Source organism: Stigmatopora nigra, chromosome 1, assembly GCF_051989575.1.
Source record: "Stigmatopora nigra isolate UIUO_SnigA chromosome 1, RoL_Snig_1.1, whole genome shotgun sequence".
NCBI lineage: Eukaryota > Metazoa > Chordata > Actinopteri > Syngnathiformes > Syngnathidae > Stigmatopora > Stigmatopora nigra.
This window is the reverse complement of record NC_135508.1, coordinates 17,501-133,925: the sequence shown is the minus strand read 5'-3', so window position 1 is coordinate 133,925 and position 116,425 is coordinate 17,501. Positions and strand designations below refer to the sequence as shown.

Genomic DNA, 116,425 nt, shown 5'->3' with positions numbered 1-116,425 from the left:
TCCATATTTCAGTTCAAAAATCATTTTGTAAAATAAAATAAAAAACCTCATTGTTTTAGTTCTATAAAAAGAGACAATTCAGCTCTTTTAATCCATTTGCAAGAAAAAGAAATCTAAATATTCTATCTAAAAAGGTCCAGCCCACAAAAGCAGATTGACATTAAAATGAGTAGAAATGTACATTACATTTCATGATTTTTTTCCTCCCATTTAAATCAATCATTGCAATTTTTTGGCGGCCCCACTCTTATGACAAACAAAGCTTGCTGTCATTTTCATGTTTTATTTGGATGCATCATGTTGACAAATGGCATAGAAATGGAAAAAAAATGTTTTTTTTGTTTGGTCGTCATACAAATAATAGCAAACGGGCAAAAAAATATGAGAAAAGCAAAGAAAAGGGGGTTGGTCGTCCGGCGCCGTCATCTCCGTCCGGAACGTGACGGCAAGTCGGCGCCGAGGGGGAGGGGCTCTAAGAGGAGGATGCGGCCGGGGGCGGGGCGACGGTCTCGGAAGGGGCGGAGTCCCGTCGCTTGAAGAGCATTTCCCGGGCCGCGCAGGTCACCTGTCCGTTAGCCACCGCGTAAATGCCGTTTCTACCACACACAAAAAAAACAGTAAAAGTCAGGGTGGGTGTCGACCAGGACCGGGGGGGCGGAGCCATTTCGCAGAGACCACTTACTTTTGGCTCTCGGCGGGCTTGGCGAAGAAGAAAGAGGTCCACCAGTGACCAGAGTCTTGCCTGGGAAGTCCTGAGAGGGGGTGGGGAAAAGGTTCAGAGCGTTAGGGGCGGGGCGTCGGCTTAAGGAGGGTGTGGCCTTCCTACCTGGGTGGTGGGGGATGACTTCTCCAGAGTATTCGGCGCTGCTGCAAGAGCTGCTGCTGGAGGTGGAGCCAATGCGCCCTGAAAACAGATTAAAATACAATTAAGATTATCCTTTGTATATTAAATTTCATTATTTTTTTCCCCTTTTAAATCAGTCATTTTTGTCCATCCATTTTTTCTGTCTTTTTAGTTCCAAAACAATGAGCCACTTACTTCTGTAGTAATCATGAGTGGCCACTAGGGAACCGCCAGATGGGATGGCTGCCATTTTGTTTTTCGACCGAGGTTGAAAACCGACGCTGAAAAGATGGTTGAAATTCAGCAACCTGGAGGAAAAAAATGGAAGACCAGCTTTTACAAGTCAGACTCATGACGGGTCGCTTTCTGTTAAATGGCTCCTACAAAAGACCGGCAAACATACTATTTTTTGGGACTACAAAATAAATAAAAAAAGGCTCAGATTGCCAGTCTGGAGGAACAGATGAAGCTTAAAGTAAAACCAGGTGAAGATTTGAGCAGATGGTGACAAGATTAACGTCCTTTGAAAAACAAACCGACCTTTCACAATAAAAGCACGCTGCGCCGGAAGATGGGGAAAAAGTGGTTTCAGCTCAGAACATTGGGAAGATTAACTCATAAGGACGCTATTTATAAGATTCAAAGAATGTGCTTTAACGTTATTAACTCATCTTACTGCTGTTTGTACTACAAATTCTTTAATTTTGGTGAACAACAAGCATGGATTAACTTCCTCCCCACCACGACACGATGTCCCAGAGCCTCAAAACATAGATAACAACATAGATAGGACACGTCTTTAGCTAGATGCCCGATAGGCGCCGACAAGGCCACCAATTTGGACGTCTTTCGCCGTCGCCGTTTAAGAAAAACTTGCTATTTTGCGTCAAGAATAGATTTTAAACGGAGTAAACGTAGAAGAAGAAGTTCTTTCTGTATCTATCTCCTCCTGAAAGTCTACATAACGCTCTAAAATGGCCGCCACTTCACGTTCTGCCCCCACTAACTGCTTATCTTATCTCTTATTTCTTGGAAAAGCTGAATTGACTGATTTTCCAAGGATTTCGGTCGGCCATTCGCTCCATTTTGGAGACCAACGACCGGTTTCTCGTCTTCTTTCTCTTTCTCTTTCGCGACAAACTACAGGTCTGATCCGGTTGGACGGGCTATAAACTAGTAGTACTCACCCTTGTGGCAAGGCTCTGGCTGCGAGGTTTTTGGGATGGCAGAGGAGAAGAGCTTCTTCTTCTCAGTGGTCTTGAAGGCCCATTGGAGGGTTCGGACTCGAGGACGGACGGACGTCGGCGAGGGGAAGAAGGAAGGAAGGAAAGAAAGATGGAAGGATGGATGATCTTGTCTGGTTTCGGGGGACGATGTTTGGCGCACTGAGGCAGCCCCGATACTTTTATTCACTCAGGGGGCGGAGCTAAAAGCGAGAGGCGGGCCCGTGGAGATGGAACGTGACCTTGTGCCTCACTCATAACAACATCCTGCTCCCACCCACTTCCCATCGTCCAAATCCCGGAATTTTCCATGCCTCGTCGATAGGAGGCACTGTTCCGACCCCAGAAGCCCCAGAGGGGAATGCACAATAACGCAAAAAGAGGTCTGGTAGAAGGGAAAAAAAACATTGAAAAAATCAGAAAAAATTAAAAAAACGTGAATTACCAAAAACATGTAGGGATAATATTGAAATAGCACAAAAATGGTTGAAATAAAAGACATTTGAATGTTTTTCACGTCATGTGAAGCCTCCCCAAAGGAACACTGCTTCCCTCTGGTGGATTTATTGGGTTAACGCGCACTACCTTGGCTGCAGACCTGCTTCGAATGTAGTGAGAAAAGAAAAGCATTCTGTTACGGCAGCCATCTTGCTACAGGTAATTCCCCCTTTTTTGCGACCAAATTCAACGGCCAGGCATTCAAATCAAGTCCTAAATCGCTAATATTGTGCTTGTTTTATTTAGAAATGATGTCATAGCATCTGCATATTCACTCATACCGAGGCAGACGTCCAATCCATTTCAAGGTGAATGACTGACAACCAAAATTGGACGTTTTAGGAGCGACATTCCAGTCGGTGAAAGTGCCTCACCTGCCGTTTGTTCCCTATTATTACAATACTGCACACCGGCGAGGCTAAAACTCTATTTGAGCAAGTTGTTTCTCCGGCCATGAGGAACGTGAGCGCCCTCCAGCGGAGGCCTTCCCCTGCTCATCCCCCTAAACGGCTCAAGCCTTCTAATCCGGCCGCTTTGCGCTTTGGCCCCATTCATTCTTTGCCACCTTGGAACCCAAATTGGCTTCCTCCGCGGTGGCCAAGACGCACGCCGGACGGCCGGACGCCACACGCCGGACGTGCTCCAATCGCAACTTTTAGGGCGCCGTGGCTATCCCCAGACGGGCTGAACTTCAGACATGGAAGTGGGCAAGAAAGGTAAGGCTGCCTGTGCTGGTCTTTATGGAGCGTAGGACTATTTTAAAGGGGTTTACATTTTTAAAAAGTAAAAAACATCGAACCCCATGAAAGTTGCCATGACATTTTGCCTCATGTTGGACAAAAAGTCAACGTTTAGAATTAGTTCAGGGGTCAAAACGTGGGCTCACAGTTCAACGTGAGGATTGAAGTGACCCAAATTGAACAGGAAGTGGCCTGGAAATGTTAAACCGCCCGTCAGTAACCGGAATCTACCCCAGAATACTATAAATTTGATTAATTGTACAGAAATTGCCTCAAGACGGGGCCCTAAAAAAATCAGGAAATACGAAAAGTGCTGTGGGGTCCGTGGGAAATGACTTAATCAACAGGAAGTGATCCCCAAATTCTCAGGAAGTGCCCCAAAATGTAGAGGAAGTATGTGAAATGCTCAGTAAGTGGCCCAAAGTCCACAGGCGGGGTCCAGTAGTCAACGGGAAATGAATTGGCTCTGAGCCACGATAAAAAGGAAGTGACCCGCAAGACCAAGTTAGGAATTGGGCGGGGCACGGGAGGGGGGCCCCCCAAATCAAGTCAACAGGCTTGGTTCCGCCTTCTCATCGGGGAACTCCCCGTTTTTTTGTCAGACGGTCCTCCGGGGGGCGACGGAGGCCATTCCGACACGCTGGGCTCCACGGGTTCGGCCAAAAAGCGAGGGGGCGGGGCCAAGAAGGCGGTGCAGGCCAACAAGTCGGCCCTGCGGGCCCCCCGGGCCCTCTGTTGCCTGACCCTCAGCAACCCCATCCGCATGGCGGCGCTGGCGTTGGTGGAGTGGAAGTATCCTTTGGGGTGGGGCAAATGCCAATGACAGCCCACTAGGGGGCGACTGCCAAGTCTGTCCATCCGTCCATCCGTCCATCTGTATCTGGCCTTCCTTAACCTCCCTCTCCAGGCCCTTTGACATCTTCATCCTCCTGGCCATCTTCGCCAACTGCGTGGCCATGGGCGTGACCAAACCCTACCCGGACGACGACTCCAACGCCAGCAACCATCAACTGGTGCGTTCTCTCGCCAAATGTCATACACGCTATCAAGCCATATGCATGTACCCACAAGGGTTAGGCTACGTATAGAATAAAAAAGTTATTGCACAGAAGGGACCGTATGTCCTGCTACCGAAAGTTTAGAGTTCTGATGGCTATGGGAAAAAAACTGTCCTCACGCCTATTTGTCCATACTTTGTAGGACCTATAGCGTCTTCCAGAGGACAGCAGCTGGAACAGATTGTGACCAGGGTGGTATGGGTCCCCGATACCACTCTGGTCGCTGCTGCCCTCTGGCAGGCGCTATAGGTCCCACAAAGTACGGACACATAGAAGTACCCAAAAGTGTCCGTTCTTGTAGTACAAGCTTACACACTGAGTTAAAAACAGTCCACCTGTACAAGGTAGACAGGTATACACATTTCTTGTCAAAGTACACGCAAGTACGTTTACTTCCGCTACACGTAGTACGCATAAAAGCAGTGGCGGTAAAAGAGTTAAGCGAAGGGTTTGGCTCAAGGGATTGGCCCAGTTTAAGCGCCTGGTGGACGGGTTCAAGGGGTTAGCGGGCCGCCAACGCCATCTGGAAGGGGGCCACGGACGTTGACTCTCTGGGATTGCGCCCTTCCAGGAGCAAGTGGAGTACGTCTTCCTGGTCATCTTCACCATCGAGACCTTCACCAAGATTCTGGCCTACGGTCTGGTCATGCATCCCAGCGCCTACATCCGCAGCGGCTGGAACTTGCTGGACTTTGTCATCGTCATCGTGGGGTAGGTCCGGGACAAGACCCTCGGACGAGGCGCTTCGGGTGAAACGACATTTTGACGTCCCCGTCAGGTTGTTCAGCGTGATCGCGGAGGCCATGACGGACCACAAACCCGGAGAGGCCCACCACGCGGCCGGCAAACCCGGCGGTCTGGACGTCAAGGCGCTGAGGGCCTTCCGGGTCTTGCGACCTCTCCGATTGGTGTCCGGAGTGCCCAGTGGGTTTGCCGTCGCCGTCCCCCCCGTACCCCCCCCCCCGTCCCTCCGTGACCTTTTGCCTATGGCGGCTAGGCCTGCAGATCGTGCTGAACTCCATCATGAAGGCCATGGTGCCGCTCCTCCACATCGGCATGCTGGTCATGTTCGTCATCATCATCTACGCCATCATCGGTTTGGAGCTCTTCATCGGCCGGATGCACAAGACTTGCTTCTTCTCTAGCACGGGTGAGGACGCACGTCAAGCCCAAAGGACATTTCAAGATGTCCACCGATGAGTTGGACAACGCGAAACGGGAAGTGACGACCTCTGTTCGGACCGTTTGCGGTCAGGCCTGATGGTGGAGGACGACCCGTCGCCGTGCGCCTTCGCCGGCAGCGGCCGCTTCTGCTCGGACAACGGCAGCGAGTGCCGGGGCAAGTGGGAGGGGCCTAACGGCGGCATCACCAATTTCGACAACATTTTCTTCGCCATGCTGACCGTCTTCCAGTGCATCACCATGGAAGGCTGGACCGACGTCCTCTACTGGGTAAGGCCAATGGTCTCTCTGCCAAGGCCGACGTCTCACGTGGCTCCTCCCCCCCAGATGAACGACGCCATCGGTCACGGGATCCCCTGGATCTACTTTGTTTCCCTGGTCATCTTTGGTTCCTTTTTCATCATCAACCTGGTTTTGGGAGTGCTGAGCGGGTAAGTCGCATGGACGGGAGTCTCTGTCCAATCGGGCTGGACTTGACTGTCCACTGGCTCCTCCCCCTCAGAGAATTCTCCAAGGAGAGGGAAAAGGCGGTGGCTCGCGGGGAGCTGCAGAAGGCTCAAGAAAGCAAACAGATGGAGGAGGACATGATCGGCTACATGGACTGGCTCATCGAAGCCGAGGACGTGGACGAAGAAGGCAATAAACGTGAGTGATTTGTGGGGTGGGGGTGCTTAAGCGCTTGTCTCTCTAATTGTCTTTTTGGGGTGACCATGGGATAGGAGCCGCCATCGCCAAGAAGAAGATGATGAAGAAGTTCGGCTGGTACAAACACAGCGAGGACGGGGAATCGGACTCGGACGATGACATCGCCTACCTGGACGACGATAGCGGATTCTGCGCTTCTCTCATGTGGGTATGGCGCCCAGTGGCGCCGGCGCCGTCAAGATAATGTGGTCCTCGAGTCAGAGTCCTTATTGATGACCTTTCATTGGCGGTCTTTGTTTGACAGGGCCAAGATGATGGCCAACAGCTTCTGGTACGTTCCTGGCCAGGAACCCGTCTCGCCCAACGTCAGGCCATTGGTTTATCATTGTTTTTCGTTCTCAGCGACCAACTGTGCCAACTGAACCACACCTTCAGGAAGAACTGCCGCGTGGCCGTCAAGACCACCAACTTCTACTGGCTGGTCCTCCTCCTGGTCTTCCTCAACACGGTGGCCAGCGCCTCGGAACATTACGGACAGCCCAAGTGGTTGACGGAGATGCAGGGTAGGGAAAGCTCCCGAAAAACCAGTCTGGACTGTGACCCAAACCCCGTTGTGCTTCCTCCTCAGAACGAGCCAATAAGATCCTTCTGCTGCTGTTCACGCTGGAGATGCTGATGAAGATGTACGCCTTCGGGCTGCAGATCTACTTCCTGGCCCTGTTCAACCGCTTCGACTGTTTCGTGGTGTGCGGCGGCATCCTGGAGACCTTGCTGGTGGAGTCGGAGTTCATCCCGCCCATCGGCATCGCCGTGCTGCGCTGCATCCGCCTGCTACGGATTTTCAAGATGACGCGGTGGAGGACGCCGGCGATCTGCCCGGCGACGGGCCTCGGGTATTTGTCTCCCGACTAACCTTTTGACTGTGTTTTCCAGACACTGGGCCGCCCTATCCGACTTGGTGAACTCTCTTCTGAACTCCATGAAAGCCATCTGCTCGCTGCTTCTCCTGCTCTTCCTCTTCCTCATCATCTTCGCGCTGCTGGGCATGCAACTCTTTGGCGGAAAATTCAACTTTGACGAGACGCAGATGAAGAGGAGCACCTTCGACTCCTTCCCTCAGGCCTTGCTCACTTGTTTCCAGGTGGGCGTCGCCATTTTGTGTCAGCTTCCTCTTCTTCTTCTTAATTTCCGCCCACTTTATTGGCCACTCCCCCCTTGGGTTCCAGATCCTGACGGGAGAGGATTGGAACGCCGTCATGTACGACGGCATCATGGCCTACGGCGGCCCGCTCTTTCCCAACATGGTGGTCTGCATCTACTTTGTCATCCTCTTTGTCTGCGGCAACTGTATCCTTTTTTGGGGGGTCCCCGGGGGGCGGGGCATGACGGGGCGCCGTGCGGCAGAAGCGGGCGGCGAAAACGACTTAACGCCGGGCGTCCTCAGACATCCTGCTCAACGTCTTCTTGGCCATCGCCGTGGACAATTTGGCCGGGGGCGGCGGCGAGAAGAAAGTGGAGTGAGTGGCGGGGGGCGGAGCTTAGGGGAGACTTTCCCATTGGCGTTTCTCACCGATTGGACCGTGTTTTCCAGGGAGAAAAAAGACGACGACGAAGACTGGGACGACGAAGACGAGAAAGAGGATGAGGACGGAGGAGTAGGTTTTCCTTTTTGTCGCTCCTTGGCTTTTTTGCAAATTAAAAACGGCTTGTCGCCGGGCAGAACGAGGACGAAGACTGGCAGGAGAACGAGGAGCTGAGGGCCATCGAGGGCCTGGAGGGTACGAGCCGCTGCATTGGGATGGGGCGTGGCCAGGCTGGGCTGGGCTGGGCCCCGCCCACCGTAAAAAGCACTAAGATGCACCGCCCCTCTGGTAGGAGTGGCCCCGTTGAAACCAGAGTTCTCCGGACCCAAAGAGAAGATCGTCCCCATCCCCGACGGGAGTTCCTTTTTCATCCTGGGCAAGAAGAACTGGTGAGTAGTGGCGAGATGGAGCTTTTTTTCAAACGTTACCTTCATTTATTTTCCCCGCTGTTCCTCCGTCAGCCTGCGGGTGGCCTGCCACAACCTGATCCACCACGCCTACTTCACCAACATCATCCTGGTGTTCATCATCCTGAGCAGCATCTCCCTGGCGGCCGAGGACCCCATCAAGTCGCATTCCTTTCGGAACATCGTGAGTCCGGCCGCCTCCCCTTTCTTCTTTGGCCCCTCCCTCCCCAGAGACTCAAATGAGATGCCCCGCCCCCTGTTTCAGGTGCTGGGCTACGCCGACTACGTCTTCACGTCGGTGTTTACGGTGGAGATCGTGCTGAAGGTGAGGAATTCGGTTTTAAGATTAGGGTTGCCAGATAAGGAGGGGTGGTGGCATTTGGCAGGTAACGGTGTACGGCGCCTTCCTGCACTCGGGCTCCTTCTGCAGAAACGCCTTCAACCTTCTGGACTTGCTGGTGGTCGGCGTCTCGCTCACGTCCTTCTTTCTTCAGTGAGTGGCTTTCGATGGGGTCTTCTGGTTTGTCCCGGTCCTGGCATTTTTACAAACGTCCTCGATCCCTCTCAGCTCCAGCGCCATCTCCGTTGTGAAGATCCTCCGGGTTCTCCGGGTCCTGCGACCCCTGCGCGCCATCAACCGGGCCAAAGGACTCAAAGTAGGTGTCCCGTCTTGAGCCCTTTTTCCCAAGGACGTCCATCTGAAAGGACAATGTTTTGGGGCGCAGAACGTGGTCCAGTGCGTGTTCGTGGCCATCCGCACCATCGGCAACATCCTCATCGTCACCACGCTGCTGCAGTTCATGTTCGCCTGCATCGGCGTGCAGCTCTTCAAGGTGGGTGGGGTCTTCGGGGGGCTCCTCCGCCGCCCTCTGACCACGGTTTTCGTCTTTCAGGGACGTTTCTACAGCTGCACGGACGAAGCCAAACACACTCCCGACGAGTGCAAGTGAGTGGTCGCCCGGTCTTCCCCAGCACGGCGTCCGACGGGTCCGTTAAGCCAGGGGTTGTTTATGTTTTTCAGGGGTACGTTTGTGGTGTTCAAGGACGGCGACATGAACCACCCCATGGTGAAAGAACGCGTGTGGGAAAACAGCGACTTCAACTTTGACAACGTGCTGATGGGCATGCTGGCGCTCTTTACCGTCTCCACCTTCGAAGGCTGGCCGCAGTAAGTGGCGTGCGCCGTTAGCCTTAGCGCCTTAGCCCTGACCGCTAACCCGTCCCATCCCGTCCCGTCCCGTAAGGCTCCTGTACCGCGCCGTGGACGCCAACGCCATCAACCACGGGCCCATCTACAACTACCGGGTGGAAATCTCCATCTTCTTCATCATCTACATCATCATCATCGCCTTCTTCATGATGAACATCTTTGTGGGCTTCGTCATCATCACTTTCCGGGAGCAAGGCGAGGCCGAGTTTAAGAACTGCGAGCTCAACAAGAACCAGGTTTGGAGCTCGCTCACTGACCCTTGACCCTGGATTGGCTGACTACAAGTTGTCCTTTTTGTGGACGCAGCGCCAATGCGTGTACTACGCCCTGAAAGCCCAACCCATCAAGATCTACATCCCCAAAAACCCGTCCCAGCTCAAGTTCTGGAAGATCATCAACTCCAGCCAATTTGAGTACGTCATGTTCGTCCTGATTCTGGGGAACACCCTGACACTGGCCATCCAGGTAAGTCTGGTCTAAAGACGCCGCCCCTTCCTCTAAGCCACGCCCCCTCAGCTTCCCGTACGCCTCGGCAGCATTACGAGCAGTCGAAACTCTTCACGTCCGTCATGGACATCCTCAACATGATCTTCACCGTGGTGTTCACCATCGAGATGATCATCAAGTTGCTGGCTCTACGGGCGCACGTGAGACCCCGCCCACTCGTCCCCTCGCACCGGAGGTCACGCCGGTGACTCCGCCCCTTTTCCCGCCTCCCCGCAGCATTATTTCATCGATCCGTGGAATTCCTTCGACGCTCTGATCGTGGTGGGGAGCGTTTTGGACATTGCCGTCTCCGAGTTTAGCGTGAGTATGGCGCCCCGGGGCGTTCTTTTGGCGAACCCTCGGGTGACTAAAACCAGATTCCTCCATTCTGGTTCTGGTTCTGGATCTGGACATACTGACTTTTGGCTGCCGACGTTAGGGCGGGGGAGGTCACGGCGAGGTAAGATCTCGGGAGGGGTCCGTCTGTCCGTCTTCTGGGCTTTCTTCAAGGTTCCTGGGGGACTTGAACCTGAGTTTGTTGTCTTCCAGGGCAAAGGCGAGAGCGGCAAAGTGTCCATCACCTTCTTCCGTCTCTTCCGAGTCTTGCGCCTGGTCAAACTTCTCAGCAAAGGTGAAGGCATCCGGACCCTCCTCTGGACCTTTGTCAAGTCTCTCCAGGTGGGGCCGAGACCGCAAGAGTTGACCACACCCCCAAAAATGGACCTTGGAGCTGAGTGTCCTTTCCCCTTTGCAGGCTCTGCCGTACGTAGGTCTGCTCATCGCCATGATCTTCTTCATCTACGCCGTCATCGGAATGCAGGTGAGTGGCGAGGGACGGGGATGGCCGTCCCCGGGACTTGGGACGGGACTGAGAAGCCGGTCTCGTCCCGCAGACCTTTGGGAAAGTGGCCGTGGACGACGACACGCACATCAACCGCAACTGCAACTTTCAGACCTTCTTCATGGCGGTCTTGGTCCTCTTCAGGTCAGTCTTTAGTTGTTTTGGGCCCACTTCCGTTAGTCTGGCCCAGATTTTCCAAGTCCTTTGTCCTTTGTCAGGTGCGCCACCGGAGAGCAGTGGCAGGAGATCATGCTGGCGGCGTTGCCGGGGCGCCGCTGCGACCCCGAGTCGGACACCGAGCCCGGCGAGGAGTATTCCTGCGGCAGCAACCTGTCCTACATCTACTTTATCAGCTTCTTCATGCTGTGCGCTTACCTGGTGAGTCCACAAAATCCATTTAGAAAAGGTATTGGCCCGTTTTGAGCTCGATTTGTATTTGTCCAGACTTGTCCAGATTTGTCCAAATTTGTCCAGATTTGTCCAGATTTGTCCAGATTTGTCCAGATTTGTCCAAAATGTCCAAAAGGTCCAAAATGTCCAAAAGGTCCAAATTTTACAGATTGTCCAAAATGTCCAAAAGGTCCAAAATGTCCAAAAGGTCCAAATTTTACAGATTGTCCAAAATGTCTAAAATGTCCAAAATGTCCAAAATGTCCAAAATGTCCAAAATGTCCAAAATGTCCAAAATGTCCAAAATGTCCAAAATGTCCAAGTTGTCCAAATTGTCCAAATTGTCCAAAATGTCCAAAATGTCCAAAATGTCCAAAATGTCCAAAATGTCCAAAATGTCCAAAATGTCCAAAATGTCCAAAATGTCCACATTGGCCAAAATGTCCAAAATGTCCAAATTGTCCAAAATGTCCAAAATGTCCAAAATGTCCAAAATGTCCAAAATGTCCAAAATGTCCAAAATGTCCAAAATTGTCCAAACTGTCCAAAATGTCCAAAATTGTCCAAATTGTCAGACGTCCTCTCCCTTTCCCCACCGTCCAGATCATCAATTTGTTCATCGCCGTCATCATGGACAACTTTGAGTACCTGACCCGCGACTGGACGGTCCTGGGGACGCACCACCTGGACGAGTTCAAGAGGGTTTGGTCCGACTACGACCCGGAAGCCACGTAAAACAGCCCCGTGGCCCCTTTTGACTTCCCCACCCGCCCTTAACCCGTCTCTTTAATTTTTTTAATTTGTGGCAGCGGTCGCATCAAGCACATGGACGTGGTGACCATGCTGAGACGGATCCAGCCCCCCCTGGGTTTCGGAAAACTTTGTCCCCACCGGGTGGCTTGCAAAGTACACCCACTTTACATTACTTACTTAAAATTAGGCCTGCGTTTGGGTCCGGTCTTTACAGTTTGCCCCCGCCCCCCAAAAAAACTGAACTCTAACCCCCCCCCCATTTCAGAGACTGGTTTCCATGAACGTCCCACTGCACCCGGACGGGACGGTCACCTTTAACGCCACCCTCTTTGCTCTGGTGCGCACGTCGCTCAAGATCAAGACTGAAGGTTCTACTCTGCAGTCCTAGTTTTTTGGGAGGGGGTCCAGACGGAGAACCCGCCCAGAGCCCTCTTTTTGACCCCGCCCTCGATTGGCTCCCTCTTTTGTCTTTCAGGGGCCATCGATCAGCAGAACGAAGAGCTCAAGCTGATCATCAAGAAACTGTGGAAGCGGACCAAGCCCAAGCTCATCGACGAGATCATTCCGCCCCCTCGAGGTAGGCGGCGGAACTGTCCGGCGTGGGGGGGTCGGGGCCCACCAATTCCCAACCGCGCGATCCCTCGGCAGGGGACGAGGTGACGTGCGGCAAGTTCTACGCCAGCTTCTTGATTCAGGACTACTTTAAGAAATACCGCAAGAGGAAAGAGAGAGAGAGAAAGTCCAAGAAGAAGGACAAGGCCGCCTCCCTTCAGGTGAGCGCTGCCGTCATAACGCCCCGCCTTAAACGACTTGGGAAGGCAAGGCCCCGTGCCTCATCAGCAGGGACTGCGGACGCTGCAAGACCTGGCCCCGGAGATGCGGCTGGCCATGGCCTGCGACCTGGAAGACGAAGAGGGCGCCGACGACATTTTCCACAGCGAGGGTGGCGAGGGCAGCGGGATCGGGACCATCCCCACCCCACCGCCGCCGGCCCAGACGTCGGAAACGGCGCCAGTGAGTGTCGGCGAGGCGGCGCGGGTCGTGCCCACCCCGGTTCCGGCCCCCTCGCTAGAAGAGCCCGTGGTGACGGAACAACCGCTCCGGTCGCAGGGTCTTCTTCCTGGCAGGTGGGGGGGGGGGACATCCGCCACTTCCTAGCTTGTCCTAGCTTTTTAAGTCGCCACCTATTTAACAATTGTGTGTCTGACAGACCGGACTCGGCCGGCGACCTTCCTCCACCTCCTGACACATCGGCGTTGACGGCGCAGGAGGCCTTTGTCGCTGTGACCGTGGCCCCTGTCTCCGCCGTCCCCCCTGTCCCCGCCCTCCCTGCCGTCGTCTCCCCCGTCCCCCAGCAAGTCGCCGCCAACGAGGGAGAGCCTGCAAATGTGACCTTTGAGCCACCGTAAGTCCACGTACCTGGCCGACGTTTGGCGCTAGCTAGCCCATCCACGCCGACGGCTCAGCTAGCGTTCTTTCTCCCCGTAGCTACTCGTACGCCGAACCCACCTCGCCTCTCCCACTCCCGCCTGACCCCGTCTACGAGAGAGAAGTGGCGCCTGCGGAGGAGGCGGGGGTCCACCCCGCGCCCGTCTACGAGGTCAACGGGCACTCGGCGTACGGAGAAAATGGAGGTTACGTTAGCAACGGAGGCGGCGTCACCAACGGAAGTGACGCCGGCGACGGCTACAACGGAATTAACGGCGGCGCCAAGTTTGTCCGGAGGAGGCTGCTGCCCTCCGTTCCCAAAGGTCAACCGTAGAGATGGCTAGCACGTATTGAGCGCTAGATGCTAACGGCGGTTACATTGCTGAACTCATCCAAAAATTCCCCCCATCAGGCCGTAAACCGGCGTTTAACTTCAAGTGTCTGAGGCCGCAGAGCAGCGTGGACGAAATGGTGGTCCCGCCCAATTATCGGAGCCACGCCCGCCGGCCCAGTTCCCGCCTCCAGGTAGAGCCCGGAGACCGGCAGCTGGTTTGTTCTCGCAAAAGCCAAAAGTTCTTTGTTTTGTGGCCTCGTAACCCCCAGACGCAGCAAAGCCTGGACTCCCGGCCCAGCAGCGCCTCGTCCTCGTCGTCGGCGTCGTGGGCCAACCGGCGGCGCGTGGCGGCCGGGAGCACGCCGGCCCCGGGTCTGGGCCCCCCGCCCGGGAGGCGGGGCAAGCTGATCTACACCCCCCCGGTCCTGCTGGACGAATACACGGGGCTGAGCCGGCCCCTGTGGGGCGAGGGCTCGGCCAGCCTCCCCGCCGCGGGCCGTCGCGGACGCTACTGGGACGGGACGGCCACCTACGGCGGCCTGAGGGTCCCGCCCCCCGACCGGGGCTTGTTGGACAGAGGCAGCGCCGACAGTCTGGTGGAGTCGGTAAGCGTCGCCATTGAAGAAGGAAACCACGGGCCGTGACCCGAGCCGTGACCCGAGCCGTGACCTTTTGCAGATCCTGATCTCGGAGGGATTGGGCATCTACGCCAAGGACCCCAAGTTTGTGAATTTTGCCAAGCGGGAGATCGCCGAGGCGTGTCACATGAGCCTGGACGAGATGGAGAACGCCGCCGCCGACCTGCTGGCCCGAAACGGCGCCCCCGTTTCGGCCCTGGAGGACCAGCTGGCCGACGAGATGAGCTGCGTGGTCTCCTACTGACTTTGAAAACGTGCTTTTAGCCCGCCGCCGCCGCCGCACTTAGCACTTGTTGTCCATTCCCGAATCTTTTTCTATTTCCTTTGGACACCAATAAATGGATTTACTGTAAATAACATTTTTCCATTCCCTGTTATTTTCAACTTAGACCTGCAAACCAAATTTTCATGGAGACTCGTTCGAAAATCAACAGGAAATGGCGTCACCAGCCACCAATTCAGCAGGAAGAGACCTAAAACACTACCAAGTCAAACCAATATTCGAGTCATTTTATTTCGTTCAAAGTACACACCATTGAATTCCTCGGCTACAATCTTATGAAACAAGTGATATTTAAGTGTTCATAACCGAAATATTTTTCAATTGTGGTTAAAAAATGTTTTATACTATTTTAAAGTCCACGCTCCGTCAACTCCAATGTTGTGTTGACGAACGGCTCTGACGCAAGATGGCCGCCACGGGATAACCGCCGTCCGTATTGGCTCACACCTCCAGCCCGGCCGTACGAGAACGGTGACGATTGGACCATTTGCTGTGACGTCACGTGCTCGTGACGCATCGCCGGCTCTTCCTCCTGGTCGTCGTCCTCCCCGGGCTCTTCCGGAAGTCGATCCACCTCCCTCCCCGCCCCTCTCATCCTCTTATCAGCGAGCGAGTCAGCGGCCAACATGGATGTCGTCAACCAGGTGAGCCTTTTTCCTTTTCTTTTCTCTTTTGCTGGGGGGACAAGTTGTTCCCGTCAAAATACAAGCTTTGTCGTCTCACGTGCGCGTGTCCTCGGACGTCGCTAGACGCACGTCGGATGCCGCAGCGCCCTCGCATGAAAATACGAGGGGATTTAGCATTGATTTATTTATTTCTTTTGCACCCTGGCGCGTGCGCGGGGGTGATTTGCGTACGCGCGCGCGTGTGATGATACTGCTGCAGTGTGAAGATGCGACAGAGGCGCGTGCACGACGAGTGCTTTTAAAAAAAGAACCAGTGTGTAAATGGATTCACCACCACAAGGACATTAGCGGGGACGTCAATTAGCCCGCTGTTGCTAGGACAACGAGCAGACTAGCTCGCCAGGCCCCATCATTTTTTAAAACTCGTTCCCCTCCCTTGACGGCGACAGACGTCCAATCCTTTTCCCAGTGGGAGGGTGGCATCGAACTGGGATTGGACGTTGACACTAGAGATCTATCGTGGGACGTCTATGATCGTCCGTGGTCGTTCGTGAAAGGCCTCGGGGGGGTGTGGAGGGGGTGGGGGGGGGGTGCTGGAGTGCGAGCGAGCCGCAGCCATCTTCTTTCTCTTCGACGGACGTGAGTGCGTGCGTGAGTGCGTGCGGGTGGGCGGGCAGGCGGCCATTTACTCGATTGAAGCTGCGCCTACTCTGCGGTTGTCGCATTCACCTGCGCACTCCTGAAAATGGCGCCCCCCAAAGGACAAATATGGCCTCCGTCGTTGTCTTTTCTTTCGACGCTTTCGACAAATGGCTGCTGCGCCGCCTAAGCCGCTTTGTCTAATTGGAATGTCGAGCGCGCACGCGCACCAGTAAATACGCCGCCGCGTTGGTTCGATGATGAGGGGAGGGGCCATAATATTGGAGGGAAATCCACCGGCGTCACGACCGCGTTTAAAACCACGCCGGCTTTTCCGGCTCTGATCGGCTTGGACGTCAAGGCGAGACAATGAGTCTTTGGAAATCGCGGAGTGGGGATGATTGGACGCCATGTGATGGGTCAAGTGCGGGGCCTTGGGTGTCTACAGGGCCCTCAAATTCGATAAGAAAAATGCCGTTTATTCGGCCAAAATACGATACAAAAACATTTGGAAATTGAAAATAGAGAAGATTCTTAACTGGATACTGATTAACATGCTTGCCAGCTTCAAAATGAGAGCCACAGAAGTCACGCTAGTACTTCCCGTTAAGGGACTGGTGTCAAAGTGGCGGCCCGGGGGCCAAATGTGGCCCGGCGCGTCATTTTGTGCGGCCCGGAAAGTCAATCACGAGTGCCAATTTCTGTTTTAGGGTCAAATTCAAATGAAGAGTATAGATGTATATTCAATATCCTGATTTTTTTCCCCCTTTTAAATCGATAATTGCTATTTTTTAATCCATTTTCTGTGTTTTTAGTTCAAAATCCTTTTGTAAAATCGAAAAATACAGTTTAAAAAAGCTCAATCGTTTTAGATCTATAAAAACGGAATATTCAGGGCTTTTAATCCATTTATACGAAAAATCTTAATATTATAGTCTGACATCCTTGCGTTAAGGCTTTTATTTTGAAGTCCACGAGGAGCGACTTCCTACTGGGAAACTGCCCGCTGATTTCAAATGGTCAATTGTTTATATTTAACGTTTGACAAGCCGCGTCAAATGTGGCTGATTTTGCAAATGTTTTATTTTGAAGGGCTACCCCACTGACTTGTACCTTTTTTTTTTTTTGCATTTGACAGTTGGTGGCCCAGGGACAGTTCACCATAATCAAGCAACCCTTGGGATTTATCAAAGTCCTGCAATGGGTAAGTCTTTCTCTCCTCCTTTCATTTTCAGCAACCAGCCAAAAATGAACGCCCTTGGGACTTTGGCGCCGAGTGACCTTTGACCCACGTGCCACCACGGACGGTGGAAGCCGACGTCACCACGCCCCACGCGCCAAACAATACCTCGGCCGGCGGGGAGGGGGGGGGGGGGGGGGGGTTTGGTTGACAGATGGTCGAGCGAGCGCCCGGCCCAGATTAATAGCTGGATTTCCCGTCCAATCGGCTCGAGCTGGCCGCGTGGCCGGCCGGCCGGCCGGGCGGGCGGGCGGGGCTAAAAATAGTCTAATCTTCCGTGTTTTATCTTTGCCTTTGTGTCACCACAAAGCTCTGAGCTAAGCTAACCTGGATTGGCATCGACTGGGGGGAGTGTGGGGGGGGGGGGGGGGGTTGTTTGTTTCTGTCACTTCCTGTACATTTCACAGCATCTTCATGTCATTTCCTGGAACTTTTATGTTGATCTTATGGCATTTTGGGTCAATTTCTTGTACTTTTTGGCTCATTTCCTATTGGGTTTTGGGGCCGTTTCATTTTTCTTGTTTTATTATGGTGTGACGACTCCCCCTGGTGGTAAGATGCACCAGGGAGTCGCAACTGCAACAGCAGAAAAATTCAGTCAATGAGGAGACAGACACATACTGCAAGTAGAATTCAATGATCATTTATTTACAACAAAGTCCACTAAAACCTGGACTACGGGACAGAATATGGGCAAAACAAGATACTATAGTTAAAAAAACACCCTCCCAGACAGGTTTTTGAAATGAACACTCACAAAAATAGAGGAAATAAGGCCCAAGGCTTACACTGTCAGAACTGATGTCATAATAGTCTAGACCGGGGAATAAACGACATGTAAAAGGAAATAGTGTCCATTTAAACATGTGTCCACGTGTTTTTGTCGTCAGATTTTCGCCATCTTCGCCTTCTCCACGTGCGGCAGTTACTCGGGCATGTTCAAGATGAGCGTGGAGTGTAAAAACCGCTCGGACAGCGACTTGGGCATCGAAGTTCAATTTGAATATCCCTTCAGGTGGGCAGGCCCACTTTTCCTCCATTTTGGTCCAAAATGTCACGTACCCTTGCGTTGACTCATTTTGCGTTTTGTCTCAGGCTCCATCAGGTTTATTTTGACGCCCCCACCTGCAAGGGAGGCAACCCCGAGCGTCTGTTCCTGGTGGGCGACTACTCGTCCTCGGCCGAGTTTTTCGTCACCATCGGCGTCTTCTCCTTCCTCTACTCCATGGCGGCGCTCTCCGTCTACTGTTTTGTGCTGGAAAAGTACCGCGAGAACAACAAGGGTCCACAGATTGTGAGTGGTCGGGCGGGGCCACCTGGGGAATTGGGCGGGGGCCTAGCAACCTAGCCTAATCCCCCCCCCCCCCCCCCTCGCACGGCAGGACTTTGCGGTGACGGCGGTCTTCTCCTTCATGTGGCTGGTGTCGGCCTGCGCCTGGGCCAAGGGCCTGTCGGACGTCAAGACGGCCACCGATCCCGAGCGGGTCATCACCATGATCGGCGCCTGCGAGGAGCGGGAGAACCGTTGCCGCGAGGTCTACGACCCCAAGGTCTCGGGGCTCAACACCTCGGTGGTGAGTGGAAAACCGAGCTCCGCCCCGAGCTCCGCCCCGAGCTCCGCCCCGAGCTCCACCCCGAGCCCCGCCCTGAGCCCCGCCTCCCCTCCGCACCCACAGGCTTTCGGCTTCATCAACCTGATCCTGTGGCTTGGCAACCTGTGGTTCGTCTTCAAGGAGACGGGCTGGATGGCGGCCTTCGCCGGGACTTACGTGCCGTCGCAGGAGAAGCAGCCGGCCCCCGACGCTTACGGCCAGCAGCAGCAGCAACAACAGCAGCAGGACCCCTACGCCGGCTCCCAGGGGGGGTACCAGCCCGAGTACGGCCAGCAGGGGGGGTACAACGAGGACGCCGGCTACGGCCAGGGCTACGAGCAGCAGCCCACTTCCTACTCCAATCAGATGTGAGCGTCGCTGACGGTGAGTGACCAGGGTTAGGCTTGATTTTTGAACTAAAAACACAAAAAAAAAATGACAATTATTCATTTCAAAGGGAGGAAATCAGGATTTCTAATATACTATAATATTTGAACCCAAAACAAAAAGTCATCACTCATGATTGATTTTCACGGGCCGCACAAAATGATTCGGCGGGCCAGATTTGGCCCCCGAACCGCCACTTTGACACCTGGTTTTTTTCTCCTTGTTGTTGAAAAAGTTGACATTGTGATTTGTGCTCCTGTTTGATTGCAGGCCGAGTTGGCCGGCCGGCGCTGGCGTTTCTGCACTCGTCTCTTAGTCTCTTTTGTGTACATGTCAGTTGACTTGAGTGGAGTGGGAGTGGAATGGGAATGGAATGGGAGTGGAGTGGGCGGGATTTGGGGAGGGGAAAGGGGCGGGGCATGGGATGGGATGGGCAGAGCGCTCTTTGCTGTAACATGATGTTTCTTCTCGTGATGTATTTAAGTGTAGAAGACGACAGACGGACGGACGGATGGATAGGGGGGGGGGGGGGGGAGAAGGTGGTGGGGGACGGTTTGGCGATCCACCAGAGGACGCTCGACGTCCCTCGGCCGGCGCCGGAAAAAAACTTGAATACAAAAACCAAAACATGCGTTGGAGAGGAGGAAAAAAATGAGAAAAAAAGACTTCCGGGAAGGAACAACCTAGTTCGATTTGACTGGAGAGAATGTATTGTCTGTGCTGTGTAAATATCACCGCTAATATATGCTATCTGTATAGAAATAGAACTATATCATTTGCCGGGATCCCCTTTTTTTCCTACCCCGCCTACTTTTTGGCCCATTCGCGCTCATGGGATGGGGAGGGGTTGGTCCAAGGTGGGCTTAAAATCCCTTTCGAGAGCCCAAATAAGATCCGTGGGGTATGTGTTCTTATATTTAGTAAATGTCCAGGATGGAATTTGCCTCCAAAAATGTATAAGTCACACAAATTGATGCATAAATACCCCAGAATGAATAGGAAGGAAGACAAAATGAAGGGAAAGGGAACTGGAAATGCCCAGAATGAGCCAAAAGGGAATAATAATAATTATTATTAGCTTATTTGGGCCCTCCCACATAGCCCCGCCCCCCTTTTGTCCATTTCTTTTCCATCCGTTGATTTGTCTCCCCTGTCAGTGGGCCGTTTTGTGTGTAGCTCTTCTAAATATTGCGGAAATGAAACGAAATATACTCTGTGCTTTAGTGGTGAATGACCGTCTTGTGACACACCTGGGAGGGGGGAGGGGGGATTCGTGCCGTGTTTCTCGTGGATGACGTACGTAGACATACCGTTAGTATTGCAGAGGAGAACATCCACCCTAACCCCTCTGCTCTATTCTTACTCTGTGTGAAACGAAAACAACGGGAAATAAACTTGAAATTATTCTCTTCAACTGAAACATTTTCTTCACTTTTCACCTCCTTCCTCCATTCAGACGCGTTGGTCAAGTCGTTTTCTCCTTTTCCGTCGAAGCTTCATTTTACGCGCGTGCGTGAAACGCTTCCCTAAAAGGCAGAATGGGATGAGAGGCGTTGACCACTGTCAATTTGGACAGGCAGTGGACAGGACGCTTTAAAGTGTGACGTGTCCGTTTTACGAAGTAAAGAGTTCGCCTCGACTCGGCTTTCTTCGGCTCAGCTCGACTCGGTTCGACTCGGTTCGACTCGGCTCGACTCGGCTCGGCTCTACTCGGCTTTCTTCGGCTCTTCTCGGCTCTTCTGCCTTCTTCGCTTTACGAGCGTGACCGCGCCCAGCCCAGCCCTGCACAGCCCAACCCAGTTCAGTCCGGTCCATTCCTGGGAAAGTCCTCTCACTTTTCACGCAAGCGTCAAAGAGCGACGAAGCGAGAGAGGCCAAGCTTCCTCTTTTTTTTTCCTTTTTGCTTTTTCTTCTTCTTGAGCTGGTGTCAACGTCTCAACTCAGCCCCATTTCTTTGGAACTATAACACACTTCCTACTTTGAAGAATGGCCGACATGTCCGATTCGGCCTCTTCGGCCAGTTGCCTGGAGCGACTGAATAGTTATGTGAGGACCCAGAAAGGCATGATTCTCGCGGCCGAAATGGTAAGTACGAGCTTGGGAACGTCTTGACTAGCTTACTCGGAAGGTGTGGCTAGCTGGGTTAGCAGGCGAGCTAACTCCATCGCGAGTGTATTGGAACTTGCGGTTAAGTCACTCGAAATGGGGCCGCCGAAGTTGTCTTGTTTCCCGTTGAAGTTTCTCTTAAAAAGAGCCGAGTGAAACGTGGTACTCCAGTGCGTAGTACTTAAAAAAAGAACTTGAACGAACGTGGCTATCAACTTTCCGACGCTTCAATCGTCTTGGCCTTTTTATTACTATTTATTTTTGAACAAATCCTCTCTCACTGACTGCGTAACCTCTTATTTCTTCCTATTTTTTTTAAATTAGAAAATCACTTTTTTGTTTATATAAAAGTGGGAATTCCCATGGGTTAATATGCACATCCATAATTCATTTCTACTTTTTCAAATATTTATGTCAAATAACAAGGATTTATGGAATGGAATCCGATTGGTCGTCCGTAGCAGCCAATCAGTTCATCTCAAAATAACGTTCAAGCGGATTGATCTATCTATTTGTGACTTATTGCTTTAATTCTTGGATGTATCCATTTCCAACTCATCTATTAAATCAAAGAGAAACTTTTTATTGACCTTTTTATGAATTTTATGAAAAAAACAGCTGGAAGTGACATTTAGGTCATTAGAATTGTCAGGGGCGGAATTTAGTTTGTTTTTGAAGATTGTTTTAAGGAGTTGAAAGTGAAATTTGGACCATCCCACAAGATTCCAATCATAGCTTTAAACAATTTCCACGGCGGCCCACGGCGGCGTTTTCCCCCTCGGCGATCTGGCGCCGGCCTGTCAACGCCGCCAATAGAAAAGAAATGGTTGTGGCGTACGGGTGGGAAGGCAGAAGTAGGAGCCCCCCTTGAAAGGAACACCCCCGAAAGGAGCCCCCCCAAAAAGGACATCCCTCACTGTCCGTCTTTGGCGTTCGTCCAGCGTGTTAACATTTTTGGGGAAAGCGATATGACGTCCGACCATTCCGAGAAACCCACACGGTTCCGACCAATCCAACGTCAGCCCTCGTCCCCGGTGGACAAAGATGGAAGACGCGGCTTGCTTCGTGGGCCCCGTTAACGTCAACTCCATTTCATGTCGGCCGCACCATTTTAGATAGAATATATATTTTTATATAATAAGTGGATTAAAAGAACTGAATATTCATTTTTTATAGATCTAAAACAATGTTTATTTGAGCTTTTTTCTTAGTAAGCGAAATTGTCTTTTAATCATGATGTTCCGTATTACACAAAAAGATGTGGCGGGCCAGATTTGGCCCCCGGGCCGCCACTTTGACACCGTGCCGTAGGGGTTAGTCACCCCCAGAAAAATTCTTGAGCAAAATATGCGCGGGAAACACCTAGCGTAGACATCTTTAAATGCCTTCTATTTATTATTAAATAGATTATAATTATGAAATACATTCATTGCTTATATACACATATATGTTTGTGCATGTGGGGCTGTCTATATATATATAGATGTATAGTGTGGGGGTGCATGTGTGTATAAGATATATATAAATGGACTTTATATGTGAATGTTTGAATGAGTCACTAAAGTGAAAATGTTTCCGTCGCCAGGCGGAAAGTTCCCTTAGCGACCGTTGCTGTTTTCCTCCTCCGCCGCCAGCACGCCGGCCCGCTCGCCACATTTAGCCGAGTATTGCTAGCGTAGGCCCCGCCCACCTCCCCTCCACCCCGTCCCCAGACGCAAAATGGGCGCCGTGCCTAGGCGAGGTGTCGGCGTGTGTGAGGCATCCTTGTTCGGGGGAGGGGGCGGGGCTTGGCCGGTCAACAGAGCCCCTTTTGTGGACGCCCCCCTGGTGCCAGGCAGGAATTTGGCTCAAGTGTCATTCCAACCCCGGCCGCTAGTTGGCGACACGTGGCCGCCGTGCCTTGTTGTCTCCCAAAAATAAGAGCGCCAAGGGATTTTTAAAAAAAACTAGCCATGATCCATTCATCTCATGTCATTTCCTGAACCGCTAGGGTCGCGGGGGGTGCTGGAGCCTTCCCCTTTGCATGCAAAAGAGAGATGCTGAAGTTGTTGAAATGCAAAATGTATTTAATTTAGTGGGGTAAGGAGAAAAAATGGACTTTTTTGGCTATTTTGATGGGTCGTATTGGAAAATGAGTTTAAAATGTGCCATGTGGATGGAATGGCAATCTAGTTGTGACATATGAGGCAATACTAGCGCCCCCGCCTAATTTTGCTGTTATGTGGGTCACTTCCTGTACATTCTGGGCTAACACCCACGACACATTTCCTCTTTTTAAAAAAAAGAAATATATAGGTATTTCCACCAAAGATACATCATTTTTTTGCATTCATGCTATTCAATTGAACAATCTATATATCTCTTATTTATGTGCACTTATTTATTGAGCCAATGCCTTTTGAAATGTATTTGTTCAATTTAGGAGAGAGAAACAAAACATCAGTGGTTCAATTCCTATCGTTAAATTGGGGATGAAATATTTCCCATAATATGGATGGTGGCAAATTGATTTTATATGTGGAGAAAAAAAACAATTCTTTTGGTTGAGACTCCAGCTGAAAAGGCGGAGCCAGAACCGACAGACAATAGCGCCGTTGAAAGCGGCCCGCCCACCGGGAGTTTGTCTTTTTCACATTTTTTAACGGGAGGGAAATCTTGGCCCAGCTTGTTTTGGTCGTGGCGTCTTTGCGTCGTCCGTGGCGCGACCAATCACTGTTTACCATTGGATCCCAGTCCAACGCTTGAAGGCGTGGAAAAAAAAGCAACAGATAAAAAATACCGTCATTTCTCTCGACTATAAGGCGCACTTTAAAGTCTTCAATTTCCTCCAAAATGGACCGGGCGCCTTATCATCCATTGCGCCTTATATATGGACCAATATACCATGCCTGGCTGCGTCTTTCAAAACGTGTCTGCGTCCTCTGTGTGTGTCAAATACAGAAATAGCACTGGTCACTGACACTGCGCCTCTAAATGCCATGCGCCATATAGTCGTGAACATGCGGTATTTGTGAATGTCAATCAAGTCAACGCCGTTTAATTTTTCAGTTTGAGTGTCTGAGAGTATCCTTCCTTTGGTTTTTTTCAGTTGTTAAGCATCATCGTGATCATCTGCTACGCGGCGTCCAGTTACGGCGGCTACTCCACCGTGGCCATCTGCGAGCTGGTCTTTGCCGCCGTCTTCTTCGGCATCTTCATGATGGAATTGGACAAGCAGTTCAAATTGGTCAACTGGTTGTGGACGGTCAGTGGGAAGACTTTTTTTTTTTTCTTTGGGATTTGGAATGTCTTGACGGTTCCCCCTGTCTTTTGGAGCAGGACCTGTTCCGGGCCGGCATCGGCGCCATCCTCTACTTGATCACGTCGCTGGTGGGCCTGATTGGCGGCGGCGGAGACGGCGCCCGCATCGCCGGCGGGGTAAGAGAGCAAAGTCCCTTCCCGGGTCCAGTGTCCCCGCCTCATTTAACGCCGCCGACCCTCCTCCCTTTTAGGTCTTTGGCTTGTTGGCCAGCCTGCTGTTTGCCTACGACACGTACACCCTCTTTTTGCAAATTAAGAGCACCCGGCAGCACACGCCCGCCGCCACAGGTAAGAAACACCCCATAACCGCCCTTTAAGTCCACGTTGAGAAGAAATCCCTCTTGTAAATCCTCCAAAACGATGAAAAATGAGTTGTAAAAACCCCAGATGAGCAGAAAGTGACCTTTAGTCGCAACAAATTGGACTCTAGAGGGAGCCCAAGTGTCAAAAGATGACTTTTTGTTGTGGCCTTTGCAGATGACCGAGTGTAAACAAACGGGGGACGCCCAAGTGGAGGACGCGGCCGGTGGCTGGAGGTTAACGAGGAGGAGGAGCCACGAGGAAGGACCACTCCTCGGTTAATAAAAGGGAAAGGCGGCGGTTGGGCGGCTGGCCCCACAAATTCCACTTAGTGACAGACTAGCATAGTTAGGAGTAACTTTTAACCTCCTCACGTTGTGCCTCAGGACAAAGAGCTTTTTAGCGCCTTTTATTTTGTTTGTTTGTTTTTTTACGCCCGTGCGTCATCAGACGTTTTAGCAAAACAAGTCGAGGTCCAACATTTCAAACGCGTCCTTCCTTAACCCGCTCAAATCCAAGTTTACCTTCTTTTTTTTTAACCTACAAATAGATGAGATTTAACTTTTTAACCCATCTTGTTTGAAGTTGGATTCCAGGCTCAGGTTTTTCTATTTCTTTGAATTCGAAGTCAGTGGCTTAGCTAAATTAACTCCTTCAAGGTACTCATTTTAACTCGGGTTTTTTTTATCACTTTTAAATGTTATTTCTCTTGGAAATGACTCCAAGTCAACCGCAAGTGAGCAAAATATATTTTTAATCAACAGAAGGAGCCTAAATCAACAGTATTTGACTTAAAGTGGACAGGAAGTCATCCAGGATGACTCCAAAGTCAACAGGAAGTGACTCTAATAAACAGGAAGTGCCTCCAATAAACAGGAAGTGCCTTAAATAAACCCAAAATGACCCAAAGTGCCTAAAAAAGTACTTGACCCCAAATGACCCGGAAGTGCTTACAAACTTTAACGTTGAATGTCACCTGGTGGCGGCCATCTTGGTAAGGGCAATAGAGGCTTAATTTGACAGCTTCTGCTGTCCCAAAAAAAAAGAATTTAGCGCTAGCAGTCGTCCCACTTCAAACGGATTGGACGTCTTAAAATATGGCCATGAAATTGATTTTGTTTCCTTCAAAATTGGTAGCAAATATTTGAATTCATCCGTCTGTTTTTTTTTTTTTTCTAATTGCTGATATCCACTCAGTGCCAAATCTCCTCTCCCGTGCGGCGTCCAATCCCAAACGCACTTGTGGAGGTTTGTCGCCAAAGCTCGTATTTTTTTTTTTAATTGGCGTGGTGCACTTATTATTGCTACGTTTGTGCTGGCGTTTTTTGCGCAACTTGTCGCTTGGTGCTTTGTTTGAGAAAATAAAATTTAAAAAACCACAATTCTGTGCTTTTCAAATGTCATTTCACACTGTCTAAAGCTACTCGCGCTTTGGGAAATAAAAGCCATTCTCACAACAACAAAAAAGGCTTATTTGCTTGTTTCACCTGGGCCGCAACATTTTAGATTAGAATTATATTCGATTTTTTTTATATAAATGGATTAAATAACTGAATATTCCGTTTTTTTACAGATCTAAAACAATGTTTATTTGAACTTTTTAAAAATATATTTTTAGGTTTTACAAAATTATTTTTGAACTAAAAACAGAAAAATTGATTTAAAAAATGACAATTACGGATTAAATGGACTGGACTGTCATTGAAGATTCATCAACAGGAAATGACGTCAAGGCGCCTCTTTGCTTTCTCATACTCATCAGCTGACATATTTCGGATGGTTTCCTCGTACTTTCAGTTCACGCGGGACAAATTGTACAAAGGCAATTTTTCCAGGTAGCGGGCGAAAAGGACCAATGAGAAGTAGGGTGGGCGTGTCTGTGGGCGGGGCTACGGCCGGCCCGGATCTGTCGTCTGTCCGTCGCACAGGTTGGACCGGTCGGCACTGGCACTCCTGGTCAAAGTGCCAAAGAAAGAGTTTGGAGGCGCTTTCTCGACTTGGACTTACGGTCGGGTGTTTTTTACCTTCCTTCCTTCCTTCCTACCTTCCTCCAACTATTTGTACACGTGAGTTTTTGGCTTCTCTCTTCAAATCTTTACTTCCGTCTTCTACTTTTTATTTTGTCGCCTGAGGTCAGGAGGAATGTGAACAAGCAAAGGCACGTCTCGCTCTCTTAAATTCGAATCCGTGCAGGTCGGGTCGCTGGTTTGTTGTTGTCTTAAGGGGGAGGGGGTGCGGCCAAGTCCGGTCCTGGAAGGAGACCACCCCCCAACACCCCCATTATCCAGTCGGTTTTACATATCTTCTTCCCACCAACACACCTGAATCAAATGATCTGGACTTGTAGCGAACTTGCGGACAGCTTGCTAATGATTTAGGACACATGGATGTCAAAGTGGCGGCCCGGGGGCCAAATCTGGCCCCACCGCATCATTTTGTGCGGCCCGAGAAAGTCAATCATGGGTGGCGACTCTCTGTTTTAGGATCAAATTCAAATAAAGAGTATTGATGGATATTATATTTCCCGATTTTCCCCCTTTTAAATCAATAATTGTCATTTTTTTATTCGTTATTTCGGTGTTTTTTGTTCAAAAATATTTTTGTAAAATCTATGTTAACTTGAAAAAAGCCAAAGGTGTCGTCTTAGTCCATTTTTTGGTCCATTTATTAAGCGAGAGAGAGAGAGCAATGGCACATTTTCTGTCGCAGGAAACGAAAGGCCCAAGAAAATGCCGGTGGGCGCCATCACCGCCGCCGCCACTTTTCCCCGTCTCCGTCCCGCCCCCGGCCGCGGAGGCGGGACGTCCAAACCCAGCGCCGCCGAGAGGCTGGCGGCCGACAGGGCCAAGTACGTCAAGAGCTGGGCGGCGTCGTCTATGTCGGCGTCTACGCCGGCGTCTCCGCTGGCCGCAGCGTTGAGGAGGTCGCCCGCCGCCGCCCGGGGCCGACGGGAAGCGGTCCGACTGGACCTGCGTCATCTCAGCAGTCTGATCGGCGACGTCAACGAGGCCCCGGCTCAAGCGGCGCCCTTGGACGACGTCCCCCGCGAGGCGGCGGCGCCGTCTCCGCCCTCCCGTCCGGCTCGGGCGGCGCTCGGCTCGGACGTCCCGTCGGCGTCCTCCCGTCAGGCCCAGGTATTTGTCGGGTGACCTATTGGTAGTTTAAAGTGTGAGCAAATGAGCCAACGCCGCAATGTGGCGCCGCCATTTTGGCTTTGACTTCCTGTTCATTTTAGGACATTTAAAGGTGGCTTTTGAGTTACTTGTCATATATTTTGGGACATGGCCAGCTCCCTCCCTCCCTGTCCATTTCCCGCTCACTTGCCGTCCATTTTGTGTCCCCGCGGTGACGGCACCTCTCGTTCCAGGCCAAATCGGAGCGCTCCACGTCGGGGACGGTGCGGCGAGTGGACGTGATCCCCCAGGCGGACGGCGCCATTCCCGGCCGAGCGCCGCCCTTCCTCCGCCGTCCTCCTCCGACGCGTCCGCCCATCCCCCGGCTCCTCTTCTTGCCCCGCCCCGGAGCGGCGTCCGACGTCCCTTCGGTCCGGGCCCCCGCCGCCTTCCACGGCGCCGCCCGGCGCTCCCCGAGCCGCTCCAAATCGGACGCCAGCGAGCGGTCGTCCCGCGCCGGGACGGAACTGGAGCGCTTCTTCGACCTGTGCGGCACGGACGCCGCGGCGTTGCCGGACCGGGCCGGGTCGGTTTCGGACTCGCCCTCGGGGGCCCGTTTCCGTAGCGTCAGCGCCCCCGGCTCGGAGCGCACGGCCTCGAGCGAGGGCGAGGAGCGCCTTCCCGCCGCCGTCTCGGTGGTGGATAGGAACGCCAGGGTCATCAAGTGGCTGTACCAGCTACGCCGGCAAAAGTGAACTTCACAAAAACCAGACTCGACCAGAATGACGCTACCTCGGGGGCGCTTGACTTTAGCGGGGACTTGGAAATGCCCCCCATATCCACAGGAAGTGACCCGGGGGTGCCCCTCTCGCCAGCAGAAAATGCAGAGACGGTCCATCCGGAAAATGTACGGGAAGTGATTTTCCATCTCACCGACAGAAATTGATCCAAGAGGTGATTATGGGATGGCCAAAGTGTACAGGAAGTGTGGCCAAAGCATCCGAAAGTGACCCAAAATCAACAGTAAGAAATCAATGAATAGGAAGTGACTTTGAAAAGCCTTCAAATCAATAGAAAATCATCCAAAATGTAGAGAAATGAACTTGTAAATGTCCCAAAATGGTCAGAAAGTGACCTAGGAACGCCCTCAAATCAGAAAATTGATCCCAAGATGATTCTAACGTGCTGCACCATGTACAGGATGAAATATGAAGTCATATGTTGTCAGATTAAAATGAGATTAAAGTCGCCTTGTGGCTTTTTTTATGTTCCGTGAGGCAAAAGTGGTTTGCGATTTGGCAGGCTCCGTAGTAGAAACCTTGGGCCTCATCAAACAATGTATTCGTTTGAAAATGCACTCTCACTCCACACCAGCAGAGGCGCTAACGCACCAAAAGCCGTAGAAGCAATCCACATGGCGGACGTGACGTTAAGATTGTGCGCCTTTCGCGCATGCTAGCAATGTTTTGCTTCTCGCCGCGTTAGCCTCCGCTCCTTCCATCGTCTCCAAGCAGGTAACGAGTCTTCCTTTCCCCTTCATTATTATGATTAATATCATTTTTAAACTTGAACTTTGTTTTGCATGTGTATCGCGTCTTGAAAGGCGTGTTGGAAAGAGGAACGAGCTTTCCGAGAGTCTCTTACCGGTGCTTTGCATTGTTGCTATGCTAAACTCGAGCTAAGTTGGATGCGCTCGTTTTTAATAAACGCCACATTAAATAGCGGAACCCTTTTAATTGGATAGTCAACAACACAATTACTGAATCGTGTTCCTCCATAACATAACCTCCCGACACTTGAAATCCTTCCGCTTACGAAGATTGGGGTAGTATCCAGAAGAGACATGTTGACTTTCAAATAATTCTTGTGAAATGACAGTCGACATTCCGACTCTGTGGGCCACAGTCAGTTTAGGTCATAGTTTCCTCCCTTCCTGCTTGTCTTGGGCCATTTGTGGGACACTTTTGTTGGTTTAGGGGCGTTCCTGAGTGACTTTGTTCTCACCTGTTCATTTGCAGGGGTGTCACTTTCTGTCCACTTGACCGTGGATTAGCCACGTCCGACGCAGAATGCCTCTTCCCGCCACGCTGCTGGCCCGCCTGGCCAAGAGGGGCATCGTCAAGGCCGCGGAGCAAGGTGAGCCCGGCCGGCCGGCGTCGTGCCGTCACCGACCTCGCCGTATCGACCTTTTGGTTTTTGGGTCCAAGGGGCGGACGAGGAGATCATCGCCGAAGATTACGACGACAACCACGTGGATTACGAAGCCACCCGGATGGAGAGTCTGCCGCCGGGCTGGTACAAAGTGTTCGACCCCGCTTGGTATGTCCGTTTTGGGCCCTTTTTCAATTTTAAAAAGGCCACCGGTGCGTTGAATGTCCATTTCGGGGATGTTTCTTGCACAATTTGCATCACTTCCTGTTGATTTTAGGGCACTCCCTGTTGACTTTCCGAATTCCTCCAATATTAGAGCACTCACTGTCTATTTTGGGGTCAGAAGGTCGCCCCGTAACCCTTGTCCTTTGTCTTTCTAGCGGCCTGCCGTACTACTGGAACGTGGACACGGACTTGGTGGCCTGGCTGTCGCCCAACGACCCGTCCGCCCTGGTCACCAAAGCGGCCAAGAAACTAAAAGGTGAGTTTTTATTGGCTGGGGTCCGCCTCACAACCCGACTTGACCTCTTTTGCGGCCCCCAGCCGAGGCGGAAGAGCGAGCGGAGCGCCACTCGGACAAGAGCCACCGCGATCGTCCCAGGGAGCGGGACCGCGATCGCAGGAAACAGAGGAGGGACGACATGGCCGCGCCGTACGGCAAAATGAAACGAGGTGCGTGTGTGTGGGGTACCCGTGTCGCTGTGGGTCGGCCATTTTGGAACAGTGCCGTCTGGTAATTTCAGTCACTTTCTGTTAGTTGAAGTTGAAAAAAAATTGTAGTATTCGGTCACCTCGTTTTGATTTTTCCACGTGTAGATATATTGTCACGTGGGCATGAATTTGACAAAGCTATATAGCAGGGGTCGCAAACCTTTTTGATGTAGAGAGCCGCAAACAATTGATATTTTCCAATGTCATTCCTCGTAAGCCGTACTATGAATTTAAAAGTCAAAATACATCCATTTTTTTGTAATTTCACCACTTTTAAAGTGGGGGAAAAAAAACTGAATATTTTAGGACAGGACACGCTTTTGCATAAACATAATTTTAATGAATGTTGGAGATGGTGACAAATAACCAAATAGCAAAGGATGTGTTTATTCTTTAAAAATGTGGTGGCCATCTTGGAAGATGACAGCTTTTCCTTCGTCTTTGCAGGCAGCATCTTAAGGAAAGAAGAGGAAATGGACCCCATGGATCCCAGCGCCTATTCCGACGCTCCCAGGTAACGGTCCGGGTTCCTACCCGCCCACTCGACAGTTCCTCAATGGTTTTTTTTTTGCCTTGGCAGGGGCGCCTGGTCCACGGGGCTTCCCAAACGCAACGAGGCCAAGACGGGCGCCGACACCACGGCGGCCGGGCCCCTCTTCCAGCAGCGGCCCTATCCCAGCCCGGGAGCCGTACTCCGCGCCAACGCCGCCAAGGAGGCACCTTAGTTTTCTTTCTTTTGTTCTTGGGGCCCCCCCTCCTTCTCATTTAATTTCTAAAAGAAAAAGAGGCGCTCAGCAGTGGTCGGCGCCTCCCAAATAGTGACAAATAAAGTCGTAGTCCAACGTGAAGAGTTTGTTTTGATGGCGGTCCAGCTGGACCGTGGCCCGGCACGCGTTCTTGTCCCGTCGTAGGATCCGACCAACCTGCGTGTCAAGAGAGAAGACGCTGCCGAGATGGAGAGACGGACGGATGGATGGACGCGGTCTTTGGGACTGACCTGCCCCCGATGCTCGCCCAGGACCACCATGATGGCGTCGCCTTCGCTTTTGGGCACGATGGTTTCCAGCATTTCTTGCGTCACGTCTTCTCCACACCGCAAAACAAGATGGATGTCTTTTGCCACGCCCCAAACACGGTATCCCCGCTCACGGAGCCTCACCGTCAATCAACCTGCCCTCGTCGGTTCGACAGATGCACGTCCGCGGCGTCACCACGTCCTCCACGCGCATCTGAAAGATGACGACCACGCCGCGGTCAGCATTGGGAAAAGAGCCCGCCCGCCCGCCGAGAGCGGCTTGATGCACCTTGGCGTTGTAGTAGCGTCCTCCCTTGAAGTGGCGGTCCACGAAACGCACTCTGAGATCCCTCTGGAGCCAGCGGGGCGCCGTCTTGACCCGCTTGTCTTCTTTTTCCACCGTCTTCTCTCTGCGGACGAAAATGAGCGGTCAGCTTGGTAAAGCAGGCGGTCCGGGGACGAGACAGCGCACCGCTCTTGGGGGCGCTTCCTTTTCCCGTCATCTTGGGGCTCCGCCAGGGGGCGCCGCTCCTCTTTCACCTTGTTTTTGTGCGCTTTGCTCAGGCGGCCTGCCAAAAGAAATCAAGAAAACCAATCAAATCAACAGGAATGGACCTACAAAGGGTACGTAGAGCTAGTGCTCAACGGGACATTTGAGGAACCTGGAAACGAACAGGAAGTGACTTAAAAAAAGGCCAGAAACAACCATTAGGACAACGTAAACCCAGTGACAAAGGTCAAAAATGAGTTTCTGACCCAGAAACGCCACCCACTCAACAGGAAGTCATCAAAAATGACCAGGAAATGCTTCGAAATCAAAATGTGACCCAGAAACGCCCCCAGAAGTCAAAGGAAATAAGCGGGAGCAACTCACTCAGGTCTTTGGCGTTACGCTCGTACTCCTTACGGCCCACCGTTCGGACGGCGTACTGATGGATGGACGCCACCTGGCCACCGATGGCCAGCTTGACCAGGACGCGAGCGTTATCGGTGTCCAGCGCTTCGATCTGCAGACGACAACGGACGTCAAAAGGCGACGGGGATTGGACGGACGGACGGACGGACGCCGACGGATGGGACCCACCATTCCGTAGCGCTCTTTGTGCACCCCCGACTCCAAGAAGACGCGGACGCCACGCGCCAAGACGCTCCCCGGTTCGTCGTCGTCGTCATCCTCTTGGCGTTCCTCGCCGGGCTTGGGCGGCCGGCGGCGTTTTTTGGGCTCCAGGTCGGCGGCGGCCGAGCGGTCGGCGCCCAGTCCCAAGCCCATCACGCGCGGCTTGTATTCGTACGGCTTGACGTCTCTGTCGGGAGGGCAATCCGTCAGAAAACGCGGGGGGGGGGGGGGGGGTGTCCATTTTTAGCGGTGACTTACTGTTTAAAAGTGCGTCCGATGCCTTCCCCCTTTTTCCAGCCCATCCCCTTCAGCATGGCCATCCCGTAACCTTCCACGGGAACGCGCTCGTAGTCGTCCTCGGTGGACTGTCAACACAACGTCGTCCCGTCAATTAAGAGCGTCGGCCAGAGGTCGCCGCTTACTCACCGGCTGCGGGCGGAGCTCCACGTTGAGTCGCTCGCCGTCCTCGAAGCCGTCGGGTGTCTTGTTCTGCGCCAGCAGGGGGATGGCCGCCAAGTCATCGCCCGGACGCCGCTCTTCCAGCTTCTTCCTGGAATCTGGCGGCCACACGTAAACGTCAATGGCGTCATTCTTTTGGGAGGATTCAGTTTGCTTGATTTGGGAATACACACTGCCCTCTGCTGGCAACAATCCATTTGACAGGTCTCGTTTAACAACTGGGTAAACATTCTGTAGGTTGTTTTTTTTGCAGGTAACTGTAGCTCTGACTCCACCCCTGTGGCAGAGCCCCGCCCAGGCCAACACAGCTGTGACGACTTCCCAATCATCCCTCCTCCAATCAAAATCCACTTCCTGTCCTTATACAACCCTCTTATTTTTCATTTCTTGGCTTGACTGTCTAGCATGCAGTTGCTAACACAGTGGAGTCCATACTTTTCTAAAAGTTATATCAATTTTATTAGCCCTAACTTCACCCGATATTGTAAGTACACTATTCGTTGTTATATTGAATTTTTGTTGATAGTGATTTTTTTGGGCTGCATAGAGGGTTTAAACACCCAGGGGAATACATCCATAATTGGTTGCAATTATGCACGTAGTTTACCACTAGGTGGAGTCGTAACAAAGTCCAACCATTTGCGAAGAGAGCAATGTTTACATTTGACATGATTTAAGCTAGCAGACGAATGACAATTACCTTCAATGAGCTCTTTGACAGCCAGCGCTTCCATCGAGTCCTGGCGGTCCTCGTCGTGGTCGCCGCCGTCTCCATTGAGCCGCTGCCCATTTTTGCCCAAGTCGGTGTCGGCTCGCTCCGGCACCCGCCAGCGGTTCTTCAGAATGACGGGTATAACTCGCTCCGTCGGAGCTTCGGAAGGTTTCGTACTACAAACGTAAAGGGCGAGAACTTTAGCGACTCGGAACCGAACCCGTAAGAGACAATTTCTACCAGGCGAGCGTCAATTCCAAACAAAACGGTGGCCGAGTTGCCGCTTTTTGTTTTGAGGCTAAAGCTAAAAGCTAGCAGGCTAACCAGCTAGCACAAAAGCACCTCTGTAGTTGATTCCTGGCGATTCCAGTCAAATAATCGACGTCTTCTTGCTCGGCGACGGCGTCGCCCGTCGGGCCTTTGAATTTGCTGAAGGTTTTAGCGAAGCCGAACGAAACCGAGCCGCCGCTTTTCTTCTCGTCGGCGTGTCCGCCAGGCGAAGCGCCTCCGTTCGACGCCATGGTGCTCACGCGTGACGTCACTGGGAAGCAAGGAATGCCGGGATTTGTCGTTTTTCGGCTTTAAGTCAAGTCAAGCGAACTCAACCAAGCCGGCGGTCCTAAACTAGTCGACGCGTGGCTGGATGGGATGACGTCAACGACGACGACTCGTCACCGAGCCGGTTCCATTAGTGGGCGCGTCATCGGGAAGCGACTTGGAAACTTGGAGCCCACCGGACCTGCCCTTGAGTTGAACCCGACTCCGCCGAAAGCGAGTCCAAATCCAAAGAATGGAATTGAACCTGAATCATCAGTTGTTGACTCAAAATCCTGGAATATTGTCAAACGAATAATATTGTAATAGATAAAGATGTGAGACTTTTATGTGTGTTGTGGATCGACCAAATGTATCTACTTACAAGAAACATTTATGTCAATCAATATAATCTAATTAAAAAAAATAACTTTTCAATGTATTTATAATCTCCCCTGCCAAGCACCGAAAAGAGCATTGTTCTACGCAGGCGTGAGGTCAAAATTAAGATGAATTTGCACTCTGTGCCGGGTGACCGTGACGTCACGGGACGGGCTCACAAGTCAACAGAGCACGCACTCACGCACGCGAGCTGCTTGCTTGCTGGCCAGATTGCGTGCGCGTCAGTCAGCGTGCTCTAGCAAGCACTCTCTCTATCTCTCGCTCGCTCTCCCCCATGTTATCTCTCTCTCTTCTGTGTTCAAGCTTCCGTCCATCCGTCCGCTCGACTTTTCTCTCTTCCGGCGGCGGTGGCGGCACATCCCGAGCAGAGGGGGAAAGAGAGAGAGAGAGAGAGCAAGTCTCCTTCCCTCCTGTCCCCCCATTTCTTCCTTCCTTCCTTTCCTTTGCTTCCTTCCTTTATTTTTGAGCGGACAGGATGTACATAGACAGCTTCAAGCGGATCCTCTTTGAGCGCCTCAACTGCTTGAAAAGAATGTGCGTGTGTCAACGGCACCAAAGGTCAGTCTTGTCCAACTCACTCACTCACTCTCTCGGGCTGGAAACGGGGCGGGAGTGTCCGAACACACCGACTCACCGACTCACTGACTCACTGACTCACCGACTCACCGTACGCCCTCTCGCGTCGGGTCCCGTCTTGTCACGTCGCGGGACGGATGGTTTGCTCGGGCGAGTCACGTGGCCTCAACTTCGGAGCCCAAAAGTCAAGTGTCGGTCCGTTTGTCCAAATTCCAAACACCCTCCTCTCAACCCGTGTCGATATCTTGCCACGTTTTCAGGGACAAAAAGAAAGAAATAAAAACTGCTATGAGCGAACACGTCTTTGAATGCCATGCCATTGACGTGTGTAGACGTCCAAGAGAAGGTTTACTCCACGGTGCATCTTAACTCGGCCGCGTGATTGGCCAACACTTGGCTGGGCGTGTCTTTGCTATTTTCATATGAAAGTGTCAATCATCCATTCCAGGTGGCTTACTGTTCATTTTTTGGGTCACTTCCTGTGAATTCGGCTTGAGTTCTTGGTCACTTCCTGTTGGTTTTGAGCCATATCCGGTGGACTCGCTGTATTTTTTGTCTTTGACTGGTGATTTTGCAGCATTCCTGGCTCATTTCCGCCTTTTTTAGGGTCACTTCCCGTTAATTTGGCTAGAATTTGAGCTCACCACTTGATTTTGACTTTTATTTAAATTTCCACCATTTCTTCATCTTGGTTTAGCTTGAATTCCAGGTGACCTTCATTTCTTTTGAGGTTCCTTCATTTTGGCTCAAATCTTGTCTGTTTAAGTTCAATTTCCGGGTGGCTGTTTGTTGACTTTGTTTGCATTTCTGCCTCATTTTCTGGTCTTTTTTTGTTCATTGGTGCCTCTTTGTGCAATCTTGGAACACTTTCTCTCCATTTTTTTGGCTAACTTCCTATTTCGAGGTCCAAAATGCGGGTGATTTTCTATTGATTTGGCGGCCATTGCGGCTCATTCCTGCGCTGTTTGTTTTTGTTCTTGACGTTTTGTCCTCCATTCTGGGCCATTTTCGACTTTTTTCATTTCGCCACGGATCGAGTTCGAAGACGCGTTCTTGACGGGGTGTTGCCGCCGATGGTCCAATTAGCCGTCCAGCTAGCTCAACGGCTATCTCTCTGTGCCCCGTCAGTTCGTGGCTCATGCATATGGATGACGCCCTTGACGGGGCACGTAATCCCATCTGCGGTCCGAACCTTTGCCCCCCCCCCCCCCCCCCCCGGCCACGCATTTGAATTCCCCGCTCGTCTCCCGCGCTATTCTTAGCGCCGAATAACCACGCCGATCTTTTTCCGGTACGACACGCGCGTCGCCAATTTACGCTTTGTCGGAGCCAGGCTAGAAATGTTAAGAAAGGCCACCGAGCCGGCCGGGGTTGCGTATCCTCCGGTCGGACGAACGGGATCGATACGGGGCGGTGAGACGGGATGGGAGGGACGGGAGGGGGGGAGGCGGGGTGACCTTCAGCCGGCGTTTTACTGAATCAGCAGCAACATCGCGCTATCCCGCATAAGTGTGACCTTGGTCGTCCACCGCTAATTAGGTTAGCCCCGCTACAAGGTTTCAAGGCCCACGTCCCATCTGCTTGAAAAAGGAAGGGCGACAGCCAGCAGACAAACCCATGTTGGTTCAAGTGGATTTTGTTGTTGTCCGTGGGAGGCAAAATGTCACTTCCTGCTTTATTTTGGGACATTTCCGTCTCACTTCCTGCACGTTTTGGCCCATTTCCTGTGGATCCTGAAAGCATTTCCACTTCGGAAGTGACTTCCTGTCCATTTTTGGACATTTTCAGCTTACTTTCTGATGTTCTGGGCTATTGTCTTTCATTTTGAGGCCTTTTGAAGTTAGTACATTTTGGTGGATTCTTGGATATTTCCTGCTTATTGCTGACTTCCTGTTGATTTCAAAATACATTGGCTTCATTTTCTGCTCATTTCGGGGTAGCTTAATGTTATTTGTTAACTTCCTGTCATTTTTTTGTCACTTCCTGAAAATTTTGGGTTATTCCTAGTTGACATGCTGAGTCCCATTTTTTTGGTTTATATTTTTATTACTATTTTTTAGAGCACCCACGTGCCACTTTCTCTTTCTACTGAGTCACTTCCTGTTTGAACCCGTTTTGGGGCTACTTCCTGACTCGCCACTTCCTGTTCATCTTGGCCCAATTCCAGGGATTTTTTTTTTTCGTTCATTTTGATGAATTTTTCACGGCCGGTCGTTGCCGTCGCTCGAGCGCGTTCCCGCCGCCAAGGGGGCGGGGCGTGTCGTGTATGTTTGAGCATTTAATCTTTTATTTTTAAATCTGCCGGCCGGCGCTGTCCACTTTAACGCGTGGCCTACTTTCCTTTCTAAAGCGGGCCGTCGGCTTTGCCACCACTCTTGGGCGGGAAAATTAGGGAAAATGGCGTCTGGATCAAACACGGGGTTCCCTTCCGCGTTCGTCCGCCGCTTTGGAGGGTGAAAATTGCCATATTTTATCCCGTTGGTCACTCTGAAAAATGATGTCGGAAGGCGGCTAATGTGTGAGAAAATACGGTACTTTCAATTCTTATGGCAAATGCCTCCAAATGAACAGGAAGTGACCCTAACCCTCAAAAACAATTTAAAAAAAATGAAAATTTGGGTGACATGGTAAATGTAGCCACTGATTTTGGTTTGGTTTTTTTTTTTTTGTCCAATGCAAAATGTGCTTAGTGAGAGTGGGTAAGCTATGGGATGCGCTCAAGGTCAAAGTGGAGCCCTTCTTTTCCTCTCTCCTCGTCTTACTTCTGTCAGCGCCGTCCTGCCGTCCCGCCGTCTGTCCTCCAGGCGGGAAAAAAAGAGGATCACTGTCACTCCCGTCAGCCAGGGAGAAAAGACGAGAGACCTGTCAGGGACGTCTTTCTTGCGTCCGTCCGTCACCGGGCGACCAACTTCGGCTCGCGTCGTCTCGACCGTATCGCCTTCCCGTAAGAGGATTGCGGCGTGCTGCTGATGAAGTGGGCCGTAATTGCTAATCTGCTGCCGGGGAGAAAACGGTCTTATTTTGAAAAAGGTCTGGCCGCTTGTCTGGCTGATTGATGTCCAGAGGGGTTTGTCTTATCTCCAATCCGTGTTTTAAACTAACCCGTTAGCTTTTTGGCTCCTTTGCTGGCTTTTTCCTTCCTTTTTTCCGCGACTTCCTGTATAGTTTTGGGCAAGAACGTGGCACTTTCTGTTGGTTTCGGTGGCATTTCTTGATCACGACTTGTTCCATGGCTACTATTGGTGGATTTGGAGGCATGGCGAGGTCACTTCCTGTTTGTTTGGGAGTCATTTCTAGGTCATGACCTCCGACGATACCAATCCAAAGTCGCGTCAAGATAATTTTGCTGACTTTTGGTTGATTTTTGTGGCATTTCTATTTTTTTTCTATTGGTCCTCCTTCTCCAACCGGATTGTACGTCAACGGCAGCCAACCCAGATGTATTTTTTTGTTCCCTTTTCCCTCCTCGGAGAAGCCGGACCCGACCCGGCGAGCGACCCTTCTTGACAGGAAGGCGACGCAGCTGTCGCGCTTTGACGCCCCGCGGCGACTTTGCGCTTCCTTTTTTTTTGAGGTCGGCCACGCTGACTCGGCGCTTTTTTCCCCCCTCCATTTTTGTCACGTCTTGGGCGTCAAAACAACAGAGAAATCGTGAGCTAAATGCTAAAGGCTCGGTCCTTTGGGGGTGACTGTCATCGCTCGGTGGCCATTTTGTGTCAAGGTCAAGATAAATGTTCACCTTAAAGTCAATGCTAAAGTGTATTTTGAAAGAATGGGAATGCCCCAAAATGACTAAGAAGTGACTTAAATGAGCCCCAAAATCATGAGGATTGAAAATAAAAGAAAAGAGTTGTTAATTTGAGAACAATGGCAACTGGTTAAGGCCAGAAATGGAGTCCACGAAGTAAGTGGTTGGCGGCCATTGGATGACTTTGCTGGCATGCACCAGGTGGTGTCCCATCCCCGTCTAAGGTTTTTTTGTCTTTAGTCTTTTTTCCCCACCTGCGTCAGTCCGTTTGCCCGCGCGTCACCGTGGCATGTTTACATGACAACAACTCCCCGGGAGACTCGGCGGCGTTTTGCCTGCTCGGCGGCCATTGTTTGTGTTCAAACAGACGCAGGAGGCGCTTCCCACACTGGGTTCCACAATCCTCGCCACGCCGTAAACCGGCGACATTTTCTCTGGAAATCTTCGCAGGGGATAGGTGGTATTTTCCCAAAGACGAGGCGCGTCGTAAGTAACTTCATTTGGCACCATTTCTGTCAATTTCTGCTGCTTTTGTTTTATGGCCGTTTCTTTTGCTTTCTGCACTATTGTGGTCACTTTCTGTTAAGTTGGGACACTTCAGGTCACTTCCCTTTGATTCTGGGGCATTTCTTTGCCACTTTTTCTTTACTTCCTGTGGATTTACAGACTTTTGGGTTACTTCCTGTTGACTTTTGAGGTCACTTTCCAATTTTGGGCATTTCTCAGTCACGTGTTGATATTTTTTCTGTATTCCCCACTACTTCCTGTTGATATCAAGTTATTTTGAGGAATTTCCCATTGGTTCACTTCCTATAGACATTTGAGGTCACTTCCTGTTTGAACTTTGGGCATTTCTGGGTCAATTCCTGTCCATTTTTAAGTCACTTCTCGTTGATATTTGGGCAATTTCTTGCTGTATTTGGGCCACTTCCTGTTGAACTGTTGTTTATTTTTTTTGGATGGGTCACGGCGTCATGTCGCGTCTCTTGTCGCTCGCAGCTCGTCGGCCATGTCCAAGACGGCGACGGCCAGGAGACAACACTGGCGTTCCAGGACCCGGGACTCATGGCTGACTTCCCCCGGGGAGGCGGGGCTGGCGGTGGGGGGCGGGGCCGACTACGGAGAGTTCCCCTTCGTCACGGCCGCCCCGCCCGACGGCCCCGCCGTGGGCCACGTGCTCCTGGAGGTCGGGGGCACGCCCGTGCCGGGCATGACGCTGGGAGACGTGCGCGGGGTGCTGGACTCCTGCCCGGCGCCCGTCTGCCTCAAAACCGTGGCGCCAGGTAGGGAAAGCCGTTCGCCGTCGGCCCGATTCCGACGTCCGCCGGTCCTCGAACGGATCGGACGTCGTTTTAAAGCGCGCTGGACGTCCGATCCCTTTGAGGCGGGCTGTCCGATCGTGACAATGGCTCATTCGATAGCCGTCAATGGCATTGGTTCCAAAACACACTCCCACGTCGACATTAGGCTCCAAAAATGTTTCTTAAATCGAGGTCAATATTGTGGCTGTGACCGCCGCGACGAGGTCGCGCTGGGCCGTAAAGCGGGAGGGGGCGTCGCCCAGATTGATGGCCGCCGACCAGTCCTTGATTTGTGGGCCGTCGGGGCGGCCGCGTCTTGACAGTGACGGACGAGTCGGAGCAAGCGAGACGGGTGACGGCGCCCCCGCCTGGCTTGCTCCGCCGCCGCCGATTGAAAAGTCCCGGGTCGAAGCCGACGGGAACGGACCGAAAAATCATCAAGTCCTTAGGTAAAATCAACAGGAAATGCCTTGAAATGGAAGGTAAAGCAACAGGAAGTCAGACAGAAGATACACAGAAATAAGCCAAATCAACAGAAAGTGAGACAGAAAGAACAGGAAGTGCCCCAAATGGACATAAAATGGCTTTGAATTGAAGCTAAATGAAGGACAGGTGTGGACAGGAAGTGGCTGAAAATCAAGTGCTAGCTAAGCTATGGAGGGTAAAAGGCCGAGTGTTGAACGACCTCATCTCTCCCCATAAATCTGCTGTAAAGGCCGGCGTTTAATAGCCAAACAGCCTCGTTTATTTGCCCCAGTAAATCTCGCCAATGGGCGGGCAAATAAAAAAAAGGCGCCGCCGCCGTTAAAGAGCGGACTCGAGCAAATGTCCAACGGGCTCAAGGTTATTGGCGCCCCGTTTACGAGCCACCCGAGGTCATTCCGCCGACCACCTTTTAATGCGCCGCGTCCATTTGACGAAAGGACGGGAAATAACGGCGGTTTATTTTGTTTTCTGGGACCCTCCACGCCACGCACGCACGGCAGGAAGCAGCCTGTGCCAGGATCTCCGGCTGTACCTGAGTAAATGCTTCACGCCCGGATCGGTGGACGCCCAACTCCAGCAAGTCATCCGGCAGAACCTCCACCTGCGCACCGTACCTTGTGAGTAGCCTCCGTCCGATTGGCCCTTTGACGGCTTCTTTGGTTTTGGGGGGGGCGGGGCTTTAATGTCATCTGGCAAGGGGGGGGGGGGGGACATGTCCAAGATCAGAAATTGTCTCACCGTGGTGGAAATTTCATCTCCTTTCCTTCCGTGGATTTAAATGTGGGAGGGGCTTGTGTCCCCGGCTCGCACGACAGGCGTCTTAACCTTTAGCGTCTCGTAATCCTTGCCGTGAGGAAGTAGGTCACGTCAGCTTCCTCTTCACGCCCCCAAGAACCACTTTAACTATTTTTCAAAGATTTTTCTTAAAATGATTAGTCAAAGGATGATTGACGTTTGCCATTTTGACCTCCTGACCTCTGTTTGGGGGGAAGGCCCCGCCTTCTGTCACTCTCCGCCTAATCCCCTTCGACGTGGCCGTCTCCAGTGGACAGGCCGCTAAACGAATGTAATTTGTCTCATTTTAGAACATTTGCGGGTCACTTCCTGTCCATTTCCTGGCAGTGAATGCTTCCGGCACTTTAGGGTCAATCCAAATATCAACAGGAAGTGGCCCAGAAATGTGTCCCAACATGAATTTGCCAAAATGGAGAATTCGAAAGCGATTTGAAGAGCCAGCCGGCCAGAGAGCGTCTGATTTTGTAGGTAGATGAGCTCCTTTAAAGTCTGCTTGCCTCGCCACCGTCGTCGAGCAAAGACGCTACAAATAGCCACAAAGGGGAAGAAAAAAAAAATACACGTCAATCTCCATTTTTTTAAGCGAAGGAAGAAGGAGGAGCCAAGAAAATCGACTAGTATTTGAAATGTACTTTAGGTCGCTTACCGTCGTTTGTGCCTCGTCGGCCATTTTGTGTCAAAGAAGTTGGCCGCAATGTGACCCTAACTCGTTCACCTACCTGGTCTTAAACTATTCAATTCGGCAGGAAGTGACCTGGAAAATGCCCGCAAATCAATAGGAAGTGACTCCAAAACCGGAAGTGACCCGCAAATACCCTCAAATCAATAGAAAGTGAAGCCAAAACAACAGGAAGTGACCTCATGGGGTCTTTTTTGTTGTTGTCCCGACTCCCAGTTGAACCGTCGTTCACCTGCCAGGGAAAGCGCCAGATGTCCAATTCAGTGGAAAAGCGAGCATGTAAAAATGCAAAGCGTCTGTTCCCCGCGAGAATTGTCTCCAATTTCAGAAGACTGTAATTAGCTTTGCTATCAGCGGGTGGATCCAGAAGAGCGTTAATTAGTCGGAAGCGGGGGGGGGGGGGGGGGAAGGGGGGAAGGAAGGGGGGGAGGGGAGACTGGCAGACGGCAACGCCGACCCTCCTCACTTCTCCTTCTTAACAGCCCAGCAAAACATGGCCCCAAAGGTACGGGAATCGATCCCAAATCCCCTGCAATGATCCAGAGAAAATGAGCAAAACAAAGCAAGAGTCATCCTGGAAGTGACCCAATCTCCAGTGGAAATGACCTCTAAAATGCAGGGCGAAGCCAAGTCGCAAGACGGCGACCCATCTCCGCGACCGCTCGTGAATATTTCATGGAGTTCCTATCGATCGGCGCGACGGAATTGAATCGGCCGCGGGAGGGAAAAGCGCCGTCGCCCACCAAAAAAAGCGCCCACCTTTCTTTCGCCAGGTACCACCAGGGCGGCGAGAGAGGGCGAGACGCCCGGGACGGATTACAACTTCCTGTCCGTGGAGGAGTTTTTTTCTCTGGAGGAGTCGGGGGCGCTGCTGGAGAGCGGAAAATTTCAAGGTCAAAACAAACGTACCATTTTCAAATCACCGAGCGTCCCATTTCAATATCAAATACTTTCCCCGCAGGGAATTACTACGGCACCCCCCGCCCCGTCCACGTGGGGGCGGAGAACCAGCCCGTCAGCTACGCCCAACACCGCCAGCTGCTCCGGCAGTTTCGTGCTCGCAGCAAGTCGCTCAGCAACCTGGAAAAAGGCGGCCCGGGTCAGTCCGTGGCTTTTTTTCCATTTGAAACGACCTCCTTTTTCTTCCTGGCATTTTTGGAGGTGTTTGAACGTCTCGTTTTTTGGCTCCCTCTAGTGGTGGATCCAGGTGGGGCAGATTCCCCGGCGGGGCCGTGGAGCGAGGTCCAGGAACGGGTCTCGCTGGCCAACGGGGGATCGTCCCTGGCCCAAGCGGACTGGGACGAGGCCTCGGGCGAGCCGGTGGACGAGGACGTGGTCGAGGACGAGGACGTGGACGCCGTGTTCTATGCAGAGTGAGCCAGAGCCACGATAGCCCTGAAACACCCGTCCAATCCTGCATCGTGAAACCATTTTTTGGCCTTTTGTTCCCAAAAGGGAGGAGAGGAGCATTCGGCAGCATCCCGCCAGAGAATCGCCCTCCCCGATTCCAGGTGAGACTCTCAGACGTTTTCCGTTCCAAATATGGACGCTGTTGACCTTTGCCTTCGCCTTCATTGGCACAATGTCGCCCTCTGTTGGAGACAGAAAATATGGCATCCACTTTAGACATTTGAGTTTGTTTTCGTTGGAAAAAATCACATTGTTGATCATCAAAATATACTATTAAGACATTGATTTCTGAGATGATTTCTTTCAAATTTTCCAAAAATATTTTCTCAAAATAGAAAAAAAAAGTATTTTCCAAAGTCGAGAGAATTTGCCTCACCAAATGACGGCCATTTTGTGTCAGGGTGGAGCCCGGCCGAGCCCCGCCCAGAGCGGCTGGTGCGCGCCCACTTGACCAAGGGCCCCGGGGGCTTCGGCTTCCACGTGGTGGGCGGCGGCCAGCCCGGCGAGCTCCTTCAGGTCTACGCCGTGGCGCCCGACGGACCCCCGGCCCTTCGGACGGGTGAGTGGACGCCAGCGCCCCCGACAAATTCCTTTGGGGTACGGCACTTTTGACACGTGCGTCCACAGCCGACGTCCTGGCCTACGTGGACGGCGTGTGCGTGCTGGGGGCCTCCCACCGGGAGGTGGTGGAGATGCTGGAGGCGGTGCCGGCGGGGGGCGCCGTGGAGGTCGCCGTCCGTAGGGCTCGCCCCACGGCACGGGGAATGGGCGTGGAGAGGGGACATTTCGACTCGGAAAGGAGTCACCTCCCGCCCGAGGGACCCGCCCCATCTCCGCCCCTCTCTTGGGCCCGCTTGCGCTCCCCAGAGGCGGCGGCCAGTCAGAGCGACAGCGAAGTGGTCTCGGCCATCGGTTCGCACAGGTCAGTCGCCGGCAATTTACATTTGCTTCATCCAATTTACTCTTTTGGCATTTAACTTGTGAGGGTCGTCTTATATTCGGGGTCTTTTCTTCTCAATCAGGGCGTGGCTGATCCGCAACCAGAACAACAACTCGCTGTCGACGCCCCGGCGCCCCCTGCGTCACGCCGCCTCCGTCAAGTCGTCGGAGAGCGACCTCTCCTCGGCCCCCACGCCGCCGGCATCCCGCCTCCCGCTGCCGAGCTGGCCCGAGCGGCCCCGGTCCTCGCCGGGCCCCTCCCGTTTCCGGACGGCGCCGCCGTCCCCCGCCGGGGAACTGGTCCCGGTGGCCCTGGGAGGCGGGGCCCTGGGATTCAGCGTGACGGGCGGGGGTCCCGGCGTGGTGGGGAAGATCTGGGACCGCCAGCGCTGCCGCGCCCTGCGGCCGGGGGACGCCATTGTCAAGATCAACGGCGCCGACGTCAAGAGCCTGGACCTGGCTCAGGTAAACGGGGGCGTCGCCCACTGAATGGCACTACCGTGTTTTCTCACATATAAGCCGTATTTATAACAAACCATAAATGACTCACTCAAAGGTAGGGTTTTTATGACTAGCTATCCTCTTTTTAACCAGTAGATGTCGCCAAAGTCACATTTACTATTTGTTAGTTATTTTCTGTTTTACAGTAATCGTGTAGTAGTAGTAGTAGTAGTAACTCTCAGTGTCTTTTGGATTCATATAGTATCTTGGAATATTTTCAAATTTGGGAGTCAGGAGGCGGCTTAAACGCGAGATAATGCTAAATTCAACCATTTGAAGGGCTTTTAAGGGTGTGCGGGCGGCTTATACGCGAGTAAGTACAGTACTTGATGGTTGCGCTTGTGAGTTAGCCTAGTCAGACGTGACGTGTTGTTTTTCCCAGCTTCAAGCGGTGCTTCAGGAACACACCAATCAGGGAGAAGTCATCCTTCTGGTCTACAGGGGAGGTAAAACCATTCCTTTGGCACCCCCTGGCGCCCACGGCTTACCTAGCGCTCACTGCCTTTTTTCCCCGCATCAGGCCCCTATCCAGCGGCGCCACCGCTACCGCTTTCGCACCCCGGCAACGCCCGCGCGGTGGCCTCGCCGTCGCCGAGTTCCTCGCTGATCCAGAGCACCAGCTTCTTGGCTTCGATTCCCGTCACGCTGACCTTGGGGCCCAAAGACTGGACGGGGACGGCGGCGGCGACGGCGGGAGAGGTCGTCGCCCGTCGGGGCCCGGAAACGCCGGAAGGGCGGAGGGGTCCGCCCCCGAGGGGCTTCCAGGTGGAGCTGAGGCGGAAGCCGGGGGAGGGCTTCGGGTTCGTGGTGGCCTCGCAGGATCTGGAGAACGCCAAAGGTACGTCTCCAGCACCCCCACACTCAAATCATTGGAAAATGTCACAAATAGGCTCGGTAAACGATACAAAAAATGGTTTGCCAACACCGATTGGACAAAAATCAACAGGTCACGGTCTGGAAATGAAGCCAAGTGAACAGGAAGTGACCTACAAAGTGACCCAAATATGCTACAATGTAAAAGTGAGCAGGAAGTCAGGCAAAATGAACAGGAAGTCATCTCCAATTGAAACCAAACAAGAAGTCTGCCGTAAATGGCGCCAAAACAAACAGGAAGTGAAGCCAAATCCGCCTGTCAATAACCCAACAGGAAGTGTTTTTAACTGAGCGGCTGCCTCTTAGTATGATTGCTGTCATTTTAATTTGTCAACAAACAGATGGTCTTTTAGCAAGTGCTCTCAAATGTCCTGAAATGCAGGATTATCTTTGGATCCACGATGTCAGTCAAAAAAGGCACCTTTTGGCCATTCAATGCCACTAACCTGAGCCCAAATCAACAGGAAGTGACATGTCAATGGCCCCCCGCGCAAACGTCACTCACGTGGTGTCTTTCCCCAGCCGTCACCGCCGCCGCCACTGCACGCAGTAAAAACGTCCGGTGTGCATTTTTGAAAGATTAAAACTCTGGCTGTCGGCCCGCCGCTTTCTCTCTCTCTCTCTCTCTTTTTCTCACTGGATATCCCGGGCATAACGCCGCCGTCCCTCCCCGTCCCTCTCCGTCCCTCCCCCTCGAACACTCCGCTACCGTCGCCCGTAACGCCGGAGCGAAACGACGACACGGAGCGCCGAGGATGGCGCCGGACTGAGGGGGTCTTTTTCACCATTCCTTTTTCTTTTCCGTCCCGTCTCGTCGGAGAGCCGCCGCCGCCGCCATGCTGGAGAAACTGCAGTCGGCTTTGAGGAGCATCAAGGAGTCCAAACGTAATCCATCGCCGCCGCACTTTCCATTCGTCCGTCCTTCCGTGGCCAAATTTACATGCTAAAATAGCCATTGGGATAGCGCGCCCATTGAAAAAACTTGTAATCAAACCTTATTTTTTAGAAATACTCGGCGAGTAAGGGTCATTTCCTGTTGATTTTTGTTCACTTCCTGTCGATTTTGGGGCATTCCCCAGATTTGGCGTCAACTCTTGGATTTGGGCCGACATCTTCTTAATCTCCTTCACTTCCCTTTTATTTCGGGGTACCTTTACATCACTTCCTGTCGTTAGGTAACGTCCTGTTGATTCGGAATCACTTCCCTTTCATTTTGTGCTATTTACATCTCACTTTCTGTTGATTTTGGGACATTCCCGGCTCACTTCCTGTCGTTTTTGTGTCACTTCCCGGCCGCGAACGCCCGCCTTTCCCGCCATCGAGTGCCCCGTGAATGCTAAAGCCCCGGGCAGGTTGCTACCCAAGCGGGGTTAGCGTAGCGGGCGAAATGGCGCTAAATGGAGCGTGTGGCATTAGTCTGCGCGCGTGGCATTAGCGTAGTTGTAGCGCGTAGCGCGTAACCTCCAGCGTGGGGATTACCTCGTTTGGAATGGAGCGCGCCTAATGGGGCCGCGGGACAATTTGACCCAGCTGGACGTTCCGCCGCCGTCATGGGACGGACGCACGCACGCTAAGTAGCAAAGCTTCTGCTTTGATGGCCATTTGCGCGTGGGCGAGATTACAAGATAACCGGCGACATGTGGCAACGTGGCCAAATAATCCCGTGGGCGGACTGTGGCCGATATTACACCTTGCTCACTTTGGGAAAATGGGTCTAACCTGGGAGATTTGGAGTAAAAGTCACTTAGCAGAGTCCCGTTGTGTGGGGCTCACTTCCTGTTGATTTTGGGCCATTCTTAAGTCACTTCCTGATCATTTTGCCTCACTTCCTGTGCGAGTCGGCTGTAAAAGCCATAGAGTGTATGGCTTTTACAGCCGACTCGCACTTTTGCGACATTTATAGGCCACTTCCTGTTGATTTTTAGTCATTTCCTGTGGATTTTGGGGTATTCCAAGGTCACTTTCTGACTATTTGAGGTCACTTCCTGTTGGTTTAACTCCGAAGGTGGCTTCCTGTTCTTTTGAGAGCATTTCCAGGTCACTTGCTCATAACCTCTTGTTAGTCACGGAGTATTTTGGGACAGTTTGAGGTCATTTCCTGATTATTTCGGCCCACTTCCGGTTGCCAAATCTCACATTCTGAGGTCTGTATCCCCCCCCCCCCCCCCTGTCCTCCCCCAGCCTCCTCGCTCCTGCCCCATCGCTTCGTGACGGTGCGGCGAGGCAGCCCGGCGGCCAAGAGCGGTCAGATCCGGCCGGGCGACCGACTGGAGGCGGTGGAAGGACGCTCGGTGGTCAAGCTGCCCCACCGCGAGCTGGCGCAGATCCTCCGTCGAGCCGGCGACACTCTCCGCCTCACCGTGGTCCCGAGGCCCAGCACCTGTGAGTCGGCCGTCTCTTAACTAACAACCTTCTTAAAAGTAGAAATGTAGCCACATTTCGACGAACTCGGCTCCGCGCTGCCCACTAGTGGTCGGGAGTGGAAGCGCAGTTGCCAATTGTTTATTTTAATTTCTGACGGATTTGAAATCCAGGGGATTTTTATTTTTTGGATTTATTTATTTGTCCGGACAGACTCGAGCGGCCTTTCGGCCGAGAAGGAGGCGGGGCGCGGGAAGGCGGCGCGCTGGCGCCCCCAGCGAGATTCCAGGTACTACAGCGTGGACTTGGACCGGGGGCCCTCGGGCTTCGGCTTCAGCCTCCGGGGGGGCGGCGAGTACAACATGGGCCTCTACGTCTTGGCCCTCATGGAGGGCGGGCCCGCCTCTCGCAGCCGCAAGATACAGGTGGGGGGGGGGGGGGGGGGGGGGTCAGGTCAGTTCCTGTCAAAGGAGCCTTTGAAAATCGTCCGGTCCGCCTTTTAGGTGAGCGACCAACTGGTGGAGATCAACGGCGAGAGCACGGCTGGGATGAGCCACGCCCAAGCGGTGGAGGAGATCCGGCGGGGGGGCCGCCGCGTCCGCCTGGTCCTCAAGAAGGGCAACGGATTCGTGCCCGACTACGGTGAGAAGGAGCGCCGTTTCTGGCCTTCCTTGACGTGCTTTGCTCTCCTTTCACTTCACTTGATTCTTCTTGTCGTTCTTCTATTTCTTCTTCTTCTTCTTCTTCTTCTTCTTTTTCTACTGTCAGTGGAACTCTCCAGTTTGTCTCTTTGCATGACCAACTCCAAATTAGGCGAGCCTTGCTTCTATGTGATCGGACGGACCGAGAATACGCGGTTGGTAATGGTTCCTGTTAGTTCTCACATTTTCTGACTCTCTACATTCCGCCGCTGGCGCCACGTTCACGTCGCAACGGGACCTCCCCCCAAAAATGGGGGACGATGCCAAAACTGGCAACCCCAACAAGTTGAACAGAGTTTTTATACCATAAGAAGAAATTGCCGATTCCAGTTTTAGTGGTGCTGCCACCTACTGGCTGGAGATGCACACTAAATGTGGCTTTAGCACGTTTGTCCACTTTTGCGTCTTTTAATGAATTGTTTAGCCAATAAAAACAGCAATTTTAAGACCGTTGTGGCGTGAACGTGGCGTGACCTTCGAGATAGAAAAGTGCTCTCTGACACCAAAAAATCCACTCAAAGCAGTATTGCACCTTTTTTTGCCTCTTAAATCCACGTGGCATTGGGGCACCATTTCAAGTGGGGTGATTGACAGCCAGTAAATGAATGAGTGAGTGATGAACTCATGAATTGATGGCAAAAGTGTGGAAATAGCTTTGGTTCCCCCTTACCAAGATGGCCGCCTTCCACCAGCATTCCCATTCAAGTTGAGGAATGCTTGTTTCTTCAACCACTTTTGTGAGTTTATCATGGTTGGATGCCACTCCATTGGACTTTTTCGAAAAGGCGGAGCCATAGATTTGGTTTCCGATTTCAATGTTTTTTTAGAAGCTGGCGTGGTTGCGGGTGCAATGCTGCTTGCGAGTCCAGGCGCCAAAAGTCGCTTTGCACTGAAATCTTTATGTATTGTATGGAAAAGTACGGCGGAGTGCGCTGGCCATACAAAGAAAGGACGACGATAAAGACGTAGTGCGAGCGCCAGGGAAAAGTTGAGCGTATTACGAGATGCCAGTGGTTAGCATACCAATGAATGGAGTGGCTAGCTACTAATCTAGCGCTAGGCCCGCTTCCATTACCGCGGATCCTGTTTGTTTCAAATTGTACTACTTGATTGATCCTTTTTCTTGGACCAAGACCACCACTTCCATCTTGTAATATTGCCACTTTTGCGTCGGTCCTCGTACCACGACTTAAATCTGGTCACATGACCACTTTAAACGAGGGAGAGTCCTCGTCCCGTATCGTCTTTCTTTGTTTGGCCGCAGCGCTCGGACGTACAAAATCCTCTTCTTGACGACGTCTCCTTTATTTTCCCCTCTCCGGCGGACGCCCGCCCACCCGCCCGTCCAGGCCGTGAGCCCCGAGTCGTCTCCCCCTCTCGCCCGCGTCACCCCGAGAAGCAGGGTGTGGCTGCAGTAAACGCCGGCGGCCAGAGGGGGCGCCCTACCCGCACCACCAAAAAGAAGAAGAAAAAGAAGCGAGATGGCTCTTCCGGCAGACGCGGGAAAAACGTGGGGAGAAAGCGGGAGGGCCTTGAGACCGAAGCTGACCGGGGGACGCCAAAGGGAGGGGAACCGCTGTCGCGGGAAAGTGCCAGGGACAGAGAGGAAACCCCGCCTCCTGTCCCGCCTCCTGTCCCGCCTCCTGTCTTGCTTCCTGTCCCGCTTCCGGACAAAAACTACGAGGGAAGCAGGCGGGATTCGGTGTACGCGGGGGACGTGGCGGTGGGCTACCGGGAGATGAGGCGGCTCGGGGTTGGACACTTGGAGGAGGAGGAAGACGGAGGCCGGAGGGAGCCCTTTGCCTTCCTTGCCTCTGGGGAGGAGGAGTCAGTGTCCGGAGGCGGTCCTTCCGAGTTTGGAGGCGGTCCTTCTGAGTTTGGAGGTGACCTGTCCGAGTTGGGACGTGGTCCACCCGAGGTCGGAGGCGGGCCTTCCGAGTCCGAGTTCGAGTCTGGAGGCGGATCGTCGGACGGCGACGACGCATCCGAGGCCGCCAGCGTCTGCGGCTTCTCGGCGCCGGCCAAACGGGAGCGGGGGCTCGTCCACGCGCCGGGACCCTGGCTCCGGCCCGGGTGGACCCAAAGATGAACGCCGTCACGTCTCCGTGGAGTGGCCTTTGTCGCGGGCCGTTGCCTCCGATCCGATTGGACTGGGAGGTGTCATTTAATATTGGCACGCCGTAGTTGACCTTTAAAGGTCCATTTTTGTGACTTTTCATCGGACCCTCCCGAGAGAAGATGGCGGAAAGCCTGGGTGAAATGACGAGCCGCGACAGAGGCTACATGGATTTGTGGACATTGTGAGGGTGAACTTTGACTCAAATTGCTTCTTTTTCTGGAACGCTTTCTGGATTTTGGAGCTCTTACGTATACTTTTGTGCCTTTCTTACACTTACTTGTACATTTACACAAAGTTATCGTCGGGGAATCCCGACTACTAACCACGCGTACTTTTGGGAATTTGACTCTCCGATGGTGGGTTGACCCACCCAAGATGGCCGCCACACGACAGGTCAATGCAGTGCAATCCTACTCTTCTAATGTAATCCACTTTTTGCTCCACTTTGGACCTCCGACAATACGAATGGACGCCGTCCGTCCGCCATGTTTTTCCTCACTCATATATTCTGTAAATATGTTTACGTGTACGCGATGTAACCCGAGCCTTGCGCCACCTACTTATGACTTTTTGGGGGTGGCTGGGCTTATGGCGGCCAGGCCAGCCAATATTTATGCTGTGAAAAAGTATCTTGCTCCGTCCCAACTTGCTTGTTTTTCCCCGGAAGTGGATCGGAAGACATTTGGGCCATTTCCTTGTTAGCTCCTTGCTCGGGAGGGAGCTAGGCTAAGTCAACAGGAAGTCACCTGCAATTCAAGCTAAATCTACCCACGAGAAGGAACGGGAAGTAATCCAAAATCAACAGGAAGTAACCCAAAATCAACAAGAAGTAACCAAAAATCAACAGGAAGTAACCCAAAGTCAACAAGAAGTAACCCAAAATGAACAAAGTAACCCAATGTCAAGAGGAAGTAACCCAGAGTCAACAGGAAGTAAGTCGTATATGCACCTACATCAACAGGAAATCAAAAAACCAACAGAGTCAAGTTAAACTGACAGGAAGTGACCCAGACCCACAGGAAGGATTTTGAGCCAATTCTACGAGGATGTGACCTTGGAATGGCCTAAAATGAACAGGAAGTCACCTAAAATTCAACAGGAAGTGACTTGGAAGTGGAGCTAAAGGGAAAGGAAGTGACTTGGGAATGGCCCAAAATCGAAAGCCCTTTTCTTGGCACCAGAGCATCTTTTTAGATGAAAAAGAAGCTTTTGTTGGAAGCACTCAGGTTATCAGATACTTTGGAGGGACAAGCCATTCCGCTGACATTTTTTTTATAAGGTTAACATTTTTTTTTCCCTGTGTCAAGTTTGTTTTGATTGTCAGGACGGAAAATGCCGTCATCGCCAACAAATAAAGTGGAACATCCAGTCTGTCTTGTCTTTGAGTTGCAGTACCATCTGTGGACGCCAGATGGCAGAGTCCCCTCGTTGGCTCGGCTTTCTCACTTTTGAAGAAACACAAAAAAAGAGTTTTACTCCCACAGATAGAGTTAAGGTGCGTTCAATTTCTGTTCTGTTAACGTTTCACCGACTGGAAATTCAACCAATAGGGATCGATTCGATATTTAGATGGAAGTTTTACAATTTAGTCCACTTAAATATTGAGTTAGGAGACGGAAAACGAAAGAAGGTGAGCAAAAAAGCGGGGTTGCTTGAACAGATGGTTGCCTGTCAGATGTGACCGTCCGTCTCTTATTGTGAAGGCGCCGCCGAACACTGAATATGCTCGACGTACGTGGGCGGTCTGGAATGGAATGGAATGGAATGGAATTTGCGCGGAACGCAGCCGTATGTGACCACGAAAAAGTAGCGCAACATTGACGCTGCCGTACGAGCGACTGTCTTTTTTTGTTGGTTTTGTTTGAAGGAGGCGTGGGGCGGGGGACTCAATCCTTTCCCTCCTCCATCCAAGAAGATGGGAGTCCTGAGGGGGCGCGATGGAGTCGCCGAGGCAACTTTACACGCCACTTGACGGACGGCGTCCCGGCCCGTCCTGTTGAGCCTCCGTCCTCGTGTGGGAACATGGCATCCCAGCGGTCGTGCAAGCAAGTCTCCCTCGGCGTCCTCCCGGAGGTGTTCTAACCGCGACCGGCGCGTTTCGACGACATGGAGTCGGCCGACGAGCGTGGTCCGCCCACGTGACTTTCCCGGACTTGCTCCCGCTTGTCCGCCCCGCCAAGTGGTCAGGGGTGGGGGGAGGAGGAGGAGGGTTTTTTTCTCCCTCCACCATGGCTTTTCTCCCTCTCCCCCTGGCCACCATGGAGACCAGCCCCGAGAGCCCCAACCGGGCCGTGGAGTACCTGCTGGAGCTCAACAACATCATCGAGAGCCAGGCCAAACTCCTGGAGAGCCAGAGACGTCGCATCCGGGAATTGGAGGGACAGCTGGATCGCCTGGCTCGGGAGAACCGGGATCTCGGGCGTGAACGGGACCGGGACGGGGACGGGGACCGGGATCGGGATCGGAAGCCCAACGTCGACGGAGCCTGGGTCCACGACGCCGTCCACGACGGCCTCCGGGGAAAGGTCAAGAGAGAAGACGGCGACGCCACCACAGAGTAAGTTTGGGGGCCCAGGGAGGGGCGTGGCCTTTTGGCCGACACAACCTTTGGTCTCATCCACACTTGGCGGCTTGAAAATTGTGCTCGTCCGTGGTTCTTCCGCTCGGCTTCGATTCTCGTGAGTTCTCGTCCATTTCGTCGTAACCCTAAAATGGACAGGAAGTGAGCCATAAGTATGAGGAAATGAACGGATTGGCACCATTCCAACTTGACACCTACAAAGGTGCAGCCACGCCCCCTTTCCACCCGCAAGTCGGGCGGGCCCCGTTGAGACACACCCGCTTTTAGTGGCGGTGGAAATGGCCTTTGGGTGAGTCCGTCTTATTCTGCCGGCCTTGCTAAAAGTGGAGCGGGTGAACGCACGCTGACTTGCCATCTGTCACCGGAGCGCCGGCGGAGGTCAACCTCGCCCGCTTCTGACTCCGTCTTTTTAGATTGGAGGACAAAAACAGCATTTGATGCGGCCCTCCATTGACATTAAAAAAAAAAAACAGAAAATGAGGCCAATTCCCACACATTATCAAAGAGGTGGAAGCCATGATTTGACAACCGGGCCCCAAAAAAGCAGGAAGTGACATCGTATTAATAGGAATAAACAGGAAGTGGCTCAAAATGAGAGCAATTGCCCTGAAATGAACAAGAAATGTACCAAAATGAAGGAGTTCATCTGAAGTCAGCTGGAATTGAACCCACAAAAAGCGGGCTCTTTCTCCTTTTGACAGACTTTACAAGCAAAATGACTCCATCTAGTGTAGGAGGGACGGACGGACCACGTGGGTGCTCTTTTGCGCGGGACGCCTACTCCTCCTCCTCCTCTTCTTCCTCCTCCTCTTCTTCCTCCTCTTCTTCCTCCTCTTCTTCTTCTTCCTCCTCCGCTTCTCCGTTCCAAATGCGGAATCAAAGCGAATGTGAATTGTCCTCGCCACATCACGACCGACGAGCGATTGCTCCAACGGACGGCGCCCAATCAACTCTAACGCTAAAAGTCACAGGAAACAAGTGGAAATTGACAGGAAGTGGCTCAAAAAACCTTTGAATGAACAGGGAGTGACACGGAATTGCCCAAAAAGCAACAAAAATGGACAGTTAATGAGCTGTCAATACCGCAAAATGCACAGAAAGTGAGCAGTTAGTACCCCAAAATGAAAACGGAAGTCATGGGGCCAATCTTAAGTCACTTCTGGCTCACTTCCTGTTGTTCTTTTGGGTGATTTTTGTTCCCTTTGGGCCGTTTTTAGCTGACCTCTGGGCGATTTCATGCCACTTGTTTATTTTGCCAAATTTTCAGGTGACTTCCTGTTGACATGGCTTCCATGTTAGCTCACTTCCTGTCCATTTGGTCTCACTCATTGGCCGTCAAGTCTCATTTCGATTCGTCGGCGCTTTGTAAAGCAAAGGAATCCAAAAGGGGAAAAAAGGAAATCACTTGTGTTGACACAAAAGCTGAAATTTGCGCAGCGCACCGACGTGCCTTTTCTTCGCTGGCAAAATACCAGGAACGGTTACCGTGGGAACGCCGCCGGCTCTCCTATCCGGCGCTCTGTGGGCGAGAGACGGCGAAAAGAGAGCCAGAGAAAAAAAGAGCACAAAAGAGAGAGAGTCACAAGAATGACGGGACGGCAGCGGACGGCTCAAAAAGGGCCGTGACGCCCCGCTTAGCGTAGCGTAGCGCCAGGTGACCCCACCCACTACGCGGGCACGTGCACGCTAGCCCGCACGCACCGGGCGCCTCGTCGACGTCCGCCCACGGGGCCGGGCGTGCGGGGGCGCCGTTGCCAAGCAGCGGGAGACTGGGCGCAAAGTCAATGCGTGGCGGAAGCACCGCCCCTTTCGCCGGAGGTGAGTGAGGTGGGCGGGAAAATGTTGCCGACTCGCCAGCGCTGCATCCAAAGAACATGGCTGCTCCAAATCAGTGGCCCAAAGTGGCCCAAGTCACTTCCTGTCCGTTCATTGTGGACTTCCTGTCCGTTCATTTCCAACTTGATTGGAATTTGGGCTGTCGTTTCAGGGGAAAAACATCAGTGCGCTCTCCTTAGGCTCCTTCTCGCTAGAGGAAGAGAAAATACAAATATGTGCGCAGAGGTTTACGTAACGCTCGCTGGCTATTAACTTGCCACTTTTCAAAAGGGCTCCATTATATTTTTTCCATCTTTCCAAATGTATGGCATTTGACACTCGGCCGAGGCCCGGCCGGCGTGCCGTTTGACACGCGGCACTCCCTATTTTGGGCGCCAAACAAAAGCACACGGCCCTCTCGACAAGCCGAGCGGCCGACATCACGACATTTGAGTCACCGGCGAGAAAACACACGCCATTTTCGATCGGCCTCGCTTTGGACATTCCGTCCGTGTCGGCTGACTTTCGGTTCACCTTGGCGTGGAAAAGGCGTGGCCCTTTGACGGTGCCCGAGGTGGCGCGGGTGGGCGTGGTCCCTTGGGCCGTGGGGGAGGGCCCTTTTGTGAAGAATGCGGCGGGGCCGGACAAAGTGGCCGTGTTCCGAGAGGAACGCCGGGTAGGCGTGCCCGTCGTCACAACGTCGAGCCGTCTGGTCGCGCCATGGTAAGAAGTTTCCTTCCTTCCTTCCTTCCTTCCTTCCTGTCGGCCGACATTTGTCAACAGCCGCCAGCATTCTTTTTTACGCTCATAGAATCCACGGGTACGAGCCGACCGACGGATGGGCCCGACCGGTCCATGTACGACCACCTAAGTCTCTGTCATCGCGGGCCAGCGGGCGCGCCGGAATTCCGGTTAGTCTCGTCGGCCGAACCACACCAACGTGGAACCGCTTGCTGTCGGTGACGGTGATAGACGCCCGTCCGTTTGGAAAGGGAAAGCTGCGTGTGTGTGGGTGACCCCAGAGTGCCCTCAAATCCAAATGAAAAAAATCAAATGGAAGTGAGCCATTTTTCAGGAAGTGACATGGAAATGGCCCAACATGGACAGGAAGTGATGCGTAAATGTCCCAAAAGTAGCAACGGTCCAAAAATGCATACAAAAACTACCTGGAGGAACAAGAAATGACCCCAAAAGTACAGGACATGGCCCAAAATGAACATGAAGTGACCCGGAAATGTCCCAAAATGGACAGGAAGTGACCCTGGAATGACCCAAAATTGAAACCAAGAAATCGACCCATGAACGGGAAGTGAAATTGAAAAAAAAACAGACTTTGTAATGACCCAAAAGCTACAGGAAACGATGTTTTTTGGGGGGATTTCACGTCTAACAGCGTCAATGGCAGACAAGGAGTTAAACGAGTGGGGGGGGGCGTTAAAGTGTTAAGAGTGGTGGAGGCGAGGGGGAGAAAGTCATTGACAACCTTTGCGCATCTTTCAACACCCACTCGTTCGTTCGTTCGTTCGTTCGTTCGTTCGTTCGTTCGCTCGCGTAGTGATGACGGTCAATACGTTGCCACGGAAACAAGCTTTTTAAGCGAACAAGTACAACTGCCCAAGTGCCTTTGCCGACAAACCGACCGACCGACCGCCCACAAAAGGTCCAACTCCGATCCGGCACCCCCTCCCTCTCCATGTGACTTTTAAAAATCTATTTAAGGAGCCAAAGAAGGAGGGATTGGAAATAAATACACAAGAGTCGCCATACTTGAGGGAGTTTAATGCAAACAGGCACAAAAACCACATTGCAAGACAATCCACATGACGAGAAACAAATCCCCCCCCCCCCCCCCCAGGTGTGACACTCGTGGTGCTCGTCGGTGACGCCGTCGATATGGAAGACGTCCTCAGGAGGTGGCAAAATGAGTCATATTTCAAAAAATCAAATACTTTTTTTTTGGTTCAAATTGGAATTTACGTCAAGTCCGAAAATAGGGAAAAACATGAAACAGGCTCCACCCCCCCCCTTTTTCCATTTTTAATACATTCAAAAAGTAAAATAGCTTTACCATCACCTTTGTATTTTTAATTAAATTAAAGAAAGAAAACAAACAAAGTAATTACATTTGGAATATATGAGCTATTCTTGCTTTTTGGATTAATTAAAAAATAAAAAATATTTACTGTTTATTATTTTTAACAACATTTTTAAAATTATGTAATGTCCATGTTTATTTTCAGAAGAAATTAAAATCATGGGAAAGAAAAAGAACTGGAAGGCAATAAACTCGGTTAAATTTGGACAATCTGCCCCATCTGCTGGACAAAAGCCGAAGTTCACTCCTTTTTAATGACTCTTTTTCAACTTCATTTTTTGGACCACCGCCTAAGAAAGTGCCGTCAAAAGCAACTTTCAAGGCCTATCAAGTGTAGGATTGGTCGCATGTCATTCTTGCCACGAAATGACGGAAAATACAAAGCCGAACGAACAGCAAAGTCGAAAGGCATCATAGACATTTAACAAGTAGATTTCGGCTCTGCTACGTCAACCAAGCGAAAGGAACGTCTTTCTCGTCGGCCATTTTGCATCGGTGCCATTCAGAAAAGTTTTCATGGACGGAGTTTAATTCAATTGATTTGAATGATTTTATTGTCGTTATTCACAATCGATGGATATGTATTATTAGAAAGAAACGTTTTTATAAATCCGTCAAGAATGAAACGAGTTGAAAACATTGACTAACAGGGAATGGTCGCCATTTGTTTGCGCCGCTCGTGTCCGCAGTTGCGCCCCGGTAGTTCACCGCCGGTTTCCGTAGTGTAGTGGTTATCACGTTTGCCTAACACGCAAAAGGTCCCCGGTTCGAGACCGGGCGGAAACATCTTTTGTCAAATGATACCTGATTTGTTTTAATTTGAAAAGGCGCTCTCACCTGTCTGTTTTCTGATGACTTTATCTAAACGATAAATATATTTTGTTTTTTAATCACAGTGCCGTATGTATGGACGAAGCATATTTTAGCGTCGTATTTCGGGAAACGGTAGAATCAATTGATGGTAAATTGGGAAAGCCTTTCTACAGGTCTGACATGCCTCTCGCGTTTGCTCGACTCGTAAAAGGTCCCCGGTTCGAAACCGGGCGGAAACACATTTCTTGTTGTTGACGTCGGGCTTCTGTTTTGTCTTTAGCGCGGAGGCGGAGTCCCGGCGTCCGGGGCCGCCGCCCGCCGTCTCCGGTGCCCCGCCCGCCCACACCCGCCCCCACGGCGACCCGGCCCGGGCCCTGCGATGGCGCCAGCGCCCGGCCAGCCTGGCCCTTCGCAAGCAGGAGGAGGAAGAGAAGAAGAGGTGCAGGACGCTCTCCGACACGTACGAACTGTCCACCGATCTGCAGGATAAAAAGGTGAGCCGCTTTCAAGACAAGTGCCAAAATGTCACTTCCGGTCCATTGGAGGTCACTTCCTGTCCATTTGACAGCATTTTTGGTTTGCTGCCTGTTCATTTTGGACAATTTCTGTCTCGCTCATGCTTTGGAATGACTTCAAGTACAATTTTGATTGATTTTTGGGCATTTCCGGGTTACCTGCTGTGGATTTTTCGGGTTTGTGGGTGACTTTCTGTGTATTTTGGATGATTTTCTTCTCTGTGAGGTCTTTTCCTCTACGCTTCCTGTACTTTTTGAACCACTTCCTGTTCATTTGAAGATCAGTTTTCAGCTGTGAAGCATTTTTTCTCAGCTCTCAATCAACAGCCTTGAATAGAATTATTTGTGGGAAACAAACGGGGACGTTTTGAGCACTGGAGGCGGAATGATCCCTTCTTTTTTTGAAACGGAGGCTGTTTCCCCGCAGGTGGAAATTTTGGAGCGCAAGTACGGGGGCTCGTTCGTGAGTCGCAGGGCGGCCAGGACCATTCAGACGGCCTTCAGGCACTACCGCATGAACAAGAACTTCCAGCGGCTCCGCAGCTCCGCCTCCGAGAGCCGCATGACGCCCCGCATCGTCCTGTCCGACGCCGGGCTCCGCTTCTCCTACGAGCGGCGGGTGAGCGCCACGCCCGCCGCCGGTCGGGGAGAGCCGGAGGACTCCTTCTCCAAACAGGTTGGTCTTCCGGGAACGTCCTCCTCCGTTTGGAACGCTCGATCTTGATTTTCTCGGGGGGCGCTTTTACGAGATCCCGGCAGATACTTTTACTTAGTGAGTCCATCCATCCGTTCCCTCAGGTGGAGTCCCTGGCCGACTCCATCGACGACGTCCTGAGCCGCCGGGCGGGTCGCGAGGACTCCGGGGACAACGGTCCGGGCCGCGATTTCGGCGAGTGCCCGTGGGGCGTCGGCGGCGGCGCCCCTGGCGGACGGAGCCGCCAACTCAGCACCCACGGCGACAGCACGGCCACTTCTTACAGCGACGTGACCCTGTACATGGACGACGGGGCGCCCTGCTCCCCGCTGTCCCCGGACCGGGCCCCCAGCAGCACCGACACGGAATACTGGGGCCCCGGCGGGGGGGCGCGCCAGGACAGCAGGGACACGGAGGGAGGGGGCAGCGGTAACAGCCGCCGCAGCACCCCCTGCACCGAGTGCCGGGACTACCGGCTGAGGGGGGCGCACCTCCCCCTGCTGACCATCGAGCCGCCCAGCGACAGCTCCGTGGACACCAGCGACCGATCCGACCGGGGCTCCCTCGGCCGCCGGCCCCTCTACGAGCGGGAGGCCGGGACGGGGCCCGGGCCGGGGCCCGCCTCTTCTCCCCGGGGGACCCCGGAGCAGTCCCCCGAGGCGCGGGCCCAGGGCCAGATCAGGGCGGTCCCCGTGCAGGTCCCCCAACGGGTGCCCTCTCACCGAAACCAGCACCACCCGGTCCGCCGGCACCCGTACCCGGACGGTCCGGCGGCGGCGGCGATTTCGCCCCCCTCCCGGGACCCCGGCGGCGCCCCGCCCCGCTCCACCTCCCCGCCCCCCGAGCGGCCCTGCTGCTCGGACGGAGACAACGACTCGCTGAACTCCAGCAGCAACTCCAACGAGACGGCCAACCTCAGCTCGGGCTCCTCGTCCCGGGACAGCCTGCGGGACAGCCCGCGGGACAGCCCGCGGGAGCCCACCAGTCCCCCGGGGAAGCCGAGCTACCAGAGGGAGTGCCGGCGTCTCAGCTGGGACTCGCCGCCCTTCCACAGCGACGTGGTGCAGAGACGGCAGTACCGCATCGGTCTCAATCTCTTCAACAAGTAAGGATGGTGGCGCTGGCCAGCGTGGGACCTTCGGGACACTTCCCGGACTCACTCGGTGTTTTTGAGTCGCCAGGAAGCCCGAGAAAGGCATTCAGTACCTGATCGAACGTGGCTTCGTGTCGGACACCCCGGTGGGGATCGCCCGCTTCATCCTGGAGAGGAAAGGCCTGAGCCGGCAGATGATCGGAGAATTCCTGGGGAACCGCCAGAAGCAGTTTAACAGAGACGTTCTGGAGTGGGTCACGTCCAATCCAGTCCCCGTCTTGTCCCGTCCCGTCCCGCGATAACCTCCGCCGTCTACTTTCAGCTGTTTGGTGGACGAGATGGACTTCTCCGGAATGGACCTGGACGACGCCTTGAGGAAGTTCCAGGCCCAGATCAAAGTCCAAGGAGAAGCCCAAAAAGTGGAGCGCCTGGTGGAGGCTTTCAGGTTGGTGACCGGGTTTTGGGGGGCGGTCCCAATCCGACTGACGGCCGGCCCCTCTCCACTCCCAGCCAGAGGTACTGCATGTGCAATCCGCCGGTGGTCCGGCAGTTCCAGAACCCGGACACCATCTTCGTCCTGGCCTTCGCCATCATCCTCCTCAACACCGACATGTACAGCCCCAACGTCAAAGCCGAGAGGAAGATGAAGTTGGAGGATTTTGTCAAGAACCTGAGAGGTAAAACTAAGAGGTCCGCCCGCCATATTGGATTCCGCCCCATCCTTGGCGTCTCCCCAGGCGTGGATAACGGACAGGACATCCCGGGGGACCTTCTGGTGGGGATCTACCAGAGGATCCAGAAATGGGAGCTGAGGACCAACGACGACCACGTGTCCCAAGTGCAGGCGGTGGAGAGGGTCCTGGTGGGCAAGAAACCAGTGAGTCCAGGGACGGCCCTTTCCTCGGCCAAAGTAGGGATATATTATGCCTCCGGGTTGTTTTTGTCGTCCAGGTCCTGTCGCTGCCCCACCGGCGCCTGGTGTGCTGCTGTCAGCTCTTCGAGGTGCCCGATCCCAACCGGCCTCAAAGGATGGGCCTGCACCAGCGCGAGGTCTTTCTCTTCAACGACCTCCTGGTGGTGAGTGGGCCGAGCGCCCTCGCCGTCTCCCGCCACGGTCCCCGCCAAAGGTCTCTTTCTGTGGCGGTCCAGGTGACCAAGGTCTTTCAGAAGAAGAAGAGCTCGGTGACGTACACTTTCCGCCGCTCTTTGCCCCTGGTGGAGATGCAGATCCACGTCTTTCAGAACTCCTGTAAGGACCGGCTTCTTTTTTCCGTAAAGCGGCCGCTCCGTTCCGTCCTGACCGCCGTCCCTCCGTCCCTCTGTCCTCCCTCAGACTACCCGCACGCCGTGCGGCTGAGCTCGGCTCTCCCGGGCGGCGAGAGAAAAGTCCTGATGGTCTTCTCGGCCCCCGGCCAGCAAGACCTGGCCCGATTCGTCAGCGATCTGCGCGAGAGCGTGGCCGAAGTGCAGGAGATGGACAAATACAGACTGGAATGTAAGCCGAAGGGGGGACGGAAGGGGGAACAGAAGGCAGAGCTCGCAAACGTCCGTCGCCAAAATACCGTGCTACCTCCAGATACCAGCTTCATTGGGAGTGAGCTCGGATGTGGATTGAATGAACGTTTCCCATAGATGTGAAGTCAAAACTCATGAATGGGTTCCAAAAACACCCAGAAAACAGGATATTAGATTGAAATTTTTAGTTTGAAATGTTGCTACCTTTTTGTCTCGGCAGCCGAGTTGGAGAAACAGAAAGGCGTGGTTCCCGCGCCGGCCCCGGGCCCGGCGGCGCCCACGGCCACCACGGGAAGCGCCGCAGACGCCGTCAACGGGAGCGCCTTCGACGACGACGCCGCCGAAGGCCTGAAGCGCGGCGCGCTCAGCTCGTCTCTGCGGGACCTGTCGGACGCCGGTGAGCTTTATTCTCATCACATTTCCCCCGCTCGCCGGCCGGTGGTGACTTCTCGGTGCCCCCGTTGCCCGTGCGTGAGTGCTTTGCCAGTAGAGGGCGACCTTGGGCCCAGGCTAGCGAATGACTTTTCTGCTGCAAAATGAATGTCTTTTGGGGGTGATTGATGGCAACCACCTTTTCAATTTTCCTCTCTTTGCTAACCGGACCTTCCGTCGGCGGTGGGGGGGTGCTGCAGGCAAGCGCGGTCGCACCAACAGCGTGGGTTCGCTGGACAGCACTCTGGAAGTAAGTCTCCGAAGGACGTCGGAAGAATTCCGAGGCTAAAAGTGGACCGATTGTCCTCCCCGCTAAATCAAATTCTTCCGGCGCAGACTCTGGGCGTCATTTGTCTGTCCTACCGTCTCTACTCCGTCCGTCCGTCCGTCGGCGTCCGTCCCCTTCGAAACCAGCGTGATGTTGTTTTTTTTCTTTCTCTGGCCAGGGTTCCGTGATTAGCAGCCCGCAACCGCACCAACGCTACGCGGCGCCCGGCGGCGAGGTCCCCGGGCTGTACGGCGCCCAAGACTTCCGGCCTCACCTCCCCGTCCTGAGCCCCGGACCGGGGATGGGGGGTGGGCCGGGGCAGCAACACACCGCCGCCGGGACGGGCGGGACGACCGGGACGACCGGCGTCGTCCCCGGCCCCCCGGAGAGGGCGGCCGGCTCCACTGGGGGGGGCGCCGGCAACGGCGGCTCCTTCCTGGGCTCGCTCTTTGGGAGCAAGCGGGCCAAGGTTCCTTCGGCGGGGCCACCCTACCCCGCGTCTGCGCCCCCACCCTCGGCGGGGGTGGGCCCTCCTCTCTCCCCTTCATCCCCGTGGGATGGGGGGGCATCCAAGATCCAGGCCCTGCACGCGCAGTACTGTCACGCGGCTATTGCTCCGGCCCCGCCCCCCTACTACCACCACCACCACCAGCAGCAGCAGCAACAATATCGCTACCAGGGTCTAAGTGGAGCGAGCGCGGTCCCGACCGGGGCCCCGGGCCCCGTCCCGGGCCCCGCCCCGGGCCCCGTCCCGGCTTCGGCCCCGCCTCCTCCCTGCCGTACGCCCGTCTGCCTACTGCCGACGCACCTCTCCGGTCTGGCGGGTCGCTATACGGAAGCCTCGGTGGGGCGCCCCCCGCCCCTTTTTCCTCTCTCCCGGCGTTCCCCCGAGCCGGCGCCGCCGCCCCCGTCCCCCTCCCCTTCCCCGCGGGGTTGCGTGAAGACGCCCCTCACCTCTTCCCACTCCCACCCGCACTCGCAGACCCACCCCGGACACGGGCACCACGCCTCGGCCCCCTCGGGGCACTTCCCGTTCGGCACCCTGCCCCACCAGCAGCAGCAGCAGCGCCCCCCGGCGTCCGCCGGCGTCAAGGCGTATCAGGCGTCGTCGCCCGGCGTCCCGTTTCTGCCCCGGTTCCCTGCCGTGTGTGGCATGATCCCCCCTCCCCCGGTGCACTGCCCTTTACCCCCCCCTTCGTGCCCCCTTACCCCTCTTACGCCTCTCTCCCCTCTCCCCCTCCCAGCCCAGCACCCCGGCGCGCAGCCTCCGCCGGGGCCGCAGGCGACGGGGGGCGGGGTCGCTTCGGCGGGCGGTTCCAAGTCCAAAGCCGTCCACCGTATCAGCACGGTGGTGTGAGCGGGGCCCGCGCCCGCTCCGGCACGGGTTCCCGCTCCCGGGGCTCCTCCCACCCGCGATCCCGGCCCGAGAGCGACGGGAAGAGACGTAGCTTGCTCCGCCTCTGCTACTTCCACTTGCGTTTCCCGCACATGTAGGCCGGCGCCGATGGACTCTTTCCGCTAAGGTCGAAGGAACGGCAAGACGGCGGTTGGCGGGTTGGCCTTTCGAGCGGCGGTCAGGAACCTATGGCTCGAGAGCCAACGTGGCTCTTTTGAGCTAAGCCGTGAGCTAAAATTGGGAAAGCGGCGAGTCCCGAAGGCACAAATAGGAGCGTCGCGTCGGCGCCGGGGTGGCGCTTTAATCATGATTTTTTTAAATTGGGCCTTTCTGCGTGCCTGCTCTCATTGCCGCTCATTGCAACGTTAGCTAGGGTTAGCATTAGCTTGTAAAGCCAAATCCGCAAGAGGTGACTCAGAAATGCTCCAAAATCAACAAGAAATGACTTGTAATTGGCCTACCAGGTGATCTTGACTTATTGAACCTGAAAACGCCCCAATAGCAACAGGAAGTGACCCGTAAATGCCCCCAAATCAACAGGAAGTGGGGAAAAACGACTGGGAAACAAGCAGAATGAACTCAATACGTATTAACCGAGTTGAGCAGCCCTGGGTTACTGAAATTTGGCAAAAATCGGCATCCAAATCGCCCCGTTTTTCCAGCTTGCTTGGCATTTCCCTGCTTTTTTTTGGGTGTGATTTGCACGTGATGTCACCATTAACCTTCATCTTCTATCGAAATGTTGTTGACGAAACGGAAATGTGTGCTTTTTGTGCTATTTTGTTGCAAAAGCAGGTGACGGTGCTGGTGAAAAGCTCATGAAGGTTTTGTTTTTTTCCGTCCTCGGTCTAGCCCTTTTCTTTGACGCTCTCATTTGCATGGCTCGGCACTTATTGAATAGATTGTAATATATTAAGTTGAATGTAAATAATATGTAAGAGATGTAAGATTCCTGTCAACCTCTCTCCTTTCTTTATTCGGGTGCATGCATGTGCAGTAAGTACTACAGAAGCCCTCTGACCCATAATGGCGGCCACTCAGATGAAAAGTGACTTTTTTGGTGCTCTCTCTCTCTCTCTCTCTCTCTCCACGAAATGTACATGAGTAAAAAGCAAAGCAAAATGACTCATTACACTGATTACAGGGTTCACGAAGAAGAAAAAATTAGTTGCAGCTGTAAGACTTTAATTTAATTGGTTATTACTTTCCACCCCTGTAAAAAAGTGTTGGGTTCAAGGACACTCGGTTTATTACACATTGTTATCTGTGGCTGAGGAAAGGAGGAAAAGGTAATTTAGAGTAATATTACAGCCTGATGGTTTTATGTTGGGGCACCTATGGATATTCTTTTGAAGCTTTTATTTTCATTTTCTGTTGTGAATGTACTAATTGTACCGAAAGAGATTGAATATGTCGATAGTTGTTGCTTCAGATGAATTAAAGTGACCTTGATGTGCTTTCTGTTGCGTTCGAGTGCTTTCGAAAACTTGAAAACCCAAAGACAAATCAAAAGAAATCATTACAGCACATTTTAAAATATATTTAACTAAATACTAATTGCATAATGTGGGTTGAAAAACGTCGAATGTCCGCTTGGGGTTGCGTGAGAAACAACCAACGACCGAACGCAAACCGAAAGTAGTGCGCGCGCGCGTCACCGTCCTATCCGCCATCGTGAATTGGCGTACGTGGGCACTACTTTCCGAAAAGCGACGGAGCGGACGCGCTGGGAGGAGTCGGGGTCGTGCTGCGTTTGTGTGGCGGAAAAAAACTAAGATGGCGACTCGTCAAGAAAGATAGGATGGCCTGAAGAGAGCCAAAGTGGAAAATGCTTTTTCATAACGTCACCGGAACGTAAAATGTCGAAGCTACGGAATGAGAAAGCGCCTTTTTGCCCACGGTAGAGGACCCACGGGGTGAATTGAATTGACGTGGTTGACTTTTCTCGTAGCAAAGCGGCGTCGCCTGACCCTCGTTAGCCGAGCGATACCGGCAGCCACAAGCCAAAGGCCAGCAAATATAGCAACTCTAGAGGACCGGCAACGGTAGCCCGAGACGTCGAGGGTTCTACGGGTCTACGGGTGAGTCGAAACCGCCTTCCGTATGGGTCTCCTCGCGAGTTGGCTAGCTTGGAGCTAGCTAGCCCGTTCGGGTTATCTAACGCCGCGTCTGCTCGCTCGCTCGCTCGCTTGTCGGCGTGACAACAACACGGTTGCCGTATATCAATTAGCACCTCGTAGCTAACGAACAATTGGTGTTTCATAGCTCACTAACGCTAACCCAAACGACACTGAAGGCCTCCGTGATGCTAGCGCTAGGTTTCGAGGTCCGAACGCGTGAAAAACGTAACTCGAAACGATCAAAGAGATGACCGACTCGTGAGCGACCACTCCGACGTCAAGTGATGAACACGAGAGGGCAGGACGTTGGGGGGGATTCATTGTTTTGACCGCAACGGACGCCGCCGCTTCGGGGAAACAACTCCACCGAGGCACCGATATCGGTAGAAAATTAGTGTGGGAACTCGTCGACGTTTCATTGTGAGTCCCAGGAACGCTTTCTCGGTTCCCGAGTAGGACGTCTTTGGCCTTGTTTTGAGTTGACGGGCCTCCAACGCCATTGTCCCGGTGACGAATCGGTACTCGACTTGAAAATGGATTCTCTAGCTTTCCGGTGTCGGGGGGGGGGGGGGGTTATTTGTCAAGTATTTGTGAAGGATTAGGGAGTGACTTTGCCACTTTTCTTGGCTACTTTGGGCCGTAAAGGAGGCGCATTTGTGTTGTTGCGTCTTAAGTTGGGGGAGGGGGAAGGAATGAAACCAGGCAGGCCAGTAGGCCATCAGGCAGGCAGGCAGGCAGGCCCCCCCACAACAAGGCAAAAACAAACACTTCCTTTCAAACCTCTCTTGCACCGGTACCATTTTTTTTGGCTCCCCATTCTGAGTGGCATCGGCCGATACCACCTTTTTATTTTGAAAACAAACACATGGAAGAGAATTAGCATCACGGTTTGATCCCACACGGGCGGCCTTTGCCATTGATGTTGTTGCCAGAAAGTCCCAAGGAAGGAAGGGAGGATTAGCCACTCTAGCCAACCTTCCGTTTTACGTGGATTGGACGTCTCATTGTATGGAATTGGTTTCAACTTGTGTTTGAAACATCTTGGTTCGTTTATAAATCATGGCTGTTACTAAAAAGGCTTCAAAGCGGCCATGTTTGGTAGAGGTGGCGTTAAAATGAAGTCACTATCAGCGTAGTAACGATAGCATGTTTTTTCAGGGAAATGGACGGGGAAGAATTTGTGGCTCCTCCGGAGTGTCCGGTTTTCGAGCCTTCGTGGGAGGAGTTCCGGGACCCCCTGGGCTACATCGCCAAAATCCGCCCCATCGCGGAAAAGTCCGGCATCTGCAAAATCCGACCTCCGCAAGTGAGTCTTTGCTAATCCCATTCCCGCTCTAAATAATCGACTCGATTGTGAAGATTGCTAACCACGTTAGCCACAATTGATTAGCGTATTGGCAAAAAAAAGTCAATTTGGCGTAAGTCGAGCGTTGCGTTTTGTCGCCAGGACTGGCAACCGCCGTTTTCAGTGGAGCTGGATACCTTCCGATTCACGCCGCGCATCCAACGGCTCAACGAATTGGAGGTGGGTTATTTCCGTCCGTCCGTTTAATGGAGTGGGGTGTGGTTTGTTGCTAACGTGCTATATATATATATATTTTTTGCATTTGTCCTCCAGGCGGAGACACGCGTCAAGCTGAACTATTTGGACCGCATTGCCCGATTTTGGGAGATTCAGGCGTCCTCCTTGAAAATCCCGCACATCGAAAGACGCATTTTGGATCTCTTTGGTCTTTCCAAGGTGGACTCAAAAATTCTATATCGCTATTTATTTTCTATACCACCTAAAAGGTTTTTTATACATAGAAAAATGTTTCATTTTCTTTACCTTCCTTATCTAGGACTGTTTTTTTTTACATTTTTATTCAAGTTTCCAGATATTTTTTCTTTCATACAATTTTCAGTTAAATTTTTTTGATTTTTTTTTGTTTGTTTTGGTGTCCATTTTTTTTCACAGGTTTTGTTTTATCTGGATTTTTTTGTTCGTGCAGTTTTCAGGTGCATTTTTAACCCCCCAAAAAAAATTCAAAATCATCCAAAAAACATCAGGAAAACTGCCCAAAAAAAGGACTAAACGAAATACTTTTTAAGCTTGACAACGTTGCCAGACGGTTATGCCTGTATTTTTTTTTTCAATGTTTTCAATTGTTTCCCTTTCTGTTGGCACACGCAGGTGGTGTCGGACGAAGGCGGTTTCGAGATGGTGTGCAAAGAGCGGCGGTGGGCCCGCGTGGCGCAGAGGCTGGGCTACCCCCCGGGCAAAAACATCGGTTCGCTCCTGCGTTCGCACTACGAGAGGATCGTGCACCCCTTTGAAATGTTCCAGTCGGGCAACAGCTTGCCGGTAGGGTCCCGGCCTCCCGTTCGGTCCCGTCCCACAAAGGGTGTGTCCCAAAAAACGTGTCCGCCTTCTCCCCCGACGCACGCAGCAAGGCAAACCCAAGCACTACGACGGCGAAGACGTGGACAAGGAATACAAGCCGCACTCCATCCCGCTGCGTCAATTGGTGCAGCCGTCCAAAATGAGCAGCTACGGGCGGCGGGCCAATCGCTGCCAACCCGACGTAAGTAGGGGAGGGGCCTGCCGTGGCCTGCCGCGGCGTCTTTTCCCGTCCCTCCGTCTCGAGGACATCCAAAAACAATTGAAAATAGCAACACGTGCTACGTATTTTAGGCCTCGACGCTTTGTGGCTCGACTGCCGTCGTGCCACGCAGCTTTTGCCTTTGAGCCTGACATTTTTCACCCCCTGCTCTTCCGCTTGGCTTTTCTAGAGCGCCATTGGTTAGCTGAGATCAAAACACTGTCAATTTCACCAATCCCTCCCAATTTATTGTTTTTTATGACCCTTTTTTAAATTGCAAATGAAATCCCCCCTAAAAGATGATTACGGGCCAAAAAATGACATCTTTTTTTTGGGCGTGGGTCAATTTGACCCAAGTTAACGTACCTGTGTAAAAACAGACCTTAGGTCAAAAGGCATCTGATTGAACAACAAAGAAAACATTTTTCCAAACATTTTTTTTTGAATTTTCTCTGCTCCCTGCTTTCTGCTGCGTCTGTGTTCCCAAAGGGTGGCGTCTGATAGCGGGGATCCCCCCCCCCCCACCCCCCCCCCCCCCCCCCCGCTCTTTCGCTCCCCCCCCGGCTTAGTTTGTGGTTGCTGTTGTGTCCCCTTTTTTTAGGGTCCAGAGGATCCCACCCCCCTCACCGCTGACTCTCAACTCATCTCAGCGGTACTGCCATCCTCCTCCTCCTCTTTTTCATCTTCCTCTTTCTCCTCCTCTTTCTCCATCTTTTCCTTCTCTTTTGCCATGGCATCCTCGCTAGCATCCGCTCGCTAACCCACGCCGACCCTGCTTTAATGAACGTGCGCCCTTCACGCCGGCCTTTTAAAGGCGGAGCCGTTGAACCCCTCGCGTTGGAGGAGTGATGATCTTTCTCTGTCGTGGGGTCAGCTGACGCGATCGTTTGGAATATGAACTTAAATCTTCTATCTATGACTGCAACAATACAATAACTATTATAGTCACTCAGCAATGTTTTCTTTTTTTTTGGCGTCGCTATAATAGGATCACTTCATTTATTTGGGTGATGTAGATTTTGCCTTGCCAATATTTAGGGATTTTTAGGCCAAAATTGCCGTTAGCCGCCAAACGTTTAGCACGGCGGTCAACGCCGCTCATCCTAGCTCATCTGCAATGGCGTCCGATGAATCCTAGCGTTATTTCCTTTTGATTTGGAGTGGGAAAATGCAAAAGGTACTTTTCCCGCCGCCGCCACCTTCTTTGCTTTGCTCGCCGGCTTCTGGATTCCCGCTTTTTTTCCCTCCGCTGGTGTGCTTTGCCGTATGTGCTCTTATTTTGGGGGAGGCGGCCAAAGGCGTCCGTGGGTGGCTCCGCCGTCCGTCCGTCCGCCCGTCCCTGACTCTGCGCTCTCTCTCTCTTTCTTCCCTCCCGGCAGCCCGAACCCACGGAGGAAGACATCGAGAAGAACCCCGAGCTGAAGAAGCTGCAGATCTACGGCGCCGGCCCCAAGATGATGGGACTGGGACTGGTGGCGCGGGACAGGGGCCTCAGGAAGAAAGGTCAGCCTGACCCAAGATGGCCGCCGCCGACCTTTGCGCGGGCGCCCGAAAGCCTACTTGTCCTCAACCGCTCCAAATCTTTCCCTCCTAGACGAACTGCCTCAAACCTTAACCGTTAAGGAGGAGGCGGCGCCCGTCAAAGAGGAGCCTCCGGTCCCGACGGCGGAGAGTCGCGGCGAGGTGGGCTCCCCTCCCCCCCGCGTCCCCTCCGCCGTCGTCCCCGTGCCGGACGGCGAGGCCAAGAAGGAAGAATGGGAGGGGACGGCCATCGTGGGCAAGGAGAGTCGGCGCTACTTGAGCGACGGCCCGTGCACCAAGATGACCATGAGGCTGCGGCGCCACCTCGACAACATGCAGTCTGTGAGTGCCGCGGGGGACTCGCGGGCTCACCCGGAAAAGGCCCTCGCCGTCTGACAAAGCGGACCGCGGCGGGAAGACTAAGAACGCTCCACCCGTGCGGCTCAGGTGGAGTCGTTTGTGTGCCGCATGTGCGCCCGCGGGGACGACGACGACAAGCTCCTCCTCTGCGACGGTTGCGACGACAACTACCACACCTTCTGCCTGCTGCCGCCGCTCACCGACCCGCCCAAAGGCAATTGGCGTTGCCCCAAATGCGTCGCCGAAGTAAGTGGCCGGGGCCCGGGAGGAGGCGGGACCCGCCGCCGTGGTCCCCGCCCGGGCCTGACCTCGTTTTCCCCCGCAGGAGTGCAAGAAGCCCTCGGAGGCGTTTGGCTTCGAGCAGGCCACCCGCGAGTACAGCCTGCAGAGTTTTGGGGAGATGGCCGACGCCTTCAAAGCCGATTACTTCAACATGCCCGTCCACGTGAGTCGGCGTTGACGAGTGTGGACGACGGCGTGGCCACGGCGTGGTGTCTTGACCTTGGATTTGCGTCAGATGGTCCCCACCGAGCTGGTGGAACGGGAATTCTGGAGGTTGGTCAGCAGCATCGAGGAAGACGTGACGGTGGAGTACGGCGCCGACATTCACTCCAAGGAGTTTGGCAGCGGCTTCCCCATGGACGACGGGAAGAGGCTTCTCAACAAGGAAGAGGGGGTGTGTTGGAAAAAGGAACCCAAAAAAATGCAATCTGTAACCAATTTCCACGCTCCATTTCAGGAATACGCCCAAAGCGGATGGAACCTGAACGTGATGCCGGTGCTGGAGCAATCTCTGCTGTGCCACATCAACGGCGACATCTCCGGCATGAAGGTGCCTTGGCTCTACGTGGGCATGGTCTTCTCCGCCTTCTGCTGGCACATCGAGGACCACTGGAGCTACTCCATCAACTACCTGCACTGGTACCAACGTGGTCGGGGGGGGTGGGGGGAATGACACCGAAACAAAAAAAGTACCTACGTGTATGGGTCCGCTCACCCACCGGAGCGCCTGGTCTTTCCAGGGGCGAACCCAAAACGTGGTACGGCGTCCCTTCGGTGGCCGCCGAGCGACTGGAGGAGGTGATGAAGAAACTGACTCCCGAGTTGTTTGAGTACCAGCCCGACCTCTTGCACCAGCTGGTCACCATCATGAACCCCAACATCCTCATGGCTCACGGCGTGCCGGTGAATGGAAAAAAAGAAGAAAAAATAATAATATCATTAGATTTTTTTTGTTGACATTTAACAATTTTAGATATGAATTTTTTTCTATTATTATTAATTTTTGTCTGCCGTGGGCAGGTGGTCCGGACCAACCAGTGCGCCGGCGAGTTTGTGATCACCTTCCCCAGGGCCTACCACAGCGGCTTCAACCAGGGATACAATTTTGCCGAAGCCGTCAACTTTTGCACCGCCGACTGGGTGAGCCTTCTCTAAGCCCCAGAGGCAGCCATTAATACATACAAAAATCAACTTTCTGTCCGACACTTGTTACGGACCACGCCATCCCTCCGTTTCAGCTCCCCGCCGGCCGTTCCTGCATCGAACACTACAGGCGCCTGCGGAGGTACTGCGTCTTCTCCCACGAAGAGCTGACCTGCAAGATGGCGGCCAGCCCGGAGAAGCTGGACCTCAACCTGGCCGCCGCCACGCACCGGGAGATGTTCATCATCGTCCAGGAGGAGAGAAAGTTACGCAAGGCCCTGATGGAGAGGGTGAGTGGGCGGTCCGGTGGGAAGGAAGGGATGGATGGACTTAACGGGCGGTCAACGCACGCACGCGCAGGGCATCACGGAGGCGGAACGCGAGGCTTTCGAACTCCTGCCCGACGACGAGCGTCAGTGCGACAAGTGCAAGACCACCTGTTTCCTGTCGGCGTTGGCTTGCTCCGGCTGCCCCGAGCGTCTGGTGTGCCTCTACCACACTCGGGATCTCTGCGACTGCCCCACCGACAAACTCTACCTCAGGTCGGGCCCGCCCGTCGCCCGCTCGGTCACTGTTCCGCCGCGGAAGTAGTATATGCTCCTCTTGTATTGGCCGACAACCCGACCGTAACCTTTGTATTGGACAGGTACCGTTACACTCTGGACGAGCTGTTGGCCATGTTACACCGCTTAAAGGTCCGCTCGGAGGCTTTCGACTCGTGGGCCAATCGGGTCAAAGAGGCGCTGGAACGGGAAGAGGGAAACAAGATGGGTAAGCCGGTGCCAATTCCGCCGGGACGGGATCGGAACTCACGCCCCGTGTCTCCTCCCCCAGGGACAGAGGACCTGGAGAGCCTCGGGACGGAAGCGGCGGAAAGAAAGTTCCCCGACAACGAGCTGCTGCGCAAACTCAACGGCGTTCTCAAAGACTCGGAGCGCTGCCGCCAAAAGAGCGCCCGACTTCTCGCCCAAGACGACGACGACGGGTGAGACCGACGACGATCCGTTTCCATCGGACGTCCCGCACGGTGGACTCAATCCTCCCTTTTTTTTGCCTTCCAGCGGCGCCAAAATGACGGTGGGCGAGCTGAAATCCTTAGTGGAGACCATGCAAAACCTTCCCTGCGTGATGGAGCGCCTGGACCAAGTGCAGGTGACCCATCGTCCCTGCCACGGCGGCCCATCCGACGGGAAATTGAATATGGGGAGAGGAAAAAAACATTTGGGTGGAAGAAAATTGATTTCTAAGGGTTAACTCAAGTGGAATGAGATTTCTGTACAATCAATCGAGCGACTAAACTGTCTTTGACTCCTCCCCTTTCTACAAAGGAGGTCCTGCGGACGGTGAGCGAGTACCAGAGCCGGGCTCAGGAGCTCCTGAACCAGCGCGACTGGCGGAGGAACGCGGCGCCCGCCGACCTCCTTCAGACGCTGCTGGATCGGGGCGCACGGCTGCCCGTCACCGTGCCCGAGTGCGCCTTGCTGGAGGGGCTGCGGGAGCTGGGCCGTTGGTTGGAGGACGTCCGCCGCGCCCTGGGTCACGGCGCCGAACCCGGCTCCGACGCCGCCGGGCGCCACGAGCTCACCCTGGCCGTCCTGCGCCAGCTGATCCGGGCCGGACGCCACGTCCCCCAGAGCGCGGCGGTGGACGCCGCCATGGGCGAGCTGCAGGAGCTCCTCACCATCTCCGAGCGCTGGGAGGAGAAGGCGCAGATCTGCCTGGAGCAGCGGTGAGAAAGGGGCCGGCCGTCTCCTCTCCCGACCGACCGGTCTGTCGGTGGGCGGGGCCGCCATTTTCAATGGGGAATTTGATGTCCACGCAGGCAAAAGCACCCGCTCTCCACGCTGGAGGCCATCGTCAACGAGGCGCAGCTCATCCCCGTGGCCTTGCCCAACATCCAGGCCCTGCGGGGGTGCCTGAGCCGAGCGCGCGCTTGGGTCACGGACCTGGAGGAGATCCAGGTAGGCTCCGCCGTCGGTCCCAGACCGGATTCCAGCGGATTCCAGCATCTCCATCCCTCCAGAACGGCGAACACTACCCGTGCCTGGACGACCTGGAGGGCCTGGTGGCGGTGGGGAGGGACCTGCCGGTCTTTATGGAGGAGCTGCGGCAGCTCGAGCTCCAGGTGGCCAGCGCCCACGCCTGGAGGGACAAGGCCAGCAAGACCTTCTTGAAGAAGAGCACACAGCACACCCTGCTGGAGGTAGGGAGGAAGTGGATGACTTTGTAGCCACTACATTTTGTTGTCATAGTATCATCTATAATTTAACCTTCATCCTCTTGTAATGGTTTGAAGCTCCTTCGTCATTTCTCTCTCTCTCTCTCTCTGATTGTTGCCATTTGTCACTTTTTGGCAGGTCTTGTGCCCGTGCGCCAAAAGGAGACGCGACGACGCCTCGCAGGAAACGGACGACGGCGACGCCAACACCCTGGGCCTGTCGGCCCAAGACCTCAGAGACCCGGCGGCCATCGTGAGTCCCACGTCAAAGAAGGGCGAGGCTTTTAAAATGGCGGCGCGGGAGCCCGTAGTGAACGGCCCTGCGCTTTCCCGCCTGCCAGGTGATGGCGTTCAAGGAGGGCGAGCGGCGGGAGAAGGAGGCGCTCCTCCGGCTACGCCAGGTCAACCTGGCCAAGGCGGACATTCCCCGGGACCAGGAGGCGGGGCGCGCGGCCGCCGACGCCAAGGAGAACGGGGCCCACCCCCGCCCGCGCTGCCACCTCTGCAAAGACTGGTTCCAAGGCGCCGCCACCTCCTCGCCTTCGGGGAACCGCCGACGGCGGTGGGAGCAAGAGGAGCGGGACCGCCGCTTCCTGTGCCCGCGTTGCCGCCGCTCGCGCCGCCCCCGCCTGGAGACCATCCTGGCCCTGCTGGTGGCCCTGCAACGGCTGCCCGTGCGCCTGCCCGAGGGCGAGGCGCTGCAGTGCCTGACGGAGCGGGCCATCAACTGGCAGGGGCGCGCCAAGGAGGCCTTGGAGGACTTGGAGGACTTGGAAGACTCGGAGGACGGAGCCCACTTGAGGCGGGCCCGGGGAGGGGACCACGAGGTCAACGGCGACCCGGTCATCGTTCTGTCCGACTCGGAGGGAGGCGACGACGCCGTCATCGACCTGACGCAAGATTCGCCCAAAAAGAAAGACGCTCAGGTACCGCTCCATCCACTTTCTTTTCTACGTTTACAAAGTTCACTTTAGGATAAGTGGCATTTCAAAGGTTTTTGCAAATGATGGTCTTTTTTTGTTTGTTTTTTTTTCTTGGGCCCCTCCCCCGCAGGCGCTCGCCGAAAAGGGCTCGGGCGACGGCCACGCCGCCGGCGGTGAGTAGCGGCCGGGCGGCGGAGGCGGCGACCCAAGCGGGCGCCCTCGCTGACGGTGTACCGTTTTCCCCGTACGCAGAGCCCCGGGGTCCGGCGGCGGCGGCGGCGTTTGGGATTTCGGCCCAGGCTCGGGAACGGCTGGAGGACTTGCAGCTGGAGGGGGACCTGCAAGAGGTTTCGCTGGACCAGAGCGCCGCCATCGCCAGGATCCTGCGCGCCGCCTCCCATCCCCCCGTCGATACGCTGCGTGCGCTACTTCAGGTTGGACGCCCACCACACATTTGAAGAAAAAAGACATTGATTGGCTCCAACTCAAACAGCCTTTCTACAGAGAGGTCATGTTCAATGTTGCCACCAGAGGGCAGTATTCTCCCCAAACAAACTAAATTGTTTCGCTTTTCCTTTTTTGAACCAAGATAAAGAGTAACGTTATTTTGTTTGTACCGTAAGGAGCAGCTCCATGATTGGAATGTTTTGTGCCCAGATGCAAGCAGAAGAACCGCAGCGCAGTAAGAGGAAGCGAAAAGGCCAGCGGGCAGGAAGCGCCGCCGACGACGACGATGATGACGACGATGACGAAGACGACGACTCCAAGAAAAGCTGCCCGTCGCCACGCCAACCCGAGCCGCATCACGCAGACGTACGCTGGCCTTTTTTAAATTTCCTCCCAAAACGTGCGAGCGTGTCCAAAAAACGGAAAATAACTTGTATGTAAATAACTTGTATGTAAATAACCTCTTTTTTCCAAAAAGTTCTGGTTATGACATCACCAGAATTGATGAATTAATTCTAGATATTTAATGTCATGGTCGGCTGAACTGGGACGACCAATCGGGGCGCTTCTCTGCTTAATGACTTCCTGTTGTATTTGGCTCACTGTGGTTTTGTTCCTCTTTGTAGATTCTGTGAGCGGCAACGTCGGATCTGCCAAAGAAAGAAAGTCAGCAGATCCCCCCCCCACTCCCCCTTCTGTGACACACAAAAAGCAAGAAAGATGTGGGCCATCACCCTAGCATAGCCTAGCCTGTGCTGTCGTTTCCCGTCCTAACCCCGCCCCCTCGGGACTTGCCCGATCCGCCTCCTTCAACCGTGCTAGCGCTGTGCGTGATCTATCTAGAATTGTTTCCCGGGTAAGTCGGAAATGTCTCGTGTGCCCCGCCCCCAAAACCAACGACCGTATTAAACAGGAGGCCCCTCCCCCATCCGGTTCTGGGATAAGCTATCCAATCGGGTGGCTCTGGTTTCCAGGAGGCCACAAAACGCCACAGGCTCGCATCGGAACTTGTTATTTTTCTAACCGCCCCGGGAGGCGGACGAGGTTTTAGCGAGCGTTCCCAAACAGGCATTCTTCTTTTTTGGTGCTACTTTTGAACCCCCCTCCTAAGCCCCGCCCCCAAAATGGACACCTTGTGAACTTCCAGCACCCCCAAAGTGGTCCTCCTCTGGAAAAGAACCTGACTTTACTGTAACTTGACTTTTGTTCCCTTTTCCAAACATTATTCTTGTTATTATTATTATTATTATTGCAGAGACACACTGTTATCTTTTGTGTATAAACTTTTTATTTGGATGTTACCTTTGTTTCTTTTCACTCTTGTTAGGAAAATAAAGGTCTAGAGTTGTTTAGAAAAGGCCCACTTTTTCTTTATCAAATGCTTCCATTCAAATTGTCTTTTTTATTTTCGGTCAAGTGACATTTTCGATGCTCGTTCATTAAACGGATCGGACGTCTTTGACAACGCAAGAGCCAGTCCTGCTGGATCAAATGAATTGCTGGACCAGTTGGTTTGGGATTTCAGAGCGTTTTTAAATCGATTTGAGGGCTGTATGACGACACTTCCGGTGTGTTTCGGAACATTTCTTGTTGATTTTAGCGCAATTTAAAAGCGACCATATTTTTCATAAAGTGAATACTTTTAGGTTATATCATTTGTTAACCTTGTATGTAAATAGACAACCAAAGTCGCTCTAAAATAACGTCATCGTGAAATCAATTCAAAACCGGCCTTGAGCCTGTTGACGTAATATTTCGCCATCAACATGCTCGCTAGCTTTGGACAGTAATTCACCCAAACTAACTTGAAAATATGTCACAGCCTCCACTTTTGCCTAAAATGTTTGCTTTTTGTTTACGATTAAAACGCTCGTATGATAAATACTGTTTATCGATAGGCGTAAAATGGCTTTTAGCTGGACCACAAACCAATACTATCGGCGTGGTATCGGCCGGCTAACATTAGCCCCCCGATCCTAACTTCCGGTGGTTTGTCGCGACGGGGGCGGAGGGCTAAGCTAGTTTAGCCACGGAAGCCGGCTAGCTGCCGAAGGAAGGAAGCACGCTTAAGTCCAGGCCGAGGAAGTAAACAAAGAAAAAAATGCACGCTTGCTGCGTGCGGGGCTGTTCGAACAGCAGCTGCTCCGGCGCTAAAGTCAAATTTTACCGACTCCCGACGTCGTACCGACCCTTTCAAGCCGAACGGCGGCGTTTGTGGCTGCGGGCTCTCCAAAGAGTCGCCGACGTCGCCGTGGACGAGGGTGAGGACGGCGACCACGGCGACCAGGACGACCAGGATGAGAACGAGGAGCTGTGGCAAAATGCTCGCATTTGCGGCGCTCATTTCCTCTCGGGTAAACTTTTTTCGCCTTTCGCTCCTTTCGCTCGCCGAAGACGTCTGACTGACGGAGAGCATTCGCAGGACGAGTGTCCATGGATCCCCAAGACGTGGACTTTGTGCCTTCCGTCTTCCCTACATTGTCGGAGGAGGAGGAGGAGAACGGCGAGAAGAGCGACACGAGGCAAGAGACAACTTTGTTCACTTGTTTATTGGCAAAAAAAAGTCAAAGGGATGCTTGCCACTTCATTTTGAGGAAATTGAATTGAACGCTTTAAGTATAACCGGCTTAATGATCCCATCTCATTGGCTGGCGTTGTGCTCGCTGCCAAGCCTCCCAGGCAAAGGGAATCGGACCTCCGTGGCATCCAATGGCACTCGAGTCAAATGGATATGATGTTTGTCAATGGAATGGTCGTGGCCAGCCCTCTTGCTCGAAACGCCAATGAGTCATTGAAAACAATCACACAGACTTTGAAAGGCACCTTTTTCAAAATGGCCACACAGTCCAGCCCCAATGGCAACAGCGGCTCGCTCATAATCGCTACTTTTCGCAGGGAACCAAAACGCCACAGAACGGACGAGGGGCAGCCGGAGACTGGGAGACCCGGAACCAGTCCGCCTTCGGCAGAGGCCGCCCGTGGCACCAAGGTATGGCATAGAAAGGAGAAGCAAGGCCTCAAAACACCTCAAGGCTTTTGCTGCTCTTTTTCAGGCGGAAGAGAGAAGGAGCGCTCACCCGGGCGACGGCGTCTCCCCGTCGCTCGTGCCGCCGTGGGCGTCGTCCAAGATGCCCACCATCAGCCCGGTGGTGGTTCTCCGACCGATGTCGTTGCGCCCGCCCGTCGCCCCGAGCGGAGGAAAGCGGCAGGAGCCCGCCTCCCCGCGACTGCTCCCGCCCCCTTCCGCCTTCCCGTGCAACATGTGCGAGCGGCGTTTCACCAACGCTCACCTCCTCAAGCGCCACAAACTGCTGCACGTCAAAGACGACAGAAAGTGCGCCAGGTGCGGCGCCCTCTTCTGTCGTGTCCACAGACGCGCGCCGGCCGGCGTGGAGCCGCGACCTTCGGCCCGGGTCCGTCCCCCCTCCGACTCGGACTACGTGCCGGACGAGGCACGCGCGCGCCAACGCGTGGGCCCGGCGGCCTCGGGAGGCTCGGTCCGGGCCGGCGGCGAGCGCCGCCCCTTCCCGCCCTCGCCGGGCTACGTGCTGGAACCGGGCGAGGTGGTGGAGCGGTTGGAAGACTTTGAAACCAGTTGGAATTTCATCCCGCTGCTGACCGGCTCCCTTTTGGCCGCCGCCCCGGGTGGGAAAGACCCGGGGGCGGAACCGGGGGCGGAGCGGGGCGGCCCGGCTTGGCGTCCCAGGCTCCCCCCGGCGCTGCGCACCTTCTCGCCGCTGTACCTGACGTCGGCCTTCCTCCGCGTGGAGAGAAACTACCGCTACCTTTTGAGCAAGGCGGCCAAGGTCCCTGGGAGCGGCCAGAAGGAAGCGGGAGAGTCGCTTCCCACGGAGCCGCCGCTGTCGTCGCTACCGCCGTCCAAGCGGGCCGCCGCCTTTGACCTGGAGATCGCCCTCTGACTTATCGCCACCCTTTCCCGTTTCTCCTGCTGACACCCAAGGGTTTTTGTTTCCACCCTTACTCTGACATTTTCAACTTGATGGCGATACTCAAAAAAAAACTTTATTTCCTCAATAAATGCCGTTTTATGTTCTTTTCGTGAACTCCGTGGCCATGATTCTTGACAAAAACATTCTGCCAATTGAGAGTACATATATTGAAGAATGACCACCGGTGGGCACAAAAATACTCTGACGCAAGATGGCCGCCGGCTATTTACACTGTCAACAAGTCCACCTCTCCTGACGTACATAATGATCCCTCCCCGTGATCATTTCCAGGTTCCCTCATTGCTCAAAAGGATTTGCAATTGGCCAACGGTGCCGTCAGTCAACGACGCGGAGGCGCGTGCGCCGATTGGTCGAGAGGTTTGGCTGGAGGGAGACCGATGACGCTTCGGTGCCGATGCTGCGCGCGCCATCCGCTTGAGCATCCCCTGGACCCAAGACCAAACCTCTGAACGGGAAGGAGACCCCGCAATCGGTAAGCCGAGCGCCCTTTCTTTTTTGGGGGGGTGAGGGGGTGGCTTTAGCGCGCTTTGTGAGGGGGAGGGAGGGAGGAGGGCTCGGGTGCAGTGCCTAACGGCGCTTTCCCACCGACTCCACAGCGCGTTATTCCACGGTGGTCGCAAAAGGCTTAAGTGGGTCTCCGCTGGCTTCCGGTCCAGACCGCTTTATGTAAGTGGGGGTCGTGGGGTAAACAAGCCCCTCCCCCTCCCTCCAATCGGGTCACGGCTCTGCAATGCGGAGCCAAAAGCTTCAAAATACATTAAGAAATAACATTGACAGTGCGCCTTGCGTGTAGGAATTGTTCTGTGCTTAACTCATTTGCTGCCATTGACGGCGCCAGACGTCCAATCTATTTGTACCGGGAGGGGGCCAGTGGACATTCATCCCCGTCCAAATGGATTGGGCATCTGGCGCCGGAAGTGACCCAAAACCAACAGGAAGTCATTAGGACTTGAACCTAAATCAACTGGAAATGTTGCTTTATCAACCGGAAGTGAGCCGTGGTGGCCCAAAATGAACAGGAAGTGACCCCGTGCCAACAGGAAGTGAGCTGGAATTAAAGTGAAAAAAAGCGGAAGTGATCACAGCTGGAAAGTTAGTGATCTGCGCATCCGGCAGGATCGGCGAGGGCCGTCGTCGGCCATGGGAGGGTGGAGCCGCCACAAGTTCTTCCGGGAACTGGCCAGCGGCTGCCTTCTGCCCACCGCCCGCCAGGGGGCCGAGCAGGTGTGGCAGCTGCTGCTGGTCTGCCTGCTGTCCCGCCTCCTCTGGATGTCAGGTACGCGCGGCGTCGTCGTCCCACTGCGATGTCGTGTCCTCCACCCCCACCCCCAACGGGCCCTCCCCTTTTCAGGCCTGCCCCCGCCCGTCAAGCACCTGTGGGCGGTGGGCGGCGGCTTCTACGTCCTCTACCTCTTCTTTGAGCTGCACATGGTGTGGGTGGTCCTCCTCAGCCTCCTGTGTTACCTCTTCCTCTTCCTGTGCCGCCACTCCAACACGCGGGGCGCCTTCCTCTCCGTCACCGTCTTCGTCTACCTGCTGTTGGGGTGAGTGGCCGGGTGGGGGGGAGGGACCCTGTGTGGCAAAGATGGCAAATCCCGCCCCCTTTTTTGGTCAGAGAGCTTCACATGATGGACACCAGCGACTGGCACAAGATGAGAGGTGGGCTCGTCCCGGCACCTCCGTTTCCCGTCATCTTCTCCTCCCCACTGTGCCACCTTCAGGTTCTCAGATGGTGGTGGCCATGAAAGCCGTGTCGCTGGCCCTGGACTTGGACAGGGGGGCGCTGACCCGCGTGCCCTCGCCCCTCCAGTTCATGGGTTACATTTACTGCGTGGGGACGGTGGTCTTTGGGCCCTGGGTCAGCTTCAGCAGCTACCTGGAGGCTCTGGAAGGACGGCGACTGGTGGGGGAGGGCGGAGCCGCCTTTGTCCGGGGCCCCACCCAGGCCCCGCCCGGGCGCTGGCCTTGACCAAAAGCTTGTTCCTCCCTCCGCAGAGCTTTGCCTGGTTCTTCAAGGTGTGCTGGAGTTGGCTGAAGAGCCAGTGTTTCCTGATGCTCTCCAACTGCGTGGCGCCCTACCTCTTCCCGTATTTCATTCCCGTCTACGGCGAGCGGCTGCTGAGGAGGTGAGCCAGAAGGCGTCAGGCAGAACCCGTCCGCCACTTTGCTCGTCCGCTGGCCGTCCAGCACTATGTTCCTCCGCTGACCTTTTTGTCTTTTGACAGCAAGAAGAGGAGGAAAATCAGGTAAGGAGGTGTCAACGGTCGGGTAAGAACGGCTGGGCGGGATTCAACTTTTGCTTTGTCTTTCCGCTCAGAGGTTGGCTGCCAAAGTGAGTGAGTCGCTCTTCCGGAAGCACAGCTCTGGTCACCCAGCGGTTGTCCTCCGTCCGTCTCGGCAGGACCGAATCCGTCCTGGCCAGATCATTCAAACCATTCCACTCCACCGGCTGCATCCATCGGCCAAATCCAGCCCCGTCTTTCCTTCCGAGCATCCGTTTGTCCGGCCCCGCCTTTCCGGCCCCGCCTTTCCGGCCCCGCCTTTCCGGCCCCGCCTTTCCGGCCCCGCCTTTCCGGCCCCGCCTTTCCGGCCCCGCCTTTCCGGCCCCGCCTTTCCGGCCCCGCCTTTCCGGCCCCGCCTTTCCGGCCCCGCCTTTCCGGCCCCGCCTTTCCGGCCCCGCCTTTCCGGCCCCGCCTTTCCGGCCCCGCCTTTCCGGCCCCGCCTTTCCGGCCCCGCCTTTCCGGCCATCCCTCTGGCATTTTGTCCGTGCGGCCAATCAGCAAATCCCGCCACGAATCCAGCTAAGCCACCCTTCCAGATGCCTCCATCTGTCCATCGTCAGCAAATTAATCCACGTCCATTGATCTTCTCACCCTTCCATTCATCCATGTCGCATACCACGGACGGCCTGGGCGTCCGTCCTTCCCCCGATCGGTGGGGGGGGGTTGCCGGCTTGTCTTTGAAGCCCAACCCGTTTCCCCGCAGGTGGCTGATGGCCTACGAGAACACCTTGTCTTTCCACGCCAGCAACTATTTTCTGGCCCATTTGAGCGAAACCACCGCCACCCTGTCCGGGGCGGGCTTCAGCCTGGAGAAGGACCACCCGCGATGGTCAGGGGAGAAACGCCACCTTGCCCGCGGCGAGGACCGACGTAAAGCCGCCATTGTCTCTGGCAGGGACCTGACGGTGTCCCGACCGCTGGAGGTGGAGTTCCCTCGCTCGGTGGGTCAAGCCGCCGCCTCCTGGAATCTGCCCGTGACGCGCTTCCTGCGGACCTGTGAGTACCCCCATTAACCCCCCACCCCACCTCGGAGCCGAGAGTTCTACCGAGGGACGTTTCCTTTGTCCTCTCTGGCAGATGTGTTTGACAGGGCCGTCCATTTTGGGACCTTCTGGGCCATCATGCTGACCTACGCGGCCGCCGCCCTCCTGCACGTGAGGACCGAGCGACCTTCTTTCCCTTCCTTCTTTCCTTCCTTCCTTTTTTTTTTTGTCGTCCCCTTTGCGTTCTTTCCTCCCCCGGCTGCCCGAGCTGACTCGCGTGGTGGCCCCGGCAGGGTTTGAGTTTCCACCTGTGCGCCGTGCTGGCCTCGCTGGGCTGGACCACGTACGTCGAGCACGGTAGGAGATCCCGCCACCGTATCCCGCCAGCGGATCCCGGTATCCCGGCACCCCGATACGTGACGCCATCTCCTTTTGTGCAGTTCTGCGCAAGAGGCTCGCCACGCTTTTGGACGCCTGCGTCCTGTCCAAGAAATGTAAGCCCAACTGCGCCCACCGGAACAAAAAGGTAGGCGGCCACGGCGGCCACGGCGGCGACCTTTCCGAATTCGGTGGCGTGACGGAATGGCGCTTCGTAGGCCTTGTGGGTGCGCGCCATCAACCTGCTTTTCGGCGTCCTGGCCCTCATCCATCTCACCTACCTGGGTTCCGTCTTCTCCTCCAGCGTGGACTACATGGAGGAAGATGAGGTGAGGCTGCGCCGGGGCTCCGTCAATCGGGAAAGCCTCATTTTACGTGTCGGAAAGCCGTTTGTCCGTCTTTTCGCGGGAGTCGGCGAATCCGTCCGTCGAGGAACACTTTTTGCGTCATTCTGGTTGTGACATCACCACCATAATTCCAATTATTTGGGGCCTTTGGTGGAAAATTTCTGACAAAACTTAAAGACTTAAAGCAATGAGACATTTACTGTAAATATATATTTATGAATATAAGTCAATAATTTAATAAAGACCAAAAAAACTATCGTGCTGAGTTAGCTAACATGATAGCGGACTGACAAGACTGGCGCAATTATCCGTAGCATTCTAGAGACTAATGGAGGGCGGGCCATCTTCATTAAAGGACAGGGTTAAGAACCAAGACGAATTAGGATCCGATTCCGTATTTTTCTGTCTTTTGTCCGATGGATCCGCGTCCCAATCGGCCACGCTATCATTTGAATGACTTTTTTGGGCGGTGTCCTTCTTCTCGCTTCCGCAGGACGACTTCAGCCATTACGCCATTCAGAAGTGGACGGAACTGAGTTGGACGAGCCACTGGCTGACGTTTGCGTCCTGGATATCGTATCGCCTCGTCCTTTAGATGGGACGGAGGTTTGACCTACTTTTAAATGTGTTGTTTTTACACGGTGCGATTCATCGCAATTCGTCTTATGCGATGATTCAGTATTAAAATGAGGAACCATTTTAAAATGAAAATGTTATGATTTTTGGAAAAAATGATGAACTTGACACGATTATTTCATTTTATAATAGCGTAATTTGGAGAAACAACTGTGCGGAACACGATGATAATGACCCCGTTGGTTCAGTGCCTCTTTTGACCACAGGTGGGAGACAAACACACCAAAATGTACGAAAAGGAATCAATCTAATCGTATGCCCCGCTGTTCACGTTCGGACGTCAAATGAAGACACTGACGTCATTTTCTTTACATTCCCAACACCTGCAAAAGATCAAATGGTGAGCATTGCCAAATGCACAAATCGGAGAGTAACAATGGCGGGGTTTGACTTTGAGTACTTTTTTGGGCTCGCCGTTTTGCTCGACAAGTCTGAAGCCAAGCGTGTTTCGCAGTCAATGAAAGAAAGGCTGGCTTCGTCTTCGGCGTCGGGAGCTGTCGTTTTTTAGACTGCTCGCAAAAGGGGCTTCAAGCTCACCGGAAACTACGTTTCCCGTCGGCCCCCGCGGGAGCGCCTCCTCCTCTCCTTCTCCCCGCCTTCTCTCCCACTCGGCCGAGCCGCGAGGAAGTCGCAAGATGGCCGATGTCGCTTGGAAGTAATGTTCCCCTCCCCGACATGGAGCCGTGAGCGTGGACGACAGCGAGGGGGGCACCGTTAGGACTTTTCTTTTTCTTTTCTTTGACTTTGTTTTCTTTTATTCCACCGAACATTCACCCCGTGCTCGCCTTCTCAGCCACGGACTTGCCTCGGGAGCTGACGCGTCAAAATCACGCCGCGGACCCTACCAAGCTAGCCAGCGACGAGACTCGGGTGACACAAGTGCGGCGGCGAGAGGCTAGCAAACACAACGCCTTTTTTTCCGGAGGGGGTGTGCTTGTCATCACGCTGCGGCCCACCCGATGCGGATATCCTAGCGGATTCGGAGCTAAAGCGTGTGGCGAGTCGTCAGTTGGGCTAGCTGTCTCCGCCGCTTTTGACATGTCGGCCGAGCGAGTGGCCGCCCGGCTTTGCTAACTAGTGCGCAGTATCGCGTCCATTTCGCGCCTGTCTGTCTCCCCTTTTTTTGCCCCCGGCGCCGGCCACTTTCCTAGCACCGCCTGCCATGCTACGCGCGGACTAAACGTCCGTCGAGTGGTCGTGGTTAGCTCCAGCCGGCCCGGAAGCTTGACTGAAGCTAGCGGGCCGAGTCGAATCGAGGAGGGCGGAGAGGAGCGGAGGTCGGGCGGGCGCATGCTCGGGTGCTTGACCGGCTCGGCTAACCTACTCGGCAGGCTAAAGCTAAAGAGACACACACACACACAGGCAGTCTCTCTCTCACTCAGTTACTCAGTCACTCCTCCTTTTTTTTTGCTAGCCGGGCAGTCGGCTAGCTCGTCCGGCCGCCGCTCGGCGCCTTTTCGACAAGACGGCGTACAGAACGTATTCGGAGCCCGCTCCCGGCCACACGCACAGGCTCAACACTTCGGTCATGGGAGTGCAGGGCTTCCAGGAGTACCTGGAGAAGCGCTGTCCGGGCGCCGCGGTGCCGGTGGACCTGCTCAAGTTAGCCCGGACCGCGGCCCGTCAGCCTCCTCCTCCGCCGCCGCACCCTCACCACCCTCACCACCACCACCATCATCCTCACCCTCACGCTCACTCTCACCACCACCACTCGTCTCACCCTCACCACCCGGGGTCCATGGTGGTGCCGCCCCCTCCTCCTCCTCCTCCCCCTCCGCCCCCCGCTCGGATCCTGGTGGACGCCGACTCCGGCCTGCAGCGCCTGTACGGCGGCTACCAGACGGACTGGGTGTGCGGCGGGCAGTGGAACGCCATGCTGGGCTATTTGGCCGCCCTCTCCCAGGCCTGCCTGTTCCAGGGCGGCCTGGAGCTGGTGGTGGTCTTCAACGGCACGCTGGGCAAGGAGCGCTGGCCCGAGTGGGTGCGGCGGGCTCAGGGTCAGCGGCAGACGGCGCAACTCATCGTCAACCACGTCGGCGGCAAGGCCACCCCGCCTCCCCGGGCATGGTTCTTGCCCCCGGCCTGCCTCAGCCACTGCGTCCGCCTGGCCATGTTCCGTTTCCGCGTGCGGGTAAGTCAACCCTTATTATTATCTTCAAATGTCAACGTGTTGCTACTCGGGGTGACCCCATGGTCATTATTTTTTGGGTTTCCATTCCACATTTTTTATATTTCAACATCTCTTTTGCCGATATCGAGTGAAAATAATGCTACAGATATCGCAAACTGGTAAATGACCATTCATATTTTGTATTTTGGCTGCTGCTACTTGAAGAAATAGTACAAGATACTCTGTTACTATCACAGCTATTTCTTGCTAATTTGGGTACAGTTAAAAAAAAAAAAACTTGCAACCCCCTAAAAAAATTTATTTACCGATCCGGTACAAGTATTATCAGTGAGTCAAGAGTACAAATAATGTCACAAATATTGGTAAATGACAACTCCTACTTTGCATTTGGGCTGCTAAGACTTGAATAAATATTACAAGATACTATCAGAGCTATCTGTTGCTAATTGAGATGGTTATTATAATTTGGTTTTAAACTTGCAACCCCCCCCCCCCCATAACTGGATTAACAAGTTGATACTTGTATTATTAGTCCAGTAAAGATCCTGCAAAAATGATTGTTATATCGTCATATTTTTGCATCAATATAACCCGCTGATACCTCAAGAAATATCACAATTGGATTGGATAACTTTATTCATCCCGTATGTATGTATATTTCTGGTACAGTTATACACTTACTATCAAAAAGTTGTCTGACTCAGTGGGCGTGGTTTAATTTGGAGCTGGTAGAATCCGCAAAAGTCCTAAAAACTCATGACGACCGACCGGACCGTCTTGTGACCAAATCCTCAAATTTGGGGCCTTATCAGATGGGCACATGATACTGGAATCATACGCTTGTTTTGGAAAAAAAAATACTCTATATTCAATATACAAGTACTAAATGGAGTTAAAAAAAAACCTGAAAAAGAAAAAAAGATAAATCCGATTTTCTTTTTGTCGGAGCAGATGTTCTGCATGGCAACCTGTCACTTCAATCTTATCATTTTCCATTTGTATTTTGATTTGTTTCCGATATTACTTCTTTGTCCCAATAGTTTTGCGTTAATGTACCGGTATAACGACGTAAATCTTGTCATTTGACGACCTATTTTGGCATAAGGTGACTTCACCGAACATAAAATGACCTTTGGCCTTTTAATGTTGATGAAGGTATTTTTGTTTGACCTCTTAATATGATTTCAATCACCTAATATTACCGCAGAAGTCATTTTTTCTCTTGTACAGTCGTACCTCTACTTACGAAATGAGTTGGGTCCACAACTAGAGAGTATATCCATGCACATAAATGTACGATAGATGTGGCAAGTGTCCTTCAAAGCTGTCTGCTATTGGACTACATTTTACACGTTTCCATGTGGCCTGTGTGTGTGAAAATGAGTGCCGCGTTGCATTTAAATGGCTTATTAAGGGGAATTGCAATCATTAATACAGGGAGGTTTAAGCCGAGGTCGCCAGATATGTCAGAGAGAATCATGAAAAATGGATAGTTGTTGTTGTGAGCCAGCCAATGAGAGCCCAGTTGAGGGTAACCACATTCTAAAGAGAGAATCAATGCATCCACCGACAATATTTTCCAAAGAAAATAACGGACGACCAAATGAATTTCCTTTTTGGGGATTTCAGAACGTGGATCTTTTTCGTATGGCCAGTCATTCGTTTGCATAAAAAAATGTAACCTGGAAATTTCCATCATCGTGTTTTTTTGTTTATCAAATGAGTCATATTTTTTTTATAAAGATTTGGCCGACTTTTTTTTTTTTTGTTGCCCAGGTGGTACAGACCTTGGAGGACCATCACCAGGAAGTGCTGTCCCTGTACAGGGACTACGGCTTCGCCGGGCTGATCGCTCAGGATTCGGAGTTTGCGCTGTGCAACGTCCCCGCCTACTTTTCGTCGCACGCCCTCAAGCTGAGCTGGAACGGCAAGAACCTGACCACGCACCAGTACCTGCTGTCCGAGGCCGCCAGGCAGCTGGGACTCAAGACCCAGCACCTCCCGTGTTTCGCCGCTCTGCTGGGTGAGGAAACCCGGGGGGCGGGGCCACACGTAACAGAGTTAGGGCGCTACTATTTTCAAAGTGGAGGTAGAATCATGCTAAACAGAGAAAAGTGGGTTTTCTAAATGAAGGTGTCTTTTAAAAGAAGAAAAAAGTCTTTGTTATTTTTTTAAGAGAGAAAAAGCCTGTTTGCCAACGAAAAGTGTCTTTCTAAAAGAGAAAGCATCTTTTTTTTACAATAGAAAAGTGCCCTTTAAAAGGGGTAAAAAAGCATGTCTGTTTCCTTTTGCAAATCTGTTGCCTCAAGTCACAATACACGCGCTAACAGTTCCCCTCCGAAACAGCAGATGGCGCTCTTTAACTATTCAAAGGGCCTCTTGTACCGTGTTGCTTAAACATGTGTTTCAAAAGAGGGGAAAAAAGTGTTTTGGAAAAAGTCTGTTTTGCAAGAGAAATCTGTCTTTTAAAAGAGTTAAAAACAAACATGTAGAAAGTGAGGTTTGTGTTTTTTCCCTCTAAGGAAATCACATTCTGCCCGACGAAGACCTGGCCGCCTTCCACTGGAGCCTGCTGGGACCGGAACACCCCTTGGCGTCTCTCAAGGTAGAGTAGGGTTCTCGTCCGGTCCAGGACGGTCTGGAAGTTTCCATGTTTTCGCGTTGACGTTTGAACGTACGCCAGGTCCGAGCCCAGCAACTGGTGCTGCCGCCCTGCGAAGTGGTCATCAAGGCCGTTTCCGAGTACGTCTCGTCCATCAAAGACCTGGGCCACCTGGACGCCATCGCCAGAGACGTCTTCAAGCAGTCGCCGGTGAGCCGTCTTGGTCCGCCATCGTTAAAACGCCCCGCCACACCGCGCTCAGTTAGGCTCTGTCAAAAGTTCGCCCGTCGGCCGCTATTCTGGCCTGTCCCAATATGGCCGCCCCGGAGCCACGTTACCATCCGGGTCGATGCTTTTTACATTTGGCAATTGTAGGTCACTTCCTCTCTAGGGGCAATATCGGCTCACTTCCTGTTTATTCTAGGGAAAGTCCTCATTGAGGGCTTGCAGATTTTTTTCGGGGTGGAAAATGGCAGCGTATTTATCCCGGCGTGTTGTTGTTTCCCTCTCTTTCTGTCGGCAGTCTCGCGTGGAAGACAAAATGGATCGCTTCAAGAGAGCCGTGGAATATTTCTCGGCGGCCTCCAAAGCGCGCTCGCCGAACATGGGACCACCCTCTTTCCTACGTGAGGAAACAAATGTTGTTTTTTCGCCCGGCGGCGCCTCCGCCACGTCTAATCGCCGCCGTGTCTCGGCTTCCCCGAAACAGTGCCCGGTTTTGGGCCCGCTCCTTTCGGGGGACCCCCCGGCCAAATGGGAGCCGTGCATCCTGGGAAAAATCAGGTAGGACCTTCGCCCGACCCAAGTCGCATATATCCGCTCCGCTCTGACGGGCGGCTTGCCATGGGGCTCGCCATAGGGCTCGCCATAGGGCTCGCCATAGGGCTCGCCATAGGGCTCGCCATAGGGCTCGCCATAGGGCTCGCCATAGGGCTCGCCATAGGGCTCGCCATAGGGCTCGGCATAGGGCTCGGCCCGAGCTGACGTATCCGCTTTGGCGCTTCAGTTCCCTCCCCCGCAGACGCAGGCGGCGGGCGGCTTCAAATCGCCCTTCGCCAACGCTCCGTTCGGACACGGCTCGGCGCCGCTCTTCCCCAACCCGCCGGCGCCGCCCCGGGAGCACGACGGCTCGCCCACGGTAAAGACGGGCTTCTCCGACTGGTCGGCGCCGTACGACTCCTCTCAGGGCGGAGGGCGCCTGCCCAATCATCACGCCGGCGGCGCCCCGTCGGGCCCCTCGCCCCCGACGTCCTCTCCGTCGTCCTCTTCGTCGGACGACGACGAAGCCGACGACGGTAACGCCAAGTGAGTCGAGTGAGGGACGGGAAGAAGCCACGGCCTCCGACCGACGGACGTGCCGGCAAAAAGGTTGACCCCCGTGGGCGCATCCTTTCCCCGCAGCCACTTGACGGACAAGCCGTCCCGCTGGGAGGATCCGGCCAGGAGGGGCGGCCCAGCCCCCGGCGAAGCGTCCCAGGGCAACGGCGGCGGCGCGTCCGGCATCCCGTCGCTGCTGTCCATGGCCACGCGCAGTCACATGGACATCACCACGCCCCCTCTGCCCCAGGTCAGTGGAGATTGGTCATTCACGTTTTGAGCACTTCCTGGGGATTTCTCGGGTCATTTCCTGCTGGCTGCAGTACATTTGAGCCTCTCTGTGCACACGTTTTGTGGTTTTTGAGGCACTCGTTTGTATTTCGGCCATTCTCGGGGTACTTATTTGGTGACTGGGTTCACTCTATGGTAATTTGAGGATTTTGTTCCCTGTCAACCAACGGAGAATCACAGGCAAATTTCATGTATATTGGATTGTTTTCTTCCAAAGTCCCATCCATTTTTTTCCACATTTAATTTTCACCCGACGACAAGTGTATAAACGAAAGGAATGAAACGGTTTCAGGTCAGCGCCGAGGTTCTCCGCGTGGCCGAGCACAGACACAGAAGAGGGCTGATGTACCCGCAGATCTACCACATCCTCACCAAGGTAAAGTCCAACGTAACGCCACCGTTCCTCCACTCTTCTCGTAATCGGACACAATTTTCTCAACAAATCGGTATAACAAGAAAATGAAAATACATGTACACCACATTCAAAACGCGTAAACAAAGATAATTTGCTGCCAAAGAAAATTCCAGCCTGAATTTGTTCGACCAGTTATGCCATATTGACCGTTGCCACCAGATGGCAGCATTTCAAAGGATTACTGTTCAAGCTGAGTGCTTCTCAATTCAAATATTACATGTCTCCCCTCCCACCAAAAGAAGAGTCAAACCTAGCGCTTCTGGGTCGATTGAAAGATTATACGTATGTCTATATTATATTATGTGTGATTGAGCCATGTTGTATGAAGTTCAGGACTTTGGCTTCTCACCTCTCTCCCAGGGAGAAATGAAAATGCCGGTGTGCATCGAGGACGAGTGCAACTCGGAGCTTCCCCCGGCCTCCATGTTGTTCCGCGCCGCCCGCCAGTACGGCTACGGCGTCCTCTTCAGCCTGGCCGAAACGCAGCGCCGCCTGGAGAGGCTGGCCCTCCGCAAGAGGGCTCCCTTGGAAGGTGGGTGTCGCCGTCGGGTGCCGACGGGTCACGGAGGGTGGCCCCGACGCCTCCGTGACCCGCCGGGGCCACCCTCCGTGACCCTCCGTGACCCACGGACCCTTCCAGTTCCTCCGGTGATCGTGAAGGAGTGGAGCAGCGGCAAAGCCAAGTCGGCGCTGAGCCCGGAACTGGTCCCGGCCCTGTGTTTCCGCGAGTGGACCTGCCCCAACCTGCGTCGCCTGTGGCTGGGGCGGGCCAGCGAAGACCGCTCCCGCCGGACCCGGGCCTTCCTGGCCTGCCTGCGCTCCGACTGCCCCGCCCTGCTCAACCCGGCGCAGGTCCCGCAGCACCTGCTGCTCATGTGCTGCGTCCTCAGGTAGGACCCAAACCAAAGAAGAAGAAAAAAAAGTCTTTATTTTTTAGGTGCCATTTCGGAGCAATTTTTGGCCACGGATGCCATTCTGGAGCATTTCTTTTAATGCGTCCCATCAGGTATATGATGCAGTGGCCCGGGGGCCGGATCCTCCAGAGGAACGAGCTGGACGCCTTCCTGGCCCAGGCCGTCTCCAACCAGCTCTACGAACCGGACCAGCTTCAGGAGCTCAAGGTAAAGGACCGTCCGAGATGGCCGCCGGGCCACCGGGGAGAGACGACGGCCTCCAATTTGCCCGCGCCGCTCGCCCACCAGGTGGAGAAGGTGGACGCCCGCGGCGTGCAGCTGGCCGCCCTGTTCATGGCTGGCGTGGACACGGCCCTCTTCATCAACGACGCCTGCGGGCAGCCGTTGCCGTGGGAACACTGCTGCCCCTGGGGCTTCTTCGACGGCAAGCTGTTCCAGAGCAAGCTGGCGCGCGCCTCCCGCGACCGCGCCGCCCTGCTGGACATGTGCGAAGGACAGGTACGGCCAAAATAAAATGGTTGGATTGGCTTTTGCGGGTGTTGTGAAATGTTTTTTTTTTTTTTTCCGACAGGAGGAACTGGTGTCCAAGGTGGAGAAGATGCGGCAGGCCATACTGGAGGGCGTCAACCTGTCCCGCCCCCCTCCGCCGCCTCCTCCCCTGCCACCGCCCGCCTTTTTACCGCCCGCCATGGTGCCGCCGTTCTACCCCGTGCCGCCTCTCTACCCGCCCCGTCCCCTGGGCGGGTTACCGCCCCACCACCCGCATCACCCGGCCCAGCACCGGGCCAGGGCCTTTCCAGGTGGGTCATTTTTCCGGTTCACCCTCGGGGGGGGTTGTCCATTTTGTTAGCTTCCTAAATTAGCGTTAACACTTTGGATCCATTGGTTTTTAGGACATTTCTGTGCTACTTTTTCTTACATTTTCTTTTTTTTTTTTTACAAAATAATTTTGGAACCAATTTGTGTACCCTGTGTGTGTGTGTGGAGTCGCATTTTTTGCTAATCTAATGAAATCTAATCCAGGCATTCAGTCCATCCCCCCTCAGGGAGGAAAGCTGGAGATTGCCGGCATGGTGGTGGGCCAGTGGGCCGGCAACAAGCCCATCCGCGGCAGGGGGGGCTTCAACCTGCAGGTGGTTTCGGTGGGAGCCGGGAGAGGGTGAGTACTCGCTGGGGGGCGGGGCCAGGCTCCGCCCCCACCCCCCCACCTCCGCCGCTCACCTTTTGCCTTTGCCAACCGCAGCAGGGGCAAAGAGATCCCCCCCGCTAAGCCGAGAGGAGGAAAAAAAACAACTGCCAACAGAACACAGGTAAAAAAAAATAATAATTTGAAATTGCTTACCGTATTTTCTCGCATATATGTATATTTTGTCGCTGTTATTATGAGCTCACGGCTTCTATGCGCATAAATCCCACTTGACATGCACCAAAATGCAAAGACCAAACGGCATAATGCCAGACAATGCGGCCGATATGCTCATTTGTTTTAAAATAGAGAAAAGGTAAACAGATAAAACTCTTTGTCAAGTTTATTTGAACATCTATGAATGATATTCAAGAACAAAATAAACCCTATTTTGCATATTCACTTATTGCCTGCCATTGCTCGCTTAGGGTGGGTGCCGCTATCTTGCCTAGGGATGACAAACTAAACTCACTTCCTGGTTGTACTGGTCACGTGACTTTTTGAATCTGTCTACGGGAAATGATTTTTCTTGCCATTTTGGAACCGAAACCAACGGGACGTCCGTCTCCGCCCATCTGCTGACTCCTCCTCCCCCTTTCCTCTCCGCAGACGTCGCCGCCCCCCGGCGCCGGCAGCCCCCCGAAAGCCTCGGAAGAGGCGGGCCCGGCGGCGGCGGAAGGGGCCGTCGGCGCCCCGACCGCCTCGGCCCGGCATCTGAACGGCGGCGGCGGCGGCACGGCGCCCTCGGACCCGGCCAGCCAGTGTGCCTTAGCCAACAGAGACAACCAATCGGAGGGGGCGCCGGCCGAGGGCCCCCGTTGCCTTGACGACTGCCCGTCGGACGGAGCGTTACGGAAAGAGGAGTGACGGACGGACGGACAGCCGGTTACGCGTTTGACTGCCTTTCCCCACCCACTCCCACGCCCCGCCCCGTCAAAGGTAGCCCCGCCCAGCCCGCACGCCGCCACCGCCCCAAACGCTCGACCGTCACCGTTCGATCCCATTTCTTTTTTTCTTTTTTTTTCCGTTTCTCATGCGCTTTGATGTTTGTTTGTTTTTTTCAGCCGAGTTTTTTTTTCTTCTTCTAGAAGCACGACGGACTATTTAAGTCACGCAAAGAAAGAAAGAAAAGAGGGAGGTGCTTATATTTTGACCATCTCAAAAGGCTTTTAAATTTGTCACGGAAGAGTCGTGTTATAATTCCAAACTTTTAATGCTAACTATTGTCAGGGTAGTAATATTAGGTGAAAAGGTCCCGAATTTACGCCAAGGTCAAATTTCCTAGGCTAATGTCATACGCTAACTTGACGTCCTTGAGAAAAACATCATTTTAGACATTTCTTTCCCCTAACCCGGCATTACAAAATTCAAGTGTAATAGTACAAATTTGCGATAAAAGCGTTCATAATTCACACGCTAATGCTCATTTTATATTGGAACTTTCCAATTTTAGTCAACTTAACATTTTGTTGCTATTTTCTCCCGTCAAGACTTAAATGTGGTCATATGACGTACGATTCATGTTAAAGCTCCTCTTTTTTTTCTTTCTTTGCGTGGCCCCGATAACGCGTGAGCCCCAAAATAGGCCCCTCCTTCTCCCCCACCCGCACGATTGCCCGCTCCGATAGGCTGGGAAGCCCCGCCCCCGACCCGAGCGCGGTCCGCCGATCGGCGCCGACACGTTGCGACGGCGTTTTCCTTTTGAGCGGCGTGGCCGTTAGTTTACGCACCTTAATCCTTCGAGTATGCAAGGTTTAACCCCCGCCCCCAAAGGTTTAACCCCGCCCCAAAATGAGCGCGTTATCCTACGTTACGATATTGCGACCCCCTTCCCCGTGTCCCAAAGCTTTGATTGTACTATCCCAACTTTAGCACTTGATGTTGTATTTTAATGTAAAGCGCTTTTCATGGGGGGCCTCCCAAAAAGAGCCCCTCCCCCGTAACCGATGGATCCAAACCTTATGGGCCACCGCGCCCCCGCGTCAGCTCGCGGGCCGCCATTGACGCCGATAGACGTCCGACCGTTAACCGGGAGGGCTTACTGGAAGTCGTGCTAGCTCCTGACCTGATATAAACAGGAAGTTGGACCTGGAAATGGCCCGAAAAACAACAGGAAGTGACTTAGGAACGGCCCAAAAACAACAGGAAGTGACCTGGAAATGGCCCAAAAAACACAGGAAGAGACCCGTCAATGGCCAAAAAGCGACAAGTGACCTGTAAATGGCCCAAAAACACAAAGTGACGTGAAAATGTCGCAAAACCACAGAAAGTGACCTGCTAATGGCCCCAAAAACACAGGATGTGACCTGAAAACGGCACAAAAAACAGGATGCGACCTACAAATGGCCCCAAAGCAACAGGAAGTGACCTTGATATCAACAAAAAGTGAGGCGGGAATGCCCCATTTTCAGCCGGAAGTGAGCCACTGTAAATGGGAAGTGACCCACAAATCAGCAGAAAGTTGAATCCCGAATAAATAAGCAGGAAGTGAGCCTTAAATGGCCAGGAAACAATCAACACAGTAGACCCAATATCCACAGGAAATGACCCAGAACCAAAACCAAGTGAGACACTGGGGACAAAAAAAAAGTGTCTTGGACGCTACCGGATTGGGGACGTCTGTCGTCGTCAAGGGTGCCCGAGACACAAAGTTAGAGCTCTATTTGCGAGACGTCCGAATGTGCACAGACAGTGGTTCCCGGACAAAGAGGCACTTTGTTTTTTTCTGTAGTGTTTTTTTTTTTCCGTTTTATTATTATTTTTTCACGCGAAACCACACTGGAAGCTCCGCCCCCCCCCCGAGGCGAGGCACCTTTCCGCATCCAGTTGAAGGCCAAAAAAAAGAAAAGACAAACCAGGCGGAAAACCTTCCCGAGGAAGGACGACGCCCCATTCTGGTCTCGTCGTCGCCTCTGTGGGCGGAGCTCCGTCCGGGCCGGGGTATCGGCGCCCGGATCGGACGGGATTGGGATTTTCCGGTCCGAATCCCGACCGGAGACGGGCGGCGGCGGTTCTGACTCGAATCTGGCCGTCTTTCCAGATTCCAGACTTGCCGTCCTTTGTTTGCCAATACCGTGCCCAGATTGTGCTCCGTTCGCGTTTTTGTCCAAAGTGAATGGCGAAGAGCCTCGCCGTCGCCCCGATCGCCCGTAGACCGGTCGCCGCGTGGCGTCCGTGTCACTTTACGCCAACAGAATGCACTTTTCCAGCCCTCGGGGATGGGTCGGTCGGGAACGCGTGGCTAGACCGCTCACTTGATCGGTTAGAGCACTTAACGTTCGCCGAAAAGCAGATAGATTAACCCCGCCCCCCTCCGTCGTCGTCGCCGCCGCCAGCGACCGAAAAGACGCGTCGGCGACCCGCCCGCCCGCCCGATAAGCACCTTATTTTCATCCGACTACGTCGACCATTCGGTCGTCCGGAAGGAAGAAAAGGCGGAGGGGCGGGGCCTTTTCGCCTTCCGGACGGACGTCCGATCCGGTGGCGTCGGAAAGGCCGACGAAGCGCCGCCGACGGATCGGTCGCCCGCTGGCGCCAAACTAAAGTGCACAGAGAGCTTTTGTTGACATGACCCGACCAAGATGGCCGCCGCGTCAAAAATCAATGTAACGAGGTTGGCGTACTCCGCGTCAAAGCATTTGCCGGTCGCTCCGCGTGTGTCGCCGACGGTGACGGACGTCCAATCTGTTTGAAGATGGAGGGATGGTGGGAATAAAACAATCCCCAAAAATCGATTTTGAAAAAAAAATTATTCATCATTTTTTCAGTCTTATTCTGGAATGAAATTAAACAGTGGAATAGTTGGCCCACCACTGTTATACATTCTTTCCATTTTTAAACTAAATGTTTTTACATATTTTTTAATAAACTTTAAAAACAAATGTTTTCCAAAGGAATCATCAGACATTTTAAGAGACTATTTCTCTTGATTTTCTTTGATTTAAAATGTTAAGTTTGTGACAGCTAGTGACTTTCAAATTTTATTTTGCCTCAAATCCCACCCCCAAAATTCAAATACAATTTAATTGTAGTTAGGGCCCGCCCTCTACAAAATAGTAGCCGCGAATGTATGCCAGCGTTTTGCTAGCTTGCTAGCTCCACGTGCTCATCCGTTCTGTGGGCGTTCCCCCAGGTCTTGTTTTGGCGGTAATAACCATCATGTTGTGCTACATGCTCGCCACCTCACGACTCTATTTTTTAACGAAAGGATTGGACGTCCATCGCCGTTTCTGGTTAAAATGGTGACCTCCGGAAGCGCCGATGGTTTCTGGGCGTCCCGGCCCTCCGCCGGGTCGCCGTCACCTGTCTGATTCGTCGACAACCCCCACGCCCGCCGTTAGCCGAGTTTTTCTTAACCGGACGGGTGCCACCGCCCGTCGTAACGGACTTTGACGTCCCCGCCCGGCTAATCATAATAAAAAACGACGTAAAACTACCCGTATTTAGGACATACTCAGAGAGGATGGTTAGCCAGAGCGCCGTCCTCACCGACCTGCGCGCCACCGCCGCCGCGTTTACACATTCACATTCACACCCGCACAAACCCACACACAAAACGAATCCTCAGTTGCGTTTGTTACCAACCACATTCTCGTCACTTTATGGGAGTTTTTTTTTGTTGTTGTTTTTTTTGGTAACTGGTAACACTGACTGAGTCAATCCCTAAATCCGTATGTTTCATGGCAGGCACCCACACATACCCACACACACACACTCACGCACACACATCCCAAAGTGACTCGGTAGTTAGTTGGGTTAAGACCGCACACCACGTAGAACCCCCATTTTGTCCTACTCTGTTTTTGTTTTCTAGATTTTATGAGCCATGATTGATTAAACACATTTAGCACCTATTATTAGCCTAGCTGCTAACAAACGGCTCCATTTTAGCATATTATTATCATTCTTTGCCTTGCGTCGCCCAGTATTAGCTTAGACGACACATTAATCACGATGATTTTTTTTTAGTCATACAGCCAGTAAACACATTTAGCGACGACCTCCGTATTTAAAATTTAGCCTAGCCGCTAACAAACGGCTCCATCTTATTCTATTGTGATCCTTTTTCCCCTGCATCGCCCAGTGCTAGCTTAGCCTACACATAAATCGGATTGAAATTTGAATTATACAGCTAGTAAACACATTTAGTCACAACTACCGCGTTTAAAATTAGCCTAGCCGCTTACAAACGGCTCCATTTTAGCATATTGTTATCATCTTCTTCCCTTGCGTCGCCCACTATAGACGACACATTAATCAAGAGGATTTTCTTTTTAGTTATACAGCCGGTAAACACATTAAGCGACGACTACCACGTTAAAAATTAGCCTAGCCGCTAACAAACGGCTCCCCCTTAGAATAATGTGATCATTTTTCCCCCCGCATGGCTTAGCAAGACTTTAGCCTACACGTGAATGAAATTGAATTTCTAAGCTCTATCTGCAGAAACATTAACGTAAAACCAAAAAAATGAAAAATAAATCCACTTCCCGCCCGATTTGCACACGCACACACCCGATAATACGCCGAAAACGTACCCCAAGTTTTCCCGCCGCTCGTCCCGCAGGCCTAGCGTCATTTGTGCCGGCCGCCGTTTCTCTTTGCCCCGCCCCTCGACCGACCCGACTAACAGTAAAGATTCTATTAACATGAATTATCGTTTTTTCTGTATGTATTTAGCCGGAGTTTGAAAAGAAAAAAAATGCGAAAAAAACCCTTAAAAAACGGTTGGATTGAGTTGTGCAAAATGTGTTTTTCTTACTATTTTAATGTCGCCGCCGCCGCCAGCCAGCCAGCCACATGTTCTAATCCCGCTACCGTCGCTTCAGTTAGAAATACGAAATATGCTTAGCCGAGCTTAGAGAATCGTAACAATGGCCACTTTCTCCTCTCACCTTCTTTCTATGGCATCTTTAGGCAGTTTCACCGTTCATGTACGTACGTAAGTAAACGAAAAAAAAGTAAAAAATCAGCCGTTACCGTCTGCGCTGTTGATTTTCGTAATATCCCTGAATGATAATCTCGTGGTCCATCCGAGCCCGTCGCCTGGGATTTCCCGCCAAATGTGTTCCCCCCCCCAAATCGGAACGAAGAGAGTGGGAGGGTGAAAGGAATGGAGTTATTTCAATTTGTCGGATTTATCGGAAATTAATGTTGTTCGGGGATGAATTTTAGTCCATTTTCAAGGATCACAATTTAAAAAAACAAATGTCATTGTTTTAAAATATATATTTGTCATCGCTGCTCACCCCGATAAACCCGTTTTTAAAATCCCGATCTTTTGGACCCGAAATGGCGGGAAATCTTTCAAAAGGCACGTCCACATCACACGTAATTTGTGTCCAACGCAATTTTCCAATCATTTTTCTTCCAATCACAGTGCTCCGATAAGCCCACCCCAAGCCTTTCCATTTGAAATTACCAGCCGCAACGTTGGATTCCAACCGAATTCATTTGTCCCTTCCGCCAACGTTCTTGCCCGACATTAGCCAATTTTTTCCCCCGGTGGAACAGATTCCTCGGGGGAAATAAAACAGGCGTTAGCACGAAAACGTTAGCACGCCAACGTCAGCGTGCGTAAAAAGCGGGCGCTAGTTCTCGCGTGCGATGACCTTTTTGTCCCGATTTGAATTGAAATCTTCCACACTTCCACCCTCCAATGAGATAAAACCCCGCCCCCGACCACTTGCGCCCCTGAATACCCCCCCCCCCCCCCCCCATCCCCCAGAAAGGTGCTCCTTTGGATGGACGCGCCAGCTTGTTTAACACAAAAAAGGGTTCCGATATATCCATGATATTATTGTTGTAGAGATATTATCATCATCACCATCATTGTCGTCATTATCGCTGTTATAATTATGGTCGGTATCATTTTTGTCATCTTTGTTAGCATTATGGAAGCACCAGACTGTTTGTGGAAAGATGAGAGGAAGGCAAGAACAAGGCAGTGACATTTTTTTTTGTCCGGGTGTGGGAGGGAGGGAGGTCGGGAGGGAGGGAGGGAGGGAAGATAGGCGAGATAAGGGAAGGGAAGGGAAGGAACGAGAGGACAGGACAGGAGGAATGCTGAGGAAAGAGACAAACAACCATGGCAGTCATGTTTGTACTGGTTGGGAAACGACTTACAGTGCTGAAATAAAATTTATTCTTTTAGTAAAAACAATTGAGTGGGCTTTTATTTTTTTGGGAGGGGGATTCATTAATTAAAAATAATAATAATATTAATTGGACATTGGCTTTGTCATCATCATTGACTCGACAAAAGCCTAATTGTCATCATACCCAGCTGCGTATGACCTAATTGGCAGTGCTGCTCCATAAGGTACGTTTTCAAAAGTTCTGTCATTTTCACTGCATCGGGACTGGATTTCAAAAAAAAAAATCAACACAAGAAAAAAAAGGCTTCCAAATGTTTATTCCAACGGCCAATTTTCACTTTCATGAAATAACACGTTACATTAGCTTCACAAAAAAACAAGAACAAGTGGATTTGTATTTGATTTACAGTGAAACAAGGAGAGGAAAAACTGGCACAATTTACACAGTAACCCATTTCATTGCTTATTTTGAGCTTTTGAAGGAGACGCTAAGACTCAAGTTTGGATCTCTCTCAGTGACCCCGTAGATCATAGATGGGCAAACTATTCCAGAAAGGGCCGCAGTGGATTTGGCTTTTTGTTCCAAGCTATAAGAGGAAAACTTTTCACCAATCTAGTATGTTAGAAGTGCAATCAGTGGATTGCACTCAGGTGCTTCTTCTTTCAGCACAAAGCTCATTGGTTAAACTGTTTGCGTTGGATGGGTTGGAACCAAAACCTTCACCCACCGCGGCTCTCCGGGACTCGTTTGCCCACCTCAGCCGTAGATACTAGAGCTGTGGCGACCAATCCTTCTTGCGCTGCCACCAGTCGCACGCCGGTTGACGGTTTGGGTTGCAGCCAGCTTTCCCCTGTTAAATGGTTGGAAGAGAAACTCGCGTGCTTTCCGTTTGCTAACAATCAATTGATTTTTATATAGATGACTTTTTTTTCTTTGGAATTTTGTTTCACCGCCACTGATGCAATGGTGGCCTTTTTTTTAAATTGATATTTGCCGCGGATTAAGTCAGGTGACTTTCTGCCACTGGACAAGGATCCGTTGGACGCCGGGGGAGCAGGAGGGCGGACTTTCCCTCCCGGAGGCCGGGCCCAGCGCTCAAGACCCTACGTCAGATTGCGCCGTGCTGCCGTTACTCGGCTTGCGCGGGTCGGCCCGCCCGCGTGGAGCGGGCAGGCGGCGGAGCAGGGTGTCCAGCAGGTCGTCGCGGAAGCTGTCGCTGAGGAAGCTGTAGAGGATGGGGTTGGCCACGCAGTGAAAGAGGGAGAGGCTCTGCACGATGCTGAAGGAGAAGTAGACAAACTCCACCACGTTGCAGCTGAAGGCGTGCGGCGCCAGGTCGGACACGATCATCAGCGTCATGACCAGGTGATAGGGCAGCCAGCAGGCCAGGAAGATCAGCGAGTAGACGTGCAGGACCCAGACCCGGCGGCGCCGGCGTCCATCCCCGCCCTCCGACGGCGGCGGAGGCGGCGCCTTGCGCACGGCGCGGGCCATCAGCACGTTGCAGGCCACGATGACGGAGGCCGGCCCCAGGAACTGGAAGAGCAGGCAGAGGAGGGCCACGGAGACGAACCACTCCACGTAGTCGCCCTCGGGTAGCATGAAGCAGCCCGGCTCGTCCCACTCCAGCAGATCCACGTGCACATTCTCCAGCAGGGCCAAGAAGAGCGAGAATAGCCAGACGGCGGCGCAGAGCGCCCAGCGGCGCCGGCCCCGGAAGAGCGCCGGCCGCGACGACAGCGCCAGGTAGCGCTCCAGCGTGGCGGCGGCCAGGAAGAAGGAGCTGCTGTAGAAGTTGAGGCCGTAGAGCAGGCTGCTCAGCTTGCACAGGAAGCGGCCCCACAGCCACACGCGCTCCACCGTCACCTCCAGCATGAAGAAGGGCAGGACGCCGCTCACCATCAGGTCGGACAGGCTGACGTTGAGCACGCAGAAGAGGACGCCGGCGGCCGTGCGCCGCCGCCGCCAGTTGACCCACAGCACCAGCAGGTTCTCCAGCAGCCCGGCCGAGAAGGCCAGCAGGTAGAGCAGGAAGAGGCAGACGCGCCGCCACTCGCCGTCCAGCCGGAGGGTGCACTCCGACACGAACCAGGGCGTCCCGTTGCCCGACTCGTTGTTCATCTCGGCGGAGTCAGGCGACTGCAAGGCGCGGGCGGGCGGGCGGGTGGGCGGACGGGCTGTGAGCGGGACCAGCGTTAGGCGGGCAGAAGGCGGGCAGAAGGCGGGCAGAAGGCGGGCAGAAGGCGGGCAGAAGGCGGGCAGAAGGCGGGCCAACGCACGGACAAGGGTAAGCTCTTTAATGCTAAGTTGTTTTGAATTCAGCATGTTTCGAGGTATCTTTTTGTTCATTGCTTAACATTAGCTTCCTTCCCTTCTCACCTGCACGGACAGACTTTTTTATTTTGCATGCTTGTTTTACATTTTAATACATTGAATACATCCCGTTAACATTTTCTCTTAATTTGGTGTGTTTTTCACATCTTTCATATACATTAGTGATGCTTTGATCTTCTTTTTTTATAGGCTTTAGTCGCTGTAAATTTTCGGAGGTCAGTGGAACCAACTTGAGAATTGATACATAAAGTACTGCTCTACTTGGGAAGATTCCAGATGACAGAAATTCCCGAACCAAAAGAGGTACCACTGTGTTTGCCTTTGCCAAGAATATTTACTGTCTACCCACTTTCTCACCGAAAACATCCAAATGTCAAAAGTGAAATATACATTTGAAAGAAGGACGTGTTTTAAAATATCTCTCCTGTTGGTTGAAGGATTTTTTTTCTTTGCCTAGTCTGAAATATTCCAAAAACCCAAACTTCCAGACATTTCAAAGTCAAAATATTTGGACTCTCTGGTTTTGATTTCAACTTTGTTGAATGGGGTTTAACCATTCAATGGAACATAAAGCAACTCCTTTTGAAGTTCAAGTGATATTTTCTCTAGATATAAGACGCGGGGTGATAGGTTCATCAATAATTTAAACCATTTGGAGCTGTCTGAAAGCCAATGGACCACCATGCAAAAAGTGCTCCGTTCATTCGCTGATCTGTATTTGAGACGTTTTAGAAAAGTAGGTTTAGAAAAGTACCTGCTTCTGACGGGCGCCGCGCTGAGGTGATGCACCGTTGCAGAGGAATGAGCCACTGAGCGCCCGAAAGGCACCGAGGCTCTGCGTGGGGCCATGCCCCTCCCCGCCACCCCACCCGGCGGCGCCCCTGACCGAGACCAAAGCACGCGCGCCATAACTCCCGGGCAGGAAGGGTCGGAATGCTGACAATTACAAAATGTCTTCAGGACCTTATGGAGGTATCCCAAAACTTTTGATCTGAAAATATATGTACTCCATTGTTTTACAAAAAAAAAAATCTCCAAAGAAACAAAAGGTTGAAAAGCAAAAAAATATATCTGATAGAAATTTGTGGTATTGTACACTTTGTCTTTGGCTAAAAAGGATTTCTTTGAGAGAAGTCAAGTCAATAATACGAATGCCTCCCGGTACAACATTTTCAGGTTACAATTTTTTTTACATGCAAACGACAGACTCGATAGGAAATCGACCCAAATTACAAAAATACCCGAAAAGTAAATGCATTTCCTTATCCCTTATTTTATTTTGAAAATATTGTCACGGATGCATTGATTCTCACTTTAGAACATGGGAACGTATCGGTGGCCTTTTAGCGTTAATGGGTAAAAAAGTGAATCTCCTGTTGTCTTCCAGCGGATGTCCTGTTCGATTGTGTGAGTGAGATGAGCCTTGCGTGCGGTCAGCAAATTCTGCTGTCCCTCGTTTGACGGGAAGGAAGGAAGGCTGGCCGGTCAGCAGAAATTGCACAAATGAGACGAATAACAGTCGGTGGCCGACTTCCACCACGCACATCCTCATCGTCCCGGACCAAGATTTGTCCCAAAGCACAACTCCAAGATATCGCATGTGCAGAGAGCCAGAAGTAAAGGCAAGGCGCTCGTCCCAGAAACAAATGGAAATGCACTTGATGACGATGCAGACACACTCAAAGATAAGATGAAACTAACCTTGCACAAAACTTCATCCCAATTTTGTTTCCAATTTTCATACCTTTATTTGCCCTATTTAATCCTGTCTTCACCGTACTTTCAGATGCCACCTACCGGCAGTTGTTCGCTTTTGTCTTACCTTCAAAATATTCCCAAAATGACCAACACAAATGTCCTCACCATTGGGTAACGCACGGCCGATTGCCAAGGAGAAGTGGTATATACTCCGCTCGTATTATTGAGCAAGCTCTTCAGCCATCGCTCTTCCGCCATTGTGCACTGACTAACGGGGAAAAAACAACAGAAAAAAATGCAACGCTACGCCCAGTGTTCGTAGAGACATTACACGAGGGAGTTGCGACCAGGAAGACAGTGGTCACCATATTCTTCTGAGCAGCTCCTCGCGCCCACTCTATTCTCGTTTATCAAAATTTGTCTTGTAGCTCAAGATAAATATTGGCTCCAAATTTTACTCGTATCTCAAGATAAATATTGGCTCAAAATTTTACTCGTATCTCAGGATAAATCTTGGCTCAAAATTTTACTCGTATTTCAAATTGCTCGTAAGTTGGTGCTCTCGAATGTCGAGGCATTGCTATTTATGATTGATCATTCCTATGATTATATTGATGATTTGTGTTTGTTTGTTGTTGAGTCCGTAGACTCAGCCAGTGGTGCGTCCTCAATAGCTTGGCGCTGAACGACTCCATCTTCATGGAACTCATCCTGGACTTCATACAGAACAAGGCCGCTCCTCTCTGCTGACTGCACTTGGACTACTTACTTATTTGCTTATTTAGTTATTTACTATTTGTCTGTTGCTGTTATTTGTGCAATGCATGGTGCAAGCTTTAAATGTCATGATACAAGGGTCAGAGGCCCAAGAAGGCCACCTCGGAGCAGGGCGCGGCGTCCTTGTCATCGGGCTCCTTTGCGTCCAGCCAAGCCAACTGGACATCCAAGGCCAAAGTCACGCTCACGCCTTTCATCAATGCAAGTGCGTGTGCGCCACAACACCATGTCAGGTAACCCCGTTACCTGCATTTTTTATCAAATCATCTTTGTGTCATGTGAAGAATCTGACATATTTTACTCATTCTTTTTAGTATAGCTGTTTCATTTTGATATCATATTTTACTCATTCTTTTTAGTATAGCTGTTTCATTTTGATATCACATTTTACTCATTCCTTTTGTTGTGGCAGTCTTGTGTTAGAGTCGCCACTGGTTCCCAACTCAATTACAATATGAACAGAAGGATGGGTCCGAGACTCCTCGACTACAATGTTAACAAAAGGCTCTTCCTGAGATTCTTGTTTCAAGGTAGGATTCACACTGATAAGAGACCAGATGGAGGACTTCAAAGGGCAGAGGAACAAAGAGCAGGGCAGAGGGTCGGGACTTTATAGGACCAGCGGAGACAGAGGTCTGGATGATGTGGATTCAAGGCTGGAAGATGTGGAGCCCAGAGAAACCCACCCCTCACAGCAGCCCTGGACCAGCCCACATCTCATTATTAATCAGCGAATGAATATGCATTTTTGTTGGACTATAACTGGGCAAACGCGGGTTTGGACAATGTCTTTTCCATCCTCCGCTTTAGGACATCAACACTCAGCGGGCTTATTCTATGGGAGGGAGACCCGGAGCTCTGTATGAATCAATTTGAATGGAATAAACCATCTGTGGATAAACTCGCTCAACCCTGGTTTGTCTCCTCCGATGCTGAACACGCTCCATTGTTAGACTGGAGACTACAGAGTTAAGGAATTGGAGTCAGGTAAAATATTTTAAAGTCTAACACATGAGAAAAAGCCAAAGTGGAGCCCATTTAGTCGCCAAGCTCATCCGTTGCTCACACCATCGTCACTGTCCCGTGTTTCCGTTAGTTTGAAGATGTTGCTGTCACGGAGATGGACTTTATCAAAGGAGGGTGTCTGACAGGACCCCAGGGTGAAATATAGGACAGGCCGATGATTGGGCCTTCTACTTTTAAACATGTGATCTTTAGTGAGGGAGGTCCAAGACAAATACTCAAACTTACATTCAGTGTACTGTACTCTTTCATCGTTTGCAAAACCACAATACCTCAATTAAGGTAAAAACTTAATAACAGTAGAATCAGCTACTCCCCCTTGTTAAAAAATAGAAAAGTGTACAATAGCCAGAGAATTGAAATATATGGTTGAATGACGGGGTGGAAAAAAATGGCAAGTTATATAATCATTCCAGCTCTAGAAGGAGGGTTTAGACATTTTAGATGAAGTGCCAAATGTATAGTAAAGTGACTGTTAAAAAAAAAAATATATATATATATTCTCACCAGTCTGCAAACCTTTCCCATTACTTACTCTGAACATGTACTTTGTTTATTATATCACCCAAGTCTTGTATATGTTATATACATTGCACACTTATCTTGAGACCCATAATTCCTTCTTCCTAGTTGCACAAGAAACCGCAAAGATCTCAAGGCCTAGGTACTAAATCATGTTAATTAAAAGACGAGCAAGCTTTAAAAAATCTTAATATGAAAATTCCTTTGTATCTGAACCCCATCCACTAATTTTCAAATTCATGCCCACTATAAGAGAAAGTGAGAGAGAGATATATATAGAGAGAAAGTTAGCAAGCAAAAGATCTTTTTATTTATTTATTTATTTACAGCGATTTTGAAGTGTGTGACTGTCAACTCAATCTTTAAACTCTTCAATTTATAAACAAGCAACCAAAATGTTAAGAGCTTGTTTAGAATCTGATACCTTTTTGATGCACGTCATAAAAAAATTGAGACTATAGAGATGAAATGAAATTCATTAAATGTTATCACTAATCATTGTAATTATACTTGCTTACGAAGGGCAATGTTGTGATACTACTTGCACGTTAAATGTAAGATATAGCCCCTACGGCGTACAACTGTGAACCTGTATAAAATCTCGCGAGAAATTAAATAACCACATAAAAGTTTTTTTTTTATTTTGTAAAACGGAAGTCTTATTTTGAAGGGACGCAATGACGTCACTTCCTGTGCCGCCTTTTTACTCTCAAACGGCGCGATGTTAGCCAGTTGGACTGTATGGTCCTTAAAAGAACGTGAGTACATTCTATCATAATAACTCTAAAGTTGGCTATTTGTATCTCTGTGTTGTACATGCGCCGCAGTTGCAATGTTGCCCTACTCATAGCCGTGGTAAGTTACTGTATTGACCACATGGTCTCCATGTCTGGTCGGCGTTTGGCTTTCTCCTCGCAATTGAATCTCTCTCTATTTATTTGCGTTTAGTGGGAAGTTCATTCGACTTTAGTAGCACTTTAACCTGTAACTTTTTTGGTAGGCGTGATTGACGTCGAAACTGGTGATTTAAATGTAAGCATTCCGGACGTGAGGCTTTTGTTCAAAATGGCGACTATTAAAAAAAGTTCATTCGTTCGTTCCTCGAATCTGCCATTTATTAACAAAGTAACACAAATGTAGTTGGTTAATATTACTAAAATGTGTTTAATAGTAGTGTTAAAATTATCTAATTTCGAAGTGGTAAGAGAGAGAGAGAGAGGGGGGGAGAGAGAGACATGGACAGAGAAATGAGGGCGGAGGGGGGGATGGTAATTTATTCCCACCCTCTGAAGAACAAAACACAAGATATTGGACTGGAAAAAAACGTTTTATTTCTTCTAGTTCGACATCTATTTACAAAGTAACACAAAAATAGTAGTTTAATATTACTAAAATGTGTTTAATAGTAGTACTTAAATTATACACAGTGATAATTTTACAATTGGCACACTGCGAGTCCCAGGGATTCGCTTGTCTGAAAACTGTGCGTCCCAGGAAACTTGTCACGAGTCCCAACATACTACGGATGCAAATAAAACATAAGCAACGATATATAAACATTCAGATTTAATTTATTTATTATATGGTTTAGGGTTAGGGTTTATTTATCATTGTACTAGTCTTTCAGCTCGTAGATCCTCCTCTCTTTGCAGCCAAAAGTCTTTTGAAATGTGCGTATTTTTCCTTGCTTCCCCCGTTTTGCTTCATGATCATCGATCGAATCTTCTGCAGTTCTTTTCTTACTAGTTGTATTTTTTAACTGCGAAATAACTATCCAGACTGTTTTGCTTTTTCTGAAACATTTTTTATCTTTCTTACACTATTACGAAACTCTTGCTATCGCTTTCTCTCCTTCGTCTGCTAGTGTCTGCTAGTCTCGTTCACGCGAGAATTATTTCGCAAAGATTATGTGGAATAAATTGGTTTGCTATCGGATATGTGTTTTTTTTTTTTTTTTTTGATAAAAATTTCTTTGCGTCCGAAAAAAGCACATTACTTGAAATTTTGCGTCTGGAAGAAAAGCTGTGCGTATCAGACGCAGGACGCAGAGGTAACGAGAACACTGTATACAGATTTCAAAGGGGTTGGGGCGGACGGCTGGACGTTAATTCTTTCCCACCTTCTGGAAAAAAACAACAACAGGATATTAGAATGGAAAAATGTTGTATTTCTTCTAATTCACCATCTATTGACAAAGTAACACATGTTTAATAGTACTAAAATTATACGTATTTTGAAGGGGAAAGAGAGAGAGATGGAGCCCAACCCCTTTTGCACATCAACATGCTCGTTTCAAAACATAACATTTTTAAAATAAACTTGGAAAATAAGTTTCACCTAACCTTACACTAAACATAATTCTAATTTTGTTCTGCATTTTTATATCTTCCTTTTCCCGGCCAGCCGGGTTGGCTGTTTATCCCGCTTCCAACCTGATTTTCACCATCGATGGGCTGTTTGCTTTCATATTCCCTTCAAAATATTCTGAAAATGATGCACACTAATGTCCTCACAATGGGATAACTCACGACCACTTGCCAACGATAAGTAATATATATTCCTCGTATTAGAGATCGCTACGTCATTTGCGCTGAGTGACGGGGGGAAAACACTGTTATACATGAAAGAGATGCAGCAAAAAAGACTAGTGCACCAACAACCCAACAATAATCATAAACAGCTACATGTCTTGCTTTCTCGTATCTCGAAATTGGTCTTGTATCTAGAGATTATTTGCTTGAAATTTTACCCGTATCTCGAATTGCTCGTATGTTGAGCTACCACTATATATTGTCAATTTTAAATGATAATATAAATTGTTGTGCCTTGTATTTTTTTTCAAAGTAAAAATTACTGCAGCTGTAAATAGTTTGGGAAACACGTTCTAACTCCATACCACTTTACAGGTTCTTCTGGGCGCCAACGCAAGTCGTCTCAAGATGTTGTCTCATGTAAGTTTCTTCTAATTGATTTGACTTTTAATTGACTATAAACCTAACCCTGAAACTAGTTTATTCGTAGGCATGATTGATGACAACCCGCAATTGGTCTTGAAACCCAAAAGGCCTCCCATACGCTTTGATTTAAAAAATATTTCCCATTTATATGGTCTCTTCCTGCCATCTTGTGGCTGTTTTGAAAAAGTTCACCATACAATTATTTTCCCGACCAAAAACTCAGCCATCCTCTTTGATTTGAAAATTACTTCCCAGTAATATGATCTCTTGCTGCCATCTTGTGGCCGTTTGGGAAAAGTGCACCCTGCAATTATTTTTTTCCGACCCAAAAACCCTGCAATATTGTCCAGTAATATGGTGCCCCAAAAAGAGGTGACACCCCCCCCACACACACACACACACACACACAGTCGGTCATTAAAAGGCTTTCGGTTTATATGTGATAGATGGCACTTTTTTCCCCATTTTGTCATCCAGAGTGGGACGAGTTGTCGTCAGATGAAGAATCTAAAGACCAGGACGATTCCCGGTAGGCGTGCCAGGAGGCCGTCTATCCGTCTGTTTTCCAGGGAAGTTGGAACCGACATCTCTCCCTCCCCACAGGTCCTTTGCCACTTTGGCCAACAAGGTGAACCGAGGCGGCCTGCCTGTCTTCAACAGGGTATTCACCGGGCGCGCCGAGGTCCTCTGGCAGCACGTGGTGAAGCTCCACGACCTGGCCAGCCGCCTGGCCACCTTCCACCAGAAGGCCAAAGTAGCCGGGATCACGGCCATCGCCGGCCTGGCCCTGGCGCCCTTCAGCTTTGGGGCCTCGCTCATCGCCACGGCCGGAAGGATCAGATCGGCTTCCGCCAGCATCTCGGACAACGTCAATAACATCCAGGAGCGCAAGAAGGTGAGCCCCTAGTTTGGTATAACACATTCTTACCCTGTACTACTTTACAGTTTCTTCTGCAGACCCTTAATAAATGCCACATCCACTTCTGCAGACCCTTAATGCCACATTTGGACAACAACGCAAGTCGTCTCAAGATGTCGTCTCATGTAAGTTTCTTCTAATTGATTAATGTTTTTCTGTTTAGTGTATTCCGGCACTTTTAATTGACTATAACCATAACCCTGAAACTAGTTTATTCGTAGGCGTGATTGATGACATAACCCGCAATTGGTCTAGAAACCCAAAATGCCTCCCATGCACTTTGATTTAAAATATATTTCCCGGTCATACGGTCTATTCCTGCCATCTTGTGGCTTTTTTAAAAAAGTTCACCATACAATTATTTTTTTTCGACCTAAAAACCCTGCAATATTGTCCAGTAATATGGCGCCCCAACGATAATGTGACCCCCACCCCCCGCTGGGTAATGTGACCCCCACCTGGACCTGGACACCTACCCCTGGACCTTCATCTCCATCTCCTGGATTTCCACCTCCCGCTCCTGGACCTGCATCCCCTGGAACTCCGGCACATCCTTCTCCATCTCGTCAAACTCCGGCACATCCATCTCCCATCTCCTCAGACTTCCTGTACCTCCATCTCCCATCCCGTGGACCTCCCCCACCTCGATCTCCCATCCCGTGGACCTCCCCCACCTCGATCTCCCATCCCGTGGAACTCCGCCACCTCCATCTTCCATCCCGTGGACCTCCGCCTCCTCCATCTCTCTCTCTCTCTCCCCCCGACCGCCGCCGCTCTCTCTCTCTCCCCCGACGGCCGCCGCTCCCCCCCCCCCCCCCGACTGCTGTCTCTCTCCCCCCGACCGCCGCGCTCTCTCTCTCTCTCTCTCTCTCTCTCTCTCTCTCTCTCTCTCTCTCTCTCTCTCTCTCTCTCTCTCTCTCTCTCTCTCTCCCCCGACCGCCGCCGCTCTCTCTCCCCCCCGACGGCCTCTCTCTCTCTCTCTCCCCCTCTCTCTCCCCCTCTCTCCCCCCGACCGCCGCTGCTCTCTCTCTCCCTCCTCTTCTTCTCCTCTCTCTCTCTCCCTCCTCTTCTTCTCCTCCCTCTCTCTCTTCCTCCTCTTCTTCTCCTCCCTCTCTCTCTCCCTCCTCCTATTCTCCTCCCTCTCTCTCTCCCTCCTCTTCTTCTCCTCCCTCTCTCTCTCCCTCCTCTTCTTCTCCTCCCTCTCTCTCTCCCTCCTCTTCTTCTCCTCCCTCCTCTTCTTCTTCTCCCTCTCTCTCTCCCTCCTCTTCCCCCCTCTCCCTCTTCCTCTTCCTTTCTTTCTCTCTCTTTTTCACTTGCTCGTTCGCGCTCGTTCGCTCTCGCTCATTCGCTCTCGCTCATTCGCGCTCGCTCATTCTCACTCGTTGTCGTTCGCGCTCGCTCGTTGTCGTTGGTGCTCGCTCGTTGTCGTTGGTGCTCGCTCGTTGTCGTTCGCGCTCGCTCGTTGTCGTTCGCGCTCGCTCGTTGTCGTTCGCGCTCGCTCGTTCGCACTCGCTCTCTCTCTTTCTCATTTTGTCTTTCTCTCTTCTATCCTCTCTTTCTCTTCTCTCTCTTCTCTCTCTTTCTCTCTCTTCTCTCTCCTCTTTCTCTCTCTTCTCTCTCTTTCTCTCTCTTTCTCTCTCTTCTCTTTCTCTTTTTCTCCCTTTTTTTCTCTCTTTCCCCCCTCTTTCTCTCTTTCCCCCTCTCTTTCTCTCTTTCCCTCCCTCTTTCTCTTTCCCTCCCTCTCTTTCTCTCTTTCCCTCCCCCTCTCTTTCTCTCTTTCCCTCCCCCTCTCTTTCCCTCCCCCTCTCTTTCTCTCTTTCCCTCCCCTTCTCCTTCACCCCCCCTCTTTCTGTCTTTCCCTCCTCCCTCTCTTACCCCCTCCCCCCTCTTTCTGTCTTTCCCCCCTCCCTCTTTCTCTCTTTCCCCCCTCCCTCTTTCTCTCTTTCCCCCCTTCCTCTTTCTCTCTTTTTCCCCCCTCCCTCTTTCTCTCTTTTCCCCCCTCCCTCTTTCTTTCTTTTTCCCCCCTCCCTCTTTCTCTCGTTTCCCCCCTCCCTCTTTCTCTCTTTTTCCCCCCTCCCTCTTTCTCTCTTTTTCCCCCCTCCCTCTTTCTCTCTTCCCCCCTCTCGATCTTCCCCCCCCCCCTCTATCTCTATTTTTCCCCACCACCTCTTACCACCCCTCCCCTCCACCACCACCTCCTCCTTCCCCTACTTTCCCACCACCACCACCCTCACCACCACCACCCTCACCACCACCACCATACCTGTCAACTGGTACGTTCTCGCCGTAATTGGTATAACTGAAAGCCCATTTTTATATTGGTACGCTGTACACATGAAAATGGTACGCTAAACGGTGATTTTGAGAAAAAAAAATAAATTAAGGCACTTTCTAGCCATTTTTCACCATCCGCCATTGTTTCTTCCCGGAAACGCATGTCTGCCAAGTGATATATGTACCGGCGCCTCTGATTGGCTAAAAAAAAAAGATCATGATAAACATTTCGTTTTGTAACACTTTCACCATGTGATTTCCGTTTCCTGTTCCCTTGTTTATGTTTACTTTCATTTTCTACTTGTTGTTCGTGATTTTTTACAAAAAAGTAAAGTGGTAAGATTTTCCATGTATTTATACATATATGTAAGGGCGAAAACAAAATTTGGTAAGATCACAAATGGTTCGAGGTTGACAGGTATGCCACCACCCTCACCACCACCACCCTCACCACCACCACCCTCACCACCACCACCCTCACCACCACCACCCTCACCACCACCACCCTCACCACCACCACCTCTTTCCCCCCTCCACCACCCTCACCACCACCACCTCTAACACTCCACTGCACGGGACCCAACCCGGGTGCCCCCCCCCCCCCCCCGCGTGGGACCCAACCCGGGTAGCCCCCCACCGCGCGGGACCCAACCTGGGTAGCCCCCCCCACCGCGTGAGACCCAACCCGGGTGCCCCCCCCGTGTGGGACCCAACCCGGGTAGCCCCCCCCACTGCGCACCGCGCGGGACCCAACCCGGGTAGCCCCCCCCCCACCGCGCGGGACCCAATCCGGGTAGCCCCTCCCACCGCGCGGGACCCAACCCGGGTAGCCCCCCCACTGTGCACCGCGCGGGACCCAACCCGGGTAGCCCCCCCACTGCGCACCGCGCGGGACCCAACCCGGGTAGCCCCCCCACTGCGCACCGCGCGGGACCCAACCCGGGTAGCCCCCCCCCCACCGCGCGGGACCCAACCTGGGTAGCCCCCCCCACTGCGCGGGACCCAACCCGGGTAGCCCCCCCCCACCGCGCGGGACCCAACCCGGGTAGCCCCCCCCACCGCGCGGGACCGAACCCGGGTAGCCCCCCCCACCGCGCGGGACCCAACCTGGGTAGCCCCCCACCGTGCGGGACCCAACCCGGGTAGCCCCCCCCACCGCGCGGGACCCAACCCGGGTAGCCCCCCCCACCGCGCGAGACCCAACCCGGGTAGCCCCCCCACCGCGAACCGTGCAGGACCCAACCCGGAGAAGCCCCTCACCGCACGCCACCCAACCTGGGTAGCCCCACCCCCCACTGCGCGCCACCCAACTTGGGTAGCCCCACCCCCCTCCGCGCGCCACCCAACCCGGGTAGCGTCACCCAACCCGGGTAGCGCCACCCAACCCGGGTAGCGCCACCCAACCCGGGTAGCGCCACCCAACCCGGGTAGCGCCACCCAACCCGGGTAGCGCCACCCAACCCGGGTAGCGCCACCCAACCCGGGTAGCGCCACCCAACCCGGGTAGCGCCACCCAACCCGGGTAGCGCCACCCAACCCGGGTAGCGCCACCCAACCCGGGTAGCGCCACCCAACCCGGGTAGCGCCACCCAACCCGGGTAGCGCCACCCAACCCGGGTAGCCCCACCCAACCCGGGTAGCCCCACCCAACCCGGGTAGCCCCACCCAACCCGGGTAGCCCCACCCAGCCCGGGTAGCCCCACCCAACCCGGGTAGCCCCACCCAACCCGGGTAGCCCCACCCAACCCGGGTAGCCCCACCCAACCCGGGTAGCCCCACCCAACCCGGGTAGCCCCACCCAACCCCGGTAGCCCCACCCAACCCCGGTAGCCCCACCCAACCCCGGTAGCCCCACCCAACCCCGGTAGCCCCACCCAACCCCGGTAGCCCCACCCAACCCGGGTAGCCCCACCCAACCCCGGTAGCCCCACCCCCCACCGCGCGGGACCCAACCCAGGTAGCCCCCCCCCCCACCGCGCGGGACCCAACCCGGGTAGCCCCCCCACCGCGCGGGACCCAACCTGGGTAGCCCCCCACCGTGCGGGACCCAACCCGGGTAGCCCCCCCACCGCGCGGGACCCAACCTGGGTAGCCCCCCACCGTGCGGGACCCAACCCGGGTAGCCCCCCCACCCGCGCGGGACCCAACCCGGGTAGCCCCCCCACCGCGCGGGACCCAACCCGGGTAGCCCCCCCACCGCGCGGGACCCAACCCGGGTAGCCCCCACCGCGCGGCACCCAGCCCGGGTAGCCCCCCCACCGCGAACCGTGCAGGACCCAACCCGGAGAAGCCCCTCACCGCACGCCACCCAACCTGGGTAGCCCCACCCCCCACTGCGTGCCACCCAACTTGGGTAGCCCCACCCCCCTCCGCGCGGGACCCAACCTGGGTAGCCCCCCACCGTGCGGGACCCAACCCGGGTAGCCCCCCCACCGCGCGGGACCCAACCTGGGTAGCCCCCCACCGTGCGGGACCCAACCCGGGTAGCCCCCCCACCGCGCGGGACCCAACCCGGGTAGCCCCCCCACCGCGCGGGACCCAACCCGGGTAGCCCCCACCGCGCGGGACCCAACCCGGGTAGCCCCCACCGCGCGGCACCCAGCCCGGGTAGCCCCCCCACCGCGAACCGTGCAGGACCCAACCCGGAGAAGCCCCTCACCGCACGCCACCCAACCTGGGTAGCCCCACCCCCCACTGCGTGCCACCCAACTTGGGTAGCCCCACCCCCCTCCGCGCGCCACCCAACCCGGGTAGCGCCACTCAACCCGGGTAGCGCCACCCAACCTGGGTAGCGCCACCCAACCCGGGTAGCGCCACCCAACCCGGGTAGCGCCACCCAACCCGGGTAGCGCCACCCAACCCGGGTAGCGCCACCCAACCCGGGTAGCGCCACCCAACCCGGGTAGCGCCACCCAACCCGGGTAGCGCCACCCAACCCGGGTAGCGCCACCCAACCCGGGTAGTGCCACCGCGCGCCACCCAACCCGGGTAGCGCCACCGCGCGCCACCCAGCCTGGGTAGCCCCACCCAACCCGGGTAGCCCCACCCAACCCGGGTAGCCCCACCCAACCCGGGTAGCCCCACCCAACCCGGGTAGCCCCACCCAACCCGGGTAGCCCCA

The 116,425-nt window shown here is 53.0% G+C and overlaps 15 protein-coding genes and 1 non-coding gene across 27 annotated transcripts; 13 read left to right on the top strand and 3 right to left on the bottom strand.

Moving 5' to 3' along the window:
• Positions 1-267: 267 nt before the first annotated feature.
• LOC144195778 (pancreatic progenitor cell differentiation and proliferation factor B-like) lies at positions 268-2,264 on the bottom strand. Its single transcript, XM_077715619.1, has 5 exons — positions 2,032-2,264; positions 1,040-1,152; positions 827-904; positions 683-752; positions 268-596 (listed from the first exon to the last, which is right to left on the bottom strand). The coding sequence occupies exons 2-5, from the start codon at positions 1,092-1,094 to the stop codon at positions 473-475; spliced, it is 327 nt and encodes a 108-aa protein (XP_077571745.1). The 5' UTR covers positions 1,095-1,152; positions 2,032-2,264; the 3' UTR covers positions 268-472.
• Positions 2,265-2,585: 321 nt separating this feature from the next.
• Positions 2,586-14,603, top strand: LOC144195794 (voltage-dependent L-type calcium channel subunit alpha-1D-like). The gene is made up of 47 exons (XM_077715641.1): positions 2,586-2,724; positions 2,812-3,281; positions 3,908-4,097; positions 4,213-4,318; positions 4,935-5,074; positions 5,142-5,287; positions 5,361-5,513; positions 5,619-5,815; positions 5,873-5,976; positions 6,048-6,190; positions 6,265-6,394; positions 6,495-6,521; positions 6,593-6,753; positions 6,819-7,044; positions 7,124-7,331; positions 7,417-7,537; positions 7,635-7,707; positions 7,782-7,845; positions 7,911-7,968; positions 8,066-8,162; positions 8,235-8,364; positions 8,446-8,505; positions 8,567-8,673; positions 8,749-8,836; positions 8,906-9,013; positions 9,074-9,126; positions 9,202-9,348; positions 9,425-9,626; positions 9,697-9,855; positions 9,927-10,037; positions 10,114-10,197; positions 10,316-10,336; positions 10,426-10,554; positions 10,631-10,696; positions 10,770-10,861; positions 10,936-11,095; positions 11,711-11,838; positions 11,917-12,013; positions 12,126-12,228; positions 12,336-12,437; positions 12,509-12,633; positions 12,701-12,987; positions 13,071-13,265; positions 13,349-13,611; positions 13,701-13,813; positions 13,892-14,227; positions 14,301-14,603. Exons 2-47 carry the CDS (start codon positions 3,263-3,265, stop codon positions 14,502-14,504), a joined length of 6,033 nt encoding a protein of 2,010 aa, XP_077571767.1. The 5' UTR covers positions 2,586-2,724; positions 2,812-3,262; the 3' UTR covers positions 14,505-14,603.
• A 440-nt stretch (positions 14,604-15,043) lies between these two features.
• Positions 15,044-20,441, top strand: LOC144195754 (synaptophysin-like). The gene is made up of 7 exons (XM_077715579.1): positions 15,044-15,187; positions 16,947-17,012; positions 17,939-18,063; positions 18,144-18,342; positions 18,431-18,622; positions 18,725-19,024; positions 19,298-20,441. Exons 1-6 carry the CDS (start codon positions 15,170-15,172, stop codon positions 19,010-19,012), a joined length of 888 nt encoding a protein of 295 aa, XP_077571705.1. The 5' UTR covers positions 15,044-15,169; the 3' UTR covers positions 19,013-19,024; positions 19,298-20,441.
• A 234-nt stretch (positions 20,442-20,675) lies between these two features.
• Positions 20,676-26,200, top strand: LOC144195770 (proteolipid protein 2-like). The gene is made up of 5 exons (XM_077715604.1): positions 20,676-21,112; positions 24,222-24,377; positions 24,452-24,550; positions 24,625-24,721; positions 24,911-26,200. Exons 1-5 carry the CDS (start codon positions 21,014-21,016, stop codon positions 24,922-24,924), a joined length of 465 nt encoding a protein of 154 aa, XP_077571730.1. The 5' UTR covers positions 20,676-21,013; the 3' UTR covers positions 24,925-26,200.
• A 1,262-nt stretch (positions 26,201-27,462) lies between these two features.
• Positions 27,463-29,094, top strand: LOC144195784 (protein FAM110A-like). The gene is made up of 2 exons (XM_077715631.1): positions 27,463-27,867; positions 28,101-29,094. The coding sequence occupies exons 1-2, from the start codon at positions 27,463-27,465 to the stop codon at positions 28,599-28,601; spliced, it is 906 nt and encodes a 301-aa protein (XP_077571757.1). The 3' UTR covers positions 28,602-29,094.
• A 138-nt stretch (positions 29,095-29,232) lies between these two features.
• Positions 29,233-31,556, top strand: pqbp1 (polyglutamine binding protein 1). Its single transcript, XM_077715592.1, has 7 exons — positions 29,233-29,360; positions 29,865-29,982; positions 30,054-30,165; positions 30,378-30,478; positions 30,541-30,669; positions 31,156-31,222; positions 31,289-31,556. Exons 2-7 carry the CDS (start codon positions 29,916-29,918, stop codon positions 31,431-31,433), a joined length of 621 nt encoding a protein of 206 aa, XP_077571718.1. The 5' UTR covers positions 29,233-29,360; positions 29,865-29,915; the 3' UTR covers positions 31,434-31,556.
• Positions 31,027-34,810, bottom strand: gpkow (G patch domain and KOW motifs). The gene is made up of 11 exons (XM_077715569.1): positions 34,354-34,810; positions 34,000-34,187; positions 33,267-33,397; positions 33,099-33,205; positions 32,808-33,027; positions 32,598-32,730; positions 32,196-32,292; positions 32,013-32,133; positions 31,868-31,937; positions 31,706-31,791; positions 31,027-31,631 (listed from the first exon to the last, which is right to left on the bottom strand). The coding sequence occupies exons 1-11, from the start codon at positions 34,530-34,532 to the stop codon at positions 31,500-31,502; spliced, it is 1,464 nt and encodes a 487-aa protein (XP_077571695.1). The 5' UTR covers positions 34,533-34,810; the 3' UTR covers positions 31,027-31,499.
• A 423-nt stretch (positions 34,811-35,233) lies between these two features.
• On the top strand, positions 35,234-52,807 carry LOC144201210 (membrane-associated guanylate kinase, WW and PDZ domain-containing protein 3-like). Of its 4 annotated transcripts, none has more exons than XM_077723679.1 (17): positions 35,234-35,505; positions 40,271-40,554; positions 41,559-41,675; positions 43,306-43,425; positions 43,494-43,631; positions 43,728-43,905; positions 43,988-44,043; positions 44,343-44,501; positions 44,570-44,864; positions 44,965-45,346; positions 45,765-45,828; positions 45,903-46,220; positions 48,437-48,637; positions 48,830-49,041; positions 49,120-49,258; positions 49,385-49,488; positions 50,667-50,876. In XM_077723679.1, exons 1-17 carry the CDS (start codon positions 35,423-35,425, stop codon positions 50,733-50,735), a joined length of 2,919 nt encoding a protein of 972 aa, XP_077579805.1. In that variant the 5' UTR covers positions 35,234-35,422; the 3' UTR covers positions 50,736-50,876. The 4 variants fall into 4 exon arrangements, with proteins under 4 accessions (XP_077579805.1, XP_077579817.1, XP_077579790.1 ...); XM_077723691.1 differs by having other exon boundaries at positions 35,235-35,505; positions 49,385-49,472; positions 50,667-50,815; XM_077723664.1 differs by lacking the exon at positions 49,385-49,488 and having other exon boundaries at positions 35,237-35,505; positions 50,667-52,807.
• Positions 52,808-52,922: 115 nt separating this feature from the next.
• iqsec2b (IQ motif and Sec7 domain ArfGEF 2b) lies at positions 52,923-66,110 on the top strand. Of its 4 annotated transcripts, none has more exons than XM_077723644.1 (14): positions 52,924-53,993; positions 59,021-59,234; positions 59,683-59,931; positions 60,054-61,054; positions 61,131-61,292; positions 61,365-61,487; positions 61,553-61,719; positions 61,780-61,919; positions 61,994-62,119; positions 62,192-62,291; positions 62,376-62,537; positions 62,778-62,954; positions 63,190-63,239; positions 63,436-66,110. In XM_077723644.1, the coding sequence occupies exons 1-14, from the start codon at positions 53,665-53,667 to the stop codon at positions 64,612-64,614; spliced, it is 4,179 nt and encodes a 1,392-aa protein (XP_077579770.1). In that variant the 5' UTR covers positions 52,924-53,664; the 3' UTR covers positions 64,615-66,110. The 4 variants fall into 4 exon arrangements, with proteins under 4 accessions (XP_077579754.1, XP_077579770.1, XP_077579779.1 ...); XM_077723637.1 differs by having other exon boundaries at positions 52,948-53,066; positions 53,140-53,993; positions 61,553-61,919; XM_077723628.1 differs by having other exon boundaries at positions 52,923-53,993; positions 61,553-61,919.
• Positions 58,641-58,713, top strand: trnav-aac (transfer RNA valine (anticodon AAC)). Its single transcript has one exon. It is a non-coding gene; the product is annotated as a tRNA-Val (tRNA).
• Positions 66,111-66,354: 244 nt separating the features above from the next.
• Positions 66,355-77,606, top strand: kdm5c (lysine demethylase 5C). 2 transcript variants are annotated; one of them, XM_077723608.1, is made up of 29 exons: positions 66,355-66,734; positions 67,932-68,079; positions 68,221-68,298; positions 68,392-68,514; positions 68,947-69,117; positions 69,203-69,337; positions 69,957-70,007; positions 70,735-70,858; positions 70,950-71,218; positions 71,324-71,482; positions 71,562-71,681; positions 71,754-71,912; positions 71,976-72,157; positions 72,259-72,421; positions 72,539-72,658; positions 72,757-72,951; positions 73,022-73,203; positions 73,308-73,432; positions 73,496-73,646; positions 73,723-73,813; positions 73,990-74,390; positions 74,484-74,622; positions 74,685-74,864; positions 75,019-75,132; positions 75,221-75,805; positions 75,933-75,975; positions 76,055-76,236; positions 76,460-76,615; positions 76,876-77,606. In XM_077723608.1, exons 2-29 carry the CDS (start codon positions 67,936-67,938, stop codon positions 76,882-76,884), a joined length of 4,551 nt encoding a protein of 1,516 aa, XP_077579734.1. In that variant the 5' UTR covers positions 66,355-66,734; positions 67,932-67,935; the 3' UTR covers positions 76,885-77,606. The 2 variants fall into 2 exon arrangements, with proteins under 2 accessions (XP_077579734.1, XP_077579741.1); XM_077723615.1 differs by lacking the exon at positions 66,355-66,734 and adding an exon at positions 66,896-67,193.
• Positions 77,607-77,972: 366 nt separating this feature from the next.
• Positions 77,973-80,313, top strand: LOC144201226 (uncharacterized). The gene is made up of 4 exons (XM_077723704.1): positions 77,973-78,603; positions 78,672-78,771; positions 79,145-79,238; positions 79,303-80,313. Exons 1-4 carry the CDS (start codon positions 78,351-78,353, stop codon positions 80,167-80,169), a joined length of 1,314 nt encoding a protein of 437 aa, XP_077579830.1. The 5' UTR covers positions 77,973-78,350; the 3' UTR covers positions 80,170-80,313.
• A 259-nt stretch (positions 80,314-80,572) lies between these two features.
• LOC144201154 (protein-serine O-palmitoleoyltransferase porcupine-like) lies at positions 80,573-84,936 on the top strand. 4 transcript variants are annotated; one of them, XM_077723690.1, is made up of 15 exons: positions 80,573-80,692; positions 81,337-81,496; positions 81,572-81,764; positions 81,836-81,879; positions 81,942-82,123; positions 82,216-82,346; positions 82,446-82,466; positions 82,538-82,552; positions 83,206-83,331; positions 83,398-83,498; positions 83,580-83,656; positions 83,779-83,842; positions 83,926-84,011; positions 84,082-84,192; positions 84,704-84,934. In XM_077723690.1, exons 2-15 carry the CDS (start codon positions 81,361-81,363, stop codon positions 84,803-84,805), a joined length of 1,389 nt encoding a protein of 462 aa, XP_077579816.1. In that variant the 5' UTR covers positions 80,573-80,692; positions 81,337-81,360; the 3' UTR covers positions 84,806-84,934. The 4 variants fall into 4 exon arrangements, with proteins under 4 accessions (XP_077579816.1, XP_077579733.1, XP_077579977.1 ...); XM_077723607.1 differs by having other exon boundaries at positions 80,578-80,692; positions 81,261-81,496; positions 84,704-84,935; XM_077723851.1 differs by lacking the exon at positions 80,573-80,692 and adding an exon at positions 80,787-81,263 and having other exon boundaries at positions 84,704-84,936.
• Positions 84,937-85,442: 506 nt separating this feature from the next.
• On the top strand, positions 85,443-99,537 carry fam120c (family with sequence similarity 120 member C). 2 transcript variants are annotated; one of them, XM_077723518.1, is made up of 17 exons: positions 85,443-86,977; positions 88,754-89,000; positions 89,500-89,582; positions 89,661-89,789; positions 90,103-90,205; positions 90,289-90,362; positions 90,601-90,884; positions 90,981-91,146; positions 91,480-91,563; positions 91,963-92,134; positions 92,243-92,492; positions 92,609-92,723; positions 92,805-93,014; positions 93,088-93,316; positions 93,540-93,675; positions 93,760-93,826; positions 94,312-99,537. In XM_077723518.1, the coding sequence occupies exons 1-17, from the start codon at positions 86,375-86,377 to the stop codon at positions 94,567-94,569; spliced, it is 3,210 nt and encodes a 1,069-aa protein (XP_077579644.1). In that variant the 5' UTR covers positions 85,443-86,374; the 3' UTR covers positions 94,570-99,537. The 2 variants fall into 2 exon arrangements, with proteins under 2 accessions (XP_077579644.1, XP_077579576.1); XM_077723450.1 differs by having other exon boundaries at positions 90,586-90,884.
• Positions 99,538-101,098: 1,561 nt separating this feature from the next.
• ackr5 (atypical chemokine receptor 5) lies at positions 101,099-102,948 on the bottom strand. The gene has a single exon (XM_077723047.1). The coding sequence runs from the start codon at positions 102,919-102,921 to the stop codon at positions 101,896-101,898; it is 1,026 nt and encodes a 341-aa protein (XP_077579173.1). The 5' UTR covers positions 102,922-102,948; the 3' UTR covers positions 101,099-101,895.
• A 4,947-nt stretch (positions 102,949-107,895) lies between these two features.
• LOC144200216 (uncharacterized) lies at positions 107,896-111,356 on the top strand. Its single transcript, XM_077722213.1, has 3 exons — positions 107,896-107,912; positions 110,715-111,006; positions 111,069-111,356. The coding sequence occupies exons 1-3, from the start codon at positions 107,896-107,898 to the stop codon at positions 111,168-111,170; spliced, it is 411 nt and encodes a 136-aa protein (XP_077578339.1). The 3' UTR covers positions 111,171-111,356.
• Positions 111,357-116,425: the final 5,069 nt, after the last annotated feature.

Excerpts from the sequence above, each read along its gene's own strand:
- LOC144195778 (XM_077715619.1), bottom strand. The coding sequence starts at position 1,094 with ATGGCAGCCATCCCATCTGGCGGTTCCCTAGTGGCCACTCATGATTAC. Across the intron at positions 905-1,039 it reads CACTCATGATTACTACAGAA|GGCGCATTGGCTCCACCTCC; the intron begins GTAAGTGGCTCA and ends ATCTGTTTTCAG. Across the intron at positions 753-826 it reads AGTCATCCCCCACCACCCAG|GACTTCCCAGGCAAGACTCT; the intron begins GTAGGAAGGCCA and ends ACCCCCTCTCAG.
- LOC144195794 (XM_077715641.1), top strand. Across the intron at positions 5,514-5,618 it reads TTGCTTCTTCTCTAGCACGG|GCCTGATGGTGGAGGACGAC; the intron begins GTGAGGACGCAC and ends GTTTGCGGTCAG. Across the intron at positions 8,163-8,234 it reads ATCCTGGGCAAGAAGAACTG|CCTGCGGGTGGCCTGCCACA; the intron begins GTGAGTAGTGGC and ends TTCCTCCGTCAG.
- LOC144195754 (XM_077715579.1), top strand. Across the intron at positions 18,064-18,143 it reads CAATTTGAATATCCCTTCAG|GCTCCATCAGGTTTATTTTG; the intron begins GTGGGCAGGCCC and ends GTTTTGTCTCAG. Across the intron at positions 18,623-18,724 it reads CGGGGCTCAACACCTCGGTG|GCTTTCGGCTTCATCAACCT; the intron begins GTGAGTGGAAAA and ends CCGCACCCACAG.
- LOC144195770 (XM_077715604.1), top strand. The coding sequence starts at position 21,014 with ATGGCCGACATGTCCGATTCGGCCTCTTCGGCCAGTTGCCTGGAGCGA. Across the intron at positions 21,113-24,221 it reads TGATTCTCGCGGCCGAAATG|TTGTTAAGCATCATCGTGAT; the intron begins GTAAGTACGAGC and ends GGTTTTTTTCAG. Across the intron at positions 24,551-24,624 it reads GCGCCCGCATCGCCGGCGGG|GTCTTTGGCTTGTTGGCCAG; the intron begins GTAAGAGAGCAA and ends CCTCCCTTTTAG.
- LOC144195784 (XM_077715631.1), top strand. The coding sequence starts at position 27,463 with ATGCCGGTGGGCGCCATCACCGCCGCCGCCACTTTTCCCCGTCTCCGT. Across the intron at positions 27,868-28,100 it reads CGTCCTCCCGTCAGGCCCAG|GCCAAATCGGAGCGCTCCAC; the intron begins GTATTTGTCGGG and ends CTCTCGTTCCAG.
- pqbp1 (XM_077715592.1), top strand. The coding sequence starts at position 29,916 with ATGCCTCTTCCCGCCACGCTGCTGGCCCGCCTGGCCAAGAGGGGCATC. Across the intron at positions 30,479-30,540 it reads AGCGGCCAAGAAACTAAAAG|CCGAGGCGGAAGAGCGAGCG; the intron begins GTGAGTTTTTAT and ends TGCGGCCCCCAG. Across the intron at positions 30,670-31,155 it reads GTACGGCAAAATGAAACGAG|GCAGCATCTTAAGGAAAGAA; the intron begins GTGCGTGTGTGT and ends TCGTCTTTGCAG.
- gpkow (XM_077715569.1), bottom strand. The coding sequence starts at position 34,532 with ATGGCGTCGAACGGAGGCGCTTCGCCTGGCGGACACGCCGACGAGAAG. Across the intron at positions 31,938-32,012 it reads GACGCTACTACAACGCCAAG|ATGCGCGTGGAGGACGTGGT; the intron begins GTGCATCAAGCC and ends GTCATCTTTCAG. Across the intron at positions 31,792-31,867 it reads CGAGGGCAGGTTGATTGACG|ACGTGACGCAAGAAATGCTG; the intron begins GTGAGGCTCCGT and ends GGTGTGGAGAAG.
- LOC144201210 (XM_077723664.1), top strand. The coding sequence starts at position 35,423 with ATGTACATAGACAGCTTCAAGCGGATCCTCTTTGAGCGCCTCAACTGC. Across the intron at positions 44,502-44,569 it reads ACCCCCGGCCCTTCGGACGG|CCGACGTCCTGGCCTACGTG; the intron begins GTGAGTGGACGC and ends GTGCGTCCACAG. Across the intron at positions 45,347-45,764 it reads AGAGCCTGGACCTGGCTCAG|CTTCAAGCGGTGCTTCAGGA; the intron begins GTAAACGGGGGC and ends TGTTTTTCCCAG.
- iqsec2b (XM_077723628.1), top strand. The coding sequence starts at position 53,665 with ATGGCTTTTCTCCCTCTCCCCCTGGCCACCATGGAGACCAGCCCCGAG. Across the intron at positions 61,055-61,130 it reads GGTCTCAATCTCTTCAACAA|GAAGCCCGAGAAAGGCATTC; the intron begins GTAAGGATGGTG and ends TTGAGTCGCCAG. Across the intron at positions 62,292-62,375 it reads CCACGTCTTTCAGAACTCCT|ACTACCCGCACGCCGTGCGG; the intron begins GTAAGGACCGGC and ends GTCCTCCCTCAG.
- kdm5c (XM_077723608.1), top strand. The coding sequence starts at position 67,936 with ATGGACGGGGAAGAATTTGTGGCTCCTCCGGAGTGTCCGGTTTTCGAG. Across the intron at positions 70,859-70,949 it reads CAGGGGCCTCAGGAAGAAAG|ACGAACTGCCTCAAACCTTA; the intron begins GTCAGCCTGACC and ends TTTCCCTCCTAG. Across the intron at positions 74,623-74,684 it reads CGGACCTGGAGGAGATCCAG|AACGGCGAACACTACCCGTG; the intron begins GTAGGCTCCGCC and ends CCATCCCTCCAG.
- LOC144201226 (XM_077723704.1), top strand. The coding sequence starts at position 78,351 with ATGCACGCTTGCTGCGTGCGGGGCTGTTCGAACAGCAGCTGCTCCGGC. Across the intron at positions 78,604-78,671 it reads CGGCGCTCATTTCCTCTCGG|GACGAGTGTCCATGGATCCC; the intron begins GTAAACTTTTTT and ends GAGCATTCGCAG. Across the intron at positions 79,239-79,302 it reads AGGCCGCCCGTGGCACCAAG|GCGGAAGAGAGAAGGAGCGC; the intron begins GTATGGCATAGA and ends GCTCTTTTTCAG.
- LOC144201154 (XM_077723851.1), top strand. The coding sequence starts at position 81,361 with ATGGGAGGGTGGAGCCGCCACAAGTTCTTCCGGGAACTGGCCAGCGGC. Across the intron at positions 83,332-83,397 it reads GAGAAGGACCACCCGCGATG|GGACCTGACGGTGTCCCGAC; the intron begins GTCAGGGGAGAA and ends TGTCTCTGGCAG. Across the intron at positions 84,012-84,081 it reads GCGCCCACCGGAACAAAAAG|GCCTTGTGGGTGCGCGCCAT; the intron begins GTAGGCGGCCAC and ends GGCGCTTCGTAG.
- fam120c (XM_077723450.1), top strand. The coding sequence starts at position 86,375 with ATGGGAGTGCAGGGCTTCCAGGAGTACCTGGAGAAGCGCTGTCCGGGC. Across the intron at positions 93,015-93,087 it reads TGGACATGTGCGAAGGACAG|GAGGAACTGGTGTCCAAGGT; the intron begins GTACGGCCAAAA and ends TTTTTCCGACAG. Across the intron at positions 93,827-94,311 it reads CAACTGCCAACAGAACACAG|ACGTCGCCGCCCCCCGGCGC; the intron begins GTAAAAAAAAAT and ends TCCTCTCCGCAG.
- ackr5 (XM_077723047.1), bottom strand. The coding sequence starts at position 102,921 with ATGAACAACGAGTCGGGCAACGGGACGCCCTGGTTCGTGTCGGAGTGC.
- LOC144200216 (XM_077722213.1), top strand. Across the intron at positions 111,007-111,068 it reads ACATCCAGGAGCGCAAGAAG|ACCCTTAATAAATGCCACAT; the intron begins GTGAGCCCCTAG and ends TTTCTTCTGCAG.